We start from the raw sequence: 121,927 nt of genomic DNA, 5'->3' as shown, positions 1-121,927 counted from the left end.
GCCCTCCAATTGTTTTGCACTTTGATGGTGCTACATAGCTTTCCCGGTTTGGTGCCTTCTTTTGATAATTACCTTATACATACTATGGTACAAAATATCTGTGTATTATGTATGAAATTTATTTTGAAGTTAATATTTTTGGGAGTGTGGAACGGAATAATTCAATTTACATAAATTCTTAAGGAAAATTTGTTTTGGGTTGCGAATTTTCGGCTTACGGCCCGGCCCATCTCTGGGAATGGATTAAATTTGAAACCAAGGTATCAATGAACATGCAAAAGCATTCATCCTTGTACAAGTTTCTTGTAAGAAAAGCATCCAACGAGTCTAATGAGGGAAACAGAAAAACACAGAAAAGAGAAAGAGCCCCACAAGTTATAATGGTAGGAGACTCCCCTGCCAAAGAATAACACACTCTCTCTGCCTCACCACCTTCCACATATGCCATTAACTCTAAGTGCAGGTAAAGTGCATACTGTGTTAGCATTTATTTATTGCATTAATATAATTATTTTGTCTCAAATGGATTAATCCAATTGACATTATTCCTCGTGGCAAAATTTTTTTTAGTTCTTGAACAGATCTGCACTTTATCCACCTTACCTGGTTGATGGGGGTTCTGGGAGTTCTTCTGCTCCCCAAGCCCAGCCCGAGGCCAGGCTTGACTTGTGAGAGCTTGATCCAACAGGCTGTTGTTTGGAGAGGCCCACAGGCCCACATATCCACCTAAACCTGGTTGGTCCAGCACTCCTTGAAGAACTCATGAACCAATTACATTTCAGTGCTGAGGTTCCACTATACAGTATATATTGTATATAATAAAATCGTAGGGATGCACCGTAAAATAGGTGTTAATAACTTTAAGATCTATTTATCATTCTGAAAGTCTGGAATCAAAAATTAAAAAAGGACATTCTTTTTATTAATCAAATAAACAATGAAGCATGTCTTTCCTGTGCACCAGTGGTGCCAGAACACTTATGTAAACAGTAAAAGATATCACCAACAAACTTTGTAAGAGATAAGTTGAAACCTAAACATGTTACATAAAATCACTGAACTTATCCCTAGACAAAATATTAAACTTCAAATTGGAAAATATATATCTCTTTATTACCAAAATAAATCTTGGAATGAATGCTTGTAATGGTGAACTAAATATAGGGCATATTAGACTGTCCCAATCTTCAAAAGTTGCCACTTTTCATTTTCATTTTTAGAAAGTTACTTGCCCCCCCTCCCTTGGTTCTATTCATCCAATTTAATAATATTCAGGGATAGCACACTTCTAGAATTTTTGCATAATATAAAACACCTTAGAGTATATGAATACTGTACCTGGAAACTTTATCTAAAATATTTAAAAAATCACATAAAAATATTTTAAAATAATCTATAATTAGTATATTGTACTTACAAATGCATGACATTTTTCTACTTTACATTCTAGTGGTTTTTATTGCCATAATATATGCATATATCACTTTGTGCAAGGATATTTCAATTACAAAATATTAAATTATTTAAATGATGTATACAGTCCACCCAACAACACTATATGAATATTATCCCCAACAATTACTTACAATACTCAATGTTGACAAAATTACACATCTTTGAATAAACTTTATAAACAAATTCCTTAAAACCAACCCAGCAAGCCAGTGGCTAGGCGAATAACACAGTATAACATGGCAAATAAGCCAAAGTAAGCAAAGGACCCCTTCACTCTATTTTTGGGATCTGAAAACAAAAAATTATCCATTAAAACAATTGTTTTAAAACAAACATTTATTGAAATACTGTACTCACAAAAAACAAAAATCAGTGCTAAATGTAATGAAATGCCTCTTTCTGGTAGCTCCCAAATGCTGCATCCTGGAACCTTTCATTCTTTGGAACACACACCAGGCCTCAACAAACCCATGAGACCTACCAGATACCAGGTCCATAACCTAGCCCCCTTAAAGATGCAAATGGGAGCATAAAAATCTGAGATCACAACAGAACTAAGAGAAAATGGAGCACTCCAAACAACCAAACAGTTGGTTGGTTGGAGTGCTCTAAAACCACCAACTGCTTAGGAACATTTATAACCCCAATTTTACCCACATAAACACTCAGTGTTGCGGCTAAATCATTCCTCTTGTGCTCGCTCAACACTAAATGAGAGCTCAATAACCCAGAAGCACAGCTAGCCAGCCCACTCATTCATGGTCCTTTCTGGACCACTCTGCTCTACAGGGAACTCTCTTACTGTCTTCAAATAAGTGGTGTTGGCCAACCTTGTGGATGTGCTAATACATATTCTAATGTTCCAGGTAAATGAATCAATACCTGCTCAAAAGCACCAAACAACACTGATACAAGATGGTGTCATCCCAATTGACTTGATAATGATCTTTACAGACCAAAATTTTATCGTCTCATCTTCTGGTATGAGGTTTAGTCTTCATATTTCAGCCACATTATTGTGACTCATCATCTGCAAGGTGGTCCAAATGTGATAAAGTGTTCAGGTATCCGTCCCTCCACTTCACTCACTGAAGCATACAATGAAAAGCCTGACAAATAACTGAGCTGGCTAGCCCTGAGGACGATGCCTAAAATGTCCCTGCAGGATAATGGTGGTTTGAGAAACAAAGTTTCAGCTCTGGAAGGTCAAATACAGGAATTATGCAAGGATAAGGAACACAAGGATAGGGAAATTAAAAGGAAAAATCCTGAAGGAAAATAAAGTATTAAAAAATCTTGTAGTTGAATCAAGTCGACATTAGTGAACATGATAAGTTAGGCAAGGAAATTCAACTGGGAAAAAGAGCTTTCATCAGGAAAGATGGAGGAGGTTACACAGGATATAAGAATTGCAAGAAGGATATGTAGCTAACCCATGCACAAGTGGCCAGAAAGGAACAGTAGAAGCAGTTAAGGAAGTGACTGAGCAACCACAGGAATCTATAAGACCTCGACCTTAATCTTTCAGCAGAGAGTGAACACAAAGTGTACTATGGATAAACCAAGATAGTCCAACAAAGCATGAACCAGGAACCTGTCAATATTATGCATGGGGGTATATGTAAATATGGGCTATCAGGAAGAAGTAATGGAACATGCAAGTATAAACACCCAAGAAAGTCCAGAAATATTATAAATACAGGTACATGTTGCTCTGAAAATTGCAAATTTTTTTCACCTAAAACTGTACAAATCCATTAAACATAAAGGAATGTTTTAACAGAGATTGCCAAGCATTTCCTATAAAATCAAAAGAATGCCATTATGATTATAGCAACATCCATACATACCACAGAGATTTTTTGCTAACAGAAAGAGGGAAAATAATAACAAGAAATGTCAAAACTCTACCATCAACTCTGTCAAATACCTGGTCCCGATAGTAGTCGGGTTCCAGCAGTAGTCGGGTCCCAGTAGTACTAGTTGTCGGGTTCGTTCTCGACACACAATTGAGAATTCCAGGTTCGATCCCAGATCACAACCCAATTGAAGTTCAGACATGCATACACAATAACTGTGCAACCAGTCTCAAATCCAAGAGGAAAATTCAGCAAATTCAATTTGAATAATATACAGATAAATTGGGAACAAATAAACCAAGACCTCACAGAAATATGCTGGGAAAGACAGTTAGATAATGCAAACTTAAACCAAATGCCTTGAGAAAACAGGCACACTACCAGTAGAAATATGCACAACTCACATACCACCAAGGAGAAAGAGAAAAAGATGCAAACTGGAATAAGAACAGCGTTCACTCTATAGGCAACAAAATGAAATCTCAGAACATCTCAAACTCTCCACTCTACCCCAAGGATGACAAGGAAGGCGATGTAGAGAAATAGAAACAAATGGAGCTAAAGTTGCAAGACTAATATAAAATCCAGGAGAGGCAAAGAGAACAAAAGGCCTTAAGTGAAAGAGGAAGCCAACATGCTTTTTCTACTATGCAAAATCTAGAATAAAAATACATCTAGCATTGTGCCCTTGAGCAAGGGTGATGGAACCTTCACAGATGACAACAAAGAAATAAGTGAAATACTATTTAGGCTACAGTCTGTTCAGTGAACTCCTGAACACAATGAAGATCAATGATCCAAATGATTTCTTTATGAATGTGATATGTACTACCATTTAACCACATGTCAGATGTCACCCTAACCTCACTTGACTTTGAAGTAGCCATAGACAGCATGCCCATGCAATCTGCACCCAGACTCTTGGAATTCTACAGTATATTAATCAAGAATTGCAAAAAACCACCATCACCGGCCCTAAATATCTTTTGAAGATAGAGCCTAGATACACATGTTATCCTCAACATACTTCAAGAACAGAGAACGCACCATTTCACAAAGGAGGAAATAAAGCAGCTGCAAAAAATGATAGACCAATAGCTCTAACATCACACATCATAAAAATCTTTGAAAGAGCCAAGAACTAAGATCACAAACACATACAATCACAGTGTCTACATGACCATGGAAAACATGGCTTCAGAACAGAGCACTTCTGCCTCTCACAAGTGCTGGACAACTATGACAACCTTAGATGCCGTCAGAGACAAGTAAAACGATGATGTAATATACACAGATTTCGCAAAAGCTTTAGACAACTGTGACAATGGCATTATTAAACCCAAAATGTGCACAAAAGGAATTAATGGCCAAGTAGGGAGGTGGATTTTTAATTTCCTAATGAACAGAACCCAGAATGAAATAAGTCAACAAAGTAAAGTCTGGATCATCCACCACGCAAAACTCACTCACTCAAGATACTGTGCTTGCTCCAGTACTTTTTTTTCATCCTCATATCAGACCATAGCCAAGTATACAAACTATAGTACTGTATCATACTTTGCAGATGACACTAAGATCTGCAAAGAGTAGACAATATAGAGGATGCATCAAACCTCCAATCTGATGTCAACCAGGTCTTTCACTGGGCCTCGGAAAATAACGTTTAATGAAAATAAGTTCCACATACTGTACTGCACTATGAAAAAATGAATATATCAAAATAGAAACCACATACATATTGTATAAAATGCAGTCAAATCAAATTGAAGGAAAATGCAATATAAAAGATTAGGGAGTAATCGTGTCGGAAGATCTTATTGCCATTGCTGACTTGGAGAGTGTGCAAAGTTTATTTGCTGCTAAAATCTACTCAATAAAACACCTAAATTATTAGGACTGCTTAAAATATTTAAATCTGCATTCCCTTGATTGCAGGTAGGAAAGTTACATAATAATTAACACTTGGAAAATACTAGGACTGCTTCTAAATCTGCACAGGGAAATAACATCACATGAAACTAGGAGGCATGGCAGGATGTGCAGAATAGCTCTGTTGAAAAGTAGAGGTGCAATAGGTACACAGTGAGAACTATCAACATCAAAGGTCGAAGACTTTTCAACACGTTCCCTCGACACATAACGGGCCTAACTGGCTAACCTCTCACAGTGTTCAAAAGAGAACTTGATAAACACCTTCAAAAGATACTTGATCAACTAGACTGTGATTCGTACATCAGGCTGCGAGAAGCTGCACCAAACAGCTTGGCTGACCAGGTTCGACTTAAGTAACCTGGTCAGAGATCGGGGTCATGGGAACGTTGATCCTCGGAATCATCGAAAGGCACCAAAAGGAAAAGTAACCAGTATGTCATTAATCCAATATTCCAATTATCTCAAATTTATAGTTACCCCAGTTATATTATGGTGAAGTTTATAAGTTATATTATTTTATTTTCAATATAGTTGATTAACTACACTGATAATAGTGTATAGTTAATCAATTATATTATTAATATAACAAAGAATTTCCAAGTTCACTTCTCTTTCCATTATTGCTTTGATGATATACTGAATTGTCAATTGGGGCATATTTCTTTCAACAATATCTAATTCTGCTGAGAATGTGGTGGTAGGAAGCTGGTAGTTAGTGTTGGGAGAGAGAAGGGTGGTGACCATGCTAGTGGTGTTTATGACACAATCAACATAGTGCCAGCTTCGTTGGTGGTTGTGGTGGACACAAGTATTTTCCTGGTGTCAACTGAAGCAAATCTTCTTCCACAAGCTACTGAATGTGATGAAAATAATGATATTATCTTTACTCATTGTAGTGCTAGTAATGATCATTGAGTGTGTTGGTGTTAATAGTTTGTGATTATGACATGGCTTGCACAATGATCATGGTTGAAATAATTGTATGAAGTGAAACAAATTTTGTGCCACAATGTACTATATTTGATGAAAATAATGTACTTGTGTGGGTTTTATCCATCATACAATTGTGAAAATGTGTGTGGCATCAACATACCTCCTGTGTAGTAACCCAGAGCATAAACAATACGTCCAATACACCAGACGGCTCCTCCAGTAGCACTCACTATGGGGTTGTAGAGACCTCCCAAAAGTAAAAGAAACAGGAACTGTGGATAATTCTCAAGTCTGAAATAAGAAATATTTGAATTATTACTCTATTTAAAATCCAGTAATGCACTTAAGTAATCCAGTACTTAAGGACCCATCCATGTAAGAAAGAATACAAAAACTATGTGAGCAGCTATGATGGCAGGCCATCATCAATCCCCAGCCTTGGTCCTTAACCCCCGTGCTGCTCAGCTATTAATACCCTTCGACACCGCCAGGCGCAATAAATACAAAAATTCTAATTTTTTTCGTCTTATAAAAGTGTTTATTGGTGTTCTCTGATCACAGGAAAAATAATAACAAAATCGTAGGCGACATATTTTGGCCCCAATAGGGTGGGGAAGTCTGGCAAAATTGAGGTATTGACAGACTAGGCATCCTGTGGCGGTCTGCTCCACTCACGGGAGTCACCACAAAGATATTATTATGACTTAATTATTTCAATGTGTCTGATTGATTTTTTCTCTGTTTTTGCAGTAATGTTATTCAATAGTGTGTAGTGTGATATATTTATAAAATAAAATGTGCGAAAATAACTGTACAACTAAGCTGATATGGTGGGTCAAGACCTCAATAATTGAGGTCGCCAACACAGTCAGTTGACGCTCCCTCCCTCACTCACAAACATTCCTCCTCCCACAATACTGTTTGTGCTGTTTTTACACTATATACACACATTATATATAAATATTTACATGTTTTATTCGCCATAACTGTACAAGTAAGCTGCATGGTGTCCAAACAACATAGTGGTCATAAAAAACCAGCGTTGAATGTAATGAAGCGCCATTTTCTGGGTGAGACCCGGAGGCTCCCCAGAGCTTACTAGGCTGATATGCTAATGTCAGACTTTGGCATCAGTCATGTGAATGGAGTTCTGTGGGCCAACTGGGGACCACGAGCCAGAACCTGGCCCCCTCAGAGAGGCATGGGGAGCAATGACCAATAGAAACCCCCATGTGATTGGAAGCATTCTATGTCTGCCATCGACTGCGTCAGGCACCCAGAAAGGTAAGCATCCTAAAACAAACCCCTATTCTAGTGAAAATTTTGCTACCAAAAGCTGAACAAGTGGATAGAACTCCCCCTAAAAGAAACGAGCAAACGAGCATGACATCACACGTCGCCGCGCCGCTGTCTGTGCAGCTCTCCCCTCCCCGGGAGGGGGGAAGGGGATGCCCCCAGACCTCCTCGCTGGCTATCCACCTTTCAGTTCTGAGGCTGGATGTCAAAACACGCAAAAAAAAACGCCGACCGGAGGGAGTGAGGGATGCCAGGGAGCCTCCGGGTCTCACCCAGAAAATGGATGTTTCATTACATTCAACGCTGGTTTTCTGGGGAAAGCCCCTTCGGCTCCCCGGAGCAAAGCTAACTACCCGGAGCTAACTTAACGGAGATAAGGAAAAAGTAGAGGGACTTAACCAGGAGGCAGTCGCTGCTCACTTCCTCAACTCAAAGGCGAGACAACTGGCTGCAACCGCCAACCCAACGCGACAAAAGCCTGACTAGGCCCATGAACATTCACGAGATATCGAGCAGCAAAGACCCTGTTCGACCACCAAAACCCCCCGCCCGAATGTCAGACCAGGACATGTTGCCAAAGACAGCAGCAAGAGCAGCAAACTTGCCAACATCATGGGCACGGGGATGGACCGCAAGCTGGCTAGACTTAACACTTTATGCGGATCAGGACATAACCTGGAGTCCTGTTTGCCTAACCGCTTTCGCAATGTGGTCATAAAATGATGTCCTCAAAAAAATATTTGTATAAAATTCAATTTTAATCCGATTTACTTTGGGTTTGTTTCAAACTGCGCACCATGAGGTTCTCTTTCTCACCACTAGGCTGCATGGTACAATAAGTTCATGAAAGGTGTGGACCACTTCGATCAAATGGTATTACCATTTTACCAGGAAAACTCACAAGTGGACCAAAAAGATAACGTTTTATTTCCTGCAAATGGCATTGCATAATGCCTTTGTTTTGTACCAATACAACACAACTGATCAAAAAAAGCTAACATTGCTACAGTTCCACGAGGTGGCAATTTGGGCCCTATTGCGCTGGGACCCGGAAGATTGGCCTCAAACAGCAACAGTATCTCAACACTTGCGGCACGCTCCAGACATAAATCATGACACAGGCCCTGCCTATGCTGACACCATGCAAACTCCCGGACCATCTGGTGTGAGGCGGCCTTTGTTCACTTCAACACCTCAAGCTGAAGCAGCAACCGAATCAGAACCCGAGATGTCTGGCATACTGCCATTTGAGGAGACGGTTTTGTCAGATGACTCTGACTCCGACTCAAATGTTGAACCTTCAGCGATTCAGTTGATTCTGAAAATCACATGAACTACAAACTGAAACGAGTATTTTGATACCAGAATGAACACTGTATCACATAAACTGCCTTAAGTAGCCTCGAACCTTCATAGATTTTTTTTTGGGTGTAGCGTGTGTCTGCAGGAGTGTCCCAAACGGGTTGCAGGTGGGTGACTTTAGCCGTTTATACTGGTAATGCTTCCCCCATATCATGTATTATATGCATATGTCTGTTTAGGGAATTTTATTCCGATCAATGTACAACCAAAAATAACTGTGTGCAACAAGTATAAACTTGACAAACATAACAACAGTAAAAACATTTTGTGTGTGTTTGACGCTCACTGATATGTTCCAGCGTTGTTTTATATTTGGCGCTATTCTATCTTACGCTTTGTTGATCTTTTTTACATACGGGCTCATAGAACATTCTGTTGCAAACACATTGGCACAAAAATGAATGACGTACATAGAATAATAATGTCAGGACAGTGAAATAAGTATAAACTTTCAAAGCGCCATATCGCACATGTGTCGTCGCGTCACCAATACCGGGTAACAGTTCCGCCACTTCCCACACTCTTGTGGGTGGGCCGCGACCATTATTTCTACGTTTATATTCATATCACCGTGTTGGGAATTTCATTGCGAGTCCATTGATACTAAAATTAACGCTGTAGGACAAGTGTGGAGGTGATAACAATTCCCAAGAGTACAAACATTTTGTTGCTGTTGGGCGCTCACGGCGAGTCACCTACTTAGGTTTTCACTTGGTGCTGGTATCCCTATACCTTTCGTGACATTTTTTTACTGATGTTCTTCTAGAGAATTTTATTGCGAACACGTTGGTACCAAAATGAAATACGTAGCTCGAGAACTAAGGTCAGGAGAGTAAAAAGAGTATACACATTTTTATTTGACGCTTAAGCGACAAAAAAGCCGCCGCTACAGACCGGCTTTTTTTTAACCTTAGCTGGGGCAGGCGAAAGTGTTTTATAACCCTGTGGACGACCTGGAGACCCGCACCCACGACAGGTGAAAAAGGGAACCGGATCAACCCAAAGCGCGTCCCCGGACACAAAAGCCATGGCGCGCAAATAACGCCGGAGGGCTGCAACCGGACACAAAACATTTTGCACCCCCAGCCTAACCAACCAAGGATTAACAACCCAAGGACCCCTCCGGAAAGCAGCAGTCTCATTCTTTGCCATAAAAGAAGGAGACAGCTGCAAATGAACAAACCTATCACCACAACTGAAGGAGCAGAAAGCCCTGCACCGGAGGAGAGCATGAAGCTCACCGACTCGACCCCCAGAGGCTAATACCAACAGGAAAAGAGCCTTCGAGAAACAATCCTGAACCGAAGGGGCTACAACAAACCGAGGAGAAGAAAGAAAAAAAGAGCACACTGTCCAAAGACCAGGATGGCTCAGGCGGCGCATGAGCAGGCCTGAGGTGAAACAACGAATGAGACAGCTTGCGAACCAGTGCAGACATTACATCAATACTGAAAGCAAGCTGAAGCGGCTCTGCCAGTGCCGCCCGATATGAGGCGACAGTGTTAGGCATAAGATGACGGTCCTGGAACCACCAAGAGAGATAGGACAACCACCACCCTAACAGAAAGGGAAGTATAACTACAAAGACGCAAAAAGAACCGGAAGAAAAAAAAATAGTTTTCCTGGCAAAAGAGAGCCAGGAAACTTCATACTGCCGCCAAGACGAAGCCCACAGGTGGGACACTAACAAGGAAGCCACCTGATCACCATAGAGATAATGATAAACTCAAATAAAAAAATACCATACGCGAAGACTCGAGGAGAAGACCAAACCAAGCACGTGATGTGGTGGTTCAATCTGCTGGAAGAGGGCGGAGCTATGGGAAAACCTCCGGGTTCGGACACCGAGCAAGCAGCGCCTGAAATCACGGCTGGGCTGGCACCACGGGGCTAAGAGGACAACTCACTCCTGGTAAGTCTCCAAGCAAGCCAGGACCTGGAGCAACAGCTGAACCGGGGAAAAGAGGTACAGGAACCCCCACCTCGACCAGTCCTGCCGAAAGGCATCGACCCTGACAGCCTTGCAGTCTGGGAAGGGGCGCCACATACAGGGAAAGGCGGTGCGACCACGCCGTCGCGAAGAGGTCCATCTCGGAATGTCCGAACGTCCGGCAAAGCCAACAGAAGGAGTCGGTGTCGACCGTCCATTCCGTAGACGGGGAACAAAATGAGACAGGCCGTCGGCCAAGACATTGGACACTCCCCGCACGTGAACCGCCAGGAGAGCCAAACCCCGAGAACTCAGCAGATGAGTCACCCAAAGCAATCAGCGCCAAAGAGCCAAGGACCACATCAAACCCCCTCGGTTCAAGCAATGAACCACCAGGGAGCAGTTCGAATGGATGCCGGATTGTCGACCTGCCTGCGGGTCATCAGACATGGGACGGCAACTAGTCGAAGCAGCCTGAATATAGTGCGCCACAGCTAAAGGCGCAAAAAGCTGAGGAAAAGGCGAAGACAACCTAAAAGCCAGGGCCCAGGCCGATTTCAGAGAGGAGGCAAGCACCGCCTGCCGACATGCAAGCCGGGAAGCCTAAAACAGCTCAACCATATCCCGCAAGATTGGCTCAAACTGCTTCAACAAGGCAGCCGACGTGCGAGCCGCCGAGCCAAAGGCACCGGACCCCAGAACGGCCCTGAGCACCCCCCACATCCTCCCCAAGCCCGTCCGAAGACAGCTCCAGGAGGGAAAAGAAGCGCAAGGCCAAAGCCAAGAGGCCCCGGGTGTGCAAATCCTCAGCCACCTGTGCAGCCGAAATGGAGGGAACCTGCACATGGAGCTGCAGAACGCCAACATCCCGGGGGAAGGGCAGGAGCAAACAAGGACTCATTGAGGTGTTTTCCCACAGGAAAACCTGAACCGCTGTCGAAACCTCGCACCACTCAAGCGTGCAGGAACGACAGAAAGGAATGCCAAGACTCCAAAGCGAATACAAGACAGTCCGCCAGTCAGGACGACTCTGGAACCTCGTAATGGACCCAAAAAGAGAACGAAGTCCCAAACTTGAAAGACGACGGATCCATCACCGAGGCATAATCCGGGTCATGCAGGAGGTAAGCCGCCAGGGCCGCCCGCACCACAGACAGTTGGATGCGGGAAGCCGAAAACCTCTGGAAAGAACGGAACCGACGCACCGAGGGAACACTGAACCAAACCCGGGCATGGGCAGACACCAAATCAACTCGTATGCAGAGGGGGAAAAAAGAGAACCCCACTCCTTGTAACAATAAGTCCCGCTCCAAGGGTAGAAAAACCCAAGCGGGGTCCAGCGGTGCCCAAGGGCCCCCAAGTCAGCTCCTCCCCAGCCCCAGGATCCCCCTCCTCGTGACCCGGGGCCGAGTCATCCCCCAGAGCACTGGCCCCTAAAGAAAAGGCCATCTAAACCCTGCCCCGACTCCGAAACCCTCAGACGCTTCAGAACCAGAAGCAGGGGAGGGGGGTCCAGAACGAACCACAACAGGGGGAAGGATGAGGGGGCACGGACTGAACCAAGGTCGAAGCGACCCCCAGCCCCCAAGTATGGGTCCCTATAGGCAAAACGGGGCAGCCTCAGGGCATCTGGGTAAGCAACCATCCGGATGCCCCGAGTGTAGAAATCTCGTACAATTCTATAGGAGATTTCCAGGGCCAAAGGGGTAAACCAAGCAAGACATCCAAGCACTGGGAATGCTACGCCGGACCTAAAAGTAGGCCGATACAGCCTGGCCTGGTTACATGGTTGTGAAGGCCAACCTCGGTGCACTGAATGGAAGCCCACAAACCATCTGTGCACCCCACTAGCCAAAGTTGATGTTGGCGTTCTTGACCCAACTCGGGTCAAGATGGAAGCCAAGTGACCCCTGACTCACCCTAGGCGAGGACCACTACAAGCAAGGAGGACCTCTAAGGGAGTGACTGCCAAACAATCCAGAGAGGATAACTCTGGCAATGCAAGAGCAGTGCTAGGGAGCACACAGGGAAGGTAACCCTGAGCACATACAGCTCCAAACACTTTCAAAGACAGGCTCGCACTACACTACAGTGTACAGGAAAAGCCACCAAGAACAACCACCACAGCACTTGGCTAGACAGAGGAGCCAGTTCAGAAGAAAGATGACACAGGAACCACTACATTAGCGACAGAACTGATGGCTCAGATCCTAGCAGGCGGTGAACTACTTCCCCCTTTCCCCATATGAGCAGGGAAGATGGGAACAACAAGCTCACGGCAATTTTAAAAGAATTTGTTCGTTTGTTTACAGTTTGATATGGAAGAATTTGTTTATTTGTTTGATAGGGAAGAGGCACTTAACTTCAGACTAGTGTCACTGACAAGCATCCCCTACAAAGGATAAGCATAGCAAAACACCTAGAGAGTATTAGGTATGTAAAGAAACAAGCAGCTTGAGGAAAGACAGGTAGTCACAATAACATGGTTGAAGATATGAAGAACAAACCACACATCAGAACATGAAAAACAACGATGTTTTGGTCTGTCCTAGCCCACTAGCTCACACAAGACTTGATAATGGTCCAGGATGGACCACAACGTCATCATTTCTTCATCTTCTGGTGTGTGGTTTGGGCATCACAACTTGAGGGAAGGAAAATTATGCCTAACACACCTAACATTACTGCAGATTTATGATAAAATAACAAAATACAACAGAATACAGAAGGATGAGCAGACTGCATAATGCTAATGAATGCCAAATATGTAAATACAGTACTTATGTAATTATCCAAATGTTTATTGTTGGATATCTATCATATTAACATGTGTAATTGTTATACTGTACATAGGCAGATGTTTTGGTGAGTTGTATTCTTCTAAATAATACAAGAATACTTCTTTCTTTTAACCCTTAAACTGCGCATGGGGTGTATATATACGCCATGAGTAACATGTCCCACCGTGCGCATGGCGTATATATATACGCCATAGGGTGCCAGGCACGATAAATGTCCCGCGGCTACACGGGGTTCACATCAGCTTCCTCAGGGCTCTTGTAAACAGACGCCGTGTTTAAAAAAAAATCGTGGGCAAAATTCTCCGGTGTGAGAGCCACAGTACTGTTGGAGCAACCAAGGCTGGTGCACGCAGCATGAGCTAACAGCATTGCTGTTCAGCTTGTGACCACAGCATCACCTAAAAATGTCAACATAAATATGTAACTGCTATTATTTATTTATTTATTTATTTATATACAAGAAAGTACATTGGGGGTTAAGAGAGAACATACAGTTTGAGTTGAAATTACAATCTTGTAAAGCCACTAGCACGCATAGCGTTTGGGCAAGTCCTTAAACTAACAGAGTTTTAGATATATAAGAGTAAAATTGATAAAAAGTGTTTAACAGGTACTTTACAGCTTTACTTTACAAGTACAGATGATTTTAAGTAGGATAATTACAGTAAAATTGTCAAAAAAAAAAATGTTTACAGGTACAATGCAAGAATTTCTGACAAAAGCAGATCAGAACAATACACAGTAATAACAATACATAATAATGAACAAGGAATCTTAAGTACAATTAAGAAAACATCTCAGGGTTATACATTGGATCACTGAAGCACAATATGAGGATCATTACAAGGAATAATGCAGTAGAATATGCACTAAATACAACAACCATGATAACAGATGATCTAAGATTACAATGGTGAAGAATATGGCTTAGGTACAAAGAATGGGGGATTGGGTAGCACTAGAAACAGTGTGAAGATGAAGCTCTAGGTAGAAGACTATGAAGATGAAATTAGATACTTTTGGTTTTATTTTTGAATAAGGCAAAAGTTGGACAGCTTTTCAGTTCATTGGGGAGTGAGTTCCATAGACTAGGTCCCTTTATTTGCATAGTGTGTTTACCCAAATTTAGTTTGACTCTAGGGATATCAGAGATATTTATGTCTGGTGTGGTGATTATGTGTTCTATTACATCTGTCCAGGAAGAGTTTCAGAACAGGGTTTGCACGTAAAAAAACCAGCGTTGAATGTAATGAAACGCCATTTTCTGGGTGAGTCCCGGAGGCTCCCCGGAGCTATCCCAGGCTGATATGCTAATGTCAGACTTTGGCATCAGTCATGTGTATGGAGTTCTTAGGCCTACCGGGGACCACGGCCAGAACCGGGCCCCCTCAGAGAGGCAAGGGGAGCAATGGCCTATAGAAGCCCCCGTGTAGTTGGAAGCATTCTATGTCTGCCATCGACCGGAACAGGCACCCAGAAAGGTAAGCGCCCCAAAACAAACCCCTATTCTGGTTAAAATTGCTACCTAAAACCGAACTAGTGGATAGAACTCCCCAACCGAAAACAAGCAAACTAGTGTGACGTCACATACTGCCGCGCCGCTGTCTGCGCAGCTCCCCCCTCCCCGGGAGGGGGAAGGGGGAGCCCCAGACCCCCCCGCGCCGGCTACCCACACCTCAGTTCTTGAGGCTGGATGTCAAAAACGCGAAAAAACCGCCGACCGGAGGGAGGGAGGAATGCCGGGGAGCCTCCGGGACTCACCCAGAAAATGGCGTTTCATTACATTCAACGCTGGTTTTCTGGGGGAGCCCCGTCGGCTCCCCGGAGCTAACTACCCACAGACAGAAAAAGAGGGACTTACCCAGGAGGCGGTCGTCGCTCACCCCTCAACTCGAAGCCGAGACAACTGGCTGCAACCGCCGACCCAAAGCAACACAGGCCCGACGAGGCCCAGGGACATTCACAAGGTAACGAGCAGCCAGGACCCTGTTCGACCGCCAAAATCCCGCGCCCGAATATCAGACCAAGACATATTCCCAAAGACGGCAGCAAGAGCCGCGAACTTGCGAACGTCATGGGCACGGGGATAGACCGCAGGCTGGCTGGACCTAATAACCCTGCGGACGACCTGAGAGACCCGAACCCGCGAACAGGGAAGAAGGGAAACCGGATCAACCCACAGCGCGTCCCCGGACACAGAAGCTGTGGCGCGCAAATAACGGCGAAGCGCCGCAACCGGACACAAAACATGATGCACCCCCGGCCTGACCAACCAAGCATCAACCACCCATGGACCCCTCCGGAACGCAGCAGTCTCATTCTTCGCCAGAAAAGAAGGAGACGGCTGCAAACGAACAAAACTATCACCACGACCAAAAGAGCAGAAACCCCTGCGCCGGAGGAGAGCATGAAGCTCCCCTACCCGACCCCAGAGGCCAAAGCCAACAAGAAAAGTGCCTTGGAAAAACAATCCTGGACCGAAGGGGCCACAACGAAACGAGGAGATGAAAGGAAAGCGAGCACTCTGTCCAAAGACCAGGACGGCTCAGGCGACGCATGAGCAGGCCGGAGGTGAAACAATGCACGAGACAGCTTGCGAAACGGCGCAGACGTAACATCGATACCGAAAGCAAGCTGAAGCGGCTCCGCCAGCGCCGCACGATACGAAGCGACAGTGTTAGGCATAAGATGACGGTCCTGAAACAACCACGAGAGGAAGGACAAGACCACCCGAACAGACAAAGAGCTAACACGACGAAGACGCAAAAAGAAACGGAAGGACCGCCAGGAAACTTCATACTGCCGCCGAGAAGAAGCCCTCAGGTGGGACACCAACAAGGCCACCTGATCACCATAGAGATGATGATAGACTCGAGTCAAAAAAACCATACGCGAAGACTCGAGGAGAAGATCGAACCAGCTACGTGACGTACCGGCCCGATCTGCTGAAAGAGGCGGAGCCGCGGGAAAACCCTCGGGTTCGGACACCGAGCAACCAGCACCTGAAACCAAGCAAACTTCTAAAGCTGAACCCCAGAGACGTGTACACTCACGGGGACCTAGCAGGGGGCGCCACCGAGGAGAACAGTGGAAGGGCAAAAACAAACTGAATAAAATGACAGAACCCCCCACCAGGCAAAAACAAAAAGAAAAACAAAACCCCGCAAGAGGACAGCGAACCCCAAGGAACAGAGCCGGCCGCGATGTCGGGAATTACAAGCTGAGCAGCACCCTGCGCCCCTACCAGTGCAAACTGCCTCTTACCTGCCGGTAACAAGGGAGAACAGAACACCCAAGAGCCCAACAGGCGGCCGAAAAACCGAAAGGTAAAACGGACCAGCAGAGGCAGACCCCGAGTAGCCTGTGGAAGGTGGCCCCAAGCCCCAAGGGCAGTACTTACAGGGCACCTAGGGAAGGCAGCCCTAGGCGCATGCAGCCCGAGTACTGAAGATAACTCCTGGCTCTCGCACCCACAAAACTAACACCACACACAAAGCACAGTGCAGTAGCGACACCGGAGCCAGAGCACACGACCATCGCCTATAGCATCAGCCTCAAGAACCGAGGTGTGGGTAGCCGGCGCGGGGGGTCTGGGGCTCCCCCTTCCCCCTCCCGGGGAGGGGGGAGCTGCGCAGACAGCGGCGCGGCAGTATGTGACGTCACACTAGTTTGCTTGTTTTCGGTTGGGGAGTTCTATCCACTAGTTCGGTTTTAGGTAGCAATTTTAACCAGAATAGGGGTTTGTTTTGGGGCGCTTACCTTTCTGGGTGCCTGTTCCGGTCGATGGCAGACATAGAATGCTTCCAACTACACGGGGGCTTCTATAGGCCATTGCTCCCCTTGCCTCTCTGAGGGGGGCCCGGTTCTGGCCGTGGTCCCCGGTAGGCCTAAGAACTCCATACACATGACTGATGCCAAAGTCTGACATTAGCATATCAGCCTGGGATAGCTCCGGGGAGCCGACGGGGCTCCCCCCAGAAAAGGGTTTAATAAATGTAATAGGCACAAGAGAATGTATGGAGTGAATTTATGTTTAGCATGTTTAGGGATTTAAACAGGGGAGCTGTGTGTTGTCTGAAAGCAGAGTTTGTTATTATCCTGATAGCAGATTTCTGCTGGGTGATGATGGGCTTGAGGTAGTTTGCAGAGGTTGAACCCCAAGCACAGATACCATAAGTAAGATATGGATAGATAAGTACATAATAGAGTGAGAGGAGAGCAGAGTAGGGTACATAATATCTGATCTTAGAGAGTATACCAACAGTTTTAGAAACCATTTTAGTTATGTGTTGAATGTGGGTGCTGAAGTTGAGTCTCTTGTCTAGGTATAGGCAAAAGAACTTTCCATCATTTTTATTGCTAATGTTTACATTATCTATCTGAAGCTGAATTGCATTTGTTGATTTGCTTCCAAATAAGATGTAGTAGGTCTTTTCTATGTTTAGTGTAAGTTTGTTGGTTGACATCCACAAGTGGACTTTTTTTTAGTTAATTGTTTACAACATTATTTAATATGAATGAGTTGGGGTTAGAGTAGATGAGAGTAGTATCATTAGCAAACAAAATTGGTTTAAGCATGTTAGAGACATTAGGCAGATCATTGATGTATATAAGAAATAGGAGAGGTCCTAGGATGCTGCCTTGTGGCACCCCTACGGTTTGTAGTAGAGTAGGAGAGGTTACGTCATTGATGGCCCCATATTGGTGTCTGTCACTAAGATAGGATCGGATATAGTTTAGGGCAAGGCCGCGGATTCCATAATGTTGGAGTTTAAGTAAGAGGTAGTTATGGTTAACAGTATCAAAAGCCTTTCTCAGGTCAGAGTCCAATTGGAAACTCACTTTTGTCAAGGGCCGAGTAGATTAAGTCAAGCAGACTAACAATTGCATCATTGGTACTCTTTTTGGAAGCGGAAGCCCAACTGACAGGGACTTAGTATATTGAATTTTACGAGATAGGAGTAGAGCTATTTGTAAAAAAAATTTTCATATATTTTTTATAATAAAGGTAGATTTGATATGGGTCTGTAATTATTTATGTCTGCCATGTTACCTCCTTTATGAACTGGTGTTACTCTTTTTTTTTAAGGATGTCAGAGAAGGTATGACATTCTAGAGATTTATTGAACAGCAATGCTATGGGAAGTGCAAGGGCATGGGAGGCACTCTTGTATACCATGGATGGTATTTCACTAATGTTCCCAGCTTTGGATTTTAGTGAGTGTATGATGGACACAACCTCTGTAGGGCTGATCGGTGAGAGGAGAAGATAGTTTGGATAGCTACCTGAAAGATATGTGATAACATGTGTCTGGGTCTGTGGGATCTTTCGGGCAAGGTTAGCACCAATCGATGAAAAGAAGCTATTAAATTCAGTTGCTGTTTCAAGATCTGTTGTAGGTGTATAACCATTCTTGGAGATTTTTATCTTGTTATGTGAATGTTGTTTAGCTCCTAGAATGTTAGAGATGGCTCTCCATGTGCTTTTCATGTTGCCTTTTGCTTCTTTGAATCTATTCTTATAATAGGAACACTTTACTCTTCTTATTATACTGTACTGGTAAGCACCGATGAGTACCGCTTAACTACTTCCTTTGCATCTAGGCCAATCCTATGTGTTTTTCATATTCATTTAGCGATGACAATATTACAGATGACCCCTGACTGTGATAAAAATGACCAGGATTGTGATGATAGCAGGATTGTTGTGACAATTAGTGCTGTGTGGGAGGAGTAATGCTGAAGGACAGAGGGAGAAGGTAGTGTCCTAAGCCCTATGCTCTTCAATATACTTACGCACAAACTTATCCATGACATACCTGTACAACCTACGGAAACTGTTATATGTTATGCTGATGATATTTGTATTATGGCACACAGTAACCAAGGCTACAAGTGTTACTTGATGCATTCTCCAAAAAAGTAGTAGAATGTGGCTTCATAATCTCTGTTGATAAAACAAGGGTTCTTATTCCCCATTCTCTTCATGTTAACTATACTATTAATGGAGTGCCCGTGGAGACTTGTGAGTCTTATAAATATCTTAGAGTCGAGGTTAATGATACAAATCTCGTCAGCAACCTGCGCAAAAACTAGTTGAGCGTCTTAAACCTCTCAAAATTCTTGTTGGCAAAGGATTTGGCATTAACATGAAATATGCTCGTAGTTTTTATATTGCCTTTATACGATCTGTTGTTGATTATTATGCCTTGCATCTTCTTAATTTTTCTCCTAAACAATTACAAGGCCTAGATGTAGTACAGAATGATGACATGCGCATCATCCTGGGTTGTCCTAGAACTGTCTAGGACAGTTGGATAGCTACCTGAAACAACTTATTGTTAACATGAGAAAGGAACTAAACTTACCTTCCATTTACGAAAGAATAGTTCTACTTAGTACTATGTTTTGCGCCAAAACTTTGAAAAATAATGGTCCCCCCAGCTCTATTCAAATTAAATTGAGATCCATTCTAAACAATTCTGGCTGTTCCCTCAATCCGCCGCAAAAAGCTCCCTACAGTGTGTAATTACCTTAGAGTAATTACCCAAGTGTAGTTACAGGATGAGAGCGACGCTCGTGGTGTCCCGTCTTCCCAGCACTCTTTGTCATATAACGCTTTGAAACTACTGACGGTCTTGGCCTCCACCACCTTCTCACCTAACTTGTTCCAACCGTCTACCACTCTGTTTGCGAAAGTGAATTTTCTTATATTTCTTCGGCATCTGACGGTGTGTGGCTCAGTTGTTGTGCCTATAATCTTCTGAAACTGAATGTGTCTCTTAATCCTGATAAAATTGCTCACTATATTCCCCCTTGGAAAGATGTGGAGGTCTCTCTGCATTATATCCCCATCAGTGTAAAACAAATGTATAACACTGACATTTTGAGATGTATAACATTAGAAGCTATTGACAGTCATCTTCAAATTCTCAAACGACTGAATCCTATGCCTTTACTGATGGCTCTGTGCAGTTAGGCACTGGTAGAACAGGTTGTGCATGTGCAGTATATAAAGGGAATGAAATGATCATCTCTAGTACACAGAGATTGAACAACTGGGCAAGCACGACACAGACCGAGCTATTGGGCCTTTATCTAGCCACTGAATACCTTAAGCTCAATGGTGGTGGAGTTATTTTCTGTGACTCAAAGTGCTCTGCAGTCCTTAAATAACCCATCACAATGTATGTTGGAAGTAGCTTGTAATATTAAATGGAATGTAATTTTTGCCGATGATAATAACTCTTGTATAAAATTTGTGTGGATCCCATCCCATGTTGGAATTGGAAAACATGACTTTGTAGATCAATTGGTCAATGAGGCTTGCAGGAAAGAAAACATTGATTATGGCTTTGGACTATCTAATGCAATTATTAGAAACATACAAATTAAAGAAATTAATTCAGATTTAGAAGAATTAAGAAATGCCCAGAGACCTGAAAGCTGCAGTATTAAAAGTTATGACAAGTTTTGTAATAATAGGCATTTGTATGGTCAGCACAGTAACCGAACCAGGCAATGTGATGTAGTCATTGCGCGAATTCGCCTTGGCTATAGACACATCTGGCAGGTTGGTGAGGCTGAGCCACTACCAGAATACTCAGATTGTAAACTCTGTGATAAACCTTTAATGCATTCACTAGAACACTATATTGTTGAATGTGAAACCGTAAAGGACTTTAGACCTCCTGGCCTCTTGTACCACCAACTGTGTAACTATTTTATTGACTCAGGTGTTCTGGACGACATCCTAACAATTTATCCAAAATTTGCTTGTCCATTTTAAAGAATGAAGAACAATTTTTATTTATATTACTTCTAAGCTGCATCACTTATGAGCCCATCCCTGCCCTTGTGTGGCAGTGCACAATAGAAAGTTGTTTTCACATATCCATACATTGACTGTAACCATGATATAATGTGCTTCAGCCTGCAGTTTAGACCTATTGTCTTATATATGACCCTCTGTCCTGCGTGACAGTGAATACCAGCACTATCCTCACTTTAATAAGACTTTATCAAAATCCTCAGATTAGGCTAAATTGTAATTAATTTTGTCAATAAAGATGTTAATAATAATAATAATGCATTCACCATACCAGTTCAGTGGTTCTCTATGGTGAACATAAATGTAGATACTGTACTTATATATAATGTGTGTATTAGTGTAATAACAGCACAAGGATTATGCTGGGAGGAGGCATTTGGGTGACGGAGGTGACGTCGTCTGCATGACTTGTCTAGCTAGGTAGAGGGTGGCCACTATGCTCTTTGGGCATCCTACAAGCTTAGGTGTACAGTTACAGTGCATACAACATGTAGATACTTATATATAATGTGTGTATAGTATAATAACACCACAAACAGTATTGCTGGGGGGAGAAATTTTAGTGCGTCTGACCTTGAATGAGTGAGGGAGGCAGCCGCCAGCTGACTGTGTGTGTGTGTAGCGATGTCTCTTAGTGCCTGAACTAACTATATCAGCTTAGTTGTATAGTTATGGTGAGCAAAACATGTAGATACCTATATATAATGTGTGTATATATATATATAGTGTAATAACAGCAAAATTATTTGTTTATTGTTTTATGAACGTAATATTTGAATCACTAATGTGAACACTATACTTTTGAGTACAGTATAGCGATGATTCACACATTTTATTATATAAAGCTATCACACTACACACTATTGAATAATATTACTGCAAAAAACTAAGAAAAAAATCAATCAGAGACATTGAAATAATTATGTAATAATATCTGTGGCAACTCCCACCTGACAGTTCGGGTGATGCTGACCGCCTCTGACGACAGCTCTGTCAACGCCCACATTTTGTCAGACTTCCTCGACCTATTGTGCCCAAAATATGTCACCTACAAATTTTTTTTAGTTTTTCCGTGCTCAGGGAAAACAAATTAAAATTTTTAGAAGACGAAACAAAATTTTATAATTTTTTTCTTGCGCACAGGGGTGTAAATCTTCCCAGGACCCCTTAGCAACTTAACGCTTAAATGGCACATGGCTATATACCATTTGACACCCACAGGCGCATAAAAAAAAAAAATATATATATATTTTTTCTTCCTAACCTGTTAATTTGTGTTCACTGATCATGGGAAAAATAATAAAAATATCGTAAGTGACATATATTGCCTGCTATAGGGTGGGGAAGTCTGGCAAAAAACAGGCGCTGACTCAGCGTGTGTCCCAGGCGGTCTGTTGCTCACTAGCTGTCAGGCCGGAGTTGCCACAAAGAGATAATTACCTAATTATTTCAATGTCTCTGATTGATTTTTCGTAGTTTTTTGCTGTAATATTATTCAATAGTGTCTAGTGTGATATATTTATATAATAAAATGAGTGAATCATCACTGTACTCAAAAATATGGTTTGCATATTGTTGATTCAATTATGTTCATCAAACAGTGAACAAATACTTTGTCGGTTATTACACTATATACACACGTTATATATAAGTATCTGAATGTTTTGTTCACCATAACGAACCACTAAGTTGGCATGCTGAGTGGCAGTGCCAGTGGCAGCCCGCCATTGGCTGCTACTTCCTCCCTCCCTCAAGTCACCTGACTCACCCACATTCTCCTCCCACAATACTGTTTTTACTTTTATTCACTATATACAGACGCTTTATACAGTATAAGTATCTACATTGTTGTTCACCATAACAAACCACTAAGTTGGTATGCTGAGTGGCAGTGGCAGCCCGCCACTGGCTGCCACTCCCTCCCTCCCTCCGTCCCTCACCTCACCTGCCACCATTCTCCTTCCACCATACTGTTTTTGCTTTTATATACAGACGTTATATACAAGTATTTACATGTTTTGTTCACCATAACTGTACATCTAAGCTTGTATGGTGAGTAAAGGCAGAGAGACGTAGCTACTCTCACAGTCAGCTGGTGGCGGCCGCCTTCAAGGCCAGACGCACTAATATTTCTCCTACAACAATACTGTTTGTGGTGTTATTACGCTATATACACACATTATATATAAATATCTACCTGTTTTATTCACCATACTTGTACAAGTAAACTGGTATGGTGCCCAAAGACCATCGTGGTCACCAGTAAACAACATGATAAGTCGTGCAGACACCACCACCTCCCTCACCAAAATGGCGGCTCCCAATCTACTCCTCTTGCTGTTTATACCCTCTATACACACGTTATATATAAGTATCTACATTTGTGTTCACCATAGCGAACCACTAAGCTGATATGGTGAGTGCAGTCAATAAAAGGTGGCCACACAGTCAGAAGACAACGCCACTACCCTCCCTCCCACAGCATTACTCCTCCCTCCATGGAGCACAGCGCTAAATATCACCACAATCCTGCTATTATCAGAACCCTGGTCAGTTTTATCACAGTCGGGGGTCTTCTGTAATAATATCATCGCTACATAATAGCATGAACAAGTATATTATGGCATTTTTAGGCGATGCTGTGGTCACAAGCTGAACAGCAGTGCTGTGAGCTCATGCTGCGTGCATCAGGCTTGGTAGCTCACTCAATACTGAGGCCCCTAACACTTGGGAATTTGTCCCACAATTTTTTTTTTAAATGGCGTCTGTTTACAAGAGCCCTGATGAAGGTGTGGTGAACCCCATGTATCCGCGGGCCATATAAATCTTGCGTAGTACTCCAAAGCATCATATGATGCGATGCGAAATTTACTGCAAATCAATCAAAGCATCATATGATGCGATGCGCAACTTAAGGGTTAACCACCATGCTGTGCGGCTTTAAAATATAACATTACCGCTGGGCGCCGAAAATTAATTCTCTGCAAAAAACCAGCATTGAATGTAATGAAACGCCATTTTCTGAGTGAGACCCGGAGGGTTCCCGGAGCTTACTAGGCTGATATGCTACTGTCAGACTTACTAGGCTGATATGCTAATGTCAGACTTTGGCATCAGTCATGTGTATGGAGTTCTGTGGGCCTACCGGGGACCACGAGGCAGAACCTGGCCCCCTCAGAGAGACATGGGGAGCAATGGCCTCTAGAAACCCCCCGTGTGGTTGGAAGCATTCTATGTCTGCCATCAACCGGGTCAGGCACCCAGAAAGTAAGCATCCCAAAACAAAAACCCTATTCTGGTGAAATTATTGCTACCAAAAGCCAAACAAATGGATAGAACTCCCCTAAAAGAAATGAGCAAACAATCATGACGTCACACGTTGCCACACCGCTGTCTGCGCAGTTCCCCCCTCCCCGGGAGGGGGAAGGAGAAGCCCCAGACCCCTCATGCCGGCTACCCACCCTTCAGTTCTGAGGCTGGATGTCAAAACACACGCAAAAAACGCCAACCGGGGGAAGGGAGGGAGGGATGCCGGGGAGCCTCCGGGTCTCACCTAGAAAATGGCATTTAAATTACATTCAACGCTGGTTTTCTGGGGGGAGCCCCTTCGACCCCCACGGAGCTAACTACCCCACAAAGGAAAAACTTAGGGACTTACCTGGGAGGCGGTCGTTGCTCACTCCACAACTGGCTGGAACCGCTGACCCAAAACGACACATGCCCGACGAGGCCCCGGGACGTACACGAGGTAACGACTGCAGGCCGGCCAGCCTGAAGAACTCTGCGGGTGACCTGGGAAACCCGCACCTCGCGAACAGGGAAGAAGGGAAACCGGATCAACCCAAAAAGCGTCCCTAGATACAGTAGCCATGGCGTGCAAAAACAGCAAAGAGCTGCCACTGGACACAAAACATGATGCATCCCCGGCCCAACCAACCAAGCATCAACAACCCAGGGACCCCCTCCGGAAAGCAGCAGTCTCATTCTTCAGCAGAAAAGAAGGAAACGGCTGCAGATGAACAAAACCAACAGGAAGACCGAAACCGCAGAAACCCCTGCGCCGGAGGAGAGCATGAAGCTCCCCAACCCGACCCCCAGAGACCAATGCCAACAGAAAAGGAGCCTTGGAGAACAATCCTGAACCGAAGGGGCCACAACAAACCGAGGAGAAGAAAGAAAAAAGCACTTTGTCCAATGACTAGGACGGCTCAGGCAGCGCAAGAGCAGGCCGAAGGTGAAACAATGCACGAGACAGCTTGCGAAACACCACATAAGTAACATCAATATCGAAAGCCAGCTGAAGCGGCTCCACCAGCGCTGCACGATACAAGGCGACAGTATGGGGCAAGATGACGGCCCCAAATCTCCCCAAGAGAAGGACAAGACCACGCTGACAACACAGCTACCGAAGAAGGGACAGAAGGAAAAGGAAGGACCGCCAAAAACCCCACACTGCCACCAAGAAGAAGCATGCAGGTGGGATACCATCAACGAAGCCACCCGACCACCAACAGAAGGCGAAAGACTCGAGGTAGAACCGAACCGGCCCTGCAATGGGCCAATCGAGTCTAGGAAGAGGCGGAGCCGCGGGAAGATCTCAGATGCGACCACGGAGCCAGCAGAGCCAGAAACCCAGGCCGGCAAAGGAGGAGATGGAACGTCCGCCGTACAGAAAAACATCCCAACGCCCGCGAGCCCACCAGGAGATCGGAGACGACAGTCCCAACAAGCGATGCTAGAGAAGGGAACCGAGAGACCGTGAAAACGCCAACAGGCTGGGTAAGCCAGGAAACCAGAAACCCAAACCTGGCAATAGGAGGGCTAAAAGGCACAAACAAAACACACAATGTGTAGGATAAAGTTAGAAAACGAAAAAACACAAGAAAAGACCAGAAGTAAAGCCTCAGCACCAACGGCCAGGGACAAGGGCGTAGAAGGAAGATGAGGAACGAAGAAGGCAAGTAGCAAAACGGGAATGAAAGGGTCATGACCAACAACACACAGAGCCGCTGGTCATGTCCCAACAAGCCATGCCAACACAGTTGTGTGACACGTCCCAACACAAGACAAAAAGGAAAAAAGGTGCAAAGGCACGCCACCAGACCAGTACCCGAACCAAGGAGTACGAGCTACGAGGATATGACCACACATGAAAGATTCCCAAAGGAAGGGATAAGGTAGAGAAAGACTGACTACGGGACCCCAGGGGCACGCGCTCCAGGGGACTCCGGTGGTATGAGAGCCCAACCGAGCCAAAGAAACATGGAAAAGAAGTATTGCAGTGTCAGAGTAGTAGACAAGCGGAATGCATGAGGAAGCAATGTGGTGAAGGATATGACATTCAGTATTGCTGAATTGGCACACATGTGGCAGTATTGCCACACATAGCTTCCAGCACAGATAAGATAGAGCAGCAGGCCCAGGAACCTGCATGTGAGCGAATGACAGGTGAGAAGCGGGACCAAAAAGCCCGAGCTCAATTCCCGCAAACACAACTAGGTAAGTACCGTACAGAGAATCCAATGTATATGGAAGGGCTAAGCCAGGCACTGCAAGATGTGCAAAGAAAGAGTGACCCCCTTTCTCCTCCCGGGGAGGGGGAAGCTGCCCAGACAGCGGCGCGGCGACGTGTGACGTCATGATCGTTTGCTCATTTCTTTTCGGGAATTCTATCCATTTGTTCAGCTTTTGGTAGCAATAATTTCACCAGAATAGGGGTTTGTTTTGGGACGCTTACCTCTCTGGCAGACATAGAATGCTTCCAGCCACACGGGAAGCACTGTAAAAAATTATAGTGTTTGTCGGGTAGGCTGCTCCATTATGACTATCTGTGTTTCAAATGTGTTCCATTTGTTTTGGATTTTTCCCTTTATTTCTCAATAATGGAGCAGCCTACCCGACAAACACTGAACGAACCTTTATGGTATTTGTCCGTTTTTCAAATTGTTTCAACCGTTTCGTTATTTTTTTTTTTTGTTATTTAAAAAACATGGAGCAGCCTACCTGCCGAACACTGAATGAACCTTTTTGACATTTGTTTTTTCTTTAAAAAAATTCATTTCGTTTTTCTACAAAAAAGTCAATGCTTTGCAACATCCCAGCATCAATAGCATCTTTAAACAAAGAAAAATAATTTATTTGCATCGTCTGAGGAGGCATCCGAGAATGTGCGAGAAGCAGCCAGAGATCCCACCATGTGGTGTTGACGGTATTCAAACGAGCGGTCGCCTAACGAGACGAATTGTCGGTGATCGGGGCATTCGTTACCCAAATTGGTCGCCATTTGAGGCGGTTGTCACTCGAGGTTCTACTGTACTAACCTTAGCTTGCTTTGAATGAATTTACTTTATAAAATACCTTGCCCATAAATAATAATACTTCCCAAGTACCTCAGTATCACAGCACAAGGATCCACTATATTCTTCTGTACTATTAAGTTTGACATCTCTAAATTTTGTAACTATCTTTCGTGTACGAATCTAGATCATAACTGATATCCAAATTGACTGATCCTGAATTCCAACTTAATTTCTTGCAGGGCAATAATGTGTAACAACTGTTGCCACATCTCAGATGATAACTTACGTGTTTTGATGAGCTCGCTGGTAACAATTGAAATGATCATTTGTCTTGTGATACATAGTTGGGTATTCAACCTTGAACTTCTTTCTGGCCCCACCAACCTGTATATGAGATAACAGTTATATCAAGTCTTTTATATTACTACAGTTCAACCATCTGAATGCTAAAAATTCAATTCAAATGGTCATATACACATGATGAAGAATAAAAATACTTTACATTAAAGAAAATAATAATAATAATACATATGAATATACATATGGAGCAAGACAATATACATGCAACCTATGTCCAGAGGCTGTAACCAGAAACCACTGTAAGAGTCGCTATTTGCCCACAGGCCACTGTAAGAGTCGCTATTTGCCCACAGGCCACTGTAAGAGTCGCTATTTGCCCACAGGCCACTGTAAGAGTCGCTATTTGCCCACAGGCCACTGTAAGAGTCGCTATTTGCCCACAGGCCACTGTAAGAGTCGCTATTTGCCCACAGGCCACTGTAAGAGTCGCTATTTGCCCACAGGCCACTGTAAGAGTCGCTATTTGCCCACAGGCCACTGCAACAGCCGCTCTTTGCTTGCAGGCCACTGCAAGAGCTGCTCTTTGCTTGCAGGCCACTGCAACAGCTGCTCTTTGCCCACAGGCCACTGTAAGAGTCGCTATTTGCCCACAGGCCACTGTAAGAGTCGCTATTTGCCCACAGGCCACTGTAAGAGTCGCTATTTGCCCACAGGCCACTGTAAGAGTCGCTATTTGCCCACAGGCCACTGTAAGAGTCGCTATTTGCCCACAGGCCACTGTAAGAGTCGCTATTTGCCCACAGGCCACTGTAAGAGTCGCTATTTGCCCACAGGCCACTGCAACAGCCGCTCTTTGCTTGCAGGCCACTGCAACAGCCGCTCTTTGCTTGCAGGCCACTGCATCAGCTGCTCTTAGCTCGCAGGCCACTGCATCAGCTGCTCTTAGCTCGCAGGCCACTGCAAGAGCTGCTCTTTGCTTGCAGGCCACTGCAACAGCTGCTCTTTGCCCACAGGCCACTGTAAGAGTCGCTATTTGCCCACAGGCCACTGTAAGAGTTGCTATTTGCCCACAGGCCACTGTAAGAGTTGCTATTTGCCCACAGGCCACTGCAACAGCCGCTCTTTGCTTGCAGGCCACTGCAACAGCTGCTCTTTGCTTGCAGGCCACTGCAACAGCCGCTCTTTGCTTGCAGGCCACTGCATCAGCTGCTCTTAGCTCGCAGGCCACTGCAAGAGCTGCTCTTTGCTCGCAGGCTGCAGCAAAATCAATTTTTTTGTGAAAGCTGTTGGGGGGCAAACCCCTCGGGTAGTCCAATGTCACTGGCTCCCTCAAGTGAGACCAACAACAGCACCCCAGCACTGGCAGCCTTCACCAGGAACCTATAGCAGATTTACTAACCAACTCACTCTACACTCTAGTCACACAACAGTAACATAAATACAATAGTAGTATTAGGCATTCATCAGTCACAGGAGACCATGGAGTTGCACTCCGGTTGTCGGTCTAGAGTGGCCTCTCCAGGGCGCAAAGTCAGGATAGGATGATATGGAGGAGAAGCTGTCACCCAAGCAGCAGGTCCCCCCTCTCTCCACAGCGCTGAAAGTCTCCAATGGAAAGGCAAACGCCAATACGATTGGTTCCAGTGCTGTCGCAGGAACTGTCAAAACGAGGTTGATGGCAACAATGAACTGCCCTTGAGGCTCCAGTACCGGAGATAACCTCGAAGTTCGTAAAAGAAGGCACAGGGACTCCAAACCCAGGAGACTGCCATGGTCAGGGCCAGAGAAGAACCACCTCAGTAAGGGCAAGAATGACCCCAGCCTCCCAAAGCAGAGCCTGGGCCACACGAGCCCCAGGAGGTGGACTTCTGAGCCCCTCACCTACGGGTTCCAGACAGAGATCATCACAGCCCCCTTTCACCTGAGGCTGGCTTCCTTCAAGATCAAATAGAAGGAGTAATAATTATGTTATACAGCTGTATTATTATTATAATAATTATAATAATAATGAATCATCTAAGAAACTTAGATGATTTCAAGACCTGGACAAAATAAGTGCATGGAGCAACACCTGGCAAATGAATTGAACACGAATAAATACCACATTATTGAATGTGGAATACAACATAATGGGCCCCACACAACCTACAATTTACTAGAAAAAGTCTTAAAGAATTCTGATAAAGAAAGATCTAGGGGGTGGTTCTAGAGAGAAAACTGTCACCTGAGTACTGTATAATGAACATTATGCAAGGAATCTATGCTATGCTTTCCAATTTCAGAGTTGCTTTTAAATACATGAATGGCAAAATATTAAAGAAATTGTTCGCGACCTTTGTGAGACTAAAGATGGAATACACAGATTTTGAATGGTGCTCATATCTTAAAGAAGCACATCAACAAACTGGAAAAGGTGCAAAGATATGCAACAAAATATCTTCCAGAACTGAATGATGAGCTACAAGAGAAGATAGAAAAAATCAGCGTTGAATGTAATGAAACACCATTTTCTGGATGAGACCCGGAGGCTCCCCGGAGCTATACCAGGCTAATGTGTATATATTAGACCATGGTAGCAGTCAGTCGATGGAGTTTTAGGCCTACCGGGGACCACAAGCCAGAACCTGGCCCCCCTCAGAGAGGCACGAGGAGCAATGGCCTAAAGACACCCCCGTGTAGTTGGAAGCAGTCTTTGTCTGCCATCTACCAGGTCAGGCACCCAGAAAGGTAGGAATTCCAAGACAAACTACAGCTATCTTGAAATGATTTGATTTGAGGTTATCTTGAGATGATTTTGGGGCTTAGTGTCCCCGTCCTCGACCAGGCCTCCTTTTTGTTACACATCCCCATGAAGCACCCAATTGAAAACAAAGTTTTCGATTGGGCAGCAGAAAATAACATGTTTAACAGTGATAAATTCCAGGTAATCAGGTATGGCAAAAATGAGGATCTGAAACATAAAACAGGGTACAAAACACAATCGAATCTGCCCACAGTAGGAAAACAGCATGTCAAGGATATAGGAATAATGATGTCCGACGATCTAATGTTTAGGGAGCATAATCAAGCAAATATTGCTTCAGCCAGAAAAATGATAGGATGGATAACAAGAACTTTCAAATCCAGGGATCCCATCACAATGGTTGTACTCTTCAAGTCACTTGTGTTGTCCCGTCTCGAGTACTGCTCAGTACTCACTTCCCCCTTCAGAGCAGGAGAGATTGCTGAAATAGAGGGAATACAGAGAACATATACGGCACGCAAAGATGCGATAAAGCACCTAAATTATTGGGATCATCTCAAAGCTCACCAAATGTACTCACTAGAAAGAAGACGAGAGATACCAAATAATATACACATGGAAAATACTGGAGGGCAAGGACCCTAACCTACACAGTAAAATAACAACGTACTGGAGTGAACGATATGGAAGAAAATGCAAAATAGAACCAGTGAAGAGAAGAGGTGCCATAGGCACATTCAGAGAACACTGTATAAACATCAGAGGTCCACAGTTGTTCAATGTCCTACCAGTGACTATAAAAAATATTGCTGGAACAACCATGGACATCTTTTCAAGAGAAACCTAGACTGTTTTCTAAAAGAGGTTCCGGATCAACCGAGCTGTGGTGGGTATGTGGGCCTGCGGGCCGCTGTAAGCAACAACCTGGTGGACCAAACTCTCACAAGTCAAGCCTGGTCTCGGGCCGAGCTTGGGGAGTAGAAGAACTCCCAGAACCCCGTCAAGCAGATATCAAGCCCGCAGCAACAGTCTAACTCCCAGGTACCTATTTACTGCTAGGTAACAGGGACATCAGGGTGAAAACATTTTGCCCATTTAGGGCAAAATAACGAAGAGGAAGCTGGTGATGAAGCAGCTGACACAAGGCCCCTGGGGGTCTGAACCCAGCAATCGAGAGAGCGGTGGAAGGGACGTCCCCGAAGGAACCAGAACAGCCACCAAAGCCAGATGTGATCTGACGGGAAGACCAGCACGGTGAAGTTCAGACTCCCGAATCAAATGGGACTTCCTCCAGTTCACCAAGAACCCGAACTCGGCGAGCTGGGAAAAAAAAACAAATCCCCGGCGAGCAGACACATGGACCAGCTGGAAGCCCAGACCAGCCAGTCGTCGAGGTAAGCCAGAACCCAAACCCCTAACAGACGCAAACGGGTCACCAAGACCCGGGTAAGGTGTGTAAAAACACAAGGCGCCAGATTCAAGCCGAATGGAAGGCAACGAAGGCAGTAAGCTTGCTACCCCACGACAAAACCAAGCCAGTCCCTGAACCCCAGATGACTCGGAACATGCCAATACGCGTCCCGAAAGTCCAGGGACACCATCCAAGCACCCGGCACCAAAAGCAGCTGGACTTGGGACAGAGTGGTTATCTAAAAGGAGGGGCAAAAGACCCAGGGGTTTAGACGGGCCAAGTCCAGAATGAACCTCAGGTCTGCACAGTCCCGTTTCGGAACAGGAAACAGGCGGGGACACCCACCTGAGGGATTCCGTCTTTTCAACCACGCCCAAGCGTACCCACTCCAGGATGACCTAACATAGCGCAGGGGAAGAGGCCTGCCCCGCTAGCTCTGACCCTCCCCCCCAAAGGAGGAAGAGCCACCCAACATCACTGCAGGTCGGAGGAAACGACCCGAAATGCCCGTGAATTGTGAGATCAGGTGTGAGCAAACAGCGCGAGCTTCCTCCCCATCGCCCAGTCAACAGGGCGAACCACGAAAAGATCGACAACCCTCACGAGAGCCCAACCGACATCCAGAGCGAGCACTGCGCTGACCAGACGTCGACAGCTCTGCAGGAGAGACAGGCCTTGAATCTAGCACCACTGGCTTACAACGACCGAAGGAACTCCCAGCCCTGGCACGACCCTTCCGGGCAGGACCATCACGCCCTTCCTCCACCACGAGCCCCCACCACCACAAGTGCCTCCCCCCCAATTGGTCCTTTTTTGACAATATCAGCATAGTTCCATTGTTCATAATCATTTCAATCATTAATTGTTTCAGTCACACAGGATGACTACCTTCAGTCCAAATCTGTGGCACATGAATGACACACATCCCTTGAACAGCATCTTGTCAATCACAATGTTCTGGGTTGTATATAACAGATCTTGAACTTGTTATTTAGATCAGTGAACAGGTGCCTAATTTTGAGCAGGCAGTCTTGTGCATCTGAATTTTTTTTTATCAGCAAAATGTTGGAATTTCAGGAGGACCAGGCATCTGTCTTATGGTATATTTGGCAAACTTGGAAGATATTGACCTTGTTCCAATAATCTTTCAAGTCAAATTTTTTCCATGCAGCATCATCTTTGCTTATCCAACCAATGTATATATTTTCCTCACATGAGTGTCTCTCCAACGTTGCACACATGAATGTAGGGATAATTTTTCAGAATCAATAAGATTCACTGCATACCTGTTGGTCTCATGCACGTTCTAACAATTGTTCTTCAAAGAATGCAAGAAAGTAATCAAATTTTCACATTACACTGTGTAAATTTGCCAATGTAATAAACATGACAGTAATTTACTTTGTCAGTAATAAACATGACAGTAATTTACATTGTCAGTAATAAACATGACAGTAATTTACATTGTCAGTAATAAACATGACAGTAATTTATATTGTCAGTAATAAACATGACAGTAATTTACATTGTCAGTAATAAACATGACAGTAATTTATATTGTCAGTAATAAACATGACAGTAATTTATATTGTCAGTAATAAACATGACAGTAATTTACATTGTCAATAATAAACTTCAGTGTCACATTGGCATCAGCATCAAAATGAGGAATTTTGGTCATAAATCCCTTGCTACTAACTCACAAAAGGCTAATTGGCAGTGGCTGGCATAGTTATGGTCCCACCAATGTAACCACAGCCATTATGTTTCTACAGAGCAGGACCAGGAGTTGTAGCACATCCAACATGAACTTTAGCACCATATCTACACACATGGAAATGCATTGTTTGTGGCATCAAGTGCCAACTCATTCTCTGTAATGTGGTACTGCAGCCTACTTTTTTCGAAGGTATGCCACCAATGTCACTATAGCCATACCATTGAGCTGGGCATCACCCTCTCTCTAGATGTTTGCCTGGCTCTTCTCCTCTTTTTGATCATACTCAGCTTCAATACTTGATATACAGTACACTTCCTAATCATTGTGAAACCCCAGGTACCACAAAATGCTTTCTATCTTGTATGGCGGGGAATGAATAGACTGATGCAAAGACTGAAGACCAGAGCAAGAGAAGCATGCATCTTACGTAGGAGGCAGCCGCTACAAGAATGATGCCCTGGAATGAGTCTGGGTTATACTGGATTTTTGTCAAGATGGAAGACAAGTGCCAAAGGCATCAATGGATGTAAAATGTAACCATAGATCTACTGTGACTTATAAACAAATAACCAGCACTGGGTAAAAATCATCTGCAACAAGGTTTCAGAAATATTATACTCCCACAACTTTAAAACTGCTCCACAGTGATATCAAAACTATTTACTCAATCACAATTCTAACATTAGCAAGTATAGTTCCAGTGCCAATAAATTTTACCTTCGCAGATTTCCACACGAGCATGAAAATGGAGAAAACAGCAACCAACACACAGTATCCATACTCAGCAGGAACTTCAATGGAAACCATCTTGGAAGCTGCAAAGAATGATACAATGTAAATTATTTTCATTAAATTATTCAATATCAAACATTTTCATAATCATTATTTTATATAAGAGAAGCCTCAGTTCATAAATGTCTTATTCTTGTATGTGTGTGATACTGTACTTCCATTGCTCTCTTGTAGATAAGAAAGTTAATATATGATACATTATTTAACACTACATATGTGGGAATATTTTAAACTCAGAGCAATACAGTACCATTATGAAAAAATTATCCACATAGGTACTGTACAGTCATACACTTCACTTCATAATATAAACCATCTTGAACAAGGCCTCTTAAGTAACTTAAGTGATCAAAGATATGCAGACATTTGCAGAATCTCTAGCATATAATTGTGGACATCAATAAAAATAATCAGGTTCACTTAAAGGAGTAAACCGACAAAATTTAATTGATACAAAACAACGATAGTAATTGATAATTGATACAATTAATTAATTGGTACAATGATAGTAATTGATACTCTTGATACTAACCTGAGAACTTTCCTAAGGTAATAGTCTAACCCAGATACCAGAAATTAGAGAGTTGATTTCTTGTCATTAGAATGCAAAATACTGTACTGTAGTTCGGTTATGCAAGCTCATACAGTACAGTACTTATATTTTGTATATACTGTACAGTACTTATCTATCAGTGTCTACAGGGGAGTAATGACTATCAGCCTACTAGCTTTGTTGTACCTTTTGTATCATTATTTGACTATTCAAATGTTTGAATTCCTTGTCAAGTCTAGCTTTAAAGTAGTGGATGTAAGTGTCTTCTACAACCTCCTCTTTCTATGCATTCCACTTGTTGACCACATGTACAGGGAATAAGTTCTGTATTTCCTTACATTTCTTACTTGTTTGACTGTCCAGCTTACATTTATGTCTTCTTGTCCAAGTTTCCTTGAATTTACCTGAGGGCCACATTGAATTTACCTGACGGCCACAAAAACTCCAGTGGCCTTGACGAGGACAGGAAGCTGGCAACTTGTCAACAGTCCCCCCATTTGTCTTGATGAATTTTTCAAGCTGGATTTTAAAATTCAACAGAGTTTTGGCAGCTATGGCTTCAGCAAGTAAACAGTTTCATGGGTTTATAACCCTGTAGGTGAAAAAGCATCTCCTGTTGTCAGTCCTACACTGTCGCTTGTTGAGCTTGAAACTGCTGCTCCTTGTTTGTCTTACATCTGTCCTTTTGAAGAAGTTGTCTGGATCAACATCCTCCAAATTATTCAGCATATTAAAAGTTTCCATATGATCTGCCATGTCATGCCTGGTGTGCAGTATTGTTAGCCCTGTGGCCCTCAACCTGTCCTGGTATGAGCTGACATAGTTCTGGAATGATTTTTGTTGCCCGGTGTTGAGCTTTCTCCAATTCAGCTACAGTATGTTCTTCCGAAGGTGAGGTCTCCATGCTTGGATACAGTAATCTAAGTGGCAGCTCACCAAAGTTTATACAGTTGAATAACTACCTACATTTCCTTGAAATAAAAAATGTGTATTTAGTACAGTACAGTATTAGCAATTAGAAGAAGAGGAATGTATGAAGTGCCTCTTGTGTAATTTTGACTGTGCCCCAAATTTCAATGTATGATGCATATATGTCCATTTCATGTGATCTCCATCTCATGTTGGCTTCTGAATGCATGATGGAGCTGATGAGTTAGCCAAAGAATCTGCCTTTAAAGGAAAAATTGAGTATAACCTTGGATTGTCAATTAACAGTCTGAGAGCAATAGTATACCAAGAACTTCAACAAAATCTTATATATATGAGGCAGAGTAAAATCTACACCAGTACAGTAACTCCATCTATCACCAAACTATCATGCAAGAAGAGCAACACATCTATGGTCCATCCAATAAAATCAGCAGACTTATAGAATTTCCTACTGCTCGGCTTAAGACTCGGTTACAAGTATCTCTGGGAATTCTCATTATCTGCTGATGTAAACCTGACCAAATGTAAACTGTCAACAAAATTATTCGCACACCCTCCGTCACTATATGATGGAGTGCAAAAAGATACGTGAATTCAAAGACAATTCTATAACCAATGTTCCAACGATGTGTAAATATTTCATTCAAAATGATCTGCTACCAGAAATTTTAGCCAAATATTCCCAGTTTGCTAACTGTAGGTAGTAACTACTGTAAGTGATTGTAACCTATCCACCGCTGCCCACTGGATGGGGGGGGGGGCCGGTGTGCAGGACAAACATATCAATTGTGACACTAGCTCTCCACATATGTCAGTTGCTTAATTTAAGAGACTACTTGTGGTCGATCTCAAACCCATTAATGATGTGACGACTTATACTGAATTTTGTAACTAGCTCATCAAGATTGTAACTTGCTTAGCTAAATGAATTGTGGGGTTCAGTCCCTGAGCCCATTATGTGCCTCTGTAACCCTTTCTACTACTGCCCACAAGATGGGTATGGGGTGCATAATAAATGAACTAAAACTAACTATATGTATCATTGAAATTGGGGTATAGTCAAAATTGCTCGGAACCATTTCATACATTGCTCTTGTTCTAATTCTAAACTGCTTAGGGTACTGTCAAATCGCCTAGAGACTTTTGCATGTCATATCATCTGTACACATATGGTTATGGTCAAATTATACAGACATTTCAACGAAGGTAGATTTGTAAGTGTCAAAAGCATATAATATCACTGGGTTAGAATGTGTTGGGTTATGTAGGTTTTAAAATCCATTAGCACACTGTTATGAATACGATGTGACTTGTATTCTCACAAATAGCTACATCAGCATTCACTAGTTTTTTGTGTAGGAAACGTTTCTTATATGTGTGCGCTTCCACATGCTTCCAGCTGATCTTTGTCTTCCAAGATAATAGAATTAATGAAACAAAATATTATAATTTGTTATGCTGAGATGTTAAGAATGTGAATGAACATAATTTTACTAGAAAAGAAGCTAACATTTGGATGATTTACAAGTGTGTAACTTAAATATACAATACAGTATTGCTGTTTTTTTCCCACAGCGGTGGGTACAGGCACAGACGACTGCCGACTCCTGTTAACAGGTCGAGAGCTTTCCCATCCCATTAAGGCTCACCTTACTCACCAGTTTCCCTGGTATATGACCCATCAAACATTTGACAACCAGATACCCAATCTCTTCTGATTAGAAGTGATTGGGTATTTGGTTGTCAATCAGAAGTAATTGAACAGAGGTGTACAGTTAAAGATTGGTACCTAGTCAAACCTCCTCAGTAAGGATACGAACCTGGGTTAAATCGGTCAAGAAGAGCGGGGCGAGTGTGTTACCACTGCACCACCAGTGATCTGTCATGTCTTTAAATAATTGTCCTATTAAGGTCTGTATATATAGCCCTATATATACTTCATGTACATAACGCTATATAAATTAAAGGACAAGGGCTTCTTGTCCTTGTGGAGGCCCCTAGACAAAGTTGGCCTCAGGTATATTCAGATAAAATAAAAAATGGTTGGCATATCACTATATATGTCCGAAATGACATACTCATGCTGCCTAAGACTATTAATCACAATGTATTTTTCCCCGAGTTAGCCAGATTGAATATATTATACATATATCAAATACTATTACATGTTACCGAAACTAGTATTAGAGAGGGTATAGGAAGCAGCACAACTACTCCCTCCAACACAACCATAACTTGACCTTACAACCCTGTGTCACGCCCCGCGTGTCCCTCACACGTCACCACCACCTCACTATGTAGGTTATTGGTTAATAAATGTGGCCATAAATACCTGGATGTGTGGGGAAACAGGAGGAAATATGAGAGCCGTCGGTGGCTGTGCGTGCGGCCGGGTGTCAGTCGCCAGGTGATGTGCCCCGACCCCGCCCTCACGCTCTGTATACCTCCAGGGCCCCGCCCAGGCCCCGCTCAGGCCCCGCCTCTCTCCCAGGCCCCGTCCAGGCCACCCCCAGGCCCCGCCTCTCTCCCAGGCCCCGTCTAGGCCCCGCTCAGGCCCCGCCTCTCTCCCAGGCCCCGTCCAGGCCACCCCCAGGCCCCGTCCAGGCCACTCCCATGCCCCGCCCAGGCCACTCCCAGGCCCCACCCATGCCCCGTCTCTCTCCCAGACCACTCCCAACCCCCGCCCAGGCCCCGCCTCTCTCCCAAGCCCCGTCCAAGCCACTCCCAGGCCCCGCCTCTCTCCCAGGCCACTCCTAGGCCCCGCCTCTCTCCAAGGCCACTCCCAGGACCCGCTCAGGCCCCTCCCAGGCCCCGCCGCTCTCCTAGGACCCTCCCAGGTCCCGCCTCCTCCCAGGACCCGCCTCTCTCCCAGGCCCCGCCCAGGCCACTCCCAGCCCCCGCCCAGGCCCCGCCCAAGCCACTCCCAGGACCCGCTCAGGCCCCTCCCAGGCCCCGCCGCTCTCCCAGGACCCGCTCAGGCCCCGCCTCTCTCCCAGGCCACGCCCAGGCCCCACCCAGGCCACTCCCAGGCCCCGCCCAGGCCACTCCCAGCCCCCGCCCAGGCCCCGCCCAAGCCACTCCCAGGACCCGCTCAGGCCCCTCCCAGGCCCCGCCGCTCTCCCAGGACCCGCTCAGGCCCCGCCTCTCTCCCAGGCCACGCCCAGGCCCCACCCAGGCCACTCCCAGGCCCCGCCCAGGCCACTCCCAGGACCCACTCAGGCCACTCCCAGGACCCGCTCAGGCCCCGCCTCTCTCCCAGGACCCGTCCAGGTCACTCCCAGGACCCGCTCAGGCTACACCCAGGCCCCGCCGCTCTCCCAGGCCCCGCTCAGGCCACTCCCAGGCCCCGTCCAGGCCACTCCCAGGCCCCGTCCAGGCCACTCCCAGGCCCCGTCCAGGCCACTCCCAGGCCCCACCCAGGACCCGGCCAGGCCATTCCCAGGCCCCGCCGCTCTCCCAGGCCCCACCCAGGCCCCGATCAGGCAACTCCCAGGCCCCGATCAGGCAACTCCCAGGCCCCGCCTCTCTCCCAGGCCCGTCCAGGCCACTCCCAGCTCCCAGGTCCCGCCCAGGCCCCGCCTCTCTCCTAGGCAAGTTTTCAGGATCAACATCCTCTAACTTGTTCAGTATTTTAAAGTTTCAATGAGATCTGCCGTGTCATGCCTGGTCTGCACTCTTGTTAGCCCTGTGGCCCTCAACCTGACGTTACACGCCATGTCATCGTGAGTAGAAGACAGAATGAGTTCCGAAATTTCTAGAATATATTAGTATATTATATATACTGTACACACGCGCGCACACAACGGATATATTTATTTTTTATTTATATGCTCTATATAAAATTGCAATTCAGATACATTACATTTATACTAAGGGACGTCATATTAACATCTTACACTTTTTAAGCCGTTGTGACTAAAGGAGATCTGCAGTATCATTGTTACTGAGAGTTTTATCAGTAAAGGGCTCGAGTACCCAGCTACCAGTACTGTAGTACGTGCAGGTATAGTCCCGCTGGGGCCTCTCAAACATTACTCAACCTTGTTACAAAAAAGTCGACCTATTGTCCTTCTGCAATACAACCTGTACTCCTAAAATTACATAGTACTTATAATTAATTAATTGTGTCGGGGGACAGGAAGCCAGAGTGTATTTATATACGTTTGGCTTTTATCGAGGTCCTCCCCTCCCAAGGTCTAACTTATACTAACCCCGCCCAGGATGCAGCCTCACAACAAACTGACTAACTTCGGAGTACCTACTCCGGCAGTCTCCGTGGTGTAGTGGTAAGACACTCGCCTGGCGTTCCGCGAGCGCTATGTCATGGGTTCGTATCCTGGCCGGGGAGGATTTACTGGGCGCAATTCCTTAACTGTAGCCTCTGTTTAACGCAACAGTAAAATGTGTACTTGGATGAAAAAACGATTCTTCGCGGCAGGGGATCGTATTCCAGGGACCATAGGATTAAGGACTTGCCCGAAACGCTACGCGTACTTGTGGCTGTACAAGAATGTAACAACTCTTGTATATATCTAAAAAAAAAACTTACTGCTAGATGAACAGGTACATTAGGTGAAAGGAAATGTGCCCAACCGTTTCTGTCCCGCCCGGGATTCGAACCCGGAATTCTCGATTGTGCGTCAAACAAACAGACTGAGAACAAACCCGACTGTACAACCGGGACCACTCTTCCAGGTTGATCTGATTTCAGGGCTTGACTGCCCACTACATAGGGTGTGAGAGGCAGAATAGGTGTGCATACAGTAGCTGGAGAAGAGAGGATACATAAAAATAATTGATCTTCACTTCCCTGCACCCCCACCCACCATGGATCCCAACAGTGGCAAGTACAAGCATGTAGGATAAACAGGCAAGTATACATAGGTAACCAATAGAGAATCTAAATGGCAGCCCAAGGACCAGTAGAAATGCCGGTCCTCCAAAGCTTACTTGACCCAAATCTGACCAGACCTGCCAGTCAGACTAAATGATTGATTCAGTTGGGTCCCACTGAGCACCATTTTACCCTTTCTCTCCACCAAAGAAATGTGTTGCCCCAAGAAGCAGCAACCAATTGGCAGACTGAATAACCAGATGAAGACAAATGGGGCATGTATGAGTCCTCATGCCCAGAAAATGTACAGGCGGTTAAGTAAGTAATTATCAAAAGAAGGCACCAAGCCGGGAAGGGTAAGTAGCGCCACCAAATGTACGGGATAATCATAGGGCGCTAAATATCACTAAGGATGCCAATACGAGAAAAAATGCATAAGGCGAACGATATCAAAGGTATCTAATTCACTAAGAATTCTATCGAGAGACAAGTGACCGCGGGGGACGGTCGGGAAGCAAGACACACGGTCGTCCTGGAAATCTGGACATTCAACAAGGATATGCACGACTGTAAGAGGGATAAACTGTAGGTAGTAACTGAGTGATTGTAACCTATCCACCGCTGCCCACTGGATGGGGGGGGGGGGCGGTGTGCAGGACAAACATAAATTGTGACACTATCTCTCCACATATGTCAGTTGCTTAATTTAGAACCTGTACTTGAGGTCGATCTCGAACCCATTGTTGATGTGACGACTTATATTAAATTTTGTAACTAGCTCATCAAGATTGTAACTTGCTTAGCTAAATGAATTGTGGGGTTCAGTCCCTGAGCCCATTATGTGCCTCTGTAACCCTTTCCACTACCGCCCACAGGATGGGTATGGGGTGCATAATAAATGAACTAAACTAAAAAACTGTAAGAGGGACAATGCAGTTTGGACAATAAGGAGCAGGGTGGCGCTATATTAAGTGTCCGTGAGTTAAACGTGTATGGCCAATATGTAACCTTGCCAGAGCCACTTCCCACCGCCGGTTACAGTGGTAGGAGGAAGGCCATGGGGACATACTACTCATAAGAGTACGCAGTTTGTTACCAGTAACAGAAGGCCAACGACCCTGCCACCGGGTAAGAATGGAGGAATGAATAACTGGATAAAAGTCGGAATAGGGAATACCTTTATGGGAGATGGGACAGGTGTGGATATATAGCTGCCTTAGCGGTAGCGTCCGCACGCTCATTTAAGGATGTATATATATATAGCGAGTAGATTATGCCAGTAGATTGGCCATACACGTTTAACTCACGGCAACTTAATGTAGCGCCGCCCTGCTCCTTATTGTTCAAACTGCATTGTCTCTCTTACAGTCGTTGTTGTTGTTATAGATTCAGCTACTCGGAACAAGCTCCAATTTAGCACGGGCTATGGTGAGCCCGTAACTTACTTGACACAGGAGCGTGGCAAGTAAAATGGGCTATGGTGAGCCCGTAGTGGACTTACCTGGCACAGGAGCGGTGCGTGATGAGTGTGTTTCTTACGGTCGTGCATATTCAGTATTATACTCGCTCCAAACTCATTACCTTAATGACAAACTCATTTGCAGTTATTACGCAACTCAAATCATTTCCTTAATTACAGGTAACATTTCTTCCACTCATCCAACCTATTGGAGGATAATGAGATGAGGTGTAGTCCAATTATATTGTAGTCCATTCATCATCAGTCAACTACAGTACAGACGCTTCGGAGTTACCACACATCTTCAACCTCAAGAATGTAGCACTCAGCATGTACAGTTCCAACCGGCCTCAAGACGCTACAGCTTCGACACAGAGTAGACAGCAGACTACGACCTCATCGAGCTACCACACTCTCCTTCCTCATTGAGTTTAGACACTCTCCATTCCGCATCGAGCTGCTACGCTCTCCCGTATAGAGGTCCGCGACTCCGGTCTTACTGAGCTCTGCTCCAAGCTCCATCTCAACGTTTACGACACTGCCAACAACCGACTGCTGTAACCAAGACTACTAAATAAATATGAAACCCACTAAACACTGTGTATCTAATCTGCCCATCAACGTAACATAAACGTACATTACAAGGACATGCCAATATGGCTGGGAACCTAGCAAATCTCCACTGTCTTAAATCTACTGGAGCTAAGAAACAGTCAATGTTGAATTTCAACTACCACAGGCTGGACTGAATTAAAGGACTCCAGAGCCAAGAGGGCACTGCGAGAGTCAACTACTTCTGATTTTTGTCTGTAGGGATAACGTTTCTATTAACTATATCTTTCAGGATCCTTTCCTCCGTTTTATGAGCTGTGAAAAAGAAGTTCCTGTAAAATAGTCTAATAGGGGGTATAGGTGTTGTGTTAGTTGTCTCTTCAGAGGTTGCATGGCGTTTCACTTTCCTTCTTATGATGTCTTCAATGAAACCATTGGAGAAGCCGTTGTTGACTAGGACCTGCCTTACCCTACAGAGTTCTTCGTCGACTTGCTTCCATCCTGAGCTGTGGCTGAGAGCACGGTCGACATAAGCGTTAACAACACTCCTCTTGTACCTATCTGGGCAGTCACTGTTGGCATTTAGGCACATTCCTATGTTTCTTTCCTTAGTGTAGACTGCAGTGTGGAAACCTCCGCTCCTTTCCATGACTGTTACATCTAGAAAGGGCAGCTTCCCATCCTTCTCCATCTCATAAGTGAAACGCAACACAGAATTCTGCTCAAATGCCTCCTTCAGCTCCTGCAGATGTCTGACATCAGGTACCTGTGTAAAAATGTCGTCAACATACCTGCAGTATATGGCCGGTTTCAAGTTCATGTCGACTAAGACTTTTTGCTCGATGGTACCCATGTAGAAGTTCGCAAACAGGACACCTAGGGGAGAACCCATGGCGACCCCATCTACTTGCTTATACATGTACCCATCCGGGCTCAAGAAGGGTGCCTCTTTAGTACAAGCTTGGAGTAGTTTCCTTAGAATGTTTTCTGGTATGTCAAGAGGAGTACAGGCCGGATCACGATACACTCTGTCCGCTATCATCCCGATTGTTTCATCCACAGGTACGTTGGTAAACAGTGATTCTACGTCCAACGAGGCTCTTATCCCTGTGGCCCGTGTTCCCCGCAGTAAGTCAACAAATTCCTTTGGAGACTTCAGGCTGAAGGCGCAAGGGACATAAGGAGTCAGCAAGCCGTTGAGTTGTTTCGCCAGTCTGTACGTGGGTGTGGGTATCTGGTTGATGATTGGCCAAAGTGGGTTTCCAGGCTTATGTGTCTTGACATTTCCATACGCGTATCCAGGTTTATATTCCCCAATAATCTTTGGCAGGTGGAGTCCGGATTTCTTGGCGTTCACAGTTTCGATCAATTTGTTGACCTTTGCTTTCAATTCAGCTGTAGTGTCCTTCGTTACCCTTTGGAATTTAGTTTGGTCAGAGAGTATGATGTTCATTTTCGCCAGATATTCGTCTTTTTTAAGAATGACGTATATTGGCGACTTGTCACCTCTCCTGACAACTATTTCCTTGTTCTCACGAAGGCTCTTAGCTGCCGCTTTGAGCTCGGGGGACAGTATGGTGCTTCTGTAGTTGCCTCGATTCTTTCCTCCTTCCGCAATAAGTTCTGCTTGTAAGGTGTCTTTGGTGGTGACCTTCTTTTGTGTCTCGAGGTCGAATATGTCGTCCAACAGAATCTCCAACTCCACTTTCTGGGCCATCTCACTTGGTCTGGACATAACGTGACAGTTTATACCCAGATTTAGGAGAGTGACTTGGTCCTCAGTGAGGTTGATTCCTGCCAGGTTCAGGAAGCCGTCTCTTGGTCGTGGAATTGCCATAGGTCCTCTATATAACGTTGTTTCTTGATTATCCTTGTTTCAGTGCTGAGGTGATGTCGGTCTGTGAGGATGTCGAGGTGTTGCTCGATGCGAGTACGGAGACTTTCGTCGATGTTGCTGTTTCTCCATTCGTTTGTAGCATATTGTTAATAGAAACGATATTGATAATAGAAAGATATTGTTAATAGAAACGTTATCCCCACAGATAAAAATCAGAAGATACAACTGGCGATTTACTATAAAACCAAAAAAACGGCCAACCTACTCATGAGAAACTCTCCAGACACAAAGCAGAACGCTTTAAAAAGAGACCAACGTCGTCTATGCCTTCAAATGCCCTCTTGGGGACTGTAAGCCTAAAAAAACTCAGTATATAGACAAGACAACAACATCTCTTTCCAGGCGATTAACGATGCATAAGCAACAGGGCTCCATTAAGGAACATATAATCTCTTCCCACAACCAAACCATCACCAGAGAAATCTTAGCAAACAACACAGAAATCATCGATAGATACAGCGATAGCAGGCGGCTTGACATCTGCGAGGCACTACACATCAAGAAGTCAACACCAGTAATCAACAGCCAATTAATGCACAACTATATTGTACCCACTTCAAGACTCCGCTCCAATATAGAAGCATCAAGAAATATGGGCCAATAGGCCCTCTGCAATTACTTCCATTCTTACCTTCAATACCCATTGTTTCGTGTTCTATCCTGTGTTGAAAGTTTTGTTCACCTCATCCAAAACTGTTGTAACATATCACCTCACCCAAAATGCGGGTATAAAATGAAAAATGAAAGCTGTTTAAATCATAGCATAAGTAAGAACTCTGTTTGACCTTCCAAATGCCCTTCCAAATGCCTCCCAACACCTCAAACCAATTCTATTTGCTGACGACACAACCTTCATTTACTCCAGTCCTGACCCTCTTGCTCTAAATGCCACAGTAAATACTGAGCTAAATAAAGTCCATCTTTGGCTAACTGCCAACAAACTCACCCTTAACATTGACAAAACTTTCTATATTCTGTTTGGCAATAAATCCTCTAGTCATATAAATCTCAAAATAAACAATACCCAAATTTGTAACAAATTAGATGGCAAATTCCTTGGCATTCTCATTGACCACAAGCTGAATTTCCATGGACACATTCTAAATATATAAAAAAAAGTTTCAAAAACTGTGGGCATTCTTTCTAAGATCAGATATTATGTACCACGCCCTGCCCTGGTGACTCTCTATTACTCCCTTATCTATCCTTATCTCAACTATGGTATTTGTGCTTGGGGTTCTACTACCCAAAATCACTTACGTCCTCTAATTACCCAACACAAAGCTGCTATTAGAACAATATCCAACTCTGGCCCCAGACATCACTCGGTACCCCTACTCAAATCTCTGAATATGTTAGATATTAAGTCACTGCACATTCTCTCATGTGTATTATACATATATAAAACGCTAAACTATAATGCCAATCCTGATCTTAAAAGCTTCATAGAAGATTGTAACAGAACCCATGAGCACCACACCAGAAATAAATACAGTTTTGATATTCCTAGAGTACGTCTTAATCAAACTAGAAATGCTCTGCAAATCAAGGGGCCCAGAATGTGGAATGACCTTCCCAACCATGTTAAAGACTGTACCTCTCTCAACCAGTTTAAGATAAAAACTAAACACTACCTAATAAATTCCCTGTAATCTACCTCACTCCTCTATTGTCAACCCATGTCTGTTATTTTCTTTTTTTTTTAATCAACACTGTTTGTCAACCTATTGTATTTGTGCTGCTTTTTCAGTCATGTTCCCCCTTTTTTTTATCTTTATTTGTATTTGTTCTCAACACTTTTTATTCTTTATGCTCAATTAGTATTAAGTTCTAGATATTAATGTTTTTCTTGCCCGAAACGCATTGCGTAATAGTGGCTTTAGGCATTGTATGTACTAGCTCTATCTATATATCAATCCATTAATGTAACATCACTTGTATGTATATACCTTACCTGAATAAACATCTGAATCTGAATCTGTTTAGTGTTTGCAGGTAATAGTTGTGTGTGTGTAAACTAAAAGTCTTTGAAAATGTAATAAGTTATTATGAAACACGTTCAAGTGTCGCGTCAGACTAGAAATAAAAATGAATTTTGGAGAATTGATTTTTCAATTACCATCAACAGTGAAAAGAAACATAAGAAAGATCGAGAAAATTCGTGTTAGAATTATTAATCTTACTTTTTCGGTCATATTTAATAATATATATATATATATAAATATATATATATATATATATATATATATATATATATATATATATATATATATATATATATATTATATAATAAAAAAGAGAATAAGAGCTTAATTTGTCTATTCATATTTGAAAATATCAGTAGTTGAAAAACTCGCCATCGACCTATTTAGTCTTATTATTGTTATATTTTAATTTTAAAGTGTTACCACCTCCTCCAACGTTAGGGTCATCTAACCTCACCATGCACGGTCAATATTGGGCAATCCCAAGAAGTTTTTTTATTAAAATTACAAAACAAGATGAAAAGTTAATTAAAATATTTGAAAAACTTTTTAAAGAAAATGAATCTAAAATAAAAGATGGTATTGAGCATTTATCGACAACTATGATTCAGATTTCGTTGGAACGCGTCCGTATTATGAGTCCACCCAGTACACAGCAATGAGATATAGAAAGTATGAGATGTGCTATGAATAAAGACAATTGTCCCACACACACACACACGAGAGAGAGAGAATGGAGAATATGAAGAGGGATTACAGTTAACTCCGCAAGAAGCTCAAATTGTATTATCAGACATATCATCATGTAATACTAAGAATACCCATAATATTTATTATCAATTATTTATAAAAAGTCTTACCACTCCAGATTTACCATCGCAAAGAATAGTTACTAAAATAAATGTTGTTTAATTACACAAAAAATGTCTGTCTATGATATTTTATATATCGTTATTCTAACTATTCTTAGTATCATTCTTTGGTTTTATTTATTTATATAATTTTCACCTAATCAGATAGAAATAAGTAAAAAACTGATACTAGACCATAATAGAGAGGCAATAGAAAAAGAATCTTTACCAATCATACCATACTCTATGGCCGTCTATAAGCGTGATGACAATAATAATAATGAAAATATTTTGGTTCATATTATGCCTCAAAATTATTATTTTTTTGTAGAACAAGTTCAACTCATCTACCATCCTACTTCCACCAAAAATGATAATACATGTTGTACATTATCAGACTTTCCTGAAATGACATGTTTTTTTTTCTGTGGAAGAATCAACTACTTCTCAAACCATCCCACAAAAAAACGAAAATGTGTCGCCGACCCCTTGAATATTTGAAAAGTAGCATATATACATTAATGACATATCGTTTACAGACACACCATTTAAAAAATCCACTGACACTTCTCCATCATCTCGCACTCACTGGACGTATAAAATTAATAAAAAAATGGGAACTAATGGCGAAAATATTTATTTACTTTGTTTACAAGTACCCCGAAGAAATCGACGTTATCTTAAACGAAAACCAGAACGAAAAAACGTAATAATGATAATAGACCATTACAAACATACTGGAAATTTTAGGTGGGTTGTATTTTTTTTTACTAAAGAAGGTAACAATAAATACCCCGATTATGTATTAACCACATACGAAATATGTAATATTCCTGGATGAGCAATAGGTTGCCAGGGGTCAATTAAATCATGATAATCAGGAGGTACCACATTAGGTGCAACCTCTCCCGGGTTCCTAAATTGTCCACGTGTATCTAATCGAACTTTATGGCCTGGTTGAGTGAGCATAGTTAAACCATAATACCATCCCTCAGTTACACCCAAGGGATTAAGGGTGGTAAGTTCATGCCAAATACTATCTGAGTAAAGACTGAATACAATCGGATTGCCCCAAATAGCATTAGAAAGTCGACGATCATCAGTCGTCTCATAAAAATGTTTAGCTTCATATCCCGGACTAACTGCTAATCGATAGGCATAATGGGGATAAGTTTCCTGACGGCGCCTATAATGATTAATCAAATTCATCTTATGAACAACAGGCCACTCATCTCCTCGTTCGTCATATCTCAAACGCAAGAGCTTTTGGTGTGGATCGGCCTTAATGTGACGATTCACCTAATCACAAGCATGCACCTTTGCTATAGACGGTTGATCTATAATAAATTCCACATCAGTCTTTAATTTTGACTTGGCCTGATACATCAGAGTTTGGAAAAGGGGTTCGAGTTCATAGTAAGTGTGAGTCTGTAAAGGTTTGCCACCACTCTCCAGCGTATAATAAGCCAAATCAACTCGATGAGGATCTTTGGTGTTATGGCCAATTTTCACACATGCATTACTAATCAAATTTGTTTCACGAAACAAGCCAACAATGGCCTGTTTCAGGCGAACAATGAGGAGCTAATCAGAGACATTACTGTCTCAGACACTTCGTACTCGGACCACAAGCACATTGAAGTGCAAACTAACATTAATAACGGTAGTAGGCCCAAGAGAAACAACAAGCGAGAAGGGCTATTCAATAAATTCAATTTTAATAATAAGAGGATAGACTGGGAGAAAATAAACAGGGAACTTACAAACATTCAATGGGAAAATGTTCTAAGAAAAGAACACTGTTTTCCTAAAACGGTGGGTTTTCTGAGTGGAAGAGAAAACGTATGTCTGGAAGCTGACTTTAACCGCCCCAAGCTGCGCGCGCAACGAGCCGAGGTTATATAAACCTGCTGGACGGAGACTGCGGGGCCCTCTTCACGACAAGCCAGCAGCTGCTCTCTTACAAAACGCTCATTTTACATCGCCCATTTTACATCGCTCTTGCTGCATGTTTTTACTTTACTGATTTACAATTGTTTGTTTAACTTGTGCTTCACCTTTAAGTTAAGTAAAGTCAGCTAGGATGTCCTAGACGCTGTCTTCGGGCCTCATGCCTCTCCCTTTAAGTTATCTTGGACTCGTATTATGATTAGTTCCATCATAATACGAGTCCATCAGTTCCATCAGCAATTTATTACTAGTTATGCATTGCCTAAGTGCATGTCATTTTACTTACCGTTTTACCTTTATACTTGTTTTCTTGACTTTGTCATTAAGTTATTAAGTACTGACAGCTAGACGGTACCAGTTTCGTTTACCAGTACCAGTAAACGTTTCCAGTCGTTTTGTCTGCCCGGTGTAGCCCAAAAGAATCTGCAGCCTCCCGGCTGCTGGTTTATCCAGACATGTGTGGCCTCCCAGGCCGCTGGTTATCAGACGTATTGTCTGCTCGGTGTAGCCCGGAAGATACTGCTGCTTCCCAGGCCGCTGCTTTCTCCAGACGTTTTGTCTGCCCAATGTAGCCACGAAGGTTGTCATAGCCGCTGCCGTCTTCGCTGTCTGCGTTCGGGGGTTCATGTCCAGCCGACGTTCTTCCTGTGATGAGTTAAGCCGGCGATGTTATTCGGGTATCTTATTTATATTGGTCATATAAATATGCGGCCTTCCAGGCCGCTGGTTTATCCAGACGTGTTGTCTGCCCGGTGTAGCCCGGAAGGTTTTCACAGCCACCGACGTCTTTGCTGCCTTCGTTTAGGGGTTGATGTCCGGCCGACATTCTTCCTGAGACGTGTCACTGTGTCTAGCGGCCGATGCTCGGTTGGGTCTATTGCAGCTATAATAATAATAATAATAATAATAATAATAATAATAATAATAATAATTTTTATTTAGGCAAAGGTACATACATAAAGAGATTTTACAAAGTTTGTTGGCTTTATAGATAGAGCTAGTACATACAATGCCTAAAGCCACTATTACGCAAAGCGTTTCGGGCAGGAAAAAAAACACTACTGACTAAAGCTTAAAACTAATGAGTAAAAAGAAAAAAATGCGTTGAGTACAAATAAAAATAGAGGTAAAAGAGGGGGGAACATTGTTGAAAAAACAGCACAAGTACAATTACAAATTATTACAGAAAATTACATTAAAACAGCGTTGATTTGGAAAAAAAAAAAAAAAAAAAAAACATACATGGGTTGACAATAGAGGGGTAAGGTAGGTTACAGGGAATTTATTAGGTATAGCTTCGTTTTTAACTTAAACTGGTTGAGAGAGGTACTGTCTTTAACATGGTTGGGAAGGTCATTCCACATTCTGGGCCCCTTGATTTGTAGAGCATTTCTGGTTTGATTAAGTCGTACTCTAGGAATATCAAAACTGTATTTATTTCTGGTGTGGTGCTCATGGGTTCTGTTACAACCTTCTATGAAGCTTTTGAGATCAGGATTGGCATTACAGTTTAGCGTTTTATATATGTATAATACACATGAGAGAATGTGCAGTGACTTAATGTCTAACATATTCAGGGATTTGAGTAGGGGTACCGAGTGATGTCTGGGGCCAGAATTGGATATTGTCCTAATAGCAGCTTTGTGTTGAGTAATTAGAGTAATTTGAGTAATTAGTAATTTGAGTAATTAGCTAGTCCAGCCGTCTGCCCTAGTGTCTGAGCCGCCACTCTCTTACTACGTTGTTGCTCAATTTTGGTGTCCAGCTGCTGCAGCTGTTGGTGTTCCGGCTGCTGACATTCCCGGCAGTCGGTGTTCTAGCTGCTGTGGGTACAGCTGTTGCTGTCCCAGCTTGCTGCTGTCCAGGTGGAACATGGTCCAGCTGCTGGCGTTCCAGCGGTTGTTGGACCAGCTCCCATGCTACGGCTGAAGTTGTTCCTGATGTTCCAGTTGAAGCGGTCCCAACTGATAATGCCCATCCTAAACGTTCCAGCTCCCAAGGGTCCAGCTGCCGACGCGCCAGCCCACGAAGTTCCGGCAGAAGCGTTCCAGCCGACGTTGTGCCTATTAGCACTCCTTTCAGTTTATTGTATTTGATTGTAATTTATTTCAGTTTCATGCATTAATCCCGTTTTCTCTAAAGAGTTATATTCCAGCATTATTTGAGCGTGATTTGTTTTGCAGTCGCACTTCCCTTACTGCTGCAGTTTCCCCCTTGGCCCGTTGCCGCTAATTTTGTATCTTCGGCAGCGGCCGAAGATGCTCATCATTCCCTTAATTGTTGGCTCCCAGGTTCTATATGGTCCCTAATTGTCTTGCAGTTGGATTTCTACTTATAACCGAAGTTTTCCCTGGTGGCCAGTTGCCACTATTTATTTATCTTTGGCAGATGTCGATGCACCAGTTGCCAATGTCCAGCTGCAGGTGTTCCAGCTGCTGATGTTCAGAGGCAGGACTTTACAGTTTACATTTGGCAACTGTTGTTTAAGCCCTTATTTTGCCCTTGTTGACCACTAGTGTTCGTGTTGTGCATGCTACGTTATTGTTGGTTTGTTAAGGTTAGGGTTTCCCTGCTTACTTCCTCCTCCCCAGTGTGGGACATTTACTTATTTATCTATTTATACAGTTCCTACTGTATCATACTACTACTTATTTAAGTTCTTTATTATTAGGTCCGGGTTTTTTAGTCGCCTTACTCCTACCCTCCCTCTGCTTTACTTGTTATCGTTTTCTCTGGCATTTTTCGCCATGCCCTCGGTCGGCCCGTACTAAGCACATTAGCTGGGCCAGCCGTTACGCCCTTAGCCGGGACCCCTGTGGAGCCCTTAGCTGGGCGGTGGGCGGGCCCGCCCTGTTAGCCGGCTAATGGTCCTGCGACCTCGTACTTTGGAAGGAGTATTTTGTGCTTTTCCCTATCCTTCTAGTGCTTATGTCTCTTTTACTTTTTCTTAGTGAAAACTTCGTTATATTTGTAAGGTACTATTTATTTCTTGTGAATGTATGTGTGTGTGTGTGCATTGTATATGTATGTGTATATATGTATATATATATATATATATATATATATATATATATATATATATATATATATATATATATATATATATATATATATATATATATATATCAACACAAGACAGAACACAAACAATGGGTATTGAATAGAAGTGTTTGTAGAAAGCCTATTGGTCCATATTTCTTGATGCTTCTATATTGGAGCGGAGTCTTGAGGTGGGTAGAATATAGTTGTGCAATAATTGGCTGTTGATTGCTGGTGTTGACTTCTTGATGTGTAGTGCCTCGCAAACGTCAAGCCGCCTGCTATCGCTGTATCTATCGATGATACAGCCCTATTAGACTATTTTACAGGAACTTCTTTTCCACAGTTCATAAAACGGAGGAAAGGGTCCTGAAAGATATTGTTAATAGAAACGTTATCCCTACAGACAAAAATCAGAGGATACAACTGACGATTTATTATAAAACCAGAAAAACGGCCAGCCTACTCATGAGAAACTCTCCAGACACAAAACAGAACGCTTTAAAAGAGACTAACGTCGTCTATGCCTTCAAATGCCCACTTGGGGACTGTAAGCTCCAAAAAACCCAGTATATAGGCAAGACAACAACATCTCTTTCTAGGCGTTTAACGATGCATAAGCAACAGGGCTCCATTAAGGAACATATAATCTCTTCCCACAACCAAACCATCGCCAGAGAAATCCTAGTAAACAACACAGAAATCATCGATAGATACAGCGATAGCAGGCGGCTTGACGTTTGCGAGGCACTACACATCAAGAAGTCAACACCAGCAATCAACAGCCAATTATTGCACAACTATATTCTACCCACCTCAAGACTCCGCTCCAATATAGAAGCATCAAGAAATATGGACCAATAGGCTTTCTACAAACACTTCTATTCAATACCCATTGTTTGTGTTCTGTCTTGTGTTGATACTTTTAATACCCTATTAATATCCCCTCTTGTTCTGTCTTGTGTTAATGCCACATCACCCCTCCCACCTCACTCAAATATATATATATATATATATATATATATATATATATATATATATATATATATATATATATATATATATATATATATATATATATATATATATATATATATATATATATATATATATATGTATGTGTATGTATATATTCATTGGTTGCTATACTAATTTATAATACTGTCATTCAATTTTTATTTTCATCTCGTCCGTAGTAATTTATTATGAGTCTGGGAGTTGGTTTACTATTTTCGTCCTTATTTCTGTTATTTTACTATATTAATTACATTAATTATTTTACATTTACGGATCCCTAGCCTTCCTGGTGTCCATTTCTCTTTGCCTCAGATCCCCAGATCTTGAAGTTCTTGGGGGTACTGCTGCTCGCAGAATGCTCATTGACACTCAGACTAAACTCATTTACGCCTCTTAAGGCAGTTTCTTAGGCTAACTATTCAGCTCTTAACATGCTTTTCGGAGGCCAACTTACAATGGAGATCACTGTAACGGACTCGGTTACCATCCTTATAATTCATGTCACTCTGGACGCAAGCATGTTGCAGTTACGCCTTAAGACCTGTTTCTTATATTTGATTTATGGTTTTATTTATATATTGATTTGATATTGTATACATAGTGGTCATATAAATATTGATTATGTTGGGCTGTTCTATTGGTTTATATTATTCTATTGGATTATTTTGAAATGAATTATTACTTGCTAGATCCCTCCCCCTGGATAAACTTCTGCCCTTGACCCAGATACGGTAACTGGCTTCCCCAACCTTTTTTACTTGTCTGGGTTTTTTCCCGCTAAAGTTCTGCTCGGTTTGATAGTTACCTTACTTCGCTACAGACTAGTTTCCTGGAAGATCTTTTTTCTCTTCCTTTCCCCTCTAGTCACTCCTATTCCCTGTGCCAATGTTCCTTTTCAGAGTTTCTGCAGGGTATCACCCTGGCTTTATCCATTAATGACACTTGCCCAGTTCGCTTCCGGAAATGTCCCCCTCCTCTTAGAAACTAATTCCAGCAGTACCCTTAAGGGGTAGGTTCCTTGCCCGTCACGTTCATACTGCATGCCCGTTTCTGCCCACCCTTACTGCCTTAATACTTCCAGAACCGACGTATACGGAAGGCGCACAAGGTACACCATTGATGAACAAGGAAAAGGGATGGAGCCCGAGGGCAGACTACTGCACCCATGAGGTCGACACACATTCCTGGTTACAGCGGCCAGCCGCCGCGTTTGCCCTTCGGGGTTGAGCTAGGCTCGCCTCCAGCCGACCACGCCCTCTTACCTTTAGAATTGGTAGGGCCACTCAGCTCTCTTGATGGGCTCGCCAACGGAGATAATGGCGGGTCCAGCAACCAGCTGAAACCTCCAGCTGACTACGTCTGGGACGTTGTTGCTCCGCCACTCTGAGCTAGGCCTCCTTGCGGCCACCGGGCCTCGCCCTTCGGGGGGGGGGGGGGGGGGGGGGTTCCGGCCAGCTGGCCTGCGGTGGGGGTGCAGCGCCGGTCCCCAAGTGTCCCGCTGTCTGCAGCTAATCCTTTGCCCAGTGTTTACTAGTTGTGTTTTTACGGGGGTTGAGCTTTGCTCTTTCGGCCCGCCTCTCAACTGTCAATCAACTGTTTACTAACTACTTTTTTTTTTTCTCTCTCTCTCTCTCTCCACACCACACACACACACCCCAGGAAGCAGCCCGTGACAGCTGACTAACTCCCAGGTACCTATTTACTGCTAGGTAACAGGGGCATTCAGGGTGAAAGAAACTTTGCCCATTTGTTTCTGCCTCGTGCGGGAATCGAACCCGTGCCACAGAATTACGAATCCTGCGCGCTATCCACCAGGCTACGAGGCCCCAGTCTACGTGCTAGTAAGAGTAAGGAAACCCTTCTCCTTAATCCTTCTCCCGCTGGCCCTCGCGGGATTGGGGGTGCTCCGCCGGAACCCCCAAAGTGATAAGCCTGCAGATAGCTAAGAAATATTCCCACGAATTGTAATTAGTGTAATTAAATTAATGCAACTTTCATTTACTACCTATGGATGTAGTTATTAATTGTAATTGATTTCTACTTTATCATTAAGGATTATTCATTATAATTATTCCTTAATACTTTATTGTTATGCACTAGTCAATAATTATTTCTCATTCATCCTAATTAGCTATTTGATTTATTAAAAATAATTGCTTATCATTATACTATTTGTTATTATTATTATTTATTATATAATAATAATTATTTCATTATTTATTAATTTATTATTTATTAATTTATTATTTATTAATTTATTATTTATTAATTTATTATATATTAATTGATTATTTACCATTATAAAATAAACAAGTCCCCAATCTGAGCACGTTTTCTTCCAACCTCAGAAAAACATGTTCTTATTCTATGGAGGAGACGGTTTAGGACCATTCTCTCGAATGTTTTGCAAATGCAGCTAGTAAGGGAAATTGGGCGGAAAGCATTCTCTTGATTTGGCTTGGGAATTGGAATGATTATACTGTTGGTCCAAGAGATAGGAAGTTCCCCAGTAACATAGCTCATATTATACAGCTCAAGCAGGGGATTTCCTGGTACTAAGGGAGCAGACGCAATATGTCATAAGTGATTCAGTTCAAAGATATTTCAAAGGTTGAAACGGTGTTGGATAATTTCGGAAATCTGTGTTACCATATGGGACTGGTGGTTAATGAAGACAAAACTAAGTTTGAATGTAGAAGTCGGAGGCCCATTATATTGAAAATAAATGGTAAAAATATAGAGAGTTAATATATATAAATATTTAGGCATATACGTTGGATATACCCATGAGAGTTTGGAAGCTGAGATGAACAGACTGTTGGGTCAATGTCGGAAGAGATTACAACCTCTGAAGGCTTTGGTATGTTGTGGAAAGGGAGTGGGAGTCCCTGTGCTACGAATGATATACTTGAGTATTGTAAGATCTCTTATTGATTATGCTGCACCTGTCATTTCTTGTTTTGGTAAAGGTAGGATGGGCAAGTTGGAGAAGGTACAAAATGAAGCAATGAGAATTATCTTAGGATGCCCAAAAAATGCTATGATTGAGATAATGAGGATGGAGTTGAATCTGAAGAGTATTGTGGATAGAATTTCAGAGATAAATGTAGCCTCTGCCATTAGATTAATGAGAGGTGGGGGGAGCTAATGAATTGGTCCTCTCAGTTCAAAAGGTGGGGAGTAATGAACAATGTATGATAAAGACGAGAGCATATACGAGTACCTTATGCTCTAATGTCATAAAGTATGATGTTATTGCAGAATGTATTGCTCTGCCTAAGAGACAAGTCACACCACCATGGGAGGATTGTAATGTAGATGTAGTAATTACTCCCTTGCAAAGAAAAAAAGTATGTACGAGATGGGAGAGCTGAGGGCAACATGATTGTATAATTAGAAAATGACCTACAGAAAACACTCTACATGTATATTGTGATGGGTCAGTATCTAGGGATGGGAAGGCAGGATGTAGAGTTTTGATCAGAGAGTATACTGACATCGGCACTGTAGATACTGTTATTAGCCGCCGCTTAACTGACAATGTCTCTTCTACTCAGGCTGAACTCCAAGGAGTATTAGCAGGATTACAGGAAGTAGTCAAATGTGGTAAGAATGCCTGCTTCTTTATTGACAGTAGAGGAGCGTTTGAGTCTTTAAATAGCAGACGTCCAGTTTATCAGAATATTGTGATTGAGTGTAGAGAGAATGTTAAGAAATTAGAAAAAACTGGGTATAAAGTAAGATTCATGTGGATCCCTTCAAATGTGGGAATACTGTTGAATGAGGTAGTTGATGACATAGCGAAGAGAGCCACTGAAAAAACTCTTGTTGATATTGTATGTCAGTTAACCTTGAAACAAATAAAAATAAGAATCAAGATGATCCAAGAGAGTGAAGAAATGGTAAAGAGAATGACAATGGTGGACAGTAGTAATACACTTAAGAATTATTCAGTAATAAATACAAACTCGTCCTTCACCTATGGCAAAGGAAAGTCTACTTGGAAGGATTAAATTTACATGAGATTAAGATTAGGATACAAATATATCTGGCAATACGGTGTTGATGTCAGTGAAAAAGATAAGGCGTGTAAATTATGTAGTATGCCGCACGCCCACACCTTAGAACATTATGTATTAGTGTCAACTTATTGATAACTATAGAAATAAGGAAATAAATAGTGTACCACATCAAATTGTTTGGATGTGTGATAATGGTATGATAGACAGTATACTTAGGAGCTACACAAATTTTGCCCCAATTTTGCCTCATTTTTACTGTTAATGTCGTCATTGTCTACCTGAAGATTATTTGCTTCCGAATAAAATGTAGGTGGTCTATTTTATGTTTAGGGAGTTTGTGGGTTGACATACACTTTTGAAATTCGTTATATACAGTATTATATAGTGTGGGGTTCATTTATTCCGCTGGGGTCTGAATAAATGAATGTAGTATCGTCAGCAAATAGTATAGGTTTAATGTTGAGACACTTGGCAAATTATTGATATATATAAGAAATGGGAGGGTCCAAGATGCTGCCCTGTGGCACTCCTACTGTTAATGGTAGTGGAGAGGTTATGTCATTAATATATGATCTAATATAGTTCAGAGCATGACGTCAGATTCCTTAGTAATAAAGTTTAAGTAAGAGGTAGTTATGGTTTACAGTATCAAAGGACTTTCATAGGTCAATGAAGAAGCAAATTGGGAACTCATTTTTGTCGACGGCCGTCTAGACTATATCAAGCAGACAAATAATGCATCATTGGTACTCTTGGGAACGGAAGCCAAACTAGCACAGACTTTATATGCTGAATTTTACAAGGTACGAGTTGCAGTTTGTAAATATATATATATTTTTAGATAATATTGGTAGGTTTGATATTCGTCTGTAACTTTGTTGGCAGTATCGCCTCCATTATGAACACCGTTACTCTTTCTTTTTTTAAGGATACCAGTAGATTTGTTGAATAGCAGAGCAGTAGGTGGTGTAAGGGCATGTGTGGCACTCTTATACACCATAGTTGGTATTTCACTAATATCCCCAGCTTTGGTTTTAAGAGAACGAATTATGGAAATAAGTAATTATCAAAAAAGAGGGCGCCAAGCCGGGGAGACTATGTAGCACCATAACAGAAGATATTCAAAAGGCGTTAATATCACTAAGGATGCGCAAGTGACCTCAAAAGACAGTCGGAAAGCAAGACACTCACATCCTGGAAGTCAGGACATTCAACAAGGACAATGCAGTTTGGACAATAAGGACCAAGGCAGTGGGGGCTCCAGTAAGTGCCTGTGTGTTAAACGTGTAATATCAATATGTAACCTCGCCAGAGCCGCTTCCCACTGCCGGTTACGGTGGTAGGAGGAAGGCGATGGGGACACGATACCCTTCAGAGCACGCAGTATGTTACCAATAACAGAATACCAACGACCCTGCCAACGAGCACGGATTGAGGTATGATTGACTGGGTAGAAGTCAGAATAAGGAACGTCTTTGCGGGAAATAGAAAAAAAGCGGAGCGGCACCTCAGCACGCTCACTTAAGAAAACAATAAAGAGAAGAAGAGCAGAGAAAAAGATCATAAACAGAGAGGGCGGTCAAGGGAATCTGGGGAAAGCATGGGCAGAAACAGGGGAGTATACTTGATCAAGGGCAGCATCCGAGAAAGGACCACGGGAACCTCCATGGCTGTGACAGGCGGCTCTGCCACTGAAATAGGAGGAGACTCGGGGATAGAACCCGAAGGCGAGGGAGATATCGATGCCTTCTTATCCGCCGGATCGGAAGGAGAGGAGATAGGTCTACTTTTGACTTAAGAGAGGCGTTCCAGCAGCAATCCACTCGGCAACAGTCTCCAGTCTCAACAGGAGATGGAGAACAAGAGCAGTCAACATAAAGACGACCGGGAGGAATGGACAATGGCCAGGATAGACAGGTGTTGTGGCGGCTGAGAACTAAATAATTATTAAAAGAAGGCACCAAGCCGGGAAGGCTATGTAGCACCATCAAAATGTGCGGAATAATCATAGGGCACTAAGTAATTATCAAAAGAAGGCACCAAACCGGGAAGGTTATGCAGCACCATCAAATGTGCGGGATAATCAGAGGGCACTAAAAATCACCAAGGATGCCAATATGAGAACAGAAACGCATAAGGCGAACGATATCAAAAGTATCAGTCACCAAGAATACTATCGAGGGACTAGCGACCACGAGGGACGGTCGGAAAACAAGACACACGCTCGTCCCAGAAGTCAGGACATTCAACAAGCATATGCACGACTGTAAGAGGGACAATGCAATTAGGACAATAAGGAGCAGGGCGGCGCTCAATCAAGTGACCATGAGTTAAGCGAGTATGGCCAATAAGCAACCTCGCCAGAGCCGTTTCCCATCGCCGGTTACGGTGGCAGGAGGACGGCCACGAGTACGCAGTTTGTTACCAGTAGCAGGCAACTAACAAGCCTGCCAACGGGTAAGGATGGAGAAATGGTTAACCGGATAAAAGTCAGAATAAGGAATACCTTTACGAGAGATGGGACAAGAACAGACAGCTTCCTTAGCAGCAGCATCCGCATGCCCATTTAAAGAGAGACCAATATGACTGAGAACCCAGCAAAACTCATCTGACTTAAATTTACTGGAAATAAGAAATAGCCAATGCTGAATCTCGACAACCACTGGATGGACTGGATTAAAGGACCCGAGAGCCATGAGGGCACTACGAGTCAACAACTACAAAGGAAGATTGGCAATGAGAAAGCAGGAGACGAAGAGCATAGAGAATAGCATAAAGTTCCACTGTGAAGATGCTAGTTAACGGAGGTAGGCGACACATACAAGTACTGTCAGGAAAAACAACAGAGTAGCCTACAGTCCACAGACTTAGACCCATCAGTGAAGATGGAAACAGAGTGGGAGTGCGAAGAAAAGTGCTCAAGGAAAAGGCGTTTCAGAACCGTAGAGGGGTAAAAGTTCTAGTGATGAACTAGATACCTTGAGGTGCTTCCAGGGCTTAGCGTCCCCGTGGCCCGGTCGTCGACCAGGCCTCCTGGTTGCCGGACTGATCAACCAGGCTGTTGGACGCGGCTGCTCGCAGCCTAACGTACGAGTCACAGCCTGGTTGATCAGGTATCCTTTGGAGGTGCTTATCCAGTTCTCTCTTGAACACTGTGAGGGGTTGGCCAGTTATGCCCCTTATGTGTAGTGGAAGCGTGTTGAACAGTCTCGGACCTCTGATGTTGATAGAGTTCTCTCTCAGAGTACCAGTTGCACCTCTGTTTTTCAACGGGGGTATTCTGCACATCCTGCCATGTCTTCTGGTCTCATGTGATGTTATTTCTGTGTGCAGGTTTGGGACCAGCCCCTCTAATATTTTCCACGTGTAAATTATGTACATATTATGTACTTATGTAGATGTACATAAGGATGTACAAAACTTCGGAAGGGGGGACTCTAAACAGGGGCAAGGAAGGAACAACACGAGGAGATACTTTAGAAATACAAACTGAAAGAGAATCCTGTAAATGAGATAACCAGACAGAAAGAGGCAGGTGGTGAAGAGTAACAGGAACCACAGGAGGGGTAAAAGTTAAAGCACGACAGAGGCAAGAGGAAGGATGTTGCAAGGACCGTGCAAGATAGCGAAGATAGTAGCGATCACGGTGGTCCTGGACTACTGAGAAGGATTAGGGTGCGAGGGGAAGGACAGCACAGGAGACAGGGAAGACTTGTAAGGAAAGAAACACCCCGCGGGGAACCACGAGGAAGACTCAGTTTCAGAATATAGCGAGGTAGTGGTGTCGGGGTCCAAGGCCTGGAAAGGGTTGCAGAACTGAGAAAGTGGAAGAGAAGTGGAACGCAATGCACGAGCATAAAACATGCCGGAGAAAGAGGGAAGGTGGTGAATCTGGAGTCTTGCTTCAGGGAAAGATAAAAGATCGCGATGTTTCAAAGTGAGGAAGGCTTCCTCAAATTTGTAGTGCACACATGTGTGGGAGAAGGCAGGGTGGGTATCACCCGAAATGAACTGAACTTGGGAATATGGGCACATCGTCTTAGAATGGCCAGAGACTCCACACAAGGGGCATAGACACCCCTCCCTTGAGTACTTGAAGGAACTATGTCCAAATCTCCAACACCTATTGCAGAGGCGAGAAGAGGGCATGTACTCCTGAACAGAGCAAGAATCAGCAAGAATTACGGAAGACGAAAGTGACCTACTATCAAGTTATTTTTATTACACAGAGAGGCTATCGACGATGACGACCCCGAGAAGGTTGAGTGAATGTATCAATCTGGAAAATAGAATGGCTTTGGGCCTCAAGGATATATTTAATATAGTGGCAGTCTTTGAGTTCCCAATCACCAGTCACAACATGGTGTGGGAGAATACTATGCCAATGGTGGCATTTAACCCAAAAGAAATATTTTTGGAGATCCGAACTGAGGTCTCACCAATGTAGGACAATGGAGACAAGCAGACACCCACTGCCTGAGAAGGGGCGGCAATGACACGTTTCAGTACAGGTTGGGTTAAAAGTGGAAAGGGTATCTACCGAATCAACTAGGTGTTTATGGATGAATAAATCATCAGGACGTGCAGAATGAAAATACAGTCACTTAGCTGGACCAAACAAATCCTGGAATATAGTAGATTGGGAAGGAATCATGTGCATTCGAGTGAGGTGACAGTGCCAAGCACCCTAGTAATAAGAGGGTTTAAAGGCACAGTTGTCACGAGAGATGGAGCCACTCCAGGTGATGAGGTGGTCACCACTGGGGGCCAATGGGCTCAACCCCGCCACAGAGGTGGGAGGGGAAAAGAGAGGTTAGTCAGAAAAGAGTCAGAGCAGCAACTTTGTCTGGGCCCAATGTAGCGGGGGCTACAGAGCTGGTCCTTCCATCACAGTCCAACTCGGGGGCCTGATCGCTCACCCCACGAGTCTGAAGTTGAATAATGATCAGAAATTGGCATAGAACATGAATATAATTACATCCATAAATAAGCCCCCATATCTTGGGCATGATTCCTATCATCTAATGCCTATGTTCACGTAGCAGTAAATAGGTGCCAGGGAGTAAACTGTTGTGAAGTTGCATCCCGAGGAAGGTTAGTAATTCGACCTTGGGGAGGACCTCAATATAAACCTAACATATATACATACAAAGGCTGCCTGTTCTCAATAAAATGAATTAAATGAATAATTTCTGGGAGATGGTACAGGCACTAAAATTAACCTTCAATATGGTTAAGGACCCAGCAAAATTAACTCTCTTATATCTACTAAAGATGAGGAATGGCCAGTGCTGGATTTCAATCATCACAGAATTGGAAGGGTTAAATACTCCAGGACCACGAGAGAACTGCAAATCAAACACAATAATGAACTTCAGCACATGAGAATTAAGTGATGCAGAGCATCCAAAATTGCATAAAAGCTACGCCATGAAAATGCTCAATTCTAGGGGAAGGGGAACAAATTTTTTTTATAAAAAATTACAGAGTAGCCAAACCCATCAACAAAATCCGATCCATCTGTAAAGAGAGAAGTAGTGCTCGAAAGGCAGTGAAAATGATAAAGGAAAAGATGTCTCATGACTACAGTGGTATAACTTCACGTAATGTATCAGGGATTTACAAAATGGAACTCTCCATGGGGGCAAGGTTGGAGAATACAAGGAGACACTTTGCAGATGTGTACCAGGAGAAATATGATGCAAAAGTTTTATTAGCCAACTTCCAACACTTAGGCTGTACTGTATTGTTTATGCAAGTGCTAAAAGAAAGTTTAGAAGACAGGGCCCATAATTTTAATTCCATATTTTAACATTCTCATCACTGATACTATAAAAATGGGATTTTGACTGGTGAATAAGAAATGGATAAAATTGTATCAAAATAACATTCTGTTATACATTAAGTGATCTGGAAAAGCACTAAGGGTACACAAAATTGTCAAAACACTTTTCAACATCCAAAATCACAACAGTTTTGTACTAAAATTCTACACTTGCTACTGGCAGATGTGGGCAAAGACAGGATTCATCAAGTCCATGCTAATATTTCGATTTCTTGCTCAATTTTGAACAAAATTAAATGCCATTGCAAATATGAACTTTTGCCATACAACAAATTAATGTTTTACGATACAGGTAACCCAAGAATGTTGGTAGAATCAATACTTTAGCAGTGAAGATGAACCTTACACAGTTGGCAATGCCTTTATCTGCTTCTCACATCCACAGCAACTTCACATCTATATTTAAAATTAAAATCACAATAATTCGAAAGGATAAAGTTCATCTTACCACAGTACAGCTTTGGATACACCCTTCTGGTACTTACACCATCACCCCACCAATGCAAAAGCAAGAAAATAATGAGGTTACCCAACCTGCATGTCTTAGGCCAGGAAAGTTACTTACCCAACCTGCATGTCTTAGGCCAGGAAAGTTACTTACCCAACCTGCATGTCATAGGCTGGATGTAAATTACTCACCATGTGATTTTATTGCTTTTACATTCCTGGCCAGTGTTAAAACAGTTTATTTGACAGCTTCATCTAACATTAATAAAACCTAGAACACAATGGAGTCTAATTTAAGGTACCACAGAGAAATGTCAGCTCAACTTGAAACTGTATTACTTGTGAAATTTGTGTACAGTATTTCATTTCAGATTATTGTATGTGACATGGCAAAACAAATACAAGCTCTGGTTACTTGACTGAACCATGCCCATTAGCCCAGTTAATAAATTTGCCTTAAATGTATCCCAATGGTTTATACACTTTGGTAAAAGGAAATGGGGGAAACCTAGAGCAACAGAAAATTATTCAAAGAAATGGGTAAAATCTGAGATGGAAAAGGATACACAAAAATAATCTACATCAGAGATAATACAGGACATTTAAAGTAAATGGATTATAGAAGAACTTGATTGCCTGGCATCAAATAAATACAAAGGATGATTTATATAAAGTAAATCTATTACAACTACAAAGGAATATGAGCTTCTTTACAATGTGACGTGTAGTCTTTAGTGTTAAATATAATCCTTTTGTGTGGAAGGTCAATTTCATCAATGTACATGAACTATGCCCTTAGTAGTAGTGGTGTGGAAGGGTTAAGATGGATGAGCAGTTGTTGCATTGTGGCAAGTAGTCATCTACACAACTATGCATCAATTTACTTATTACTGCAGAAAACATTCTACAAGGATGCATATACAGTTTTGGGAAAATTACCCAATAGTCAAAATGGTACAAATGTCATCTAGTCTTATTTACTCTTGCCAAGTTCAAAAAACTATCTGCAAACACCTTTTGGAACAATTAATGTGGAAGTGCACAGCTGCTTTGTCTTAAAAGAAATTCTCTGGAATTTAACCATCATGTAAACGAAAGGTGTGACAATTAGCATGTCGCTGCCAACATATCTACTAGCCTGAGTGCCATTGGCGACATTGGCAGCTTGACCCGTCATAGCATGGGGCTAGTTTACAACCTATTTACCTCAACAGCAATGGAAGGATAAACACGTGGGCGAACTAAGGACACGTAAATACATGGAGTTCAGTCAGCTGTTAATCCCTACTTTGAGTAGCAAGATACATGGGCATTAACTAATGTGTTTGTGTACTTAACACACTGCTGTGACGGGTTCAGCAACAAAATAGAAAATACCGTAGTTGGACCTGGTAGTGCACTGGCCAAGGCTCTAGACCAGGTAGTGCATTGGCCAGGGCTCTAGACCTGGTAGTGCACTGGCCAAGGCTCTAGACCAGGTAGTGCACTGGCCAAGGCTCTAGACCAGGTAGTGCACTGGCCAAGGCTCTAGACCAGGTAGTGCACTGGCCAAGGCTCTAGACCAGGTAGTGCACTGGCCAAGGCTCTAGACCAGGTAGTGCACTGGCCAAGGCTCTAGACCAGGTAGTGCACTGGCCAAGGCTCTAGACCAGGTAGTGCACTGGCCAAGGCTCTAGACCAGGTAGTGCACTGGCCAAGGCTCTAGACCAGGTAGTGCACTGGCCAAGGCTCTAGACCAGGTAGTGCACTGGCCAAGGCTCTAGACCAGGTAGTGCACTGGCCAAGGCTCTAGATCAGGTAGTGCACTGGCCAAGGCTCTAGACCAGGTAGTGCACTGGCCAAGGCTCTAGACCAGGTAGTGCACTGGCCAGGGCTCTAGACCAGGTAGTGCACTGGCCAGGGCTCTAGACCTGGTAGTGCACTGGCCAAGGCTCTAGACCAGGTAGTGCACTGGCCAAGGCTCTAGATCAGGTAGTGCACTGGCCAAGGCTCTAGACCAGGTAGTGCACTGGCCAAGGCTCTAGACCAGGTAGTGCACTGGCCAAGGCTCTAGACCAGGTAGTGCACTGGCCAAGGCTCTAGAATGCCATTAATTTTAATAAAGTATGACATTAATATAATTATTATTCAAAACAAAACCAAGTTATGCTTTCAGAAAAAAAGAATATGCATTACTGTATATTGCACAAAAAAATAACCTCTAGGAAATTTATTGCATTAAATTTCAAAAGAATCAAGATAAATATTTCTGGTGAACATTGCACATTTTGGGCTGTACATCAAGTTAAATGCCAAAACACAAGTTTGAATATCAGAAGTATGGTTTATTACAAGTCCTGGATGATACGAGCGAGCACTACAAGTCCTGGATGATACGAGCGAGCACTACAAGTCCTGGATGATATGTGCGAGCACTGCAAGTCTTTGAGTCTTTGTGCGAGCACTACAAGTCCTGGATGATATGTGTGAGCGCTACAAGAACTGGAGGGTATATGCAGGAACTACAAGTCCTGGAGTGCAGTTGTGGTCGCTTCAGTTCTGACTAGCACTAGAGTACATGAGTGGACATAACAAATCCTGAAGTAGTTGCCAGAGTGCACATTAGAGCCTGAAAATTCAGGTTATGGACAGGTAATAATCTAGCTTGACATTATATACAGATCATATACACACATACCAGTGAACACACAAACTTTAACTAAATACTCTTGCATTTTGCCTATGCTCAACATGAGCCAAAAATTGAATACCAAAGTTCACATTTCCAATGAAAATAATAATGCTTGTGTTGCATGTGCAGTAAACAGTGAACGTTTAGGCAATGCAGTTTAATATTTCACAAATATAACAATTTTTCTGTAGAAAAACATTTTAACTGCCATTGGAGACAAAAAAAAAAAAAAAAATCTTGTATAAGAAGTGAAATAAAAACATTATTATTCACTGAAAAATAAATTAGACCCTGCTCAGTACATGTGTGATAAAGAAAATGTCAACCAAAGCGCTCATCATTTAACTAAGACAAATTTCACATCAATTAGTTTATAACAATAAATGTTGACTCCATGCATTCCATAAATTGTAAGTGGCATCATGTTTACTATCTCCTTAAACATCTATTTACAAATGACTTTGTACATTCAACAAATTGTAAATATGAAACCACTGTGAATTATCCTCGCCTATATTCTTTCATACATTAAAATAAATATATCTTTTTTTACACACAAAAAACAATAAATTACAAAATATATTTGACAAGCTATCTTTATTTTCATTTTCACTTACTAAAAATATATATAACATGAAATGTTATTTTCGCAGCAAAAACTGAGCAGCAAGGGGAAAATGGTCAGACGGACACACTGATGAAGGTAGAGGTGCAAATCTATCAGCTTCTGGTCCTGACAGCAACCCATAACGAGCCAGCAATTTCAGATTTCCCTCAACTGGTCTGTTTAAAGAGGAAGAATAGTTACGAGAATACAGCATATAGTCCACCGTTGTCCAGCCATTCTGATGAGTGGTAGCTTCAGGAGCCCTGCCCAAGCGATTCAAGCGGTGGCGGTAAACAGAGTGAAAGTTGAATCCGTGAGAAAACCATCCAGATGGTGTGCGCCCTTGATATAGGGTATTAGAGTTATTATGGGGTAAACACTCACGATCTGAATGATACAGATGTATTAGCGATTCTTCTAGTCTTCGTTTGTCTGACAGGGAGAAAATGGGCCCACGTGTATTTTCCAGGTAACGACTTTGTGCTAACACTGCATGCTGACAGCGATCTGTGAGCCCAAGAGACTGGGGAAAGAGTTCTGGCCCAAGTAATGACCCAATAGCTCCATGCCTGGTCAGAGTTTTACGAGCCAAACCTTCGTACTGCAGTCGGCCCTCCTTTAAAAACTGTATTAATGAACTATGGGGTTCAGCATTAAAATCTCCAGTTACTATTACAGGGCAGTACTTTGTTATGCCCCCTTTCTCTCCTTCATAGCTTAGTCTGTCTATCTCAGAGAGCAACAATACTATCTGAGCCAGCTTTACATCATGCCTGTTAGGGTTGTACAAGAGATGTGTTGTTGCAATACATAAAGGTGCAGAGTTTGGCTGCGATACTGGTAAAAGTTTTGCTATAAGTCCAATATTGTCACGGTCTAAAACATTTCTAGCTTCTGGCTGAAGATACTCCACACTACTGTGTTCTAACAAAGAGAATTTATTTTTTTTGAAGAATATGGCACAACCATCAGTCTTAATTCCTGTTCGTTTCTTAAACAATCCATCATATCCCTGGTATGTGAACCAAGGGAGATAATGACTGTGATAATGGGAGGCCTGCACTTCCTGTAACATGAGCACATCAGGGTCCAGGTCATTGATCTCATGTTGTAGCAGTGCCCATCTGTAGTCCCATGAGAGATGTTCCTCCTCACAACATTTGTAAAGACTCATATTGTCAGTCAGCAGAGCCTGAGCCAACACATTGTAAGACAAAATTGTAAACATAACATCAGTTGGCTTCATGTTCTTCCCAGACAAAATTTCCTGCCCAAGACCTGTCATCTCCCACTTCCTTAAGTCTTCCAATTCTCTTCGTAATTTTAGCACCTCATCACTAATATCTATTTCTGTGTTTTCCAAATCCTTAACTCGTAATTTCTGAAGAGATATAAATTCCGAATTGCTGATATCCATATCTCTAGTCTCATGATCAGAAGAGGTAGTACTACATTTATCTTCTTGATCAGACATATAAACATCAATGACCTCCACCTCAATAGATCTGCTGCTGGACGAAGATGCAGGATCCTCAACAATCTCCACAACATCAGGATCTACCACATTCACCTTCTGAATATCAGGACTTAATTCCATATTCTTGTAGTCAGATACATTCTTTTCTTTTATATCTAAATTGGATGGAGCAGAAACCTCTTCCATTGGTTTTGCCTTGAGCCCTTGTCTTGTGCTTGAGTGGCACTTTCTTCTCTGATTGCCTGGCACAAGTTTTCTTCCTGGTGATAGCATATGATCTTGCCCCTTTTCAGGTGCTGAAATGGTGCACACTACCATGATTTCATCAACATCATTCTTACTAGGACTTTCAAATAAAATATTTATGTCATTGTCTTCAGAGGGTTTGACAGATTTGCTTTTGTTTCTTTTACTGTGAAATTTAGTTCTTTCTTTAGTTCTATTGTTTTTCTTATCGCACAATTTACTCGTTTCAGACTCTGAGGTTGCAGGAACATAAATGATGTCACTATCACACGACACTATCACTTCATCACTACGTCTAGATCCTGTCCCAGAACACTCACCATTGCTTCCACCTTCCACTGAATTCACTACATTACTACTACTACTACCGCCATGATCCTTCTTAGATACTGCCTCAGCATTACTGCTGTTTTCTTTGTTACACTTGTTACCACTTGTTGTCTGGGGAAAAACCACCTCAGAAGGTCTGGTGTCAATGACAATGAATTCTCCCAAATCATCATTTTCACGTGGCGGACTGGGCGGGAGTGGGATAAAATCCAGGACAGCAGAATCAGTGATAACCTTTGAGGTCCGAGAGATACTTTTAATCTTTTTTTGTGGTATAGGTCGCAGTGGCGACAACAAGTCCCTGGTCCGCTTGGAATTCATTTCAGACAACTCATTAGGTTTAGCACTTATAGAGAAATTGGAAAACACATTCTCAAACTTTCCAACAGCTGCCTCCTCTTTGTTTAGAGCATTCTGCGATGACGTCTCCTTTGTTCTGGGCCTACTGTGGTTAACCTGAAGACATGTTCCAGGAACAATTGTACGTGTTGAGTACCAACTAATCCTGAGACAGTTGGTGTGAGACAGTGTGTCTGGACTGATCCGCAGCAACTTGGACACACCATCCCTGACCTGCGATGTGTTTGTGCTACCAACTCCACAAGCTGTACGACTCGCGTTGTACAGCACACGTGTTGGCAGCAAACAATGCATGCAGGTGCTGAAATGATAAACACTCATTAATCAATATGAAAAATAATAACTATAATTCTATAGCATTAGGGCAATCAAGGGAGGTGTATCTGGTCAACTCTCTCAACACAGTACAAAATGTTATGAAATACTGTAATATATAAACACTAATGTGTACCCCTTTTATCTTTCTTCTGCTTCCTCTCTCAGCACAGCCAGACAATACATTCCCTTACCATATATATAATGTTAATCATAATATGTAATGAAAGTGTAATACAAAATTATAGAATTTTAAAATGCTTATATGCCACAGAATGAAAAAATGGCCAATTAAAATCACTTAATTCTATTTGAGTTAGAAATTCTGAAAAGTGCTGTATATACTTCAAAGTTCAGCATATAAATTTACATAATGTCCTCAAGATCATGAAGCCCTTGCATTTGCTAAAACTTAACTTTATCAAATTAACTTTTAAAGTGCTTAAAAATATTAAAATTGATTCAATATCTTCTTGGACATGATATTGTATTCTGGTACAGACGTCGACATACCAGCTCAAGATGAACACGGATTCTCCGGCAGTGTCGTAAAAACCCTGATGGAACCGTTGCTGAACAAGGGGCATATCCTGTTCACCGACAACTATTACACCAGCCCCTTGTTGACCAAATACCTCCTTGCCCACAACACCGGCGTATGTGGCACTGTGAAGGCCCACAGGAAGGAAATGCCAGTGTTTGGTATTGATATAGCTGTGGGTGATTGACAGCTGTGCAAGTGTGACAATATGCTGGCAGTGCAGTGGAAGGACAGACGCGAGGTAAATATGCTGACTAGGATTCACATCGGTGCCATGTTGGACAGTGGCAAAGTCCACTTTCAGATGCGCTTCCTCATGTATAAACTGGACTGTCATAGACTATAACTATAATGCGCCTCATCGATAAATGTGACATGATGCTTGGTGCAGTGATGTGTGTGCGCAAGTCTGTGAAGCGGATGAAAAAGTTCTTCTTCCACCTAATTCATGTTGCTGTGTTCAACTGCTTCAATATGTACCTGGTAAAATCTGGCAGGAAACCGTCAGTACGTACATTCAGTGCAGGTGTTGTGTCACAACTGCTTGTAAAGTATGGCAAGGAGGGCTCCGTTGCAGTGTGCAAGCAACAATGCCACTCACAGCTTCAGACAGACTGAGGAGTAACGAGAACTTCGGAGTACACATGCTCGAGTATATGCTAGGCACAGCATCATGGGAAAAGGGTAAACATGCATGTATAGTATGCAGAAACACTACCCGCAGAGAACAAAAGCGCCTGGTGCATGGAGTGCAAGGTGTCACTCTGCCCCGTTGGCTTTTTCGCTGCATATCACACACACGCGGAGTACCGAGTGTGTTTATGGTGTGTATATAGTGTATATATGGACTCAAATATAAATATATTAGCATGATACATTGGAAATATGTGCAGGATAAGTGAACACTTTGGTGATGCACGTAACGTAGTGTCTACGGACAGTACGGATGTTCTACTGCCATAATATAGTGTACGTGTTCATTATCTTGAGATGATTTCGGGGCTTAGTGTCCCTGCAGCCCAGTCCTCGACCAGGCCTCCACCCCCAGGAAGCAGGCCGCGACAGGTGACTAGCTCCCAGCTACCTATTTACTGCTAGGTAACTGGGGCATCAGGGTAAAAAACTCTACCCATTGTTTCTCGCCGGCGCCCGGGACCAAACTTGGGACCACAGGATCACGAGTACAGTGTTCTGTCTGCTCAGCCAACTACTCCCCATTATACATAGGATTGGCACGTAAAAACAAATAAAATGTATTTGGAACTGTGCGCAAAAAATAAACAAAAATATATTCGTGCCAGAGCGCACATCCTGCCCCTGGTGCCCTACTGGACCTGGGAGCTTACGCCACAGGCGCATGGGGAATGATGATGTTACGCGCCAACTTACAGACCCCATAGCAGCCAAAGTACAATTTCGACTTTGTTACTATACTCGTACTCGGGGAAGGGTTTTTGACACTTTCAAAAATAAAAAAATTTCCAGAGAATTTATTTCCTGCGCACTGGGGGGAGGGGGGGTCATATTTGGAAGCCGAGCAGTTGAAGGGTTAAGCTGCCCGTTTTATTTGTATTAATCCTATCAATTTATATCATCTTTAATTTGTGGAAAACCTTCTAATGGTAACTTGAGAGAGTAAACAGAGAGATCTGTTTTACAGTCCACTTCAGAGGAGCTTGGCTCATAGACAGTTTGGACTCTAGTAGATCACAGCTAAGCACTCATTTTTATTTTAATCTTTTTAATCTTTTTGGTGCATGCCAATTTGGTGCGTGCATGCGATCACAGACGGGAACGGACATGTCCGCTCTCACAGCCCAGTGACCAATCGTGATAGTGGGCAAGGCGCATTGCACTAGGTGGTCAGCCCTACTTTCATCCTGTAAATACACAGGAAAAGAAGTAGGTCCTTCTTATGTAATGAGCATTGTTGGGTAGAGCACCAGCAAGCTTGAGCCACTCCACAAGCCATTGTAAACCACTGTGACCCATCAATGGGGTGGCATAAGCACCAGCCACCTGGTACCATGCTTCAGAAAGTGAAGGCCAACTTCCTGCACAACCATGTATTCTCCAAGAGTGAACTGCTGCAAGCCCTCTCCTCCGCCACCAACGTAACACCCAATGGTGCAGTGCTGCCGGAGTTCGCCGGAGCGCTGGCAAGGGCCATCATCCATTTGCATCTCTGCAAACGAATGATGGAATGGGGGAAAGGGATATGATGGCTTGTAGGTGATGGTTAATCGTAGCAGGAAAATATTAGCATTACATTACTAATAAGTAAATAATGTTATGGTATTTCTTTGTTTTTTTTTTAAAGATTCAATAATATTTAAATTTTTATATATTTAAAAAGTAAACAGGCTAAATTGTGCTGGCACAAATCTGGAAACATAATACCCGACGCACGTGAACACTCCCTGTTCATTTATGCGAGACAAACGATATGAGGTAAAGTTGTCAACCGACCATTTTGAATACAAATATTCAGCGATAATATTCATGGCTTTAACAGTAGTTCATTAGACAGGTAGCCTTTATTCATACAATAGTATATTTTAGTATTAAATACTAGGCAGGTAAAATGACAAAACTGCTACACACAACCTTACATAATTTAGTGCTTTTTGGGGTGGTTCTAGCATCGTGTGAAATACTGAGTGTGTTTCTCTGCTTCTGTGTTTCAATGGCATTAGTAAAGTGGTGGTTTGTGTTCCATGGAGTTCTTTCTAATACAGAAGTATTTTTTCTCACAAACAACTATCATGGCTTCTAAGCAAACAATGTTGACTGCCTTCTTTCATAAACAAAATGAGGAGTGTAAGAAGAATAACGTACAAGAGACTGATAATGATAACAGTTAAAGTGGCAAAAGTTGTGTTTCGACTGCTTCTCGTTCAAATTTTCAGACTGGATCCATGGGCAATTCAGAAAGTAATGGCGCTTTGAAGTCTAATTTGTATCCCTGTTCAAGTGTTTGGACTAAAGAAATGTGGAAGTTAAAAAAGAAAAGAAAAAAAGGAAACCAATCCATGGTTAGACTTCAGTAATGATAACTTGGGTGTAAAGTATGTGCAAACATAAGCAATGTAACACTTTTCACTTTTAAGGGTTTAAGACTATCAAATGAGTGGCAGATATACCAAGTATCCTATTATGGAGCAAATCAAAATACACGCTTGAAATCTCTCGGAAAAAAATTGTCAAAAGCTCACACTGCTGCTTTACGTGATGAAAATGTAGCTAATGAAGATGCTCTTGGAAAATTGTGTGATGCCATGAATGCTTCGCATCTAAAGACAACTTGTTCAATTTTGGGTTCTGCATATTATTAAGCTCAGAATGACAGACCATTCTCTGATCACTTTGGCTTACTGGAACTACAAAAGCAAAATGGTACAGTATTGACATTGGAATGGGACTGCATTCCCGCACTAATGCCACAGAGATAATCACATAATCATTAATATGAAAAATCAAATTTGCCAGCATATCAAGCAGATAAATGGCAAAATTTATGTTCTCACTGATGAATCAACAAGCCTGAGTATTAAAACAACCTTGCTAGTTAACTTGAAATGTGAAAGTGATATGGAAGGTAATCCCCATTTCATATTCTTAAATCTAATTGAACTAGCTGATCAGAAAGCAGCAACTATTGCTAGGCATCTATTGAGCTATCTCAATTACTGTAACATGGGTTTGATGATTTATATTTGAAACAGAACCTTGTAGCATGTGCTAGTGATGGGGCAAGTGTCATGCCTGGTGTCAAATCTGGTGTTGCAACAATTCTCAAAGAACATTACCCTGATATAATAACCTGGCACTGTCTTAGTCATATATTAGAACTTGCAGTAGGTGATTTAGTGAGAAGTTCATGGAATTAATCATTTTCAAGCATTTATGGACAGATTGTACTCAGTTTACAGTAGATCACATCTAAATCAAAAGCAACTATCTGAATGTGCCTCTCAATTTGAATAACAGATTTGCAAAATAGGCCGTGTTCTGAGCACCAGGTGGGTGGCCAGCTTGTTTCCAACCATTTCATCAGTGTGGAAAAATTCGAAAGCTCTGTTTTCATTTTTAAAAAGCAGTGAAAGAGGAAACAAGATTTGGAAGTGATAGAAAACCCTATGAAGGTCTGTTAAAAAGCTAACTTCAGAATAGATTCTATTGGATTTAGCTCTAATGTATGACATGTTGCAAGAACTTGGTTTACTGTCAGTGTCTACAAAACGCACTACTTCGATTGTGTATGCAGACAAACTGATTCAACGGAGCATAAGGTCATTCATTGCATAGACTAAAAGAGAAACCTGGCACTAGAAATTTAGAAGCTCAAAAGGCAACATGAATAGAAGTTTAGAGGCATTACCATAACAAGCAACAAGAAAATTGTCTCCATTAATTATCAACAGTTTCTTACTAATCTTGTGAACAATTTGCAGCACCGTATGTTAACAACATCCATGAAAGGCTCTCAAACTTCTGAACCTCAAAGTATGTATAAATTACTGCTTGATGATATGTGTCCTTGAAAAAGACTACTGGCCTGATGAAATACAGTACCACTTAATTATGGAGAAGCTGAAATATTATCTTTGTAAAAAGTTTAAGCTCTTTTTTTTTAGACTTTGCACTAAATGCCTTTAGAGACTATGTAGAGGATCTTGGATGCCGCATCCCCCAATATTTACAGCCATTACTGAGCTGTTTACAAGCTATTCCTATTAGTACTGCTGAGTATGAGAGGGGATTCAGTCACATGAACCTGATAACAACATGCTCAAGAATTCTTATAAATCATGTATCAGCATTTATGTTTGTTAAACTACATGGCCCCCCTCTAGTTCACTGGAATCCTGACCCATATGCCATATCATGGCTACGATACCACAGATTGGCAGATGACACTAGGGACAAGAGTTGCTTCAGACCCCTGAAAACGTCTCACACCTGACCCTTTGTGGAAATTATTGTGAAACTTCTCACTGGATGTATTTTGTGAGCACTAAGTGTTTTAACTTCTTAAATTGATAAATACATGATTGATGTTTTTTCTTTATTTCTTTGATAATTATATTTTATGATAATTAGCAAGTAAAACACAAAATACTTATCGTGTGACATATACAGAAACCGGATAGAAAATGACAGGCTTTTGTTAGGCCCACTAGACCTCCGGCACCTATAAAATTGGCACTGCACCCCAGGTCATACCCGCCGACTTTCACCAGGAAGGAGAGGATGTTGTTCTCTTCTACGCAAAAAGAGGATAACCTCGACCACTTCGAGATAATTCCTAAACAAATCGTACTTGCACAAAATCAAATCAAATCAAATGTTTATTTAGGTAAGGTACATACATACAAGAGATTTTACAAAGAGTGATGGATTTATAGATAGGGCTAGGACATACAATGCCTAAAGCCACTATTACGCAAAGCGTTTCGGGCAAAAGCATATCAACCTCACCTTCCCTCTAAAGTACCGTGCTGAGAGAACTGTCTTCATCACGGGACTCAGCAAATGGATCACCGACACTAACCTCCAAGACATTGTGGATACCATCGAAAAGGAGAACTCTCCTGTGATACCAAGTAATCTCGAAATCTTTCCTCGCACCATTCTTGAACACGCAACCATGAAACTGACCTCCACCATCACCCATGTGGACCTTGCTGCCACACAAGAGCTCAAGTGCTTCAGAGTCAAGATCCCACCAGCCATGATCAAGAACGCTACTACACTCCCCGACCTTGCTATCGAACCTCAATCATTCGTTTATTCCAGCTATTTGTTTGGGATCCGGCCCAGGAGACGCCTGTGTAGTTCCGTGGCCGGCCACCGAGTTGCTGGTGGCGCCGCTGTTTGTTTTTGTTTACCTGCAGTGGACAACTCTTCCTCTCTCTCACCGTTTTATATCTCTGTATATTTTTTGGCATCGTGCTACTAGTGCATCTAGAAATGCAGGAAATATGTTGTTTAGGGCTTCAAAAAGCAGTGAAGAGAAAACATATTGTTATGATCTATTATCAGAGCATTCAGCTTATAAATGAAGATGAATCTGGAATGTCTCCTGTGTGCTGGATAGAGGTGCAGAGGAATATGTATAAATTTGAGATTAATTCTCTCTTTTCTGAGGAAACTTATAATGCCAATGAAACAAGTTTGTACTGGCACATGTTAACCTAACCAAACGTAACCTAACTTAACCTAACTAAATCCAACTGAACCTAACCAAAGTTAACCTAATCAAAGCTACCCAAAGCTAACCAAACCAAACCAAAGCTAACAAAACCTAACCAAACCAAAGCTAACCAAAGCAAACCTGACTTAACCCAACTAAATCAAAGTTTACTAAACCAAAGCTTACTAAACCAAAGCTAACTAAACCAAAGCTAACTAAACCAAAGCTAACGAAACCAAAGCTAACTAAACCAAAGCTAACTAAACCAAAGCTAACTAAACCAAAGCTAACTAAACCAAAGCTTACTTAACCAAAGCTAACTAAACCAAAGCTTACTAAACCAAGGCCAAATAAACCAAGGCTTACTAAACCAAAGCTAACTAAACCAAAGCTAACTAAACCAAAGCTTACTAAACCAAAGCTAACTAAACCAAAGCTAACTAAACCAAAGCTAACTAAACCAAAGCTAACTAAACCAAAGCTTACTAAACCCAAGCTAACTAAACCAAAGCTAACTAAACCAAAGCTAACTAAACCAAAGCTTACTAAACCAAAGCTAACTAAACCAAAGCTTACTAAACCAAAGCTTACTAAACCAAAGCTAACTAAACCAAAGCTAACTAAACCAAAGCTAACTAAACCAAAGCTAACTAAACCAAAGCTTACTTAACCAAAGCTAACTAAACCAAGGCTTACTAAACTACTAAACCAAAGCTAACTAAACCATAGCTAACTAAACCAAAGCTAACTAAACCAAAGCTTACTAAACCAAAGCTAACTAAACCAAAGCTAACTAAACCAAAGCTAACTAAACCAAAGCTAACTAAACCAAAGCTAACTAAACCAAAGCTAACTAAACCAAAGCTAACTAAACCAAAGCTTACTAAACCAAAGCTTACTAAACCAAAGCTTACTAAACCAAAGCTAACTAAACCAAAGCTAACTAAACCAAAGCTAACTAAACCAAAGCTTACTAAACCAAAGCTAACTAAACCAAAGCTTACTAAACCAAAGCTAACTAAACCAAAGCTAACTAAACCAAAGCTAACTAAACCAAAGCTAACTAAACCAAAGCTAACTAAACCAAAGCTAACTAAACCAAAGCTTACTAAACCCAAGCTAACTAAACCAAAGCTAACTAAACCAAAGCTAACTAAACCAAAGCTAACTAAACCAAAGCTAACTAAACCAAAGCTAACTAAACCAAAGCTAACTAAACCAAAGCTTACTAAACCAAAGCTAACTAAACCAAAGCTAACTAAACCAAAGCTAACTAAACCAAAGCTAACTAAACCAAAGCTAACTAAACCAAAGCTAACTAAACCAAAGCTAACTAAACCAAAGCTTACTAAACCCAAGCTAACTAAACCAAAGCTTACTAAACCAAAGCTAACTAAACCAAAGCTAACTAAACCAAAGCTAACTAAACCAAAGCTAACTAAACCAAAGCTAACTAAACCAAAGCTTACTAAACCAAAGCTTACTAAACCAAAGCTAACTAAACCAAAGCTTACTAAACCAAAGCTAACTAAACCAAAGCTAACTAAACCAAAGCTAACTAAACCAAAGCTAACTAAACCAAAGCTAACTAAACCAAAGCTTACTAAACCCAAGCTAACTAAACCAAAGCTTACTAAACCAAAGCTAACTAAACCAAAGCTAACTAAACCAAAGCTAACTAAACCAAAGCTAACTAAACCAAAGCTAACTAAACCAAAGCTAACTAAACCAAAGCTAACTAAACCAAAGCTAACTAAACCCAAGCTAACTAAACCAAAGCTTACTAAACCAAAGCTAACTAAACCAAAGCTAACTAAACCAAAGCTAACTAAACCAAAGCTAACTAAACCAAAGCTAACTAAACCAAAGCTAACTAAACCAAAGCTAACTAAACCAAAGCTAACTAAACCAAAGCTTACTTAACCAAAGCTAACTAAACCAAGGCTTACTAAACTACTAAACCAAAGCTAACTAAACCAAAGCTAACTAAACCAAAGCTTACTAAACCAAAGCTAACTAAACCAAAGCTAACTAAACCAAAGCTAACTAAACCAAAGCTAACTAAACCAAAGCTAACTAAACCAAAGCTAACTAAACCAAAGCTAACTAAACCAAAGCTAACTAAACCAAAGCTAACTAAACCAAAGCTTACTAAACCAAAGCTTACTAAACCAAAGCTTACTAAACCAAAGCTAACTAAACCAAAGCTAACTAAACCAAAGCTAACTAAACCAAAGCTTACTAAACCAAAGCTAACTAAACCAAAGCTTACTAAACCAAAGCTAACTAAACCAAAGCTAACTAAACCAAAGCTAACTAAACCAAAGCTAACTAAACCAAAGCTAACTAAACCAAAGCTTACTAAACCCAAGCTAACTAAACCAAAGCTTACTAAACCAAAGCTAACTAAACCAAAGCTAACTAAACCAAAGCTAACTAAACCAAAGCTAACTAAACCAAAGCTAAACTAAACCAAAGCTTACTAAACCAAAGCTAACTAAACCAAAGCTAACTAAACCAAAGCTAACTAAACCAAAGCTAACTAAACCAAAGCTAACTAAACCAAAGCTAACTAAACCAAAGCTAACTAAACCAAAGCTTACTAAACCCAAGCTAACTAAACCAAAGCTAACTAAACCAAAGCTAACTAAACCAAAGCTAACTAAACCAAAGCTAACTAAACCAAAGCTAACTAAACCAAAGCTTACTAAACCAAAGCTTACTAAACCAAAGCTAACTAAACCAAAGCTTACTAAACCAAAGCTAACTAAACCAAAGCTAACTAAACCAAAGCTAACTAAACCAAAGCTAACTAAACCAAAGCTTACTAAACCCAAGCTAACTAAACCAAAGCTTACTAAACCAAAGCTAACTAAACCAAAGCTAACTAAACCAAAGCTAACTAAACCAAAGCTAACTAAACCAAAGCTAACTAAACCAAAGCTAACTAAACCAAAGCTAACTAAACCCAAGCTAACTAAACCAAAGCTTACTAAACCAAAGCTAACTAAACCAAAGCTAACTAAACCAAAGCTAACTAAACCAAAGCTAACTAAACCAAAGCTAACTAAACCAAAGCTAACTAAACCAAAGCTAACTAAACCAAAGCTAACTAAACCAAAGCTTACTAAACCAAAGCTTACTAAACCAAAGCTTACTAAACCAAAGCTAACTAAACCAAAGCTAACTAAACCAAAGCTAACTAAACCAAAGCTAACTAAACCAAAGCTAACTAAACCAAAGCTTACTAAACCAAAGCTAACTAAACCAAAGCTTACTAAACCAAAGCTAACTAAACCAAAGCTAACTAAACCAAAGCTAACTAAACCAAAGCTAACTAAACCAAAGCTAACTAAACCAAAGCTTACTAAACCAAAGCTAACTAAACCAAAGCTTACTAAACCAAAGCTAACTAAACCAAAGCTAACTAAACCAAAGCTTACTAAACCAAAGCTAACTAAACCAAAGCTTACTAAACCAAAGCTAACTAAACCAAAGCTTACTAAACCAAAGCTTACTAAACCAAAGCTAACTAAACCAAAGCTAACTAAACCAAAGCTAACTAAACCAAAGCTTACTAAACCAAAGCTTACTAAACCAAAGCTTACTAAACCAAAGCTAACTAAACCAAAGCTAACTAAACCAAAGCTAACTAAACCAAAGCTAACTAAACCAAAGCTAACTAAACCAAAGCTAACTAAACCAAAGAGCCACTAAACCAAAGCTAACCTTACCAAAGTTAACCTAACCAAAGCTTACCTAACCAAAGCTAACCTAACCAAAGCTAACTAAACCAAAGCTAACCTAACAAAAGCTAACTAAACCAAAGCCACTAAACCAAAGCTAACTAAACCTAAGCTAACTAAACCTAACCTAACCATACATAAACCCAACCCTCCCCTCAACATTTAGGCCTCAACCCGCAGTTAACACCACCGTACTCACACATATGGTAATCAAGTAGTTAATTACATTATTACAAGATCATAATTATTAATTATTATATGTAGAGAAACATGTTAACACTTGGTGAGTACCCACATATATTTTGTTGCTGTATTACCTGTATTTTGTGGTGTTTTGTTTAACGTTTTTAGTGAAACAACAATGTGTTGTTATCCGACACCATAATGACGCCACCAGTACTGCTACAACCCGACACCATAATGACGCCACCAGTACTGCTACAACCCGACACCATAATGACGCCACCAGTACTGCTACAACCCGACACCATAATGACGCCACCAGTACTGCTACAACCCGACACCATAATGACGCCACCAGTACTGCTACAACCCGACACCATAATGACGCCACCAGTACTGCTACAACCCGACACCATAATGACGCCACCAGTACTGCTACAACCCGACACCATAATGACGCCACCAGTACTGCTACAACCCGACACCATAATGACGCCACCAGTACTGCTACAACCCGACACCATAATGACGCCACCAGTACTGCTACAACCCGACACCATAATGACGCCACCTGTACTGCTACAACCCGACACCATAATGACGCCACCTGTACTGCTACAACCCGACACCATAATGACGCCACCAGTACTGCTACAACCCGACACCATAATGACGCCACCAGTACTGCTACAACCCGACACCATAATGACGCCACCAGTACTGCTACAACCCGACACCATAATGACGCCACCAGTACTGCTACAACCCGACACCATAATGACGCCACCAGTACTGCTACAACCCGACACCATAATGACGCCACCAGTACTGCTACAACCCGACACCATAATGACGCCACCAGTACTGCTACAACCCGACACCATAATGACGCCACCAGTACTGCTACAACCCGACACCATAATGACGCCACCAGTACTGCTACAACCCGACACCATAATGACGCCACCAGTACTGCTACAACCCGACACCATAATGACGCCACCAGTACTGCTACAACCCGACACCATAATGACGCCACCAGTACTGCTACAACCCGACACCATAATGACGCCACCAGTACTGCTACAACCCGACACCATAATGACGCCACCAGTACTGCTACAACCCGACACCATAATGATGCCACCAGTACTGCTACAACCCGACACCATAATGACGCCACCAGTACTGCTACAACCCGACACCATAATGACGCCACCTGTACTGCTACAACCCGACACCATAATGACGCCACCAGTACTGCTACAACCCGACACCATAATGACGCCACCAGTACTGCTACAACCCGACACCATAATGACGCCACCAGTACTGCTACAACCCGACACCATAATGACGCCACCTGTACTGCTACAACCCGACACCATAATGACGCCACCAGTACTGCTACAACCCGACACCATAATGACGCCACCTGTACTGCTACAACCTGACACCATAATGACGCCACCAGTACTGCTACAACCTGACACCATAATGACGCCACCAGTACTGCTACAACCCGACACCATAATGACGCCACCTGTACTGCTGCAACCTAACACCATAATGACGCCACCAGTACTGCTACAACCTGACACCATAATGACGCCACCAGTACTGCTACAACCCGACACCATAATGACGCCACCTGTACTGCTGCAACCTGACACCATAATGACGCCACCAGTACTGCTACAACCTGACACCATAATGACGCCACCAGTACTGCTACAACCCGACACCATAATGACGCCACCTGTACTGCTACAACCCGACACCATAATGACGCCACCAGTACTGCTACAACCCGACACCACTATAATTATTCCACCAGTACTGCTACAACCCGACACCATAATGATGCCACCAGTACTGCTACAACCCGACACCATAATGACGCCACCAGTACTGCTACAACCCGACACCATAATGACGCCACCAGTACTGCTACAACCCGACACCATAATGACGCCACCAGTACTGCTACAACCCGACACCATAATGACGCCACCAGTACTGCTACAACCCGACACCATAATGACGCCACCAGTACTGCTACAACCTGACACCATAATGACGCCACCAGTACTGCTACAACCCGACAACAAAACACCACCATAACGATGCCACTACAACTACAACTCGACACAAGACCACCAGCACTTCTACAACACGACACCCCAAAACCACAAGTACTGCTACAACACAATGCCACCAGTTCTGCTATTAACCAACATCACAACACTACTACTGTAACACCACCACCAGTACTGCTATGACTCTACAACACACTGCTGACAACACACTTGTCACAGTAGCAAAGCAACACCTCGGACACGAGGTAGCTTTGACACCAGCATCCCGACACCATCAAGCACCTTTACCACAACACGTGTCCCCCTGACACCACCAGCAAGTAGTCACCCTCGACCCCTCCTTGGATACAATGGCCAAGTTGTAACAAACAAGTAGATACAAGAAATAAATGTAAAATGCTTTATTTATCCTAAATTAATATTCTGGTTCTCCTCTGATGATAGGTTATACTTTTAGGTTATAAAGTTTTAAAGTGTAGATATTGAAGTGCTAGGTTCACTTGAACTAGTTGGAGAAGGTTCAATGACTGAACCCAAAACACACTGATCACTTTTTCTGTGAACCAGAGTACAGTATCTCAGGATAGTTATTCTTCAGTTTATTCCAGTCTCATTAGTGTAAATTTCTCAAGATAATTTTTCTCTGTTGATGATCTCCAGAAATTGACCTTTATACACAAGTGCTGTAGACCTGGCAGCAGACTGCCTCTCGCCTACGACCTCGACTTGTCTGACTCCATGACTGCTCTTAAATTATTTTAACCACCCAGGTCAGGGCACCTGACAGCTGGGTGGACAGCGCTTCGGATATGTAGTCCTGAGGTTCCGGATTCGATACCCGATGGAGGCGGAGATAAATGGGCAAAAAGTTTCTTTCACCCTGATGCCCCTGTACCGAGCAGTAAATAGATACCTAGGAGTTAGACAGCTGCTACGGGCTGCTTCCTGGGGGTATGTAACTAATCGGAGGACTGGTCAAAGACCGGGCCGCGGGGACAGCTAAGCCCTGAAATCATCTCAAGATAACTTCTAGATAACCCAATAGTACACGAGCATGACAAAGTTACTGTATTGTATATGAATTTTTTCACTGAAATACCTTCCTTTTTCCACAAGCTATAGAGCAGGATTTTTATATTTGATCTTGCTTCATTACTGACAATTCACTTTAGGGTAGCTTATTACTTTCCTCTTTTCCAAGTATTTACTATTATTGTTTTGATTAGAATATTTCAAAATCTTTCCTATTTTGTTTGTAATATCACTAAAAGCTGTAGTTAATATGTATTCAGCAGAGATGAATGCCTTAAGCATTACTTTCAAAACTTTCAAATTAACTCATATTTCATCACACTCAAACACAACATGTTTCCTATTCTCGAGTCTGTGTGTTGAAGGCCTTTCCAAGACATTCCTGCTGTTTTGAAACAACATTGCAGAAAGATGTTGACACGTATCCATGTATGTATCTTATGCACATATATAGATAAATACATTAATACAATTATAATCAAAATAGAAAACTTAAATTTTTGCCTGTAATTTACAAAGCCTAAAATTCTTTGTCGATATATATTTATTTTACTTCATAAAAAATTAAATGTAGTGTAAAGTATTTTCATGGTATCTATGGAAAGAGCACACCTTATTCTTATTATATATTAAAAAAAAATCCCCTACGATAAAAAGCTGTAATTATTATTGGTTATATTTACACAAGTTAATTAAATCCATAAATACTACAGAAGGCTATGAACCTTTTACCTCATGTTGAGGGAGATGTCGGCAGGAAGTGAAAAAGTACAGCAGGTCACTGTAGCAGCTGTGAATTACAGCAGGTCACTGTAGCAGCTGTGAAGTACAGCAGGTCACTGTAGCAGCTGTGAAGTACAGCAGGTCACTGTAGCAGCTGTGAAGTACAGCAGGTCACTGTAGCAGCTGTGAAGTACAGCAGGCCACAGCAGCAGCTGTGAAGTACAGCAGATCAGAGCAGCAGCAGCTGAGAGGTGGCGACGCCTCGGGCAGACACGTAACCTTGCCCACTCTGGTCTTCGCCCCGCCGACCCCCAGCTTCACCAACCCACTGAGGCACCATCCACCAGCTAGTGCCGCTCCGTGCTCTCTGCCCGCCTCGTGCCCCTCCCTGTGCCCCGAGACTCCTTCCCCCGCGCCCCAAAGTGCTGTCCACGAGCTTGTCACCTGACAATGGCGTCCAGCGCTGTTCACATCTCGCCCTCGGTGTCTCCCCGGCGCCCCACGCTCCCCCCCTTCACCGCCTCCGTCACCTCCGCCTCCTTAACAGTGTTACTTAAGAACCCTGACTTCATTTACCTTAGTGGCGGAGGCAAAATAACGCCTTCAGCAGCAGCTCTCCACTTTCTCCGTCATGGGACAATGTTTATGTTCCGAAACTTGGCGCCAAGCCTAGCATGGGACGCGCTCCACCAATCACAACTCGTACCGCTCCAGGATCAAGACTTTCATTGGCTATAAAAACGAACATTTGTTAATGTTTGGGAAATATCCTGACCGTGACCATAACACGTTTTATATAATATTTATATGTAATTTTCACGAATAATTTGGGCAATAAAAGGATATATGTAATATCTTTAACTGTTTATAATTAAATATAATTAAATTATTATAATGATTCTCCCTATCACAATGTACACTATCTGGAACTGATCCAAGTAAAACAAAAGAAAAATGTAAAATACTGCTGTAACATATTTTATTCTAATAATTGCAATAAAATTTTTGAACGAAATAAATTAGTCCAATAAGAGTGCAATATATATTATGTCTCTCCGAACCCTACACAACCCATAAATGACTACACAACCCGCCCCCATAAATGACTACACAACCCGCCCCCATAAATGACTACACAACCCGCCCCCATAAATAAAACAATGACTTAATGCTCCATAATACACCCGCCAAGCCTCCTTTTTATTAATAAAATACACTTAACACATGACTCACAACTGATGATGTTCGAACCTTTCTCGAACTTTGCTTCACACTGCCTGTGTTAAGAGTTGCACAGCCTGAGGTGAGCTAGGTTGCGTCATGTCTGGCATGTCTCCATATAAATGCTTCACCCACCTACATACTTTTCGTTTATTATTATTATTATTTTCTACTACAGACGTGGCCACACATTAGACGTATATACTGAAAATACAAGTAATTGCCAGCAGAACTAAACACCTAACCTAAGAATAATTAAACATAATATATCTAAATATCAAATAAATGGATTTAAACTATTTCACACAGATAGATATATTAGACGAGGAGGGGGAGTAGCCGTATATGTTAGGGACAATTTGAAATGTAGTCTCAAAGAGGGAATCAAAACTGAGTCACATACAGAAACTATTTGCATGTCATGCACTCAGCCCCGGGTCCAGACTCATGGAATTCAATATTTATAAAGAAATGCAAAGTGCCAGTAGCACAGGCACTCAGTATAGTGTGGAGGAAGAGCTTGGACACAGGGGACATACCAGATGCGCTTAAAGCAGCAGACATAGCCCCTCTACACAAGGGTGGTAGCAAAGCATTGGCAAAGAATTATAGATCAGTTGCACTAACGTCCCACATAATAAAAGTATTTGAAAGAGTGATCAGGAGTCAGGTCACTAGATTCATGGAAACCAATGACCTCCACAACCCAGCCAACATGGATTTAGAGCAGGAAGATCATGCCTCTCACAGCTACTTGACCACTATGACAAAATCACTGAGGCATTAGAGGAAAAACATAATGCAGATGTCGTATACACAGATTTTGCAAAGGCATTCGACAAATGTGACCATGGAGTGATTGCACACAAAATGAGGTCAATGGGTACAACTGGTAAAGTAGGACGCTGGATACTCATTTCCTGTAGAACAGAACACAAAGAGTAACAGTCAATCAAGTAAAATCGAGTCCGAGCGCAGTTAAAAGCTCTGTACCTCAAGGCACAGTCCTTCCACCACTGCTGTTCCTTATTCTCATATCAGATATAGACAAAAACACAAGTCACAGCTTCGTGTCATCCTTTGCAGATGATACAAAAATCAGCATGAAAATTACCTCTGCTGAAGACATTGATAAACTACAAACAGATATTAACAAAGTTTTCGATTGGGCAGCAGAAAATAACATGATGTTTAACGGTGATAAATTCCAGGTACTCAGGTACGGCAAAAATGAGGACCTTAAACATAATACAGGGTACAAAACACAATCGAATCTGCCCATAGTAGGAAAACAGCATGTCAAGGATTTGGGAATAATGATGTCCGTTCGACCTAACGTTTAGGGAGCATAACCAAGCAAGTATTGCATCAGCCAGAAAAATGATAGGATGGATTACGAGAACCTTCAAGTCCAGAGATCCCATCACAATGGTTGTACTCTTCAAATCACTTGTGTTGTCCCGTCTTGAGTACTGCTCAGTACTCACTTCCCCCTTCAGAGCAGGAGAGATTGCTGAAATAGAGGGAATACAGAGAACATATACGGCACGCATAGACGAGATAAAGCACCTAAATTATTGGGATCGTCTCAAAGATCTCCAAATGTACTCACTAGAAAGGAGAAGAGAGAGATACCAAATAATATACACATGGAAAATACTGGAGGGACAGGTCCCAAATCTGCACAGTAAAATAACAACATACTGGAGTGAACGACATGGAAGAAAATGCAGAATAGAACCAGTGAAGAGCAGAGGTGCCATAGGCACAATCAGAGAACACTATAAACATCAGAGGTCCGCGGTTGTTCAACGTCCTCCGAGCGAGCATCAGAAATATTACAGGGACAACCGTGGACATCTTCAAGAGGAAACTAGATTGTTTCCTTCAAGGAGTGCCGGACCAACCGGGCTGTGGTGGGTATGTGGGCCTGCGGGTCGCTCCAAGCAACAGCCTGGTGGACCAAACTCTCACAAGTCAAGTCTGGCCTCGGGCCGGGCTTGGGGAGTAGAAGAACTCCCAGAACCCCATCAACCAGGTATCAACCAGGTATTTGGATAGATTTAAACGAAAAAGCAAATAATCTTATAATAGGAGTTACATACAGGCCACCAAATTTAGACAGAATGGAAGCAAAGCATCTATGGGATTAAATATCTAAAGCATCTAGGTCTAAAAGTATTTGTGTCATGGGTGATTATAATTTTAGTGGAATAAACTGGTTGAACAAAACAGGGAATAACGAAGCAGAAGATTTTATAGAATTAATTGACGATTGCTTTCTTACGCAACACATTAAGGAACCAACGCGGGGAAATAATATTTTAGATTTAGTGTTAACTAACAGGGAAACACAAATTAATGACATAGAAATCGGAAGTGAACTAGGGAACAGTGATCACAAAGAAATCAGATTTAGCATAAAATGGAATAGATCTGCAGGAGAAAATTCTGTTAAAGTGCCAGATTTTCGTAAAGCTAATTTCAATATCCTAAGAATTTTTTGGGGGGAAATAGATTGGAAAGTCTTGGGCATAGGGGGGGGGGGGAGGGCCGGTCATGGAGCAAGACGTGAACCCAGCGATGTGTGATGTAAAGGAGGATTTCGATGTGGATTCAAAATATAACTTATTTACCAATATTCTAAGCAAAGCACAGGCAAGTAGTATAACTTACAAATTGAATAGATCAAATACAAATGACCCGAAATGGATAACAAAGGATCTGAAAAACTTTATAGGTAGAAAGAGAGCGAAGTACAAAAGGATTAAGAATGGAGAAGTCTGTTTAGAACAAGAATTCGCACAACTGGTTAGAAATGTTAAAAAAGAGATAAGGAGAGCAAAAAGAAACTATGAAGTTCGTATAGCAGGCCAAGCAAAGGCAAATCCTAAAGTTTTTTTTCAGTTATATCGAACAAAGGTTAGGGAAAGGATAGGTCCATTAAAAACCGAGACAGGTCAGTTAACTGGAATTAAACCTCACGTCACTGGGAGACGGAAGAGTTAGAGGGGACATGATCACCACATACAAAATTCTCAGAGGAATTGATAGGGTAGATAAAGACAGACTTTTTAACACAAGGGGAACACGCACTAGGGGACACAGGTGGAAATTGAGTGCCCAAATGAGCCATAGAGACGTTAGAAAGAATTTTTTCAGTGTCAGAGTAGTAGACAAATGGAATACATTAGGAAGTGATGTGGTGGAGGCTGACTCCATACACAGTTTCAAGTGTAGATATGATAGAGCCCAATAGGCTCAGGAATCTGTACACCAGTTGATTGACCGTTGAGAGGCGGGACCAAAGAGCTAGAGTTCAACCCCCGCAAGCACAATTAGGTGCTTGCGGGGGTTGAACCACAACAGTTGCCTAGCCCCCGTATTCATATTTACTGCTAAGTGAACATAGACATCAGGTGAAAGAAAACGTGCCCAGCCATTTCAGTCGCGGCCGAGGATTGAACCCGGGTTCCTCGGTTATGACTCGAGGACATAAGCCAGTGTATACAGTCTGTGTGATGGTGCAATCAGTTGCTACATTGTATATGTGTTCAAGGGCACATAATGTGTCAGCATGGTGAACATAAGGGTTGTGAGTGATACGTTTATTGGTGGGATATGTGTAGACGTCATGACGTTGGAAGTGACGCTGTTGTTGACTTAGGAGCCACGACGACACGTCAGGTACCGGACGTGCCCCGGCGTTCCCGTGGCGGGAAAAACGTAAACCCTTGTGGCTAGTCATCGTCTGTCGGCGGAAAAATTATTGTGCATTGAGGCACATAAACAAAACGTTAGGCAGATGCTTGGCGACCCCTGACTATCCCGGGGAGGCGGGCCCAGGCACCTAACCCTCACACGTTAACCCGTCCTCTTAAGGTTTCCCAATGTCGATTGATTGATTGATTGATAAAGATTAAGCCACCCAAAAGGTGGCACGGGAATGAATAGCCCGTAAGTGGTGGCCCTTTTGAGCCATTACCAGTATCATTAGCTGATACTGAAGATCTGTGGAGGTGCGACTGCACCCAGCGTGACGGGAGATGTCTCCCCCGTGTCCCAATGTCAAGAAAACGGTCATATTATAGTGTCCTCTCCTAACCTACCAGTAGAACTAAAACAGAAAACGGGACAGTACGTCACTTTCGCGAGCCGCTTCCATTTCTAATACGACAGTTTTTTGCTTTATGTAACACATACAAGCGAAAAGCGATGTTCTTTATAGGGGGATAGGTTAATGCACACGTAGCCAACTGGAAGACTGTCCATTGGCGCCCAGTGACTCCAGACGATAGATTTTGATTGTTGCCGCCGGAGGCGGCTAGGTTATTGTGCACCCCATACTCATCCTGTGAGCGGAGCGCAAAAAGCATTACAGAGGGCACAGAAGGTCTTTATCAGATCTCAACTTAGATTATTACGATAGAGGCGTCAGGTATCCTAGGCTCTCTGGGTTGTCAGAAAACTGCCTAACCTAGACGGCAGAACTGCGATAACCTCTCCTAATACATGCCCAGTTAGACGCCCCGAAGACGCAGCGGGAACCCATCAAGACTCCCCAACTCCCGGCACCTTCTGCCAAGCCGGCGCCGGACACAGTCTGTCCGCCGTAAAAATTCAACTAGTAAACGAAAAAAATAATTGCCAACTTCCCTATGACAGGAGATAAGTGTTGCAGGCGTCGTATCACTCTAGGATGGTGAAGAGGATCGAGTCCCTTATGGCAGCATCGAGACCCATTGATCCTGCAGTCTTGTCACGTGTTTTGTGAATCCCAGGCGGATCAGATGTCGACATCTGCTCGGCGTCTGGGCTGAAGACATGTCATAAAGGTATTGGCTGCCAGGGTGATATCCAAATATTTTAATATAAGCGCCTGTTCTAAACATATATATATATATATATATATATATATGGAGCCGGTCGGCTGAGCGGACAGCACGCGGGACTTGTGATCCTGTGGTCCTGGGTTCGATCCTAGGCGCCGGCGAGAAAACAATGGGTAGAGTTTCTTTCATCCTATGCCCCTGTTACCTAGCAGTAAAATAGGTACCTGGGTGTTAGTCAGCTGTCACGGGCTGCTTCCTGGGGGTGGAGGCCTGGTCGAGGACCGGGCCGCGGCGACACTAAAATCCCCGAAATCATCTCAAGATAACCTCAAGATAAGAAACATCAATCAATGAAGTCTCTAGTTACTTTATGTACTTATTGTATATACTGATACACCGCTATTGTCATAACCACGCACAGGCTTTAGTCGTATCTTTAATGTTAAGTTCACCTTATTTTGTGGGTTACTTTCTGGTACACAATTTTGTCCAGCACCTTATATATAACAGTAATTATAAGACCAACACCTTATATATGTCAGGAATTATACGACCAAGGCTTTCACAAGCTATATTGTGTATGCAAGTTAGTAAGAGTTTGCATTTCAGGGTGGGTGTTGCTATATGTACAAGGATATCATCTGCATGGCTAGTAATAACGTTTTGGGAACTTATTGGGTTTGACTTCAGTGTGATATTATTAGTAAAATAAGTAAGATGGGGCTTAAGACTCCACCTTCATGAGGGACTTGTTAACCACGCTGCATCTGTTGTGACGGTAAGATAACCACGCTGTATCTGTTGTGACGGTAAGATAACCACGCTGTATCTGTTGTGACGGTAAGATAACCACGCTGTATCTGTTGTGACGGTAAGATAACCACGCTGTATCTGTTGTGACGGTAAGATAACTACGCTGTATCTGTTGTGACGGTAAGATAACCACGCTGTATCTGTTGTGACGGTAAGATAACTACGCTGTATCTGTTGTGACGGTAAGATAACCACGCTGTATCTGTTGTGACGGTAAGATAACCACGCTGTATCTGTTGTGACGGTAAGATAACCACGCTGTATCTGTTGTGACGGTAAGATAACTACGCTGTATCTGTTGTGACGGTAAGATAACCACGCTGTATCTGTTGTGACGGTAAGATAACCACGCTGTATCTGTTGTGACGGTAAGATAACCACGCTGTATCTGTTGTGACGGTAAGATAACTACGCTGTATCTGTTGTGACGGTTCACCACCCATGTCCAGCTAAGCTTATTCATGCAATACAGCTTCCCTGCTAGCAATATCAAAGCCATTTTTTGTCTTTATCATCACAGACAGTGAGAAAAGTGCCGCGCGTCCAAGTGTTCGCTTGTGAATCGAACTCTTTATATATATATATATATATATATATATATATATATATATATATATATATATATATATATATATATATATATATATATATATATATATATATATATATATATATATCTATAGTGTGGCGATCTATATATATATATATCTCAGTGTGGCGATCCAGAGGGGAAATGCTTGCTGCGTCCTCGGTTCCTGTCCAGAAGCGGAGGAGCTTCAAGAGATCCATAACCTTTAGGCATTTGACTTGTATGTTTTGTAACCTTTAAATACACAATAAAGGAAAAAAAAAGGGAAGGGGGTGGTAGGAGAAAAGCACACAGAAACTGTATTGGAGGGGACCCACATTCCCTCCAATGCGTTATGTGTGGTTTCCTCCGAGGCTATGGGTCCCCCTTCTTCCAGCCAGAGGTGGTACTCCCTTCCCTATTATAATATATATATATATATATATATATATATATATATATATATATATATATATATATATATATATATATATATATATATATATGTATATATATATATATATATATATATATATATATATATATATATATATATATATATATATATATGCATACATATACATATATATATATGCAAAGTATATATACAAATATATTTGTATATATACTTTCCTCTTTTGTCCGGTCGTGTTGGTCGAGCGGTTAAGGGATCCTGTACGCCAGCAGAGTGCTCCTGGCAGTATGGGTTCGAGTCACTTCTGGGGTGTGAGTTTTCAGTTGCATATAGTCTGTTGGCACTCAGGAGTTACGTACTTACACCGTCATCAGATTTAGAAATGGCGAATGAATTTAATAGCTTCTTTTCATCGATTGGTTCTAACCTTGCCAGTAAAATCCCAAAGACTCAGACAGATATCAACACATATCTCTCAGGCAGCTATCCAAACTCTTTTCTCCTCTCACCAGTCAGCCCGACAGATGTTGTGTCCATCATACACTCACTAAAAACCATAGCTGGGAACATCAGTGAAATACCATCCATTGTATACAAGAGCGCCTCCCACGCCCTTGCCCCACCTATAGCTCTGCTGTTCAACGAATCCCTTGAGTGTCATACCTTCCCTGATATCCTTAAAAAAGCAAGAGTAACACCAGTCCATAAAGGAGGTAATCCGGCAGACATAAACAATTATAGACCAATATCAAACCTACCCATACTATCAAAAATATTTGAAAAAATTATCTACAAACAGCTTTACTCCTACCTCGTAAAATTTGACATTCTTAGCCCCTGCCAGTTTGGCTTCCGCTCCCAAAAGAGTACCAACGTTGCAATTATTAGTCTCCTTAATATAATTTACTCAGCCCTTGACAAAAATGAGTTTCCGATTGGACTCTTCATTGACCTGAGAAAGGCCTTTGATACTGTTAATCACAATTACCTCTTACGTAAACTCCATCATTATGGAATTCGAGGCCATACACTGGACTATATCCAATCCTATCTTAGTGATAGACACCAATGTGTAGCCATCAATAATATAACCTCTCCCACTCTACCAATAACCGTTGGAGTGCCACAGGGCAGCATTTTGGGACCTCTCTTATTTCTTATTTACATCAATGATCTGCCTAATGTCTCTAACATTCTGAAACCTATTTTGTTTGCTGATGATACTACCCTCATCTACTCTAACCCCAACCCACATACACTAAATAATGTTGTTAATAATGAACTAAAAAAAGTCCACTTATGAATGCCAACCAACAAACTAACACTTAACATAGATAAGACCTACTACATCTTATTTGGAAGTAAATCTACAAATGCAATTCAGCTTCAGATAGACAATGTAAACATTAGCAATAAAAATGATGGAAAGTTTCTTGGCCTATTCCTAGACAAGAGACTCAACTTCAGTACCCACATACAACACATAACTAAGAAAGTCTCTAAAACAGTTGGTATACTCTCCAAAATCAGATATTATGTACCTAACTCTGCTCTCATCTCTCTATATTATGCACTAATCTATCCCTATTTTAATTATGGTATCTGTGCATGGGGTTCAACCACTGCAAACCACAAGTCCATCATCACCCAGCAAAAATCTGCTATCAGAATAATAACAAACTCTGCTTTCAGACAACACACAGCCCCCTTGTTTAACTCCCTAAACATGCTAAACATAATCCCACTCCACAAATTCTCCTGTGTCAACTACATTTACAAAACCCTGTTCTTAAATGCAAATCCTTGTCTGAAACTCTTCCTGGACAGATGTAATAGGACCCATTATCACCACACCAGAAATAAATATCTCTTTGATATCCCCAGAGTCGAACTTAATCTGTGTAAACACTCTATGCAAATAAAGGGACCCAGTCTATGGAACTCACTCCCTAATGAATTGAAAAGCTGTCCAACTTTTGCATCATTCAAAAACAATACTAAAAAGTACCTAATTTCATCTTCATAGTTTTTTACCTTTTGATTTAAAACAGCATTTGATTTAAAATCTATTGCTACCCAATCTCCCAATCTTTATGTACCCAATCTGAACATCTTTATCATTGTGATCATTGCTGTCTTCTTATATGTACTGTCAATCTGCTGTATGGTGTCTACTAATATTGTTTAAATTACCAATCAAGCTGTCAATGTAATCAATCAGAGCTTTAATATACCAATGTGCTTTAATATACTTACTAATCTCTCTCATCTCATTTTTTTTCTTGCAATGTATTTGTTATCATTTTATTAATTCTGATAGAATTTACCTACTTAAAATTATCTGTTAGATTAAGGAGCTGCCCGAAACGCAGCGCGTACTAGTGGCTTTACAAGAGTGTAAATACTGTACTATGCTATGTATCCTCACAAACCCAATGTACCTTCTTGTATATAAATAAATAAAAGAAAATAATAAATAAAATAATAAATGAAATAAATAAAATACTCTTCTTCTAATTGAGGTTATCTTGATATGATTTCGGGGCTTAGTGTCCCCGTGGCCCGGTCGAGCCTCCACCCCAAGGAAGCATCCCGTAGCAGCTGTCTAACTCCCAGGTACCTATTTACTGCTAGGTAACAGGAGCATCAGGATGAAAGAAACATTTTGCCCATTTGTCTCCGCCTCCACCGGGGATCGAACCCGGAACCTCAGGACTACGAATCCGAAGCGCTGTCCACGCAACCCTTCCTCTTAATAATAACGTCACTTTTGGCTCGTATGCGCACTATGGCCTAATTTGGACGTAAATTGAAATGAAATCGACTCACAAAAGTGACGTACTGTTCCGTTTTCTGTTTGAGTCGTCCGGCTTACTCGGCAAGCTTAAAATAGGAAACTTTCCATTAACGTTTTTCATAACGTTTTGAAACTTTATGAGAATTTCCTGCCCACCTAACCTATCAGAGGACCCTTAACGTACTGTTGTTGAAAAAAAATCCCAAATTTATATTAACTTATTTTTTTAATTTTCAAATTTCGTCCATATTCGGCCATACGGGCAAACGGCCAAAAGCGACGTTCATTTTAAGAGGACAGGGCGAGGCCCTAAAGTTACACACCCTTACTTAAATCTTTTAATATGTTAGATATTAAGTCACTGCACATCCTCTGGAGTGTACTCTATATATTTAAAACTCTGAACTGTAGTGCCAATCCTGACCTTAAAAGCTTCCTAGAAGGTTGTAACAGAACCCATGGCAACCACACCAGAAACAAATACCTATTTGATATTCCAAGAGTGCGATTTAATCAAACTAGAAATGCTCTACAAATCAAGGGACCCAGAATGTGGAATGACCTTCCCAATCATGTCTAAGGCTGTACCTCTCTCAACCAGTTTAAGAGTATAACTAAGTACTACCTAATAAACTCCATGTAACCTACCTTACCCTTAAATGTCAACCCATGTCTTGCTATTTTCAAACAATACTGTTTGTTGACCAAGTTGTATAATTGCTGATTTCTGCCATGTTCCCCCCCCCCCTTTTTTCATTTTCCTACACAATTTATACTTTTAGTCTCAACCAGTATTAAGCTTTAGTCTAAGTCTCACCCCCCCCCCCCTCACCTTGCCCGAAATGCTATGCGTATTAGTGGCTTTAGGTGTTGTATGTATCAGCTCTATCTATACATCCAACATTATGTTTTGTAACTCATCTTCTATGTTTGTATTTTTACCTGAATAAACATATATTTTTGTTTGAGTTAGTCAGCTAACTCAGAATAGTCAGAGTTAGTGGGGTTGCCTCCTGGGCGGGGTCAGTACCTTCAGGGGAACACTTCGATATAAGCCTAATGTGTATGAATACACCTGGCTTCCTGTCCCACGACACAATGAATTATTAAAAGAGAAACTAAGTACCATCTAATCAACTCCATGTTACCTAACTTACTTCCTAAATGTCAACTATGTTTGGTATTATTGAACATTAATAATGACTGAAGTTGTAAAACTGGTGATATCTGCTGTGTAGAAATTATAAGTAATTATATTTCTTCAGTTTCATTTAGCGAAAATTACTATCTGTTGTTCTGTTGCAATTTCTGTTGTGCTATTCCCCATAATTATTGACATTTTTTTTTTATATTTTTCAACTTCAGGTCATTTTTGTTTTTTGATCTCAATTAGTTTTAACTCTTAGTTTTAAGTTTATTTATACCACGTGATGGTGGAAATGCTGCACGTATTAGTAACTTAGGCATAATATATACTTGCTCTACCTAGATACTGGATGATCCATAGATGTGTGGCTCCGCATGCATAATAGTATGATAATAGATGGAATTACTGGTGGCGATTTCACTTTGCCTCAGAGCTACAAGATTTTCTTGAAATTCTTGGTATATTATTGCTCTCGAAGGTAGAGGCAGAAAAGGCAGATTCCTTCGCTAACTCATCAGCTCTATCATGCATTCGGAGGCCAACATGAGATGGAGACCACATGAAATGGACTCTGTTACCATCATAAATAATTTTGTTGTATTTGTGTCTAGCTTCAGACACGAGTATGTTGCAGTTATGTCTTAAGAAGTTGAGAGCAATTAAGGATAATAACGAGGCACAATTAATGTATCAGGTTTGGAGACTTGTACACATTTCAGTACAAGAAGCAAGGCAACTAGCTCGATCTGAAGGGTAGAGGCCCAGTTGTTTATACGGACTCCCTAAGAGTAGTTCATTTATTATGCACCCCATACCCATCTTGTGGGCGGTAGTGGAAAGGGTTACAGAGGCACATAATGGGCTCAGGGACTGAACCCCACAATTCATTTAGCTAAGCAAGTTACAATCTTGATGAGCTAGTTACAAAATTCAATACACATCGTCACATCATCAACTGATTCGAGATCGACCACAAGTACAGTTCTAAATTAAGCAACTGACATATGTGGAGAGCTAGTGTCACAATTGATATGTTTGTCCTGCACACCGCCCCCCCCACCATCCAGTGGGCAGCGGTGGATAGGTTACAATCACTTAGTTACTACCTACAGACTTCTGGTAGCAAGTCTGCTGATTGTGTTGGATGATGTACTCCTCACTCATAATAGCCAACATTCTTCTTGTGGCTCATCTTGTATGTATGAATTTTTCCCTAAATAACAATTATTATTATTATTATTATTATTATTATTATTATTATTATTATTATACTGTATCTAGTAAATTCCTAGTGGCAGTTTTTCAGTTCATTCTGCTAAACAACCTTAAATATTATATGAGTGTTCCCGCTGGACGCCAACTCGGGATCAAGGAGCCGAAGCTCAACCTCGCCGCACAAGTAGGTTAGTAGGTGAGCCAGGAACACATGTGGAGGGCCGGGCTGGCGGCGCTGACGCAGTGATGGCGGCGCCTCGCTGTCTCCTCTTCATTGTCCACCTTATTCATCCCGAGGCCGTCAGTCATTACACTCACACACTGGGGGTCAAGAACTGGACCATGACCCCCATTGTCTGACCCCTGACCCTCCATTCCATCCAATGGGGGTCAGCAACTGGACCCCAGTGTTCGTTACGCTAAGCAATTTACAATTATGGTGAACTATAGTTTCAGTTTAAATTTGCCTCAAATTTGTAATCAAATTTCACGGGTATTGATGTAATTACAGTACTGGACCTTACGTAGGCTTGGCTTCAGAGTGTATGTATATATGTATATGATGAATCTAATCAGTTTCACGTGTCAAAGTTTTGAGAGCATGATGGTGAGTATATTACTGGTGAGAGTTAGAGAGCCTAACACACCTGGGGTCGCCCGGGGTGAAGTGTACACAACTACATCACAACATTTCTCACTCTTCCTGCTCATCAGTGGTACAAATACACAACATTTATAGACTTTAAAAATGCCTTTGATATTACTAGCAGAAAAGTTATATTGTATGAAGTTGTTAGAACGGATATAGCTGGTCAACTGCTACAACTGATACCAGAGTATCTTATCAACCGGAAGTCCTCTGCACAGAGCACACACAGCTCAGCACTGGACCATCCTGTCTCTCATATATGTCAACGATCTTCCAGAGAGTATGGTCTCATTTCTCTCAATGTTTGATGATGATGCAAAAATTATGAGAAGAATCAAGACAGATGAAGATACAGAGAGTACAGGACGTCCTGGACAAACTGGAGGAATGGTCTAGAAAATGCCTACTAAAGTTTAACTCAGGAAAGTGTAAAGTAATAAAATTAGGTGAAAGGAGCAAGAGGCTGAACACCTGCAAGAGTCATATAGAGACAAAGATCTGGGGGTTGATATCACACCGAACCTGTCCCCAGAGGCCCACATCAAAAGAATATCATCAGCGGCATATGCTAGATTGGCCAACATAAGAACTGCCTTTAGAAACGTGTGCAAGGAATCATTCAGAACCTCGTATACCACCTATATCAGACCAATCCTGGAGTATGCAGCTCTAGCCTGGAGTCCATACCTCCAGACAAAGTTAGAGAAAAAAGACGAAGATATACCTAAGACAAAGTTAGAGAAGATTCAGAGGTATGCCACCAGACTAGTCCCAGAAATGAGAGGTATGAGCAACGAGGAAAGGCTACGGGAGCTAAAACTCACGTCCGTGGAAGACAGAAGAGTAAGGGGAGACATAATCACAACCTACAAAATTCACATGGGAATTGACTGGTTGGACAAAGACAAACTATTTAGCACTGGTGGAACACGAACAAGGGGACACTGGTAGAAACGTAGTACCCAAATGAGCCACAAAGACATTATAAATAATTTTTTCAGTGTCAGAGTAGTTAACAAATGAAATACATTATGTAGTGATGTGGTGGAGGCTGACTCCATACACAGTTTCAAATGTAGATTTGATAGAGCCCAATAATAATAATAATAATAATAATAATTTATTTACAAGAAGTTACAATGGGTTGGTGAGATTACATTAGATTATTATTATTAACATCTTTATTGACAAAATTAATTACAATTTTGCCTAATCTGAGGATTTTGATAGTCTTATTAAAGTGAGGATAATGGTGGTATTGACTGTCACGCAGGACAGAGGCTCATACATAAGACAATAGGTCTGAACTATAGGCTGAAGCACATATATATCATGGTTACAATCAATGTTTTAATGTATGGAGTGATATTTTTACATTCCTGCAAAACCACTAACACGAACAGCGTTTCGGGCCGGTCCTTAATATAACATATCAGTTAAGGTATCAGGTACCTTGTAGCAAGGTTTTATATCACTATATAAATTGACAGAGATGATTACACTGGTAAAGATTAAGTGCTTAATTAGTCTTAAGTACTAATATTGGGGAAGTGGGTAGTACAAGATACAGTGTGAGTTTGAAGCACACGATAGGAAACTATGATCGAGGATGGAGTTAAACACTAGACAAAGTTAGAAGGTTCAGAGGTATGCCATCTTCTGAAGAATGTGTACACCAGCTGATTGACAGTTGAGAGGCGGGACCAAGAAGCCAAAGCTCAACCCCCGCAAGCCCCACTAGGTTAATACAATTTTCTTTTAGACTCTACTTAAGCTGGAGTTCTCCTGCGCTGTAATACAAAGGCTTTACTAAAATGTATCCCAACAAGTCCCCAAAGTATTATCATTACCAGCGTAGATGTTATTGTACAACTCCCGCCCTCAGGTCCCCATCACAAACAATTTTGAATATTTAGGTATTTTAAATATTTACCGAGCGTCCCGGCAGTATAGTCGGGTGCGTTCTCGACTCACAGTCCAGAAATCGACAGAGTCAATTCCGACTCATCGACCTCCCCCCCCCACGGCAGTTTTTATTCTGCCGTGGAAAACGAACCAAAGACCTTTCGCCTGTGAACCAACAACGCTGCCCATTGCTATAGAAGGTGTTCATATAGTCCCCATACTGACCCCCCACGCCCCACACCTCCAAGTTCCCAGCACAAGGCTGTAAGCATTAGAATACATCACACACCAAAGACTTGTGTAGTTGAATGCGAGCATGTGTGTCAAGGTGATGAGAGATGCACTAGGAACTCTGCCTAGAGTCCCACTGTCTGATGTTGCTGGCCGGCCAGTTGCCAGCACACCAGCAGGCAGGCCAGTTGCCAGCACACCACCAGGCAGGCCAGTGTTGCCAGCACACCACCAGGCAGGCCAGTGTTGCCAGCACACCAGCAGGCAGGTCAGTGTTGCCAGCACACCAGCAGGCAGGCCAGTGTTGCCAGCACACCAGCAGGCAGGCCAGTTGCCAGCACACCACCAGGCAGGCCAGTGTTGCCAGCACACCAGCAGGCAGGCCAGTTGCCAGCACACCACCAGGCAGGCCAGTGTTGCCAGCACACCAGCAGGCAGGCCAGTTGCCAGCACACCACCAGGCAGGCCAGTTGCCAGCACACCACCAGGCCGGCCAGTGTTGCCAGCACACCAGCAGGCAGGCCAGTTGCCAGCACACCACCAGGCAGGCCAGTGTTGCCAGCACACCACCAGGCCGGCCAGTGTTGCCAGCACACCAGCAGGCAGGCCAGTTGCCAGCACACCACCAGGCAGGTCAGTGTTGCCAGCACACCACCAGGCAGGCCAGTGTTGCCAGCACACCACCAGGCAGGCCAGTGTTGCCAGCACACCACCAGGCAGGTCAGTGTTGCCAGCACACCACCAGGCAGACCAGTGTTGCCAGCACACCACCAGGCAGGCCAGTGTTGCCAGCACACCACCAGGCAGGCCAGTGTTGCCAGCACACCACCAGGCAGGCCAGTGTTGCCAGCACACCACCAGGCAGGTCAGTGTTGCCAGCACACCACCAGGCCGGCCAGTGTTGCCAGCACACCACCAGGCAGGCCAGTAAGTGTTGCCAGCACACCACCAGGCAGGCCAGTAAGTGTTGCCAGCACACCACCAGGCCGGCCAGTGTTGCCAGCACACCACCAGGCCGGTCAGTAAGTGTTGCCAGCACACCACCAGGCCGGCCAGTGTTGCCAGCACACCACCAGGCCGGCCAGTAAGTGTTGCCAGCACACCACCAGGCAGGTCAGTGTTGCCAGCACACCACCAGGCAGGTCAGTGTTGCCAGCACACCACCAGGCAGGCCAGTAAGTGTTGCCAGCACACCACCAGGCCGGTCAGTGTTGCCAGCACACCACCAGGCAGACCAGTGTTGCCAGCACACCACCAGGCAGGTCAGTAAGTGTTGCCAGCACACCACCAGACAGGTCAGTAAGTGTTGCCAGCACACCACCAGGCAGGTCAGTGTTGCCAGCACACCACCAGGCAGGTCAGTAAGTGTTGCCAGCACACCACCAGGCAGGACAGTGTTGCCAGCACACCACCAGGCAGGTCAGTAAGTGTTGCCAGCACACCACCAGACAGGTCAGTAAGTGTTGCCAGCACACCACCAGGCAGGTCAGTGTTGCCAGCACACCACCAGGCAGGTCAGTGTTGCCAGCACACCATCAGGCCGGTCAGTAAGTGTTGCCAGCACACCACCAAGCCGGTCAGTGTTGCCAGCACACCACCAGGCAGGTCAGTAAGTGTTGCCAGCACACCACCAGGCAGGTCAGTAAGTGTTGCCAGCACACCACCAGGCAGGCCAGTGTTGCCAGCACACCACCAGGCAGGTCAGTAAGTGTTGCCAGCACACCACCAGGCCGGTCAGTAAGTGTTGCCAGCACACCGCCAGGCAGGCCAGTGTTGCCAGCACACCACCAGGCAGGTCAGTAAGTGTTGCCAGCACACCACCAGACAGGTCAGTAAGTGTTCCCAGCACACCACCAGGCAGGTCAGTGTTGCCAGCACACCACCAGGCAGGTCAGTAAGTGTTGCCAGCACACCACCAGGCAGGTCAGTGTTGCCAGCACACCACCAGGCAGGTCAGTAAGTGTTGCCAGCACACCACCAGGCAGGACAGTGTTGCCAGCACACCACCAGGCAGGTCAGTAAGTGTTGCCAGCACACCACCAGACAGGTCAGTAAGTGTTGCCAGCACACCACCAGGCAGGTCAGTGTTGCCAGCACACCACCAGGCAGGTCAGTGTTGCCAGCACACCACCAGGCCGGTCAGTAAGTGTTGCCAGCACACCACCAGGCAGGTCAGTAAGTGTTGCCAGCACACCACCAGGCAGGTCAGTAAGTGTTGCCAGCACACCACCAGGCAGGTCAGTAAGTGTTGCCAGCACACCACCAGGCAGGCCAGTGTTGCCAGCACACCACCAGGCCGGTCAGTAAGTGTTGCCAGCACACCACCAGGCAGGCCAGTGTTGCCAGCACACCACCAGGCAGGTCAGTAAGTGTTGCCAGCACACCACCAGGCCGGTCAGTAAGTGTTGCCAGCACACCGCCAGGCAGGCCAGTGTTGCCAGCACACCACCAGGCAGGTCAGTAAGTGTTGCCAGCACACCACCAGACAGGTCAGTAAGTGTTCCCAGCACACCACCAGGCAGGTCAGTGTTGCCAGCACACCACCAGGCAGGTCAGTAAGTGTTGCCAGCACACCACCAGGCAGGTCAGTGTTGCCAGCACACCACCAGGCCGGTCAGTGTTGCCAGCACACCACCAGGCAGGTCAGTAAGTGTTGCCAGCACACCACCAGGCAGGTCAGTAAGTGTTGCCAGCACACCACCAGGCAGGTCAGTAAGTGTTGCCAGCACACCACCAGGCAGGCCAGTGTTGCCAGCACACCACCAGGCCGGTCAGTAAGTGTTGCCAGCACACCACCAGGCCGGTCAGTGTTGCCAGCACACCACCAGGCCGGTCAGTGTTGCCAGCACGCCACCAGGCCGGTCAGTGTTGCCAGCACACCAGCAGGCAGGCCAGTTGCCAGCACACCACCAGGCAGGTCAGTGTTGCCAGCACACCACCAGGCAGGTCAGTGTTGTCAGCACACCACCAGGCCGGTCAGTGTTGCCAGCACACCACCAGGCAGGGCAGTGTTACCAGCACACCACCAGGCAGGCCAGTGTTGCCAGCACACCACCAGGCAGGTCAGTAACTGTTGCCAGCACACCACCAGGCAGGTCAGTGTTGCCAGCACACCACCAGGCAGGTCAGTGTTGCCAGCACACCACCAGGCAGGTCAGTAAGTGTTGCCAGCACACCACCAGGCAGGCCAGTGTTGCCAGCACACCACCAGGCAGGCCAGTAAGTGTTGCCAGCACACCACCAGGCAGGCCAGTGTTGCCAGCACACCACCAGGCAGGTCAGTGTTGCCAGCACACCACCAGGCAGGTCAGTGTTGCCAGCACACCACCAGGCAGGCCAGTGTTGCCAGCACACCACCAGGCAGGTCAGTGTTGCCAGCACACCACCAGGCAGGTCAGTAAGTGTTGCCAGCACACCACCAGGCAGGCCAGTGTTGCCAGCACACCACCAGGCAGGTCAGTGTTGCCAGCACACCACCAGGCCGGTCAGTGTTGCCAGCACACCACCAGGCCGGTCAGTAAGTGTTGCCAGCACACCACCAGGCAGGTCAGTGTTGCCAGCACACCACCAGGCAGGCCAGTAAGTGTTGTCAGCACACCACCAGGCAGGCCAGTGTTGCCAGCACACCACCAGGCCGGTCAGTGTTGCCAGCACACCACCAGGCCGGTCAGTAAGTGTTGCCAGCACACCACCAGGCAGGTCAGTGTTGCCAGCACACCACCAGGCAGGCCAGTAAGTGTTGCCAGCACACCACCAGGCAGGCCAGTGTTGCCAGCACACCACCAGGCCGGCCAGTGTTGCCAGCACACCACCAGGCCGGTCAGTAAGTGTTGCCAGCACACCACCAGGCAGGTCAGTGTTGCCAGCACACCACCAGGCAGGCCAGTAAGTGTTGCCAGCACACCACCAGACAGGTCAGTAAGTGTTGCCAGCACACCACCAGGCCGGTCAGTAAGTGTTGCCAGCACACCACCAGGCAGGTCAGTGTTGCCAGCACACCACCAGACAGGCCAGTGTTGCCAGCACACCACCAGGCCGGCCAGTGTTGCCAGCACACCACCAGGCCGGTCAGTAAGTGTTGCCAGCACCACCAGGCAGGTCAGTGTTGCCAGCACACCACCAGGCAGGTCAGTAAGTGTTGCCAGCACACCACCAGGCAGGCCAGTAAGTGTTGCCAGCACACCACCAGGCCGGTCAGTGTTGCCAGCACACCACCAGGCCGGTCAGTGTTGCCAGCACACCACCAGGCCGGTCAGTGTTGCCAGCACACCACCAGGCAGGCCAGTGTTGCCAGCACACCACCAGGCAGGTCAGTGTTGCCAGCACACCACCAGGCAGGTCAGTGTTGCCAGCACACCACCAGGCAGGTCAGTGTTGCCAGCACACCACCAGGCCGGTCAATGTTGCCAGCACACCACCAGGGAGGTCAGTGTTGCCAGCACACCACCAGGCAGGTCAGTGTTGCCAGCACACCACCAGGCAGGTCAGTGTTGCCAGCACACCACCAGGCAGGTCAGTAAGTGTTGCCAGCACACCACCAGGCAGGTCAGTGTTGCCAGCACACCACCAGGCAGGTCAGTAAGTGTTGCCAGCACACCACCAGGCAGGTCAGTGTTGCCAGCACACCACCAGGCAGGTCAGTAAGTGTTTCCAGCACACCACCAGGCAGGTCAGTGTTGCCAGCACACCACCAGGCAGGTCAGTAAGTGTTGCCAGCACACCACCAGGCAGGTCAGTGTTGCCAGCACACCACCAGGCAGGTCAGTAAGTGTTGCCAGCACACCACCAGGCAGGTCAGTGTTGCCAGCACACCACCAGGCCGGTCAGTAAGTGTTGCCAGCACACCACCAGGCAGGCCAGTGTTGCCAGCACACCACCAGGCAGGTCAGTGTTGCCAGCACACCACCAGGCAGGTCAGTGTTGCCAGCACACCACCAGGCAGGTCAGTGTTGCCAGCACACCACCAGGCAGGTCAGTGTTGCCAGCACACCACCAGGCCGGTCAGTGTTGCCAGCACACCACCAGGCAGGTCAGTGTTGCCAGCACACCACCAGAGCAGGTCAGTGTTGCCAGCACACCACCAGGCAGGTCACGTGTTGCCAGCACACCACCAGGCCGGTCAGTGTTTGCACAGCCCACCACCAGGCCGGTCAGTAAGTGTTGCCAAGCACACCACCAGGCAGGTCAGTGTTGCCAGCACACCACCAGGCAGGTCAGTAAGTGTTGCCAGCACACCACCAGGCCGGTCAGTGTTGCCAGCACACCACCAGGCAGGTCAGTAAGTGTTGCCAGCACACCACCAGGCAGGTCCAGTGTTGCCAGCACACCACCAGGCAGGCCAGTGTTGCCAGCACACCACCAGGCAGGCCAGTGTTGCCAGCACACCACCAGGCAGGCCAGTGTTGCCAGCACACCACCAGGCAGGTCAGTAAGTGTTGCCAGCACACCACCAGGCAGGTCAGTAAGTGTTGCCAGCACACCACCAGGCAGGCCAGTGTTGCCAGCACACCACCAGGCAGGTCAGTGTTGCCAGCACACCACCAGGCAGGTCAGTAAGTGTTGCCAGCACACCACCAGGCAGGTCAGTGTTGCCAGCACACCACCAGGCAGGTCAGTGTTGCCAGCACACCACCAGGCAGGTCAGTAAGTGTTGCCAGCACACCACCAGGCAGGCCAGTGTTGCCAGCACACCACCAGGCAGGCCAGTAAGTGTTGCCAGCACACCACCAGGCAGGCCAGTGTTGCCAGCACACCACCAGGCAGGTCAGTGTTGCCAGCACACCACCAGGCAGGTCAGTGTTGCCAGCACACCACCAGGCAGGCCAGTGTTGCCAGCACACCACCAGGCAGGTCAGTGTTGCCAGCACACCACCAGGCAGGTCAGTAAGTGTTGCCAGCACACCACCAGGCAGGCCAGTGTTTGCCAGCACACCACCAGGCAGGTCAGTGTTGCCAGCACACCACCAGGCCGGTCAGTGTTGCCAGCACACCACCAGGCCGGTCAGTAAGTGTTGCCAGCACACCACCAGGCAGGTCAGTGTTGCCAGCACACCACCAGGCAGGCCAGTAAGTGTTGTCAGCACACCACCAGGCAGGCCAGTGTTGCCAGCACACCACCAGGCCGGTCAGTGTTGCCAGCACACCACCAGGCCGGTCAGTAAGTGTTGCCAGCACACCACCAGGCAGGTCAGTGTTGCCAGCACACCACCAGGCAGGCCAGTAAGTGTTGCCAGCACACCACCAGGCAGGCCAGTGTTGCCAGCACACCACCAGGCCGGCCAGTGTTGCCAGCACACCACCAGGCCGGTCAGTAAGTGTTGCCAGCACACCACCAGGCAGGTCAGTGTTGCCAGCACACCACCAGGCAGGCCAGTAAGTGTTGCCAGCACACCACCAGACAGGTCAGTAAGTGTTGCCAGCACACCACCAGGCCGGTCAGTAAGTGTTGCCAGCACACCACCAGGCAGGTCAGTGTTGCCAGCACACCACCAGACAGGCCAGTGTTGCCAGCACACCACCAGGCCGGCCAGTGTTGCCAGCACACCACCAGGCCGGTCAGTAAGTGTTGCCAGCACCACCAGGCAGGTCAGTGTTGCCAGCACACCACCAGGCAGGTCAGTAAGTGTTGCCAGCACACCACCAGGCAGGCCAGTAAGTGTTGCCAGCACACCACCAGGCCGGTCAGTGTTGCCAGCACACCACCAGGCCGGTCAGTGTTGCCAGCACACCACCAGGCCGGTCAGTGTTGCCAGCACACCACCAGGCAGGCCAGTGTTGCCAGCACACCACCAGGCAGGTCAGTGTTGCCAGCACACCACCAGGCAGGTCAGTGTTGCCAGCACACCACCAGGCAGGTCAGTGTTGCCAGCACACCACCAGGCCGGTCAATGTTGCCAGCACACCACCAGGGAGGTCAGTGTTGCCAGCACACCACCAGGCAGGTCAGTGTTGCCAGCACACCACCAGGCAGGTCAGTGTTGCCAGCACACCACCAGGCAGGTCAGTAAGTGTTGCCAGCACACCACCAGGCAGGTCAGTGTTGCCAGCACACCACCAGGCAGGTCAGTAAGTGTTGCCAGCACACCACCAGGCAGGTCAGTGTTGCCAGCACACCACCAGGCAGGTCAGTAAGTGTTTCCAGCACACCACCAGGCAGGTCAGTGTTGCCAGCACACCACCAGGCAGGTCAGTAAGTGTTGCCAGCACACCACCAGGCAGGTCAGTGTTGCCAGCACACCACCAGGCAGGTCAGTAAGTGTTGCCAGCACACCACCAGGCAGGTCAGTGTTGCCAGCACACCACCAGGCCGGTCAGTAAGTGTTGCCAGCACACCACCAGGCAGGCCAGTGTTGCCAGCACACCACCAGGCAGGTCAGTGTTGCCAGCACACCACCAGGCAGGTCAGTGTTGCCAGCACACCACCAGGCAGGTCAGTGTTGCCAGCACACCACCAGGCAGGTCAGTGTTGCCAGCACACCACCAGGCCGGTCAGTGTTGCCAGCACACCACCAGGCAGGTCAGTGTTGCCAGCACACCACCAGGCAGGTCAGTGTTGCCAGCACACCACCAGGCAGGTCAGTGTTGCCAGCACACCACCAGGCCGGTCAGTGTTGCCAGCCCACCACCAGGCCGGTCAGTAAGTGTTGCCAGCACACCACCAGGCAGGTCAGTGTTGCCAGCACACCACCAGGCAGGTCAGTGTTGCCAGCACACCACCAGGCCGGTCAGTGTTGCCAGCCCACCACCAGGCCGGTCAGTAAGTGTTGCCAGCACACCACCAGGCAGGTCAGTGTTGCCAGCACACCACCAGGCCGGTCAGTGTTGCCAGCACACCACCAGGCCGGTCAGTAAGTGTTGCCAGCACACCACCAGGCAGGTCAGTGTTGCCAGCACACCACCAGGCAGGCCAGTAAGTGTTGTCAGCACACCACCAGGCAGGCCAGTGTTGCCAGCACACCACCAGGCCGGTCAGTGTTGCCAGCACACCACCAGGCCGGTCAGTAAGTGTTGCCAGCACACCACCAGGCAGGTCAGTGTTGCCAGCACACCACCAGGCAGGCCAGTAAGTGTTGCCAGCACACCACCAGGCAGGCCAGTGTTGCCAGCACACCACCAGGCCGGCCAGTGTTGCCAGCACACCACCAGGCCGGTCAGTAAGTGTTGCCAGCACACCACCAGGCAGGTCAGTGTTGCCAGCACACCACCAGGCAGGCCAGTAAGTGTTGCCAGCACACCACCAGACAGGTCAGTAAGTGTTGCCAGCACACCACCAGGCCGGTCAGTAAGTGTTGCCAGCACACCACCAGGCAGGTCAGTGTTGCCAGCACACCACCAGACAGGCCAGTGTTGCCAGCACACCACCAGGCCGGCCAGTGTTGCCAGCACACCACCAGGCCGGTCAGTAAGTGTTGCCAGCACCACCAGGCAGGTCAGTGTTGCCAGCACACCACCAGGCAGGTCAGTAAGTGTTGCCAGCACACCACCAGGCAGGCCAGTAAGTGTTGCCAGCACACCACCAGGCCGGTCAGTGTTGCCAGCACACCACCAGGCCGGTCAGTGTTGCCAGCACACCACCAGGCCGGTCAGTGTTGCCAGCACACCACCAGGCAGGCCAGTGTTGCCAGCACACCACCAGGCAGGTCAGTGTTGCCAGCACACCACCAGGCAGGTCAGTGTTGCCAGCACACCACCAGGCAGGTCAGTGTTGCCAGCACACCACCAGGCCGGTCAATGTTGCCAGCACACCACCAGGGAGGTCAGTGTTGCCAGCACACCACCAGGCAGGTCAGTGTTGCCAGCACACCACCAGGCAGGTCAGTGTTGCCAGCACACCACCAGGCAGGTCAGTAAGTGTTGCCAGCACACCACCAGGCAGGTCAGTGTTGCCAGCACACCACCAGGCAGGTCAGTAAGTGTTGCCAGCACACCACCAGGCAGGTCAGTGTTGCCAGCACACCACCAGGCAGGTCAGTAAGTGTTTCCAGCACACCACCAGGCAGGTCAGTGTTGCCAGCACACCACCAGGCAGGTCAGTAAGTGTTGCCAGCACACCACCAGGCAGGTCAGTGTTGCCAGCACACCACCAGGCAGGTCAGTAAGTGTTGCCAGCACACCACCAGGCAGGTCAGTGTTGCCAGCACACCACCAGGCCGGTCAGTAAGTGTTGCCAGCACACCACCAGGCAGGCCAGTGTTGCCAGCACACCACCAGGCAGGTCAGTGTTGCCAGCACACCACCAGGCAGGTCAGTGTTGCCAGCACACCACCAGGCAGGTCAGTGTTGCCAGCACACCACCAGGCAGGTCAGTGTTGCCAGCACACCACCAGGCCGGTCAGTGTTGCCAGCACACCACCAGGCAGGTCAGTGTTGCCAGCACACCACCAGGCAGGTCAGTGTTGCCAGCACACCACCAGGCAGGTCAGTGTTGCCAGCACACCACCAGGCCGGTCAGTGTTGCCAGCCCACCACCAGGCCGGTCAGTAAGTGTTGCCAGCACACCACCAGGCAGGTCAGTGTTGCCAGCACACCACCAGGCAGGTCAGTAAGTGTTGCCAGCACACCACCAGGCCGGTCAGTGTTGCCAGCACACCACCAGGCAGGTCAGTAAGTGTTGCCAGCACACCACCAGGCAGGCCAGTGTTGCCAGCACACCACCAGGCAGGCCAGTGTTGCCAGCACACCACCAGGCAGGCCAGTGTTGCCAGCACACCACCAGGCAGGCCAGTGTTGCCAGCACACCACCAGGCAGGTCAGTAAGTGTTGCCAGCACACCACCAGGCAGGTCAGTAAGTGTTGCCAGCACACCACCAGGCAGGCCAGTGTTGCCAGCACACCACCAGGCAGGTCAGTGTTGCCAGCACACCACCAGGCAGGTCAGTGTTGCCAGCACACCACCAGGCCGGTCAGTGTTGCCAGCACACCACCAGGCCGGTCAGTAAGTGTTGCCAGCACACCACCAGGCAGGTCAGTGTTGCCAGCACACCACTAGGCAGGTCAGTAAGTGTTGCCAGCACACCACCAGGCCGGTCAGTGTTGCCAGCACACCACCAGGCAGGTCAGTAAGTGTTGCCAGCACACCACCAGGCAGGCCAGTGTTGCCAGCACACCACCAGGCAGGCCAGTGTTGCCAGCACACCACCAGGCAGGCCAGTGTTGCCAGCACACCACCAGGCAGGTCAGTAAGTGTTGCCAGCACACCACCAGGCAGGCCAGTGTTGCCAGCACACCACCAGGCAGGTCAGTGTTGCCAGCACACCACCAGGCAGGTCAGTAAGTGTTGCCAGCACACCACCAGGCCGGCCAGTGTTGCCAGCACACCACCAGGCAGGTCAGTGTTGCCAGCACACCACCAGGCAGGTCAGTGTTGAGTACAAGTGCTCCCAACCTCATCACACTGAATATGCCATATTGATGCACGGAGCAAGAGTTTCAGAATCTCCTTCGTATGGACACCGCCTCACGTGGCTGTGATCCAACATGATGACTCAGACAAGGCAGTTAAAGCTGCATTGAACAAATATGAAATGTAACTAAGCCAGATATTTCATAATGTCTTCTGTCACAACAACACTACTTCAAGAAACTAGGGTTGAGAGAAGAGCAATCACTGACAGTCACAGTGCAGAAACAACTAGTATAAAGAATATATATTTTTTACATAAGAAATCAGCAATTAGTACAATAACAAACTCAGGTCCCAGACAGCACTCGGCCTCCTTACTTAAATCTTTGAACATGTTAGGTATTATGTCACTACAAATATATATATATATATATATATATATATATATATATATATATATGTGTGTGTGTGTGTGTATATCACGAAAATAAACACGTGATTAAGAATGTGACAATGTCAGACCTTCTGAAGATGTATTTAATATACGAAAGTACTTAAGGAAATTCCTGTTTCATTTTCCTCCGTGGTCTGACATTGTCATATATATATATATATATATATATATATATATATATATATATATATATGTATATATATATATATATATATATATATATATATATATATATATATATATATATATATATATATATATTAGGACTATAGGCTGCTATTAGGACAATATCCAACTCTGGCCCCAGACAGCACTCGGTACCCTTACTCAAATCTCTGAATATGTTAGATATTAAGTCACTGCACATTCTCTCATGTGTATTATACATATATAAAACGCTGAACTGTAATGCCAATCCTGACCTCAAAAGCTTCATTGAAGGTTGTAACAGAACCCATGAGCACCACACCAGGAATAAATACAGTTTTGATATTCCTAGAGTACGTCTTAATCAAACTAGAAATGCTCTACAAATCAAGGGACCCAGAATGTGGAATGACCTTCCCAACCATGTTAAAGACTGTACCTCTCTCAACCAGTTTAAGATAAAAACTAAACACTACCTAATAAATTCCCTGTAACCCACCTCACTCCTTTATTGTCAACCCATGTCTGTTATTTTATTTTATTATTATTACTTTTTTTTTTTTTTTTAATCAACACTGTTTGTCAACCTATTTGTATTTGTGCTGCTTTTTCAGTCATGTTCCCCCTTTTTTTATCTTTATTTGTATTTGTTTTCAACACTTTTTATTCTTTATGCTCAATTAGTATTAAGTTCTAGATATTAATGTTTTTCTTGCCCGAAACGCATTGCGTAATAGTGGCTTTAGGCATTGTATGTACTAGCTCTATCTATATATCAATCCATTAATGTAACATCACTTGTATGTATGTACCTTACCTGAATAAACATATTTATTTTTATTTTATTTTTTTTTATATATATATTTATATATATATATATTGTGACGGTAACGCGTTGGTGTTCGGCTGTTCAAAGCTAGGGGTATGGCCTCGTCACATAGTATTAAAAAAAAATAGAAAATCTGGAACTTCGTCTGTGGTAAGGTAAGGAGAAGACACACAAAACACAAGTAAATTTTAACAATGGAATTTTAATTACGTTAAAGAAATAAAACATGAATAAAATGGTCAAACAAATTCGTATAATAAAATCAATCAAAATAATAAGAATAATTAAATGACACAATGAAAAGTTACGTTAAGACAAAATAACAAGAAGTGCAATATAAAAGTAAATGAAAGGTGCTGGAATATTGGCTTTAAGCTATCACCTCTCTCAGTATACGTACGCTAAAGCTTACGTCGAACAGGGAGAAGTGTTAACTGTGAAAGCACGGAATATTCTGAGGACTGAGGTCGTGGCGGCCCCAGACATCAAGTAGTATGGGAGGGTGGGTAGTGCAGTTGCAGCCCGACCGGCGACCAATCAGAGGAGCCGGCAGCAAGACGGGTAGTTTGGCGGTTTGAGTCTGAGCAGGTGTTCCTGGCTGCATACGTTTTGCGCTCTGGCAAACCTTGGAGATGTTGTTGTCGTTGTTGGACATTTCTTCCATAGTAGTTTTATATAGTTGTATCGACGTAATTGTGGAGGGAAGAGCAGGCTCAATCTCTTGAAGGAGATTATTGTCACAACTCTCCCCCGAAGCCTGCGGTTCTGGAAGAAGTACGTCGTTATGTGGTGGAGTAATGGATGGAGTCGCTTCTACTTCATAAACTCTGGAGAGATCATGGGCTAAGATGTTGTCGGACTCTTGGTATAGCGTGTCTCCAGGTTGAATTTCTGCAGTTAGCAAGCCCATAGTAGAAGACGTAGAGATGAGAAGTGGGCGTGCTGCAGGAGGTGTAGGGTGGTGTGGTCCGTGTTGATGGTGGACCGAGCACTTTTCAGGTGTGGAGTGAAGTGCTGAAGCTTCAGGATGAGGAAGAGTAGCTCCTTGCCAATTGTTCCGTAGTTCCTTGTAGCAGTAGTCGCTGACAGGTGTATTCTTCTCGCCTCGTTGCTGCATCACGACACCACCAACGTCGGTACCACTGGCGTCGACATGGAGGATGAAGGGCTTATCTGACGAGGTGAGAGTGGAATTAGAATAGGGCAAAGGAGCACGATTATTATCCTGAAAGCATGTGGGAAGATCATTAAGGATTTCGGAATTAGAAAGCGCTGACTCCTTGTCAGTGCTTTCGGGAGGAGAAGCTGGGAAGGTCTCACTGTGGATGTAGGGTTCTGTGAAGGAAGTACAGTTAATCAGGACAGTGGGAGGAGTACCATTATATTGCTTCAGGAGGTTGACGTGGCACAGCTGGGTCTTCCGCCGCCTATCTGGAGTCTCTATTACGTAGTTGTTATTATTCCTGCACTCTTTGACGCAGTAGGGTCCTGAAAACCTGTTTTGTAAAGGTGAACCTGGGATAGGGAAATATGCAAGGACGAAGTCTCCCGGCTTGAATTTTCTTACTTTGCTGGTCTGGTCGTAATGAGTCTTCATTCTCTCCTGGGCTTTCAATAGATTATCATGGGCAAAACGGTGGACTCTCTCTAGAATGTGTTGAAGGTTTTGAAGAAACTGGGGCACATTCTGATGCTCACTGAAGGTGGCATCTCGGAGAGAGTCTTTGAAAGCCTTAAGGGGAGTACGGCACTTACGGCCGTAGAGCATCTCATAAGGAGATACTCCTAGGGACTCATTGGGGAGACTTCTGAAAATACACATTATAAGGTCAATCTGCTTATCCCAATCCTTCGAGGTTTCACTACAAAACTTTTTCAAGAGTGCTTTGATTGTCTGATGACTACGTTCAAGAGAACCCTGTGAAGCAGGATGATAGGGGCTGGACAATACCTGTTTGATGTTGAACTCCTCCAGTGTCCTTTTGAAGAGATCACTGGTGAAGTTGGTACCACAGTCGCTCTGAATCTCCCTGGGAAATCCGTATTGAGTGAAGATCTTCAATAGATGTTTTATAACCGTAGCAGCCGTGATGTTCTTCACTGGAACTGCTATGGGAAATCTGGTGGTAGGACACAGGATGGTTAGGATGTAGGCGTTACCTGAACTGGTCCGAGGTAAAGGACCGACACAGTCTATTATGAGTCTGTGGAAAGGTTCCGCAGGCACCTGTATGGGAATCAGTGGCGCTCTGGGAATGGAGATGTTCGGTTTGCCTGCCATCTGACATGTATGACACTGTTTTACGTACTGTTTGACGTTATTTACCATACCTGGCCAGTAGTAGTCTTGACGAATTCCATGGTAAGTCTTGTTGAAGCCGTAGTGGGAGAGTGCTCCGTGGGCCAGGTGTAGAATAGTGGGCCGCAGGCTGGTGGGAATCACAAGTTGTTCGATGTTGGCCCAATCGTCCTCCTCCTTCAGTTTACTGGGTCTATATCTACGGTAGAGCAAGTCGTTCTCTAGGAAGAACCCAGGAATACTGTCGGGTTGAGTCTCAGCCTGGAAAAACAATGGTGTTAAAGTAAGATCTTCCCTCTGCAACTTACGGAACTCCAACTTGGTCAGATGCGGGGGTAGTTTCTGAGGGTCTTGAGGGACAGCGGTAGCAGTAGAGTCAGCTGGCTGTGGACGTGCGGCTTGTGCACGGGTGGTCACGAGAACCGGAGGAGAAACTTCATCACTCTCTTGAACCTCTGCTGGAACATACTCTAGAATAGGGTTACTTGGCACAGAGTTACACACCTGGGGTTTGTCCATGACGATCAGGTTGGTCGGTTGCAGGTCTTCTGCCAAGTCGTTGCCTAGGAGAAGTTGCACTCCAGGCATGGGAAAAGGCTTTTCCCTGACGGCGACTTGGACTTCCCCGTTCACGTAGGGACAATCCAGGTGGACTCTGGCGAGAGGGTATGGAGTGGTAGCAGTGAGGTCAGTGATGAAGACAGTTTCTCCGGTGTAGGTGATGTTGGGCACAGCCGACTTCAAGATGATCGATTGTAGAGCCGCTGTGTCCCTCAAGATCTTCAATTTGAAACGTCCCTCCGGATTTGAACCGTTGGCAGAGACAGTTCCAGTATACAGGTGGTTACTGAAAAGAGAAAGATCATTAACATTAACTCCAACATTCATCACAGGCTTACCGGACTTAGGAGGAGTTGGTTTGGGTTTTTGTTGGTCAGTGGTTCCCTTGTATTGAGACTTACCACACTTGTCTATGGTATGTCCATAGAGTCTACAATACTTGCAGTACAGTTGCGAACCAGCTTGATCGGGGCTCACTTTCTCGTAACTGTACCACGACTTCTTACTGGAGGATGGTTCGGGTGTCAGCCGGTGGATGAGGCTGTAAGTGTCAGCCGACTTAGCACACTTCAGGTAGTCGGTTTCTTCTTTATCTGCTAAGTAGAGGCGGCACACGTCTCAAGAATTCTTCAACAAGCATCAGGTTGACGAGTTCTGTAAAAGTAAAGACATGTGCTGCTTCCAGCCATTTCATGAAATACCTCCGTTTCGTGTTAGCAAACTCGAGGAAGGTAGTGGTACTTGCCTTCAGGTGGTCACGGAATTTCCTTCTATAACTTTCAGTAGAGAGGAGGTAGGCGTCCAACACTGCTTGTTTCAGAGTGTGGTAGTCATTCTCAGACGCCGAAGTACTGAGTGTGACTGCAGCTCTACCTGTAAGATGGACTCTGAGAAGTGTGGCCCATTGGTCGACAGTCCAACTGAGTTGATTAGCAAGGGTTTCAAAGGTGGTAAAGAACACATCAACTTCTGCTTCTACAAAGGATGGCATTAACTTACTTGCATGTGATATATTAAAACTGACGGGAAGATTGGCAGTAGCTTGCTGGCGTTGAGCGAAGTGTGAAGTTTCCAAGGCGATTTCTCGTTGACGACACTCTAGAGCCAGAGTCGCTTGTTGCTTGTCATGTTCGCGTTGCATCTCCAACTCGCGTTGTTTGGTTTCAAGCTGTACGCGTTCCCGCTCCTGGAGTGTTTCAAGCTGTACTCGTTCACGTTCACGGAGTAAGGCGACCTCACGTTCGTGTTCTTCTCTCCTCAAGGCAGCTTCGCGTTCTTGTTCTTCTCTCCTCAAAGTAGTTTCACGTTCTCTGAGGGTGATTTCTCGTTCTTGTTCTTCTCTCCTCAAAGTAGTTTCACGTTCTCTGAGGGTGATTTCTTGTTCTTGTTCTTCTCTCCTCAAAGTAGTTTCACGTTCTCTGAGGGTGATTTCTCGTTCTTGTTCTTCCCTACGTATGGCAGCTGCTTCTCTTTGCTGCTCACGTTCAATCTTGGCCAGCTCTAGTTTGAGTTTCAGCGTTGCCAAATCAGTTTTTTCTGCAATATAGTAAGTTTCATGAGTTTCAGAGTCTATCTTACCTTGCTCTAAATAGTAATCCAGCAACAGGTTGTGTAGGTCATTTTTGTTGGCTTGGTAGGGAACTTCTAGTTGATACTCATGTGCAAGAGTTTGTAATTCAGTCTTCTTGGCACGACTTAAAGTCCCTATTTCACCTGCTGGATTTGCACGGAAAGCTTGGAGACGAAACATGGTGAAATTAGCAAATAAAGGTACACGAATATTCAATAGTGAATGTCAGAAACAGGACAACGTGGCAACTGGTACCTATCCTGTGAGATCTTTAACAATTAAAGTTAAGTAAAAGATGTTAAATGATTAAATTAAATCAAGGGCGCAGGAAATCTTGTACCCGGTACTCATGTAAGAGGATAAGGGCAAGAAAATCCTACTAACAAATGAAACAGTTTCGAAAACAAATGAAACAGTTAAATGCCTCAAAAGTAAAATTGGTAGTCCAAGGATGTAGGCATACCTTGCCAAGTCTCTATAGGACATAAAGCAAGTTTTTCCTACTGAATTTAATATGATACTTACAGAATTAGCGAACTTTTGTGCTCTGAAAAAGTAAGCTAATTCCCTACCGTTGTATGTATCATCATCTCTGACTGACGTGTAGGGGTGCGAGGTGTCAACTGGTGACGAGAACTGCTGCTGAGGTCCCAATTCAGCAACTAAAGTTCGAGCTAGAGGAACTATGGCCCTCTTTGTCCTCCTACAGTCAGATTGCAGAAGATTGGGTACTCTTGACCCGGGGCAGACCACAGTACCAGGGTACCAATATGATGATCTGTCAAAAATGAGAAATATCCAAGGGACAAAGATGGTAAACACGAGTAATAACACGGAGGGAGAGATGACCAATTAAGAGTATGACTGCGGCCTACAGTCACCACGTAATCCAAAGTTGTCTCACCTTCACCATATGTTACTCTCGTAATGCACAATACACCGCACCTTATAAAAAATGAAATTGAATATGAAAAATAGTAAAGCTACGTTAACAAAGTTAAATACGCTTACCATAAATTACCACTTGGCACCAGTACCTGAGTGAAGCTCCTAGGACAGGCCCCCATATAATATGTGACGGTAACGCGTTGGTGTTCGGCTGTTCAAAGCTAGGGGTATGGCCTCGTCACATAGTATTAAAAAAAAATAGAAAATCTGGAACTTCGTCTGTGGTAAGGTAAGGAGAAGACACACAAAACACAAGTAAATTTTAACAATGGAATTTTAATTACGTTAAAGAAATAAAACATGAATAAAATGGTCAAACAAATTCGTATAATAAAATCAATCAAAATAATAAGAATAATTAAATGACACAATGAAAAGTTACGTTAAGACAAAATAACAAGAAGTGCAATATAAAAGTAAATGAAAGGTGCTGGAATATTGGCTTTAAGCTATCACCTCTCTCAGTATACATACGCTAAAGCTTACGTCTAACAGGGAGAAGTGTTAACTGTGAAAGCACGGAATATTCTGAGGACTGAGGTCGTGGCGGCCCCAGACATCAAGTAGTATGGGGGGGGGGGGGTAGTGCAGTTGCAGCCCGACCGGCGACCAATCAGAGGAGCCGGCAGCAAGACGGGTAGTTTGGCGGTTTGAGTCTGAGCAGGTGTTCCTGGCTGCATACGTTTTGCGCTCTGGCAAACCTTGGAGATGTTGTTGTCGTTGTTGGACATTTCTTCCATAGTAGTTTTATATAGTTGTATCGACGTAATTGTGGAGGGAAGAGCAGGCTCAATCACTTGAAGGAGATTATTGTCACAATATATATATATATATGTGTGTGTGTGTGTGTGTGTGTGTGTGTGTGTGTGTGTGTGTGTGTGTGTGTGTGTGTGTGTGTGTGTGTGTGTGTGTATTTATATGTATATTGTGAGAAGCCTTTGCAGCTGTAAACCTTGACTACCTCTTGCTTAAACTCCACCATTATAGAATCCGCGACTTTGTCCTCAACTATATTCGATCTTATCTTAGTGACAGACACCAATATGTAGCCATCAATGGTATAACCTCTCCCAGTCTGCCTTGAAATGTAGGAGTGCCGCAGGGCAGCGTCCTAGGATCTCTCATATTTCTTATATTCATCAATGATCTGCCTAATGTCTCTAACATTCTTAAACCTATACTATTTGCTGATGATACTACCTTTATCTACTCTGACCCCAACCCACACCCTGGATAATGTTGTAAATAACGAATAAAAAAAAGGTCCACTCATGGATGTTAACCAACAAACTCACACTAAACATAGAACAAAGGAAGGGAACTATAACAAAAAATGTTTATTCAGGTAAAAGTACATACATAGATGATGAGTTACAAACATAATGTTGGATTTATAGATAAAGCTGATACATACAAGGCCTAAAGCCACTAATACGCACAGCGTTTCGGGCATGGTTGGGGGGGGGAGGGGGAAACACTTAGACTGAAGTATAATACTCATAGAAATTAAAGTATAAATTGCGTTGAAAACAATACAATACAATACAATACAATTTTATTTAGGTAAGGTACATACATACGATAAATATTTACAAGGATTGTTAACTTATAGGTATAGCTAGTACATACAATGCCTAAAGCCACTATTACGCAAAGCGTTTCGGGCATGACAAACTTAAATGACAAGCTTAATACTAATTGAGAATAATGAGTAGAATGAAAACAAGAAATGAAAACATAGATGAAAAAGCAGCACAAATACAATTATGTCGACAAACAGCGCTCTTTAAAGAAAAAAACAGACAATGGTTGACAATAGAAGGGTAAGGTAGGTTACAGGGAATTTATTAGGTATAGCTTCGCTTTTAACTTAAACTGGTTGAGAGAGGTACAGTCTTTAACATGGTTGGGAAGGTCATTCCACATTCTGGGCCCCTTGATTTGTAGAGCATTTCTAGTTTGATTAAGTCGTACTCTAGGAATATCAAAACTGTATTTATTTCTGGTGTGATGCTCATGGGTTCTGATACAACCTTCTATGAAGCTTTTGAGATCAGGATTGGCATTATAGTTTAGCGTTTTATATATGTATAATACACATGAGAGAATGTGCAGTGACTTAATGTCTAACATATTCAGAGATTTAAGTAGGGGTACCGAGTGGTGTCTGGGGCCAGAATTGGATATTGTCCTAATAGCAGCTTTGTGTTGAGTAATTAGAGGACGTAAGTGATTTTGGGTAGTAGAGCCCCAAGCACAAATACCATAGCTGAGATATGGATAGATAAGGGAGTAATAGAGAGTCACCAGGGCAGGGCGTGGTACATAATATCTGATCTTAGAAAGAATGCCCACAGTTTTTGAAACTTTTTTTGATATGTTTAGAATGTGCCCCTGGAAATTAAGCTTGTGGTCAATGAGAATGCCAAGGAATTTGCCATCAAATTTGTTACAAATTTGGGTATTGTTTATTTTGAGATTTATTTGATTAGAGGATTTATTGCCAAACAGAATATAAAAGGTTTTGTCAATGTTAAGGGTGAGTTTGTTGGCAGTTAGCCACAGATGGACTTTATTTAGCTCAGTATTTACTGTGGCATTTAGAGCAAGGGGATCAGGACTGGAGTAAATGAAGGTTGTGTCGTCAGCAAATAGAATTGGTTTGAGGTGTTGGGAGGCATTTGGAAGATCATTAATGTAGATGAGAAAGAGGAGAGGGCCAAGTATGCTGCCCTGGGGAACACCAATGTTGATGGGTAGGGTGGGAGAAATTGTATTATTCACAGAAACATATTGGAGCCTGTCAGTAAGGTAGGATTTGAGGTATTGTAGGGAGTGTCCTCTGACTTCATAATGATGTAATTTAAGAAGAAGGTTTTGGTGGTTGACAGTGTCAAAAGCTTTACGCAGGTCCACAAACAACCCAACAGAGAACTCATTTTTATCAAGAGCTGTATGAATCGAGTTAAGCATACTAATAAGTGCATCGTTAGTGCTTTTAGTGCTTTAGTGCATCGTTGTGTTAGTGCTTTAAAACGGAAAAAGGCTCTTGATCGCATTTGTGTTCCTCACGTGTACCCCAAAGAATGAGGTGATTTGATAAAATACTATGCCCTAGATTACCATCAGAGTGCTGGTGGGATGATGGGGAAATAGCCTCGCCTACCATCATCTTTTGTCCGGTCGTGATGGTCGAATGGTTAAGGTGTCCTGTACACCAGTTGCTAGTGCTTCTGGCAGTATGGGTTCGAGTCCCTTCTGGGGTGTTATATATATATATATATATATATATATATATATATATATATATATATATATATATATATATATATATATATACATATATATACATATATACATATATATACATATATATATATATATATATACATATATATATATATATATATATATATATATATATATATATATATATATATATATATATATATATATATATATATATATATATACACAAATTTGTGAGGGTACCACCTCTGGTGCCAATGTGGGGACCCATAGCCTCGGAGAAGAAAATAAAAAGTTCCTTCAAAACCAGAACCCAGTTCCTTCAAAAAACTGGTAGCACTTTTACCCCAGGCGCCGAGTGTCTCAGAAGCAATGGGGACAAAATTGTAGTGGTGATCCAGTTCTCTATACTTACGGGATTTGGCTGCTTCCCTGTGGGTGGCAGCGCCACCTGGTTGTGCAACACTGAGGTTAATGTAGGTGTTAGCCAGGGTTGATACGCACGTGTAGTCCCATACCAACTGCTTGCCATTCTTCCAGGGGTTCTCTGTGATACCATCCGGGCGACCAATAAGAGCATCAGAGTTATGGGGCGTTAGGTAACGGGGCTCTCTTTCAGCTGGGCATCCAGCTGTGGTGAGGCTCCTCTTGATGATGTCGTTAACTTCACTGTGCCTCGAGTGCCATCCCCCTGTGCTTTGGCAGAGTAGGCCATGGTGGCCGTACCTGTCAGCCACCACCTCGCCGCAAATACACCTATATCTGGTGTGGATTGGGGCAGCAAGGCGAATGGCCACAGCAATTCAGAGGGTGTGTGGTGTGAGACGCGTGCCAGTTGCCGACATTGGGGTTGCTAACAGGAAATCCCCTGCATGTGGGGCTGCTACTGCTGTGAGGCGAGCAATGTCGTGTTGTGTTGTTGCAGCACCCAGGCACTCTGCAGCAACTTGGTCTACAATGGGGCCATCCCAGCTGGATTGCTTGTGGGCTTTTGGGATGGTGGTTGAGGAGATTGGCCTGCACGAGAGGCCCACTCTGTGGCACAGCGTGTAAAATTGGGATCATGTACACCTGCCAGCTGATGTAAGTGGGCAGGTAGAATTTCCTTCACAAGGTCGTCGGATGCTGATAAGGAGGACAGGAAGGCTGAAACAGCGATTTGCG

At 43.8% G+C, this 121,927-nt stretch overlaps 2 protein-coding genes across 3 annotated transcripts; both read right to left on the bottom strand.

Moving 5' to 3' along the window:
* Positions 1 to 905: 905 nt before the first annotated feature.
* LOC138364274 (glutathione S-transferase 3, mitochondrial-like) lies at positions 906 to 38,636 on the bottom strand. Its single transcript, XM_069323817.1, has 5 exons — positions 38,480 to 38,636; positions 34,590 to 34,687; positions 27,985 to 28,082; positions 6,340 to 6,470; positions 906 to 1,743 (listed from the first exon to the last, which is right to left on the bottom strand). Exons 2-5 carry the CDS (start codon positions 34,677 to 34,679, stop codon positions 1,643 to 1,645), a joined length of 420 nt encoding a protein of 139 aa, XP_069179918.1. The 5' UTR covers positions 34,680 to 34,687; positions 38,480 to 38,636; the 3' UTR covers positions 906 to 1,642.
* A 24,896-nt stretch (positions 38,637 to 63,532) lies between these two features.
* Positions 63,533 to 85,286, bottom strand: LOC138364273 (uncharacterized). Of its 2 annotated transcripts, none has more exons than XM_069323816.1 (2): positions 85,148 to 85,286; positions 63,533 to 70,037 (listed from the first exon to the last, which is right to left on the bottom strand). In XM_069323816.1, exon 2 carries the CDS (start codon positions 70,028 to 70,030, stop codon positions 67,358 to 67,360), a length of 2,673 nt encoding a protein of 890 aa, XP_069179917.1. In that variant the 5' UTR covers positions 70,031 to 70,037; positions 85,148 to 85,286; the 3' UTR covers positions 63,533 to 67,357. The 2 variants fall into 2 exon arrangements, with proteins under 2 accessions (XP_069179917.1, XP_069179916.1); XM_069323815.1 differs by lacking the exon at positions 85,148 to 85,286 and adding an exon at positions 84,581 to 85,013.
* Between the last annotated feature and the right edge of the window lie 36,641 nt (positions 85,287 to 121,927).

The sequence above is a fragment of the Procambarus clarkii genome, chromosome 13, assembly GCF_040958095.1.
Source record: "Procambarus clarkii isolate CNS0578487 chromosome 13, FALCON_Pclarkii_2.0, whole genome shotgun sequence".
Classification (NCBI taxonomy): Eukaryota; Metazoa; Arthropoda; class Malacostraca; order Decapoda; family Cambaridae; genus Procambarus; species Procambarus clarkii.
The sequence above is the reverse complement of the archived record's forward strand: the minus strand, read 5'-3'. Positions and strand labels throughout refer to the sequence as shown.

Bases quoted from the DNA above. Each gene is read 5' to 3' on its own strand.
- LOC138364274 (XM_069323817.1), bottom strand. From the start codon at position 34,679: ATGGTTTCCATTGAAGTTCCTGCTGAGTATGGATACTGTGTGTTGGTT. The intron at 6,471-27,984 runs GTAAGTTATCAT...TTCTTATTTCAG, and splicing joins CAGCGAGCTCATCAAAACAC to ACTTGAGAATTATCCACAGT. The intron at 1,744-6,339 runs GTATGTTGATGC...TTTTGTTTTCAG, and splicing joins TCTGGGTTACTACACAGGAG to ATCCCAAAAATAGAGTGAAG.